The following is a 104162-nucleotide window of genomic DNA, read 5'->3' on the forward strand; positions in this document are numbered from 1 at the left end:
CTGAAGGGGATCCAGAAACATCCAAGCTAGCCGGCCCTGCTTTCAGTGACAGTATCTACAGCCACCTTCACACACTTTTTGGCCATCACTGGAAATCTGATGTTCTCAGTACTTGAATGGATCCACACTAGCTTATGAAAGAGAAGATACCGTACACAAAGGTCTAGAAACCGTCATGGTGCTCATGCTGTTTTGGCTCTTAGTATGTGCTAAATAAAACTGATGGCTACTTAAATGGTTTGAAAACCTCAAATACTTCATAATTTAGATCATAAATCCTATATTTGGGGGCTACCAGTCAGTTATTGGCACCTGTCAGTCAAGTTCACCAACAGGCACATCTGAGTATGGCTAAGTCTCCTAGAGCAAAGCCAAGGGAAACCTTGTTACCAACTAAATGAATACTTTATGGACCAAAATCAACTTTCTGTTTTTCTAACATAGCTTAAATCGCTAACCTGCTGGTTTATAACATAATTAAGACTCATTAAAGCTGTCTTGCTGTTGGCTAATCTTCTACAGAGAATGAACAGAGGCATAGGAAAAAAGTGCCACTCTATGCACAAAACACAGCAAACTTCATTAAAAAAATGAGTAACACACAACCCAGGTAGGTTGGAGACAAAAGACAATACCCAGGAAGTGCACAGAAATCCTTTGATAACTGTTGTGTGCTACAGGGCTTTCAAAATGTCCTTGGATGAGATCCCTATGCCTGTTTTTATGTTTAAAAAGTAATTACAAAAATAAACCCCCCCAAACCTTCAACTATGTCAACTGAGATTTCAATCAAGCTAAATAGCGCTCTCTTTGAGGTCTTGGAGGGTTATTAAAGCTGCCTTCCCACTGGCTAGTACCTCTGTGTGGACTGAACTGTAAAGATTTTGATAGTCACATGATGCCTTCTGACAAATCACAGCGCTTGATATTCCACCCCCTCCCCATACCCCATTTTATAAATACAAATTAAAGCATTAAACAAACATGTAGGTGAGGTAACACCCGTGTGATCTTCAGGGATGCATCAGCTCATTGAAGAAAAAAAGTGCATTTTTGTATTATTAGATTTTTTTTTTTGGGGGGGGGGGGAGGGGGAGGAACAAGACAGGAGAGACCCAGTCCTTATGAAATGCCAGAAAAGGAAAAGTAGTCTGGTATTGCTTTAAAAGTTCATGTTTTCCATTTTAAATACCATACAGTAAAAACAGAGTCTGAGAACGATGCTTATGTCCTCTCTGAAATCATTGCCAGAATGAACAGTGTCAATAAATAACAAGAATAACAACAACAAAATCTGGAAATATTTACGTCTCGATAAAAACTGCAAGTAAAACTGTTTGCCTTTCTGTGCTGTTATATATTATATATATATAATATAGATTTATATATGGATAGGGAGACAATATGGCAGCATATGGGGTTAGCCATGGAAACCTGCTGAGCATGCTCAGTGTGCTGGTTGGAAAAAAACCCAAAAAGGAACCTTGGGAAGAGGAGCTTATACAGCATTCATTCTGTCTGCATCTAACATTCAGAGCATAATCATCTCCTTCATCTCCCTGTATAGGGGGTGATATGCTCCTCCCATGTCTATCCTTCTTCACCTTCCTGTACTTCAGAACTCCTCCCACTTTAAGTAGGGTAGGCGTGTCACTGTATGCTGTCCCTCATTCACTGTCCATACTGCTCTGAATTCTAAGACCCCTGAACACTGACCTCCCTGAACTTGTACCCATTGCAAGCTGTAAATGTCACCTCCTATACAGGAAGTATAAAGGTAATGCCAGGGCCGGGGAGAAAGTTCACAATTATCAAGATACAGACTCCAATTCTGATGCCTGTAGACTTGTGCTCCCTTTATAGAAAACCTGTTCAACGCATAACATCAAAAATAACTGATAAAATGTGAAAGGGATCTCTCTAGCTTGCAGTGCTAGGAGTGGAGGGGGGGGGGAGTGGAAAAGAGAGCTCCAGAGCATGTTCAGTCAAGCTTCAGGCCTTTAGTTAATAATCTTCTGCAACTGTTGTATATTATCTCTATAAATAATCCCCCTCCCTCGTTAAATACCCCTATGGTTTCTGCACTGTGATGCAGTTGTCAGGAAACCTCGATGACCTCCATGCTTCCTGAAAAGCTCGACTGTTTACCAATTTTGCCAAGGTCTTCCCGGGACCTGCTTTCCGACATGCCCTCCTCAAACTCCATCTGACAGCTCCGCCTCTTGAACTGTTTCTCGCCGGCGCCATCCTCGTGCCAGCTCCGCCGAGCATCTCGTTGCTCTGGCCTCTGCTTGTTCCTCAGCCTGATCTCACAGCTGGTCTGCAGTGCTCCACAGCTGAAAGAGGAGTAGGAGGCAGCACTAGCAAACAATGTCCCTGCGCCGTGGGATCCTGCCGAAGAGTCTGCACTGAAGTACACGGATGGGGTACTGGGGGTCTCTAAGTGGGTGCTCCACGCACCAATGCCAGCTGAATCTAAGGTATTCTGATGGGTTAGGGCAGGCAGGCTCAGTCGCAAAGTCTGTTTGAGACTGTCCTCCATGCCGTTACTCTTGTGCACAGTGCACATGCCAGTAAAGTTCAGGCTCAGTCCATGGGCTGGGGATCCTGCCTGGTGCCTGTGCTTTCGTCTTTGTCGCATCTTTGCCTCTAATAGCAGGTCCGGCCCACTTGCCCAATCTGGGCTATCTAGCACCGGTGAGAACTGGCACAGACCGTCAGATCCTGAGGAGCTGTCCAGCTTGCAGAGTTTGGGAGTTTCGCCCACATTGGCCAGGCCAAGGGAATCCTGACAGGCACTGGGAGCATAGGCTGATTTTATGTCCAGTGAGAAGGAGCGTTTCAGTCGGTTGGTGTCCTGGATGTGCTCTGAGGATAAGTGAAGGCTACTAAGGCCTTGCTGTAGCATAGCTGGAGACACAATCTTTGGGACTGCTGTTGTTGACCGTTCAGGTTCTGCCCAGGAAAAGGCAGAGCTTGTGCTTTTCAAGGCCTCCTCGGCCATTTCTGAGGTAGCGGGTGTGAGGCTCTCAGGCACCTCTGCTTTTTCAGGCTGGAGGTCTTTGTTGCCTCTCTCTGACTGGGCGCGCAGAGTCCCAGCAGACAGGGCTTTTAGAAGCTTCAGGCTTCGCTCGTACTCTAGCAGCTGACCCAGGAAGTTGAAGTTGGGAGATATGGACGGCCTCCGGTCTTTCACAAACCTAGACATGGTACACAGACAAGAGGTAATTAGACTCTTACATGGACTTGATTTAAATAAATCCCTTTTTCTGTTTGTTCCCACCTAACTGTTCCATGCCTCCATTTCCCTTCAAATCACTGCCTCATTCACTAATATTCTCACTGACATCCAATTTTACAGTGTACAAATATTGTTGACTGCCCATTGCAGTATCACAAGATACAGCCTAATGGTTAAAGGCAAAGAGTTTTGACAGCGAAGATTAAAGCTCCAATCTCACCTCTAGCTCTCACTCTTAGACAATGAACCTGTCACTTAACTTCCCACCTTTCTGCACTCCACTTTGGGGACAAGGTACGTCTAGCCTTATTTTGTTCATTGCTGTGTGCTCTAATGCAGTCGGGTTTTCAGGATAGCTCTAATGAATATGCATGGAGCAGATTTGCTTGCCTGGCACCTCCATACTATGCAGATCTCTCTCATGCATATTTATTAGGGTTATCCTTTTTATGCAAAAAGTAATGGCTACTCATTATAATTATGAAATATAATCCCCTTGTGTAAATTAAAACAGATCTACTACTAGTACATTTATAAGATGGGTTGGGATGGGCATCAATGGGGACTCCACCAATATGAAACATGAGGATAATGATGGAGGGAGAAAGAAAGGGGCGATATAGGGAGCCAACACTGTACAGATCATAAAAAAGAGGGAATTTGAAGACTAGATAGTAAGACCGAGTCACCTTTACTACCAGAGTAGAGCATTCCAGTGTACAGAAAGGATATACTTCTAGAGTTTAACTTCTTTTTCCTACCACTGAGAAGGCAATGCTGCTTCTCTTTTGCTAACATGTGATTTACCTGTAGGCGTCATCTGAAGACATGCCCATGGTCTTCATAATGTAAGCGATGGCAATGGTAGCTGACCTGGAGATCCCTGCCAAGCAGTGGACCATCACACGGCTGCTAGACACCTTAGCCTTGTCTGCAAGACAGTAAAAGATACAAACAAGAGCTACCACTAGGATCCTGAGACAGTGAGCAGGAGAGAGGCTCTTTGAGCAAAGGATAGAGCAGTGGTCTCAAACTCAAACCCTTTGCAGGGCCACATTTTGGATTTGTAGTTACTTGGAGGGCCGAAGAAAAAATAGTTAATGCCTTATTAACTGTTAAAGGAAAGATTTATAAAATATAAAATTTTACCTCATGCAAAATTTTAATAAGATAAACAACGTCAGAGAGGCTTCCGACACAGGCGCTGATCACACGAGGAGCCGCCACCCGTGGCTTTGAATGGAAAAAAGACCGCAGCAAGGGAGCTGACTCTCGAATATCGCATCCAGACCACGGGCCACAGAATAGTACCTGGGGGGCTGCGTGTGACCCATGGGCCACAAGTTTGAGACCACTGGGCTATACAGAAGGGAGAACTAGCAGTGATCAAAGATATATTTGGTAGGACCTTAGCTATAGTAACAACATAGGGTAATACGGGTAATTGTAACACTCTACAATAATAAATTTGAGAAAATTCTGCATAGAATCTACAAACACTTTTACAAACGGAGTCTCTCATTGAGAATGCAGGGGCCTCATAGACTTTGCACCTATTTTGCAGCAGGAATGTCAAAGTGAAATCCCCACACCCTGACGGCTGACTCAGTCCCTTTTCAGGGGAACTCCACATTTTACCATGTACCTGCTTAATTACCCAGATAAAATTATAGATAATTAGAACAATTTTCAAATATGATCTGTCCATGCACATTGCATATACTTCATAGAGTCTATCACAAGATTTATTCCCCCTAGAGCTTATATTAGCAGTTGGAAGACTAGTGTTCAGCATTGCATGGCATTCTCTGTGCTCTTTCCAATAAGTGTATGATTATTACACTTCAGGCTATATCTTGCTGTGCCATCTGATAACATCATGGGCCACTCTGATAACTCTAACTCTGACCATGAAGCTCACACTCTTCTCTTTCATAGTAACATAGTAAATGACGGCAGATAAAGACCTGAACGGTCCATCCAGTCTGCCCAATAGTCACATGCATTTTAAATTCTTGGTTAAATTGTCTTTCTTTCTTTAATATTTCTAGGCCATAAACCGTAGAAGTCAGTACCCCTCCCTCCCCCCCCCCCCCCAGTGCATACTTTAGGTTCCCACTACAGGAGTTGTCATCAAAGCTCATTCTAGCCTATCCTAACCATCCACCCGTTTGCGGGATACAGACCATAAAGACTTCCATCAAAGCCCTCCCCAGCCCATCCTAAACACCATATATGGGACACAGACTGTACAAGACTGCCCAGTTCTGGCCTTAGTTTGTTTTACACCCTTCATTTTCTAATTAGAGATCATCTGTGTTCATCTCCTCCACCTCTCTCGGGAGGACGTTCCAGGCATCAACCATCCTCTTAGTGAAAAAGAATTTCATAATGTTACTCTGAAGTTTACCACCCACAGCCTCAATTCATGCCCTCTAGTTTTACCATTTTCCCTTCTCTGGAAATGATGTGTTTCTATATTAATATCTTTCAAGTATTTAAACGTCTGTATCATGTCTCCCCTGTCCGTCCTCTCCTCTAGAGTAAACATATAGAGTACAATCTCAGCTATTCGGCATCTATGGGATAACTTTTTTTCTAGTTAATTGAGAGTGTGTTAGAAACTTTGACTAACAGAGTCTCAATTCCCACGCCCTGAACCACCATTGCAGCAGCGATCCTGAGCTGCAAAGCCCTCCACCTTCCCTCAAGCCCCTTAGTGGCAGAAGCAGGTGGTGTCCTGAGCCACGAATCCCCTCGCTCCCTTCCTCACCCGAAGCGCAGCCGGTCAGCAGGAGGCAGCCTCAAAACAGGCTGCTTGCGACCAGCCCCGGCAGGGCTTTTCCTCTGATGCATCAGAGGAAAGGCCCTGCCGGGACTGGCCACAAGCAGCCTGTTCTGAGGCTGCAACCTGCTGTTTTGAGGCTGCGCTCAGGTAAGGGAGGGCGGGGGTTTGCAGCTCAGGACGGCTTCTGTCATTAAGAGGCTTGAGGGAGGGAGGAGGGCTTTGTGGCTTAGGATTGCTGCCACGCTGGTGCGTCAGGGCAGGAGGGAGGGGAGTTCTTCTCTCAGCTGCTTGGGGGCTAGAGTGATGGAAGTGGGGTTTGTGGCTCAGGACTGCCGCCGCTTGTAGTTCTTCGGGGCTAGAGGGAGGGAGGGGGTTTACAGCTCAGGACCACTGCCGCTGGTGCATCAGGGGCCTTTTTTTTTCTTCACCAGCAATTTTTTTTTTTTTTTTTACGGTTGGTTGAAAGTGCCGGTTAACTGTAGTGGATGATCTGGACAGGAGGGACAGGGGAGGGGAGATATGATACAGGAGGGACAGGGGAGATACGATACAGATGTTTAAATAATTGAAAGGTGGTTATATAGAAACAAATCTTTACCAGAAAAGAGAAAACAATAAAACTAGAGGGCATGAATTGAGGTTGCAGAGTGGTAGACTTACGAGTAATGTCAGGAAATTATTTTTTTCACAGAGAGGGTAGTTGATGCCTGGAATGTCATCCCAATGAAGGTGGTGGAGACAAACACAGTGATGGAATCTAAAAAGGTTTGGGATGAACACAAAGGATCTCTAGTTAGAAAATGAATGGTATCAAAAGTAAAATTTAAATGGTTGCACGTGTGTTTGATATGTCGAGTGATGCTTAGATGGAAACTCTGGCTGGAAGACCTGAATATGTAGCGAAGAGGAAGGACAGGAGAGAAGAGGAAATGATAAAACTAGAGAGCATGAATTGAGGTTGTAGGGGTGGTAGACTTAGGAGTAATTGGTTTTCACCGAGAGGGTAATTGATGCCTGGAATGCCCTCCTGAGAGAAGTGGTAGAAATGAAAATGGTGACGGGATTCGAAAAAGTGTGGGATGAACACGGAGGATATCTAATTACTTAATGTCGCCAGCTTCTCACCTATAAACTCAATACATGCATCCAGCCAGGGCAGCAGCTTCTCACAGTAGTTATCGTTGACAGGAATGCGCATGAAGTGGCTGTCACAGACGAAGTCTGGTTTGGGGCATGTATTGCTGGCATTGAGGACATAGGTGATTCCATTTTGGGTCATCAAATCCTGTGGATAAACAGATAAGAAAGGCTTAAGTCAGCAGGAATCCCCTCCTTTCTTATTCAAAGATGGGGGGGGAAGGATTTCAAATCACAGGGTTTAGTCCCAGTTGGAAAACAGATGAGGTTTCCGGAATACGCCAGGCAGCTCTCCACAGCATCTCTCTCAAAATCCCTCCTTTGGTGCTGCTTCCAAAGCTTTGATGGGTTAATTAGTGGGCTTAGCGGAATTTATTCTCCATTCAAGCAGCCACTGACCACATGCCATTTGGAAGGGGAACCAAGGAGGACCAGAGAAAAGAAATAGGCCAGATAAATGAAGGGATGTTCTGCTAGGCAGTCCTTTTGGAAATTCCCCCCCCCTCCCCACGGATCTTTTTAACTAGACTCAGCAGCTGCTTGCTGCTGGTGGATCCATTTTTCTCCCTCTGAGCGGGACAATACTGAAGGAATGGCCTGTCCTGATTAAAAGAATTCTCTGCATTTTTCTCTCTCGTTTCCGTTTACTCCCGTTGCGTAACTTCTGCTCCCTTAGAGTCGTCCCCCTCCCCCCAAATCACTGCAGAGCAGATCAGATTGCTTCTGCTGGAGGAATGTCCTCGCTGGAATTTAAAACATCTAAATCTTTATTTTTCTCAGTAATGATTTCACACTGAAAGCCAATGCCTCCATCACGGGCGCTTTGCACGCACAGTGACATCACTGCAAAAACATTTCAGCTCTTAAAGAAACAGCACAAGACCCCCCCCCCCCACCCCACTTGCTAGAACAAGATTTGGACAACTTCCCTCTTTCTTTTGCAACTGCAAGTAGAAAATTATTTTTTTCCAAACAAAGAAAGATTCCTTTCGTGCCATGTATTTAAACAGGTTTCTCGTTTCTTCTATAGGTCTAACTCTTCCCCTTCTACTCCCACTTGCCTTCTGACTCTTTGTAATGCTTCCCTCCTAGAGCTAAGGCCATTGTGGGAATACACGTTTTAGAACAGGGGATAAACTCGTCACTTGACCATCTTGCCTTTGACACTCCTCCAAAAGAAGGTCACACTGGGGCTGAGCCACAAGCTAGGGTCTCAAGGGGGCTTCTTGCCTCTTTTCGGTAAGGCATGAACACTTCATCTCACTCACCTGGCATACAAAGCCACATTAGGCTTTTTTATCGTTGGCCACGGCAGCATCAGCTCTGATGCTCACAGAATTCCTATGAGCGCTGGAGCTAAAACCACTGCGGCCGGCGACAATAAAGCCTAACACGACTTTGTAAAAGGGCCGGGGGGGGGGGGGATAGTGATCAAGACTAATTTAATGACATGAGAGATATACATAGCCATTTCAGGGTTTTGTTGGTTTTTTTTTGGTATAATCTAGTCTAGCCTAGTCTAATCTTCGATTTATATACCGGGTCATCTCATGATAGAGCTCGACTCGGTTCACAAATAATTAAACTCAGGTAACACAAAATGTGAACATAAGAAGAAAGTGTTAAAACACTATTAGTTTGTCGATTCATTACGACATTGTGAAAACAATAATGTTTTTAAAACTTTACGGAATTGTTGTAGTTGACCTATTAATCTAGCAGAGTCAGGGAGTTTATTCCAAGTTTCTACCAGTTTAAACACAAGAGACTGGCTAAGCTTCCCAACAGATTTAATTCCTTTAAAAGAAGGGAACAATCCGCTATAATAAAACCCTTAGCTTGCATGCGCACTTCAAACTCTGTGTTCCGTGCCTCCGTGCTCCCACATGCGCAGTAGGACCCTGCGACGGTTTCTTTATCGGCCTCTGTTCTCATGCGCTTATGTGGCAATAGCTTCCCCCCCTCCCACGCCCCAGCCAGCCTGTGCCTCGACGAACGGAAAATGTCCAGGCCTCTAGGGGTCGAGGCACCGCTGCCAGGTGCACAGACAGGGACTAGCGGGGTTTCCACAGCCCGAGACTGGACCAGCCACAGTTTCATCAAGCAGCTGTGGGGCATTTGCTAAGCCGGCCCACTTTGATAATGTGAGGCAGGCCGGCCTAGCAAAAGCCTTGAGGTTGCCCGGCCTAGCGGATGCTGCACAAGGGGAGCAGGTAAGGGAGAAGGGGTACTACTGGACAGTAAGGGAGAAGGGCTACTGCTGGACAGGGGGAGCAGGGAAGGGGTGCTGCTGGACAAGGGGGTGGTAAAAGTAAGGGAGAAGGGCTGCTAGCACCCATTAATGTAACGGGGCTAAAAAACTAGTAGTTTTATATTTCTGTATAATTCTTGAGTGGCAAGATCTAGAAGTATTCCAATGTAAGGAGACAAAAGGGTCAAAAATTCCATAAAGAAACTTGAAGACAATACATGCACATTTAAACTGAATCCTAAAACGAACCGGAAGCCAGTGAAGCTTTCTCAACAAGGGAGAGACATGGTCGTACTTTCTCTTCCCAAAAATGAGTTAGCACATTACACCCTCCAAAATCCTAGCCTCAGAGATAGACCCGAAACTACTCCTGGGCCAGTGGGACAAGTGCTGGTGCACAGGGCCACGGCTAGGTAACAGGAGAAAAATGTAAGCCTGAGCTAGCAGCAGATGTAAAGCTGGGAAGAAAGCAGCTCTCCTTTGGCCTTAAAGGGCAAGAAGAGGGAGGATGAGGAGACAGCACGGGGTTCAAATGCGCATTAATGGACTTACTGATGGGTCTGCTTTTGCAACTGCAGTGCAACTAATTTTTGTCCAAAGGGACAACCCTGTCTCCCCAAAATCATTACCCCGAACAGGCTGCTGACCCATGATGTACAATCGAATGTGGACGCTTAGAGGGCTGGGGTTAACAGGGCCCTCGTTATTGCATCAACACAATTTAATAAATCTAGCCTGGATTACAATTCTGATTTGTCAATCATTTTTCATCAGTAGATGAGAGTTTAAAGTTTAATAAAAATTTGATAAATTGTCTAGCTTAAATTCTAGGCGATATACAATAATAAGAAAACCAGGGCATTACAAATTTAAAATACTGAACAAAAAACTAATAACAAAGACGGATGAACGAGGAGACAAAAGGGAGAAGGGTGAACTACAATAAAGTCAAGAAAAGAGAACAAGAAAAAGGGAGGGATTTCATTCAAAGCTGCCTTTACGGATTCCAGGAAGGGGAACTAGAGTCAGTGCTCAAAAGCATCTCTATATAGGAAACATTTTAAAGCTCCTTTAAATTTATCTAAGTTTGTTTCCTCCCTGAGATAGGGGGGCAGAGAGGCTGCACGGCTCGTGCTGAACATTTTGAGCGAGGGGAGAAAGAGTATATTTTGGGAGCTGTAAGCCACTAGGTTTCACAGGTATTATAGTAGAGAGGCAATGGTGACCACAAAACTGCCTGGCCACAATTCTTCTCAGTAGAAGAGGAATAATAACCAGAAAACCTGTGGGTGTGTGGTGGGGGGGGTGGGGATGGGGGTCCTCTGCTCTGCACTTGAAGAATCACGTCAGAGACAGCACAAATGATTCTAACCAAGCAACGTTAAATTACTTCCTAATACAGAGACACCGAAGTAAAAGTAAACCTGTGCACCAGTTCTTACCTTATTCAAGACATCTTTCTGTGAGCCCAGGTACAAATGCGGCAGGATTCGTGTGGGTCCCACATTGGCTACTGGGAGACAGGGTTGTGAGATGCTCATGGGCAGAATGGGGGCAGGCTTCCCCTCACAGAGTCCTGGGAAACAGGTTGAGAATGTGGCAAAACCTCCTGTAAGTCACAAACACAGAGGTCACTTTTTAGCTGAGAGAAGAGGGCCAAGTTGAAGTTTCTTCTCTATGTGGAAGCCCAAAAACATGCATCACACTGAGATCCAGAACAGACTACACTAAGAAGCCAACAGACACCCAACCTATTGGCCCTCATCAGAGTCTGGCATCAGTGAGGGTGCCCTACTGGAACATGCCCCAAACTGCAATGATGTTGCTCAATCCACAGACACTTGTGAGGGATCCCAGAAACACCTATCAAAGAAAGACCATCCCCAGTTCCCTCTAAGCTGAGCAGGTGTCCTCCAGCTGCATTGCTACCACTAGGGGGTGGAATATTTTCAGTCGCTAAGGACAGGTATGTTCCCTGGAGTCCTGCAGAACTTGCCTGTCCCTCACAATTGAAAAATGTGACAGTAAAACAGCACCCTCTATTGGTGAGACTGTGGGTGGAGGACTCCTGCTCAGCTTAGAGGGAACTGGGCTTCCTCAGAGACCTCACATCAAACATAGGGTTACCAGATGTCTGGGGAAATCCAGACATGTCCTCTTTTTAGAGGACTGTCCGGGTGTCCAGATGGATTTCCCCAATGAATATGCGTTGAAAGCAGTGCATGCAAATAGATCTCATGCATATTCATTGGGGAAATCCTGAAAACCCGACTGGAATACGGCTCTCCAGGACCGGAGTTCCCTACCCCTGCTTTAGTGTTTTGATGCTCAGGTTAGAACAGGGGTAGGGAACTCCGGTCCTCGAGAGCCGTATTCCAGTCGGGTTTTCAGGATTTCCCCAATGAATCTGCGTTGAAAGCAGTGCATGGAAATAGATCTCATGCATATTCATTGGGGAAATCCTGAAAACCCAACTCAAATACGGCTCTCGAGGACCGGAGTTCCCTACCCCTGCACTAAAGGCTTTGTTATCGTTTGAATCTTCTTATCTTTGTAAACTGGGATTTTCAGATTTGACAAATTAAAAAGAGAGAACAACTGCAGATGATGGATAGTGAAAGGCGTGCTTGCTTTTTGACTACTGAGCTGCGTTTTGAGTTCATTTGTACTCAAAATCAAGCCCATCCATTGCATTGATTAGCAATTGTATTCTATCAAAAATCTAACACCCCCTACTCATCTGACATCCTAGCCCTCTAACATTCTTTTTTCCTCCGATCTTCATCTAGCCCCTTCCCTGGAGTTCCTTTCTCTTTACAATTCCTGTAAACCGTGCCGAGCTCCACGACCATGGAGATGGTGCGGTATACAAATCTAAGGTTTAGTTTAGTTTAGTTTCACCATTGTTACAATTACTCAAACATCGCTTAAAGAACTTTAGATCATTTTCAAATTAAATTTTTTGGTTGGTTTTGCAGTTTTATCATTTCAGTTATAATGTGCTGTGAAAAACATTTGCTCCCCCCCTCCCCCTTTTTACAAAAGCATAGCACGTTTTTTAGCAAATTCCTATGAGCGTAGGAGCTGTTACCGCTGTGGCTGGCACTAAAAAGTGCACTCCGCTTTTGGGAAAAGGGTGGGGGTTGGTTAGTGTGTCAGAGCTCAAAAGAAGTTTGAGAGACGCTGCACTAATGGCATTCAGGCATTTTGGTGCTTTGCACATTCAGTTCAATACATACATCTTTAGATTGTAATTTTTTCATAATCACGCACATATTTTTCAGTTACTTCTGTACGTCTAATATGCAATTCTAACCACACCACAGCAGATGAATTGGTATCTTTGTCATCAATGCCATGCTAACCACCCTCAGTCTCCTTCTTGTGGAGCTAGTGCAGAACAGAAATGGTTACAATAATAAATGATACAGAAAAGCAAAGCTGAGCTGGGCAGGCTGGTGATGCAGTGACAGTGTTATTGGTTGTCAAGCGAAAGGACCTAGAGCGACAGATCTAAATCAGAGTCTTCCTTGGCTGCAGTAGCAGAACCCTTCCAAACAGTGAGATTTTTCAGACCATTTTTCCAGGGTATAAATCTAGAAGGTTTTAAGTATGGTGCAGTGGTTAGCGCTACAGTCTCAGCACCCTGAGGTTGTGGGTTCAAATCCCACACTGCTCCTTGTGACCCTGGGCCCTTTTACTAAGGAACGTTAACTGCTAAGGAACCCCAGGTACATTAGATAAGAGTGTGAGCCCTCAGGAACAGATAGGGAAAAATGTTTGAGTACTTAGGCTATATGTGGTATATAAATAAATAATTAGGGCAGCATTAAATGATATTGGCTTTTCTTTGGAGCCTCTAAGGAAGTCCCTGATTGGCAAGAGGCGGTGTTCGGCTGGAGGGAGCCGATGGTAGGAGGGACCGGGCATCCCTCCTGTCATATTTTCAGCATGGTGGGGGGAGTGTCGGGTGGTAGGAGGGAGTGAGCATCCCTCTTGCTATTTGTGGGTCATGGGGGGGGGAGGGAAGCATTTTTTGACAGGTCTCCCTTTTATTCATATTTTTATGGGGCAGATATTTTGCTATGGACAAAAAATGAATTTTTTTTTTAAAAAAAACAGGCAGACCAGTCAAAAAACTACAGCAGTCGGGTTTTAGGATAGTAAAACCCGATTCAAAATAGCCAAGCAAATGTTGGTGAATCAATCACTTGGCTATTTTGCACGGGGTTTTACTAATTTGCATGGGTTGGATTGGTGGGCCGTTTAGTGAATCGGGTGGGCAGCAGCGATCGTCGCTAAACCTGTGAAAGGTTTACTGAATCTAGTCCAAAAAGCGTAAGAATAAGAAAGCTTCCAAATGAATGTGACACACTCCTAATGAGCGAGATTTGGCGTCTCTGCAGTACTGTTAGTAATACAGTACTTGATTGCGTTCCTTGAGTTTCCAGTGTTTCCCAATACGCGGTGGGAAGAGTTAACACTTTCCAAACAATTGTCTTTTTCTTTCCTGCTCACAGGCAGACAGGCCCACAACATACCCTCCCAAGCTGTCATTTCCTATCTGTTTTCCTGCATGACATAAACTCTCAGATTGGGCGATGAGGTCAGAGGCACAGCACAGGTGCAAGGACTGTCTCCTATTACTTCTCCTCCAGGCAACTATGAAACGGGCCTAAGGCTGCGCTGTCTGGCGTGTACTCTCGGGGAGGGGCAAACCGAGTGAGAACTTGGGCTTCAGGAGTTATTCTGCATGAGGGAGACACACAGCATGCTGGACCACCTCAACCTAACATGTGTGTCACATGGCGTTAAGGAACATGGGAGGAAGAGTCACAAGCAAGCGGCACATTCATTGGTCATCTATACAAGTGAGAACAGGCAACATGATCTACCAAGAGTGTGCACTCACTGGAACAGTAGCTAGGGGACAGAACTGAACATATTCAACACTTTTCAAGAAATTCCTGAAGCAGCAATAATATCACGACCTCTTAGTAACACCAAAACCGACGATCGATCTACCCATTACTCACTAATAATAACAAAAGAACCTCCACTTTGACCACCTATCAACTCTACTACAAACCACCTCTCCCTCAACAACCCGCTAAATGTCTATAAGATCTACAACCTACCTCTCTAGCTAATCATTGTAACTCTGTTTTAAATTAACCTTTTGTAATCCACCTTGAACCGCAAGGTAATGGCGGAATAGAAATCCCTAATGTAATGTAATGTAATAATCCTCTGCTCTGAATTTAAACAGAAGGTTTCCTGTCCTTGGTTCAAAGAGAAAATTATTCCACAATATCCTTGAAAACTGATAAACTGAGGCAGTCCTGGATCTAGTGCATGCCAAAAGCAAGAGATCCTCAGGCCCTCCCTGCAAGTTAGCCTAGGTTTTTGTTTTTTTTTTTGGGGGGGGGGAATCTTTATAACTAATATGTAGATACGTGCAGATACTGGAGACTCTGCATATGTAAATATACAGCATGCATATTTATTAGGCATTTCCAGAAAACTAGGCTGGCTTAGTGGGACCTGAGGATGGGTTTGAGCATCAAATACTAGTTATGCTCTTATCTAAAGTTACACGCAAACTGAAAAACTAAAATTAGTCAGTTATTAACAGTACTGTATTCCTCATACACTGTTCAGCAATGTTTACGTTTAGTAAAAACTTTCTATGCCACATGACAGCCTAAAAAGGATCCACGCGGTTCACATTCATTAAGCAAAAAAACTTTCTATATCGACTAAATGTTAATGTCCCAGCATGACACGTTCCGATTATTCTACTGTGTTTGCTGCAGTGAGAAAGGTGAGGCAGAAGGTAACGAACACAGGTTTACTAAAAAGTCCCAGGCCTGCACATGTGACAAAGACGGAGCTAACCAGTGCGTTCATCAAGTTTCAAGTTGAATTAATTTTTACATATCGACCATCGACGTGCACCTGGTCGGTTTACAATGCTAAAAATGAAAGGTTAAAATACATTTTTGTGTAGGGGAGGAAATGTGAACATTAAATAGACAAATTACTTTAAAGGTTAATAACTATACATAAAAAAAAATAATGGAAAATAACATGACACCTTTTTGTAGGACTCACTGAACACAAAGAAGTTCATGGGATGTCAAAGGAGCCCTAAATAAGTTTTTTGACTAGTTTCAGAGGCCAAAACCTCCTCCTTTAGATCTGACAGTATCGTCTTGTTATAATGTGTGTTTCCTGATTTAAGGCCTCCAGAAACTAGTTAAAAATGTAATAAGTTAGTCCAATTAAAAGGTATCACCTTACTATGAGTACATGTGCATGCTTGTTTTGGCCCTTTGAATGTTACAAAATATAAAATGTGGCACCTGATAGAAGAAGGTTGGACAAGCCTGCTTTAAATAATTGACCTCACCCAGTGGCATAGTGAGAGTAGGAGGCGCTCAGTGCAGTGGCGTCCACTCACTCCTTCCCTGTCCCCAACCGTGTGCGCCTTCCCCCATACCTCTTTAACTCATCGCTGGTGTGAGCAGTATCTCCAACCTGCTACCCCGTGCCAGCCTCGGCTCTCCCTTTGACGTCACTTCCTGGTCCTGCGACCAGGAAGTGACATCAGAGAGAGAGCCGAGGCCGGCATGAACAGCAGATTGGCGATGCTGCTCGCACTGGCGAAGAGTCAAAGAGGTACAGGGTGGAGAGGAAAGGTGCTAGCACGCCTACAGAGATGTTGACCCACCTTCCCCCCCCACACACACACTTATTACATCACTGACTTCACCCTCTTCTTCCATCATGATGGACTCACAATGTAGCTGCTGCCGAACCAACACCACTGACAGCTGCTCTACGTACCAGGAACAGCTCCCAGTACTAACAACTGTCTATGATACAGCTGTAAGGCGGTGAATGCTATAGCATATAGTTTCCTTTTTGTGCCCCCTCCCTGACCAGAACTCTATTAAAAGCCAAGCACAGAGGAGATGACATCATCCCTGAAGCTGGCCGGGACTTGCTCTCTAATCTCTCACTGCATTATCTCTATCCGGCACTCTGCTGTCAGCAGCTCCACAACACTGCCACAGAAAAAAACAGCTGTGACCAGGGGCGTGAAGTGTGAGACAGCAACCATGGAAGAAGCAGTATGGAGAAATGCCCCCGGGGGAATGCAAGAGAGCGCAGCTCTGGAAGAGACGGTAGAGGAGAGAGGCCGAGGTGTGAGCTCTACATTTAGAACAGTGGTCTCAAATGCGCGGCCCGGGGGCCACATGCGGCCCACCAAGTACTACTTTGAGGCCCTCGGTATGTTTATTTTAATCACAAAAACAAAACAATTTCTTGATCATATGTCTCTTTAGCTATAGATGACAATATTATTGTTAAGACTTAGCCAAAAGGAAAGATTTATAAACCATAAAGAGTTTTACCTCCATGCAAAATTGTTATTTCTTTAATAAGACATTAACTATTTTTTTCTGAGGCCTTCCAAGTACCTACAAATCCAAAATGTGGCCCTGCCAAGGGTTTGAGTTGGAGACCGCTGATTTAGAGGGAGAAGGGCAAGAATTCATCCTTTGCAAGAATCAAAGCCGAAGTCACACATTTCAAGGCTGATAAGGTCCCTAAGAAAGGAAAATACAAAATGTTAAGAAAAAGAAATAACTCCAAAAGAAAACCAGTCACCCAGGCAAGGGACTGCTGGGAAGAGAGAGCCAAGTAAGCCAGAGTCCTGTACCTACAAGAGGCTAGTAGAAGCGAGAACAAACTCCGCTCAGTGGCTTAACTTCTGCAATGGTTGTTTTTCTGCCACGTGCTACACACCATCATCAGACCACCCTTATGTGTGTTACATCTAATAATTATCATTTGAAACTATAATAAACAGTGAAAAGTATAAGTTAACAGTGTGTCCCTTGAAGCACACGATATTAAGCTTTTCAACGGAAGGTCAAATATACAATAAATTTATCTTGCTGAGCTATTGGCTATTGGCTGCTTTTTTGGAGACAAATCGACTCGTGCTCATTTCAAAGCCACAAGACTGGCTCTACTGAGCTCGGTTTTGGAAACCACTTTGTCGTCAGGGACCTTACAATTCTTGAGATCCGGCCGGGAGAAAATTTGAAGTAATGTCGAAAACATTTGCACTCCCGGAGAAACCAGTGCCTGAAAACAGGCACTCGCTCTGTGGCGTCAGCTGCCTTAAGGGAGGCACCCACTTACAGAATTACCGTATAAGTGTTGCACTTCAACAAACACTGGCTGAATGTGACCTGACAAATTAAGGGCTCACTATCATTCAGCAGGGCTGGGATTAATGTGATGGATGGATTAAAGGAACTAGAAAACCTCCAGGATGCAGAGATCGGAGTATCTGGAAATTCCCAGATGCACTCATCTCTTTCTGCCTAATGGGAAAGTCCTACTGTATTTCCCTATACACTCCTGCAAGTACTCTGAAAAGTATGAGGAGAAAGGAAATTCCAGTACAACCAGTTACCACTTTCAATCTCAGAGTAACCCTCTGAAGAATGACAAAAATGATGATCTTCTTGCCTCCTCTGCAGTGCTAAAGAGATGGCAGTAAACAGGGAGTAGATGGTGATGCCTGGCCCTGAAACTAGGGTTACCACATGGCTCTAGAACATGGGTGTCAAAGTCCCTCCTCGAGGGCCGCAATCCAGTCGGATTTTCAGGATTTCCCCAATGAATATGCATGAGATCTATTAGCATACATTGAAAGCAATGCATGCAAATAAGACTCGAAAGGGTCCAGCGAAGAGCGACCAAAATGGTTAAAGGGTTGGAGGAGTGCTGTACAGTGAGAGGTTAGAGAAACTGGGCCTGTTCTCCCTTGAAAAGAGGAGACTGAGAGTGGACATGATCGAAACATTCAAGATAATGAAGTAGATAAAGACAGGTTGTTCACCCTCTCTAAGGTGGAGAGAACGAGAGGGCACTCTCTAAAGTTAAAAGGGGATAGATTCCGTACAAACGTAAGGAAGTTCTTCTTCACCCAGAGAGTGGTAGAGGACTGGAACGCTCTTCCAGAGTCTATTATAGGGGGAAACACCCTCCAAGGATTCAAGACAAAGTTGGACAAGTTCCTACTGAACCAGAACGTACGCAGGTAAGGCTAGTCTCAGTTAGGGCTTTGGTCTTTGACCTAAGTGCCACTGCGTGAGTGGACTGCTGGGCACGATGGACCAGTGGTCTGACTCAGCAGCGGCAATTCTTATGTTCTTAAAGCTCCAACGCCCCAAATACTTCATGAGGGGAAGGTGGTGGAATACATGTGAGGCACACATGAATCATAGCTATCAAGCACACGTGTAAGGCAACAGATATTAAGTTCCTCACATGAAAACCAGGATCTTCTGAGTCTAGGGGACAGCTGCAGCTTTGGAAGCACATCCAAACATAGGGCCTCCTTTACAAACACGCATTAACCCAGTTAGCACATTAATTTGAGTAAAAGGTCCCACTGAGAATAATGGGGCTTGTACGACCATGTATTAAATCATACAAATGCATGTTAGATAATAGGTCAGTTGCAAATAGAAGAATCGTGTTAACAGAATCTGGGCACTCTGAAATACCCATTCACTTGTGTCTTCCAAGTGCTAGAAGAGCAGGCAATATGATTTTGCACCTTATCCGCTGGCACCCAAGCCATGCATGTCTCCTGTGGAAATGACAGTCTATTCTCATACTGTAGTATGCTGAGTAAAGTCCTTTAGGTTTCAAAACTATAGGAATCAGTTTGCTTTAAATGGAAGCCCCATAAACCTGGAAGTCCCTTACAACATTCAGCATTGCCATGGAAGCTGTGCTTCAACTGTGTCCACGGAAATGGTACCTTGTGATAAATCTAGTGCAAAATCCTCCCCTCTCCCTCCCACCCTGGATGTGTATGTTTAGAGATCTATAAAATAAAAACAGTTATCATTCCTTGCAGAATTTAGTCAGTGGTTCCCAAACGTCCAGAAATTTCCTATATGTCCCTGTTGAATGGCCATCAGACGTTCCATTTTAAAAATATGACACAAGACCTAATCCAAATGGTAACACTAGAGAGTGAGACAGAAGAAACTACGAGGTGTGAGGAATCCACAGGAGGAACCCCATAGTGAGGAAAAGGAGAAACCAGAAATGATCAAATCCTGCCCTCCCCTCCATTTTCAAGCAAGAAAATTAAGAAATGATGCAGAAACCCTGGTCAAATGGAGGAGAATGGAATGAAGACACACTTTGCAAAGCTTTACCAATTGACAATAATACACAATGGCACTGAAAGAGAGGCAGGATCTCGTAGAAACTGAGGGCTCCAGGGATTACAGAGCAAACAGAGAAAAACAAGCAAGCACACAGGCTACAGAGAAGGAACGGTCAAAAACCTACTCGGCTTCTGAGACCAAAAAAGGAGTGACAAGTCCTTTAATCTGTATGTGATATATGAAATGATGAATACGAGAGAGAATATACCACAGGAAATGATGAGTATTGGAAGGAAAGTTTGCAAAACCCCAAGCAATTATATTTAAAAAAAAACAAAAACAAAACCCTATGGAAGCCATTCCTCTCAAATTCTAACAAAGGGCAGCCATGATAATGGGCTCTGAATGGCCTGAAACTCAGAGGGTTGACTTGTTTAGGATGAAATGGTTTCATGCACTTTGAGCCATTACTACTCAGGGATCAGCAAAGATTAAATTGGCAAGTTTTCTTGGCCCATCAAGGCAATTGCAGATATTTTGCCTGAATTTCTCTGTTTTCCAGGGTCAAGTTGACCCTAGGTTACACGAGGGTGGATTGCAAAGCGTATGAGTGTAGGAAGCCTGAACAAGAGTGTTCGGAAACATGGCAGGTTCAATCTCAAATTCTGAGGAAACTAGTTGGCAGAGAGTTCTGCTTAAATGCCCAATGTACCAAGGACTGTGGATTAGACTGTACAAACAGAGCTCCAAGGACAAGCCCCAGTCCCACCAGCAGACATGAGCCAAAGGTGAACATTCAATGAAGGAAATGTATCCAGGGCTGGGTGGCTAAGAGCTGAAAAAGCCACATGTTGTAAAGCATCAATTAGAACCCAATATGTACAACACCTACAAATATGGCTCTTATTTTGCATACACAGTTACCAACTGTAAACTCCTCTGCAAATCTGTCGCTCCTAAAGTACAGATATTATGCAATGAAATGGAAAGGAAACAAAGTTTCTAGGCTCTTGCTCCCCATATCCTTCTAAACTCCCTTCCTATCCCATCCTTCTGTCCATGAGACCAAGTCCACCCTCCTCCTACCTTCTGAATCAAACTGCCTTCCTTTTCATATGATACTTATATCAACAAGATCCATATATTCTATGTACAGTCCATCAATAATAATTTCCCGACACATAGGAGACACCAATTAATTTTGAATCAGAATTCAAAATTACATGGAACGCGCTTCCGGAGGATGTGATAGGCCAGAACTCTGTACAGGGGGGTCAAGGAGGGTTTGGATAGGTTCCTGGGAGGATAAGGGGATAGAGGGGTACAGATAGAACTTGAGGTAGGTTATAGAAGTGGTCAGAAACCACTTCACAGGTCGCGGACCTGATGGGCCGCCGCGGGAGCGGACCGCTGGGCGAGATGGACCTCTGGTCTGACCCAGTGGAGGCAACTTCTTATGTTCTTATGTTAATTCTATAATCAAGCAGATACCCCTAGGCAGAAGGATAACTGGTTGCCTCTCTCCAGCTAGAGTAGGGGGATATCTCTTCAAAATTATTGTGCGGCAGGCCTGGATGGGTCTTTCCTTAATGTTGCGCTGGCCAGCCAACTGCAGCTATTGACTAGACTTGCAGGATAACATAACATAGTAACATAGTAACATAGTAGATGACGGCAGATAAAGACCCGAATGGTCCATCCAGTCTGCCCAACCTGATTCAATTTAAAAAAAAATTTTTTTTTTTTTCTTCTTAGCTATTTCTCGCTTCTATACCGCAGTACCGTTAATACAGAAGATGGAATGCTTCAGCTACCCAAAGGATCTAGTAAACACATATGTTTTTAAAAGTCATCTGAATTGTTGACAAGTGTTGGAAGACATAATTAGATGATTTGAATCCTTGTCCCAAGATGCCGCTTGATGAGACAGAAGGCGTTGGTAATATCTCTTAAATTTACAACCTTTAACAGATGGAAAAGTGAATAGAGCCTGTGAATGTCTGAATTAGCAAATGTAAATGAATCCAAAGATAGTTGGATATAAGGCCTGCTAACACCTTGAAGCAAATGCAACCAAACTTAAACTTTACACAGGCCACCACTGGCAACCAATGCAGTTGCCGAAAAAAAGGTATGACATGGTCAAAATTATTCAAGTTGAAAATTAAACAAAACAGCTGCGTTCTGAATAATGTGCAGTCTGTACAGATTTTTTTTGAACACCAGCAAGATGGACAATATTACAATAGTCAAGATAACTCAGGACCAGGGATTGCACCAGAAATCTGAAGGATGAAACATCAAAATATGCTCTGATGGTACGCAATTTCCATAACGTTTGGAAGCCCCTTCATACCAGAGCATCAACCTGATTCTTCATGGTTACAATTTGATCCAAGATTACTCCCAATATCACCATTTCCAGTAACAGGGGAGAACTATACCTACTGGCAAATCTACCCCTGAGCAACTGGGATGTTAATCTCCTTGATTAACAAGATGACCATTTAGGGCCTGTTTTACAAAGCCATGGGGCAAATACTCTGATGCCCATTCAGTCCTTATGGGCATCGGAACATTTACCTCATTGGCCCACGCTATCGGGCTTTAAAAAAGAGTGGGTTAATGTCATCATAATTTGTCCAGGCTGTTGGAGATATAATTCCTTCTGTTTTAGATCTTTTTAGGGGGTTACAAGATGTATAACAAAAGACATGCGACGGCTCATTGTATGGGAATGGGTGGACAACTAAGTATCGAAATAGCAAGGGGTTCTGCAGCCCAGAAGCAGAGCTGTGTTTGTACAAGCACCAACTGTTCTCAAATATATGAGAAAATGTACATTTCTCAAAAATAAAACCAAAAAGAATCAGACTAAGGAATTTAACCACATTTGAAAAATTTGAATTAGAATGTTTAAAATATTTACGACCTCTTAATTATAATCCATAACCAAGCGGAATATAAACATATGGAATAGACTAGAACAATGCAACCCCAGCAAGGATCATGTGATGGAATCATCCTGCTGTCCTGCCATTAACTTCAGTCTAGGGAGCTTTTCCAGAATATAAATTTCTTTTGTAAGAATTCAGAAGAGAGGTCAGAGATGCAGTCCCCTTCAACCTGGAAGAGAAAGCACTGTCTCCATCTCCCAGACCCAGGGATTACTGCAATTAATACTCCTAGAATAGCCCCTTGTCACTGGAGCTGGTGTGAGGGTATTAGATGCTCTAGGCAAACTTTACTTTGTGCCCCCTCAATAAATGTTCAGGCCCCTACGCCACTGCCACTGGGATTTAGCTAATGAAACGTAACAATAATGATCAGTCCAATTTTTACTACAGGCAGCCACACCCCCCCTCTCCCCCCCGGGTTAAGAACGAATTACATTTTTAAAGTTGTTCTTAAGTCAGAACTTGTAGATTTTAAGATTCTCGCTGCTTCCCTCTGCTCCCAGCTGACAAAAGGGTCAACTGTCCCTACCAGTGTTCCCTCTGAGGTACAACCACACAATGTGGCCATGCATCATTCCTGAATCTGCTGCAGGAGAAATGTAGACGTCTACTCCGCTGGAAATACTGCTCAGTGAAATCAAATGAAGTCACGACCTCGTTCTTTAAGTAGGAGTCATACTTAAGTTGGGTGTCTGTAACTCGAGGACTGCCTGTACTTATCATTCTTATCACGCAGCACTGTACATTACGCATGTAAGAGACAATTCCTGCTCGACAGAGCTTACAATCTAATCAAAACAGACAAACAGGACAAATAGGTCAGAAATGAGTCGAACAAGAAGAGATGTGAAGCTTTTTAGCCATCTTTCATGTAACTCAAACATCCATAATTCTTCTCCTCCTCCCCATCACACAATTCTGTAAAAAAAACTACGAATTGTACATTATTTTTTTTTTTCAGAATTCTTGGAGAAAAATAGAATTCAGATCTACACTGCAAATTTGGCTCTCCTTGTAGACATTTATGTAATTCGGCTGCTGTCCTTATGTCTACAGCTAAACCCCACTTCTCTGCTTTTTGCTGTCTCCTGGTTGTATAGATTTCATTTGGTGCTATGGTCACTTCATTTGTTCCCATATCACCATTATGCCTGGTTTAACAAATAAATAAATAGATTTTTAATCTTAAACTTTGGGCTCCTTTTACTAAGCTGCGATAGCGTTTTTAGTGCGCGCCAAACCCGTGCCACGCGGCTAGAACTAACGCCAGCTCAATGCTGGCGTTAAGGTCTAGCTATCGCAGCTTAGTAAGTATGCCCCTTGGTTGTGTGGCAGTTATAACCCTAAAACAAACACCGGGTTTAACCTGAAAGAATGGCAGTACCACCTTAACCACTTCACTGGACTGACTAGACAGACCACCCCTCAACTTTGTTTGCCATCACTTACTATTCTATGCTATGTATGGGCAAGTCACTTAATCCCCCCACTGCCCCAGGTACATTAGACAGAATGTGAACCCACTGGGACAGACAGGGAAAAATGCTTGAGTACCTGAATAAATTCATGTAAACCGTTCTGAACTCCCCTGAGAGAATGGTATAGAAAATTAAATAAATAGGGTGAAAAGTTTCAGCCTCTGATAACCAGAGCTGGTATTGTGACATCATAATGTCTCATTCCACCAATAACAGCCAACCTCATCAGTGATGTCACAATGGCTTTATTGTCCTTTACTTGGCTTACAATTACTGCATTTTGATTACTAGAGTGGCGCAGTGGTTAAAGCTACAGCCTCAGCACCCTGAGGTTGTAGGTTCAAACCCATACTGCTCCTTGTGACCCTGAACAAGTCTTGTAATTGCCCCAGATATATTGTGGGGACAAAATTTCCCCCATCCCAGTAAGTTTTTTCACTGTCCCTCCCCATTCCTGTAAGCTCTGTCTTAACCACACAAGCCTTGAACACTTATGATTTTAAAGTGTTTGAGGCTTGTGCAGATGAGGACAGAGCTTGTAGGAATGGGGCAGGGACAGGAAAAGAACTCGCTGAGATGGGAAAATGAATTTCCACGGAGACAGGGAAAAATTTGTCCCCGTGTCATTCTCTAATTGTGAGCCCACTGGGACAGACATGGAAAAAGGCTTGAGCGCCTGAATAAATTCATGTAAGCCGTTCCAAGCTATCCTGGGAGAACGATATAGAAAATTGAACAAATAAGTAAACTCTTATATAAATTATTCACTTATAAGGGCAAATTTCAGAAGCCATTTATCCAGATATGTAGTTTATTTAAAACTTGCCCACCCTTCATGCCGCTAGCTCTTTGGATTTGTGTGGGTGTCAGTATCTATTCTTTAACTTTGACCTCGACTCTGGAGTAGAGAATGACACGGTGACAAAATTCATCACCATTCCCGTCCCCGCGGATAACCGCGGGAAATAATCTCATGTCTTTCTAGTGTCTATTTCAACCTCAGTCCTTCTACACCAGCATTCTTCAAAGCAAAGCTTGCGGGTCAGTGTTTGTGGCCATTCATACTCTGATTCTTATGGGAGTCAAGGATAATGAAGCCATTGTGACATCACTGATGTGATTGGCTAGGCACTGGTGGAATGAGGCATTATGACATCACAATATCTGCTCTGGAATGTTGCTGCTCAATCTCAGCATTCTTCAAAGCAAAGCTTGTGGGTCAGTGGTTGTGGCCATTCCTACTCTGATTCTTCCCTCTCTCCTTAAAGAATGACACGAAGATGGTTTCCCGCGGTTATCCGCAGGGACGGGAACGGTGATGAATTTTGTCACCGTGTCATTCTCTACTCTGGAGTTAGCCAGACCACCTCTCTCTTCACTGTTCTGCTTTCTTCTGCAACAGGTGAGACGGCTGCCTTGTACGCAGTTCGCAAACGTGAGACCACAGTCGTTCCCTATCGCACAGCTCTTATGCGCACGCACCAGGCACGATCCACCCTCTTACCGAAAAATAACTTCCCAACGCTCAACGCAACCAGCGAACATATAATTTGCATCTATTTGAGCTGAGCGTTAACTTATTCTTCTGCGCTGTTCCTGCGGTATTCTCCTGCGCCGTAGGGAACAGCACGGGAGTTCTAAAGCCTCAGCCTGTCTGAGTATGCCCCTGGTGGCAGAACACCACGCTCTCCTTGATTCAGAGTATCGGAGGGCAGGAGGGGGTGATGAGTAAGTGAATGCTTAAGCCCTAACAGGGATACATTGTTTTTAAAAGCTTGTTGTAAGCTGCCGAGAATGTGTCCCTCTCTTGGGTAACTCTGTACCAACTCTGCAGGGCAGAAAGACAAGAGGCTCAAGTTGTCTGGACAGATGATGCAAGGGAGTGATGAATGCCTCTGAAAATTGTATCCTTTTTAACACATCCTTGTTCTTGGAAAACTCAAACACTGGTGTCTCTCTTTACATCAGACTGACTGGGAGGCGGCAGATGTGTTCTAAGAGAAGCTTTGTTACCACAGTATTTAACAACAGAACCTCAACTGTTTCTTTTAGTAACCAACATTTTCTCTAGAGTGGGAGTAGCATGTCTAATGCAAAAAGATCAAGAAGACCCCTCTGTGCAAAGGGTGGTTTGAATGAAGAGTTCTCAGACCACCCCTCTTCTCAGCATAAGAGGGCCACGTCTAAAAGTGTGCCTATGTACACTTCAGGGGTGGAGGTTTTTAAAAACACATTCTACAAAAGGGATGGAAATTAGATAATGACACGGGGGACAAATTTTCCCCCCCCCCCCCCGTCCCTGCAGGAACTCAATTTCCATATGTCCCCGCTGTCCCTGCAAGCTCTGCCTTAACCGCACAAGCCTTGAACACTTATGATTTTCAAGTGTGCAGATGAGAACAGAGCTTGCAGGAATGGGGCAGGAAAAGAACTCGGCGGGACGGGGGAAATGAGTTCCTGTGGGGACGGGGCTAAATCTGTCCCCCGTGTCATTCCCTAATGAAAACTGTCTTCTAGTCACAGAAGATACTGCCTGCCTTGGGAAGAGCAAAAGTGACCAACCTTCCATATGACGGGCTGACGGGGGTACCTTGCCAGGATAAGAGGAATCCTGTGTGTGTTTCTCTGAATAGCTCCGCTTCTTTGGTGACACAGTCAACCAGGCAGGAGAAGGCCACGAGAACCCCTAGCCTGCTCCTCAGTTTTCACAAAACAGCCTCAGCTCGCTCACAAAAAAGGTCATTTCCTTGGAATTGAAGTTTTCAGCTTTAACCGTGGAAAAAGAATGGCAGTGCTCCCGAAAGGCTGACTCTGTCTACAGGAATGATCATTATAAATAGAAACGTCCTAATTAGAAAGGCATGCCTATTGCAATTTTGTCAAACTGATCCAAAATAAAGTGTAATGTTCTATTGTCAGAGGCTCTTCCCTCTCATATGCCACAATGGCCTGATCCTTCGCTGCCACAGGGGTGGGCAATTGGGACGTTTACATGTTTACGGTGCATGTCATGGGAAAGTCTCTTTTCTGATTCAAGCAGGTGTAATGTTATTAGTAACATGGCATAAAGTGAATCAGGACGGAGAAAAAAAAATTTAATAGCTCAGAGGAGGTGTCAGGTGGCATCACGGCACAGGTAGCACTGCTGTACCATTTGCTCCTGCACCTCATACGAACATGGCCACAAACTGTGCAGCTTCCATGCCCTATTGCAACAATAAATGTGGTTACATAAGCAAAGGAGCAGTGTGGGGAGAGCAAAGCTGGAGTCGCAGAGGGAGGAAAGCAGCAGGGGCCGGGCTGAGGGCATGGCAATGCCCAGAAAGGCAGCAGAAGGAAGAGAAGAAAGACGTCGCCCCCCCTCCCCAATATATTATGTGCAAGAGAAGCACCAACCTCGGAGCTCCCGGCTCTCCTTCATCCTCCGCACCCGCATTTTCAGCGTCAGCTGCCCCTCGTGCATCTCCGTCCAGAACTGCTCCTCGGAAGGAGAAATGGCCACCTTCAAAGGCATGCTGGGGGGCTCTTGCACCAGAAAGCAGGGAGCCTGCCCGCAGCCAGCTCCACAGAGACTATGAATGAGCTCAGCCCTCCCCGCTGCTCGGCGCTAGCTCATGGAGCAGGCACGCAGCCCACATTCCTGCTTCATCGCACAGACACGCAGCTCCCTCCTCCCCCCTGCTGTTGTTGCTGCTAAGGCCTGACACATGTTTTCCTTAGCTGCTTAAAGACACAGCTTCCCAGGCCTGAAAAGAAGATCTTCCCTCTGCGGGGATTCACATGTCTGCACATTTATTGCACAGAACCGGGAGAGGGGTACTTTCATAATAGGGCACCCTTGCGAAACATCCCAAAAAGGGGGGGGGGAAAGGGATCCGAGTGTAAGAATAATTGAAATGCTCTTTCTAAATTGGAATTTTATTGTTCGAGGACACAGATCTTTTCTAAATATAACAAAGGGGACTGTTGCAGTAAGGACAGAATCCAATGAAAATATAAATTTCAGAGGTAAAGAAAATATCCTACTTGCCAATAACAAACAATAAATTCAAGGCTCTAAGAATCCCTATGACACTCTGGATTCATGGAAAGTAAAAAAAAAAAAAGAAGTCTTTGGTTGATCACAGAGGAATAGCATAGCTCATATTTATAAAGGACTAGTGTTTAAGCCCATTACATTAACGGCTGCTAGAATAGATGTCTGTCTGTCTTTCTTTCTGTCTCTCTCCCTGCCCTGTCTATCTTTTTTTCTTTCTTTTTCTCTCTCTCCCTGCCCCGTCTACCTTTTTTTCTGTCTCTCTCCCTCCCGCTTTCTTTCTTTCTGTCTCTCTCCCTGCCCAGACCCTCACTGAAGCCGCCTTCCAGCTGTGTCAATAAAGGAATCCCTTGCCCTTTCCCGCGCACACCTGCCTAGCTACATGTCCCGTCTCCCCTCCGGACCTGTTCGCTCACCCTTGGTGCTGGATCGCCATCTGCTGCTGCTCCGCAGGAAGCTCGCAAACTGCTGGGCTTTGGCAAGCCAAACCGAGCCCCAGCGCGCACTTCCGCACTCCTCCGCACTTTCATTTTCTCTGGGGTGGGTGGGTTCCTTTAGCCCTCGCTCACCAAGGTGGTGGTGGCCCACCCCATCCGTGTACTCTCTCTCTCTCCTACCTGCCCTCCAAATGCCTGTTTCTCTCACCCACCCAAAGCCTCTCTTCCCTTCTCCTATCCCTTTCTTTTTTTTTTTTATAAACTCTTTCTTGGCCCATTGCTTAGATCCTTTGACATTTGGGAGTGATCTCCCCCTCCTCCCTTTTTCAGGCACTCAATCTTGCTCCAGGGGAGTTTACTTTGGGGGGGGTGTCACAGTCGTGGGCATCGGGAGTTTCTGTTGTTGCTTGGGAGCGAGAGGGAGAAGCCCCGCCTTTCCCTGCCACAACCGGAAGTGCCCCTTTCCCCCTACGTGCCAGCGATTGTTTTTTTGGCAGACAGAGAGAGAGCGAGAGGGGGGGGGAAGTTACCGCCATGGTGATCGCCAGTGGCTCTGGGCTTGAACCGCATTGGAAGAGCGCAGGGTAAACCGCCGCAGGATCCTTCTTTTCGGCAGACAGAGAGAGGGCGGGAGGGAGGAGTTACCACTGTGGTAATCGCCAGTGGCTCCAGGCTCGAACCGCACTGGGAGAGCGAAGGGTAAACCGCCATAGGCTCCTTCTCTCCTACTGCGCATGCGGAGGGACGGGATTTAAGTGCACTTGCGCGGCTAGGGTTTTATTATTATAGAAAATATAGCACCTAATGCCAGAACCCGAGCCCCCCCTGCAAGAAAATCCTGCCTGTGAGATTGTGTTTCAAAGGGAACAGCCTAATAACACAACCCAAAACTTTTGTTTTCCATAAGAAGGAATAAAAAACATTTTACATATCCAGTCAAGATTTGAGTCTAACTGCAAGGTAGCTTTCTTAAGTCACCCCAGTCAAGCCAGCTGATAATGGATGAACTGTAGACTTCGTAATCCCATTCTTGACCCTTTCCCTTCCAGATTTCTACATTTGCTTTGTAGGCATATACCTAATATACCTCCCTCACTTTTACAAAACCGTAGCGTGGTCTTTGTAACGGCCGCGGAGGTAACAGCTAAAAACTGTGCTACAGTTTTGTAAAAATGGGGGGGAGGGGGAGGGATAGGAAGTGCAGGAGTTCTGGGACTTCTAATATCATGTAAAATAGCTCTTAAATTTAAACCCGATCCATTGTCCAAATTAGGAAAATTAATAACTCATATTTTGATGCTGTAGTTTACTTTTACATATGTCGGAAGACCGAAGTTATAATGCCATTGTATAGAAACTTGGTGAGACCTCATCTGGAATATTGTGTACAATTCTGGAGACTGCATTATCAAAAAGAAGAGAATGGAGTCGGTTCAGCGAATGGCCACCAGGATGGTCTCAGGACTCAAGGATCTCCCGTATGAGGAAAGGCTGGTTAAGTTACAGCTATACTCACTCGAGGAGCGTAGAGAGAGGGGGGATATGATTGAGACGTTCAAATATGTCACGGGTCGTATTGAGGTGGAAGAGGATATCTTTTTTCTTAAGGGACCTAGGGTGACAAGAGGACATCCGTTGAAACTCAGGGGTGAGAGATTTCATGGTGACACCAGGAAGTACTTCTTCACCGAGAGGGTGGTTGATAATTGGAAGAGTCTTCCACTGCAGGTAATCCAGGCCAGCAGCATGCTGGACTGCACAAGAAAATGGGATAAGCATATGGGATCACTTCAGGGAAGAATTTAGGGGGTGGGTCATTAGAGTGGGCAGACTTGTTGGGCCGTGGCCCTTTTCTACCGTCACCGTTTCTATGCTCAATTTTCCACATCATGGTAACTTTGTGACTAATCAGATTTCCAGAAGTATCCTTAACAGATTTTGCATCATCTACGATTATAACCGTAGTCTGAGCAGAATTATCTCATGTGGGGGAACTGGGCCCTTTGGCTGCCAATAACAAATAAATTCCCGCCACCCACCCAAACAGAAACATCAACGAATGAACACAACCAAGCAAATGTGAATAAAAGACCAGAGCTTCATGTATTGCAGATTAACCCCCTCCCTCTTACAAAACCATAGCGTATTTTTTTAGTGCCGGCTCTGATGCTCATAGACCCCCCTGGAGCACAGTTTTTAGTGCTAGCCACGGCGTCAGAGCTGTTACTGCCACAGCTGGCGCTAAAAACCAGGCTACGCTTTTGTAAAAAGGGGTGGGGGAGAATGCCTAGGAGTGTCAGAGCTGTTACCGCTGTGGCCGGCTAAACACTGCGCTAAGGTTTTGTAAAGAGGGGGGAGGGGGGTAAAAGAAGTACTAAAGATTCCACACCCAGCCCAAGCTAAAAGAAAATTGTACTTAACATTTTACCAAGCCAATGAAAATTGACTTGCCCCAGGCAGCTACCTAGCTAGTAGCGGCATTTTGGTTCTGCCATAAGGGCTTAGGGAGCATGCATGGACCTCCAAGTCAAAATAATAATACCTTAATTTTAATCACCTAGTAAAATGGAGTTTCAACCACACGAATTAGCTTGGGTATACTGCTAGCTGCGACAAACACAAAGGAAAAGAATAAAAGCAGAGATAGTGGACGAAGGGGAAAGCTGGGTGGGAAGACTGCCTCTGGGGAGCAGGAACCAGGCTGATCCTCTCTCCACTCCTGACACCCAGCCCACTAGCCCTGAAGAGGGGTTTTCACACCAAGGTCAAATTTAAACCTCCTCCTGGACCAGGATGGTTCCTCCAATTCTAGCATCTCCCTGAAATCAATAGCCAGCCTCGGATAATGTCTTTGATCAACTTTTTGCCCACAAGATTAAAAGCAGAATATAACATTAATGATCTCATGATTGCCGTAGCATATTAAAATGAGCTCTCCTTGTGACGCATACAAGAGAACGCCCACCTCTTACTGAGTCAAATTTTCTGGGAAGTTCGGGTCCGGAGCTGTTCCTTCCCAATCTCCACCCACCACACCCACTACCCCTCTCAAATCTAAAATGTTTCTAATTACCCAACATGTATCGCCTCAAGTCCCCGGCAATTCTTCTATAACTCCTATGTAATTCCTATGACAATTCTTATGTAAAGTTACAATTCTTGTAACTCCTGATAAATCTTATGTAATCCGCCTTGAACCGCAAGGTATTGGCGAAATAGAAATCACTAATGTAATTATGTATGTCTCGCGCCTATGGTTAGAACATAGCTCTTACACTCACACTCGCAACAGCTGCGTCCATATCGGATGTTCAAACAGACAGACAAAAAAAAGTAATAGACTGCTCGCGAGCTCCGGTAATCAGGAGTTGTACTGGGACTGCGCAGAAGAGCTATGCCAACCAATCTGCTGTTCTGCGCAGGCGCCAGGCATAATTCCTCCCCTTTTTACCGGGCATTTAATTTGTCCTGAGCATAACAAAATCACTTCCAAACTGGTATTTTTTTTTTTTTTCCCCCCCCGAGTTGCTTGAGCTTTGTGCATTGGGGCCTGAGATCTTTCTTATTGGCTAAAGGTCTAATATGTAGAAGTTTACTCATGCTATAAAGAATCTTATCCAAGCCATCTGTGATAACACTGTGCAGCCCCAAACAGTGTACCAGGCTCTGTTCTATTTCTGACACTATGCACACATCTGGAGCTCAGACAACCAACTGTAAAATGCATGCCTTGCTCAATCTCAAGAAAGCATAACATACTGTTGCATATATGCCTCATGAACTCTCAAACTAGGGGCCGTGAAATATACAGTCTAAGGTTTACATTAAAAACACCCAAATCCCCTCTAGCCTCGCCTTTCACCTAAGCTAAACTTGCTTCTGGTGACTTCACTGTTTTTCTTACAGTGACATCATTCCAGGTGATGTCACCGCCAAGAACAGCAGCCTGCCTGGAGCCGAGGCGCTGCCATCATTCAGCAAACACAGGATTAATTATTCTCAGCTGTGGGTCAGAAGAGAAGCAGATTCAAACATGCTGCGGAGACAGGCAGGGGGAACAGGCAACAGTGCTCAGACAGCCCAGACCTGGGGTAGGCTATGCGGAGTGGGAAGAAAAGCAATATGCAAAGAGCCTCAGTCCAGGCATGAGAGAGCCAGGGAAGAAGGAGGGGGAGGCAGCAGTATGAGCCAAGAGGGGCAGTTGAGCATGGGAGAAACAAGCAGCCGTACACATGTTTACCACATGTCTGAGAAAGGCAGAAGAACATAAACGTTGTCAAACTGGGACAGACCAAAGGTCCATCAAACCCAGTATCCTATTTCAAACAGTGGCCAATCCACGTCACAAGTACCTGGCAAGATTCTGAAAGAGTAAAACAGATTTATGCTGCTTATTCTAGAAATAAGCACTGGATTTTCCCAAGACCATCTTCATAATATTTCTTTTAGGAAATTATACAAACCTTTTTAAAACCCTGCTAAGCTAACTGCTTTTACCACATTCTCGGGCAATGACTGAAGAAATATTTTCTCCATTTTGTTTTAAAGTTGTTACTTAGTAGCTTCATTGTGGGCCTCCTGGTCCTATTATTTTTGGAAAGAGTAAACATGTGATTCATGTCTACCCATTTCACTCCATTCAGTATTTTATAAACCTCTAGTACAGGGGTAGGGAACTCCGGTCCTCGAGAGCCGTATTCCAGTCGGGTTTTCAGGATTTCCCCAATGAATATGCATGCACTGCTTTCAATGCATATTCATTGGGGGAAATCCTGAAAAACCGACTGGAATGCGGCTCTCGAGGACCGGAGTTCCCTACCTCTACTCTAGTACATCTCCCCTCAGTCATCTCTTCTCCAAGCCGAACAAACCTAGCTGCTTTTAGCCTTTCCTCATAGAAAGGTTGTCCCATTCCCTTGATCATTTTCAGCACCTTTTTTGTAACCTTTCCAATTCTGCTATATCTTTTTTGAGATGTGGCGACCGGAACTGCAAACAGTATTCGAGGTGCGGTCACACCATGGAGACATAGAAAGGCATTACAATATTCTCATTTTTGTTTTTCTATTTCTTTCCTAATAATTCCTAACATTCTATTTGCTTTCTTAGCTGCCACTGAGCAGAGGGTTCCAACGCATCATCGACGATGACACCTAGATCCTTTTCTGGGGTAGTGACTGCTACCATGGAACCCTGTGTCACCTAGCTATAGTTCGGGTTCCTCTTTCCCACATGCATGACTTTGCACTTGCTCACATTACTGCAGTCCGGCCATGGGACCAACGGTTGGCTCGGGGGCCCGTTCAAGCTGGACTTCAGTTTTGACTGTTTTGATTTTATTTTCACTTCTTTTTAGTTTAGGATATATTTTTTAATCTCACTCATTGTTTTACCACTTATTTTGTTTTATTTTATCATTCAAATTTCATTTAAATTTCCCCAGAATTCTATTGCTTCAACGGTTCTCCCTCTGCATCTATTTTTATCTCCCCTCTTTTTAACCTTTCAAATTCCTTTAGATCATTGTAATCTTATTAGTATGTTTATTTTCTTATTTTTCTCCTCTATCTCTATTTTCTTTCTTTCTTTATTACTCTTCTAATTGTCATTTTTCCTGGTACTTTAGTTAGATTGTGAGCCTTCGGGACAGTAAGGGAATTTCTAAGTACCTATCTTACTTATAATCGTAATGCACCAATATATTTATTGTAACCCGTTCTGGGCTCTTTTGGGAGGCGGGCTAAAAAATCGAATAAATAAATAAAAAAATAAAAAATCATCCGCTAGTTGGTTGGCCAATCTCATGCAATTTTTCAAAATCCTCTTATGATTTAACAACTTTGAATAACTTTGTGTCATCAGCAAAAAAATTTTTTTTTAAAAACTTTAGTTTTTATTGAATTAAAGATTATCTTACAAGTGGTCATCTGACCCAGAAATAAGAACTGCCATCAAGCCCAGTATTCTGTTTCCAACAGTGGTCAACCCAATGTGAATGGGGAGTTTTTGGGGTTTAGTAATATATTTAATAGGGTGTGTTGCCCATTGACTGCATTTGTTGAATTACACTAACTGGCATGTTTTCTCTCCTTGTATTAGATTTCTTTACACATCCAGGGAGGGAAATGTAGTCTGATTACTAAAATTACTTAATTATAATATTGTAATTTGATAACATGTCTCCATCTATTAATTATGAGGAGGGGGGGAATGATTGTTTTATGTCTTAATTGTGTATTTAAAGTGCCTTCTTTGTAGTGTTTATGTTAAATTAATTGTATGCCACTGTCAAAAAAGTTTGTAATATCCTACTAGGGAGATTTATATGGTAATCTGTGAGGATTAATAATAAGAAACTTCAATGCTCACAGCTCTAATAAAATTATATAAATATGTCAAATTTTTCAGGGGATATTTCCAAGTTTTTATTGATTAAAGAACACAAATTCATTTTTAATTGGCAGACTTTATCTCCATCTGGGCTCAACTTGGAGATAGATTGGTTTCAATTATAAGCTGGGATCAGTATTCCCTTGGGCAGTTCTTTCTTCTCTCCTCCCCCTTGAAGTCATGTGCGATGGGTGGAGCCTCTGTGCCACTATATATAGAAGAGGTGTAACCAACGCTTCTGTTTCAGTCTTCATCTTTTTGCAGTCCAGGATGACCGTAGCCATTACATGGTAGGAGAATCAGTACTGAAGTGTAGCAGGAAGGGTATATATAGAATAATTAAGAGTTTGAAGCAGGTAAATGTGATAACTGTGTAGCACTTTATTAGTGATTTAGATATATTTTAATTCACAGTGTCCCCTCCTGAGGAAGAGTTACCGAAACTCGAGTCGGGGGGGGGGGGGGGTCAACAGTTTGGATATGGCTAAAGGTTTTTATTAGCACTGGCACTTTATTGAATCTATGGTCGTTTGTTAGAACTTCTATACCAGATAAGTGACTATAACATCTTATTTTATAACATCTTTTTAAAAAAATAGCGAGTGGCTTGGGACAGTAAAGAGCAATGATGGTCCCACAACAACCATAGTCTGTAGTTATCGCAGATGTATTTGGTTATGGGTCTGAGCACTTTACAATTACAATTTGATATACTTATGTAATTTAGTAGAGCTGTGAGCATTGAAGTTTAATGTCAAAGTTTGAAAATTAATAATTAAAAAAAAAAAGCCAACATTGGCCAACCCAAGTCCTTAGCTAGATCCCAAGTAGTAAAACAGATTTTGGGCTCCTTTTACTAAGCTGTTTTAGCGTGCGCAGAATTGCCGTGCACGCTAGATGCTAACGCCAGCATTGAGCTGGCATTAGTTTTTCCGTGTAGCGCGGGGGGTTGCGCATGCTAATATTCTGTGCGTGCTAAAAATGCTAGCGCACCTTAATAAAAAGGAGCCCTCTATCCTGCTTATCCTAGGAATAAGCAGTGGATTTCCTCAAGCCATCTCAATAATGGCTTATGGATGTCTCTTTTAGGAAACTATCCAAACTTTTTAAAAACCCTGCTAAGCTAGCTGATTTCATCACACATTGTGTGTAGAAATATTTTCTTCAGTTTGTTTTAAGCCTATTACTTTGTATCTTCATCGCATGCCCCCTAGCCCTACTATTTTTGAAAAGAGTAAACAAGTTATTCACATCTACCCTGTCCATTCCACGCAGTATTTTATAGACCTCTGTCAAATCACCCCTGAGCCCCGACTCATGCCCATAAGCCCCTGTAATCATTGCATTGATATTGAAACATGTGCACTCCCCTAGATCCACCCCCAAAATCCCTTTTTACTGGCATATAAGTGGCTCCTGCAGCCAAAAGGGCTATTGGGGTGGATCTAGGGGATTCTGGAGGTGGTTTGGGGGTCTCACCATGACCTATAAGGGAGCTGTAGTGAGATGAAGACATGGCACCCTTTTTGTGAAGTTCACAGCAGTGCCCTGTAAGGTACCCCACTATTTAGGTGCCATGTCTGGGTGTTCAGTCCATCACTTTGCAGACCTCTCCCACATCCCACAGGGCTTGTTCTAGGCATTTTTGACTTGGATGAAAATATGGTATAAAGATGGACGATTTAGCGACTTGGACAATCAGATTAGTAGGACATATACCTAGACGATTTTCGAAACAAAAAAAAATTTGGATTTTTTTTTTTTAAATATGTCCAAGCTGTTTTTTCACTTTGGACGACTTGCGACTTAGACGAAAATGAACTTAGATGTTCCTTTCGATTATGCCCCTCCACGTGAATTTACCTTGGGTGCCCAAATTTGGGCAACCTATATAGAATCCAGATCAGTATTTGCCAACGTAAAGTGTTTTGACAGCTTTTTTTTTCCCCTAGTCATGGAACACTGCAGGACCAATGAGAGAACAACCAAGCTATGTTCTATGTCCTCCCCACATCCCCAAGAAAAATCTCTATTAACTTAAGAACATAAGCCATGCCTCTGCTGGGTCAGACCACAGGTCCATCATGCCCAGCAGTCCGTTCACGCATCGGCCCATCAGATCCACGACCTGTATAGTAACCCTCTATCTATACCCTTCTATCCCCTTTTCCTTCAGAAAATTGTCCAATTCCTTCTTGAACTCCAATACCGTACTCTGCCCTATCACGACCTCTGGAAGCGCGTTCCAAGTGTCCACCACCCGTTGGGTGAAGAAGAACTTCCTAGCATTGGTTCTGGATCTGTCCCCTTTTAATTTTTCTAAATGCCCTTTTCTAAATTCCCTAAACTGCCCTACAAAATTCAGCATGTGTGCAGAGGGGAACACTCTGGCAACATAATTTTCTGTTGCAAACTCATCTCTAGTAACCAGGAGCCAAGAAGAAAAAAAAAACCCCAAAACCAAAATGTAGCTATGGCTATTGGACTGAGAAAGCACAAAATAAAACTGGCAGGGAAACTTCTTTATGCCACATTGTAATCTGACTTATACAAAGTGACAAGACTACAGAAAGGAAGACTGCAATGGCTAGGTCAGGGGTAAGGAACTCCGGTCTTCGAGAGCTGTATTCCAGTTGGGTTTTCAGGATTCCCCAATGAATATGCTTTGAAAGCAGTGCATGCAAATAGATATCATTCATATTCATTGGGGAAATCCTGAAAACCCAACTGGAATATGGCTCTCGAGGACCGGAGTTCCCTACCCCTGGGCTAGGTCTTAAACAGAAGAAAGTGAATGAGATCCTTATAGGGCAAAAGGGAAGTGATGACAAATATGGTCTGTGGTCATCTGCTTTCACCTGTGGTTCCTGAAGAGAGGAAAAATGGCACACCAGTGCATGCAAACTAAACCTGTGATTTTTATCTTTTTGGCAACATTCCTGCTGCCTTAGTCCTTCGCATGCTCTCTCTTGGCTCCTCCTCCTCCTCCCTGTTCCGGTTCCAGTTGACACAATCCCAGGAGTAATTATAGAATCCAGTAAACAAATCCACTGACGACACGCTTACTAAACGCAAAGGCATAGAGTGGGGGAGATTGGACAAGAATCTGAATAGCCTACACGCAGCGAAAAGCACAGACAGAAATACTGTGTTTCTGTCTGAGCTTTTCCTGAAAATTACAGTATTAAATGCCCCAAGTTCATATGTTATCTGTCATGTTATGTGTAAGGGTTACCAGATTTTGCATCTGGAGAAAAGAGGATGCGTATCCTGCCTTTCCCTAGCCCCATGCAAACCTCTTCGCTTTGGGCCGAGTCTGGGAGAGTGCATCTGCACATGGGAGGGTTTCAGGTTGTCACTGGGGGATGACTCGAATATAGGACGAGCCCCCCATTTTGGGGCCATTTTTTTGGCCCCCAAATCTCACCCTATATTCGAATATATACGGTACCTCTTGGGGAAGAAATGCATTATGAATCACTGGCTTTCTGACCAACCTCCTTCAATTTGGTATTGGCAGAGTAAGCTGCACACGATGGTGTGGTGGGAAGCACAAGCGGTGGTTGGCTCCCGGAAGTGCCCGCAAAGCGTTTCTCCAAGTGTGGACTCCTTATCTAAATGTGCTATATCCAAGAGGCCGTAGTCTCATTTTGAACACTCTCTGAACCATGTTCTTGTCTTATGGACATGCTTTGTATTTTTTTGTAGGTAGGGATGGGAGAGGTAGGGGGGTTGGACATGGTGAATATTCTTCTGGCGCTTGTCCTTATATGCTTGTTTTCCTTTGTTTTTGAAAATTAATAGAAAGTTTGAAACATAAAACTCAGAAATTTCAATCCATCTTCCTTTTTCTGGAGCCTACTTGTAATGTAATCCAACCTTGAACTGAATAGGTAAAGGCAGAATAGAAAACCTGATTAACATAACATCTGGCTCCCAGTTCACTGGAACATTTAACTGTTGCTCCAGTAAAGCCCTACGAGATGCCGTTGAACTCTGTAAGCAGCCCAAGTCATGTCTGCAGTTTCTCTCTTGCTTCTATTCTTGTAGGAAGTAGTGGTGGTGGGGTAATATTATATAGCACTTGTGCAATATTCCAGGAATGCTAAGGAATGACAGGTCTGGGACCCTTGCCAATTCTGTCACAGCCTATTGGAGCGAATGTTTCGGGAGAGGGAGGAGGAGAATGGGAAGAAGGGTCTTTGGAGGATCTCTCATTGACGACAATCTCACATTCTTTCCAAGTCCTGGGAGTAAACGAACAGTCCAAATTTAGAAAGAACGAAGACTGGAAAATTTAAACATTCCTTGAAGAATTGGTATAAACAACGAGGCGAGAGGGAGAGAGGAGGTGATGTCAAAACACATCAGAACCAGATTGAAAACATTATAAAAAGAAAGGGAAAAAACAACTGAAATTTGAGTTCTAAGCACCAGCAGGCAACAAACTCCAGCTAGAAATTTGAAGTTCACACAGTGCCTGCACTTATCCCTGCATCCTGGGGGAAGATACTGGATTATTTCTGACCCCCCTGAACCCCAGGTTTCAGAACTTTGCTTATGACTGAAAGAGTGGCTTGCTGTGCTTGTTTGATCTTATTTTTTAACTGACAAGCTGATTCAGTTCTGGGTTTACCCCCACTGCTTTCATGAACATGTAGTTTCTGCTTTTCAAGATCAGAGCTCCAAATCCAGGCAGGAAAGGGGTTTAAGCCAGGACTGGATCAGCTTGCTTTTAACAAATGGATCACCTGGTGAAGGTCTCTAGTTTTGCAGACTTCATTAAAGTTTAGCACAAAAATTCATGACGGTCTTTTTTTTTTTTTTTTTCTATCAACTAGTGGCACTGGAATATTCCAGGCAGGTTTATAATTCAGTTCAACTTACATTTAAGCAGCGATACTAGCTATACAGTTCTTGAAATAATTTTGGTGATCAATAATTAAATGTTTTAATTTACATAAAGTAGAATACTAAGCATAATCTTCTAAAGCAGTGGTTCCCAACCCTGTCCTGGAGGACTGCCAGGCCAATCGGGTTTTCAGGCTAGCCCTAATGAATATACATGGAGCAGATTTGCATGCCTGTCACGTCCATTATATGCAAATCTCTCTCATGCATATTCATTAGGGCTAGCCTGAAAACCCGATTGGCCTGGTGGTCCTCCAGGACAGGGTTGGGAACCACTGCTCTAAAGAGAGAGAAAAAATACTCTAAAGAAAAGAAAATTGTGGCCAAAACATTTAGCAACAAAGATTATTACAGAAATAATGAAATAGGGAGGAGAGGCTCTACCAATAAGACAATCATAATTTGCAACTTTAAACAAGAGCACCAACAAGAAAACAAAGGATAAGAATAATGTTAAATCTCAAATCTTTCCTTACTAAATCCCTACATAACAAATTAGACCTAAGAAAATAAGCTCACCCCATGCTACATAATCATCCTTCCCTCTCTCCAATCTGTCCAGCATCACTTATTAAAATATTTTGGGAAGGGGCATATGGGCATGGAATGAGCATGAAAGTGTTGTTCGTTCTGATTAGCATGTGTTACAGTATAATCTCGTTATAACGGAACTTCGAGGTCCGCTGGTCCCGGCCGTGCACCTTTATAAACATACAGAAAATCATTGCATATAACGGACTTTCAGATATAAGACAACCAATTTGGTCCCCAGAGCCGCTTTTAGCTGTAGTTTTCTTCGGCTGTAACGGACATGCAAGCTCTGCCTACAAGGGGCGTGGCGTGCCGGTGATATAGTATCAAAATGCAGCCCAGAAGAAAATGAGTATTTTTCTTTCAAGGACAGTGCAACATAATGCTTTAGAATATCTTTTAGTGTTCTGTTTTTCAATCATTTCGTGCCATACCAATGTTTTGCTGAGTTTTGTTCTTGTGCAGAGACTGTTCATTGATTGTATGTTTCAAATTGACCTAAAAGTTTTTAAAAAATGCAACTCTGGATATAACGGACTGTTTTTCCAGGTCCCTCAAAGTCTGTTATAACGAGATTATACTGTAACAGGAATACAAAGACTTAGGGCTCCTTTTAAACACGCGTGACTTCATCACGCGCTAACCCCCACGTTAGCCGAAAAACTACCGCCTGCTCAAGAGGATGCGGTAGCCGCTAGCACAGCCAGCGGTTTAGTGCGCGCTATTCCACGTGTCAAACCGCTAACGCGCCTTCGTAAAAGGAGCCCTTAGCACTCACCAACGGGATAATGCAGACTTAGGGCCTGATCCTATAAGTGGCATCTAAATTTCAGACGCTCAGCTGAATTGTACACAGATTCCAAAATGGTTTATTTGGCATGATTGATGTCAGTTTAAGCCAATCAAAAAAGATGTTTAAATTAGCACCTTTATCTAGGCACCAACAGTCGCCTACCAATGCCTACCTGAAAAGTACGTGTGGTCAGGGGTGGAGAATAGGCATGGTACGACGGGTGCCTGGCCTACGTTACTGGCGCATGACAATATGATGCCTACTGGCACCAAAGTCATTAGGTGCCATTTCGGCACTAAGAGCCTCTTAAATAGCAGATAACTAGGAGATGGTAAATGCAGTTAACTTTTTCTGGTACTGTGCACTGAAAGCAATGTTAGCACAAAGCTTGCAAGAAAGGAAAAAAAAGGAAACCTTTTTTTTAAAGTGCCATGTTGAATCTGGGGTCACTGAACAGGGAACATAAGAACTTAAGAGTTGCCATACTGGGACAGACCGAAGGTCCAAGCCCAGTATCCTGTTTCCAGCAGTGGCCAAGGGTCTTTAGGTGGGCAGACTAGATGGGCCGTGGCCCTTATCTGCTGTCTATTTCTATGTTTCTATGTCCCGAGTACTAGGCAGAAACCCAAAATAGGGTGTTAAGACACACTCAAAGACCGGGGTTTTGTGAAGTATCAATTTAAAGGTTAATAGGCAGATTTTATAATTTATTTGGTGTACTACTGGAAGCCAATGAGATTTTTCAAGAAGTGGGGTAATATGGTCAAATTTCTTCGCCTTCCAAATAAGTTTGATGGAAGCATTTTGAATAAGCTGTAACCCTCTCTAATCTCTTTTTGAGGGATTCCTTTGAACAGAGCATTGCAGTAGTCAATTCTGAATGACCAGTGAATGGATCAAGATATTGAGCGACTTGGGTTCTAACCATTTGAGAATCGAATGGATTTGTCTTAGTCTAAAGAATGTAGATTTGACTACACTGCTAATATGTTCATGAAAGGATAATTTCTGATCAAAAATGACCCCAAGTATCTTAATTGAAGTGACCATTTGCAGAGAAGTACCAGCTAATGTAATGGGATCTTTAAGATTGATTCCCTCTTTCCAAGGAAAGAGCATTACATTGGGGGGTTTTTTGACATTAAGTGCCAACCTATTTATATCAAGCCAGTGAATTTGATGAAGCTTTTCATTAATGGAAAGAATTTCTGCGGGATTTTCCGGATCGAGGAGATGAAAAAGTTGAATGTCATCTGCGTAGGCAAATGCACTCAATCCTATCGACTGGCATAGAGTAATCAAAGGGGCAAGAAAAAAATTAAATAAGAGGGGAGAAAGAATTGAACCTTGGGATTCCAAAAATTAGTTCTACAAGTTTCTGAGACAGTGTTAAATGAGATTATAGAAGAGCAGTCAGTAAAGTATTAACGAAACCATGCCAGGATTTGATAAATAATCCCAATCGATTCTAGTCGTCCTAGGAGGAGATCATGATCGACGTCAAATGCTGACGAAAGATCGAGAGACACTAAAAGAATGGAATTATGATGATCCAAATAGTTGACATGCCAACTGAGTGCTCTCTGAAGTCATAAAGCCTCATTCCACCAATGCCTAAGAGCTAACCTCAGAAGTGATGTCACAATGGCTTGATTGTCCTATACTTGGCTCACATAAGAACATATTCTGTAAACCACTGAGTTTTTTGACAGTATAAAGTTCTTAAATTAGTTCTTCCTTTTCTTATGTTTTCTGCTATGCACTCTAATCTAAATCACATGTGAACTGAGTCAAGCTCCACTGGGAGATGACCCAGTATTTAAACCAAAGATTAGATTAGAAATAAGAATAGCCGTACTGGGACAGACTGAAGGTCCATCAAGCCCAGCATCCACTTTCCAACAGTGGCCAACCCAGATCCAAAGTACCTAGCTAGATTCCAAACAGTAAAACAGTAATAGGAATAAGCAGAGGATTTCCCTAAGCCATCTCAATAATGGCCTATGGACTTCTCTTTTAGGAATTATCCAAACCTTTTTTTAAACCCTGTTAAGCTGATTTCACCACATTCTCTGGAAACAAATTCCAGAGCTTAATTACATGTTGTGTGGCACAGTGGTTAGAACTACAGCCTTTGCACCCTGAGGTTGTCGATTCAAATCCCTGCTGTTCCTGGGCAAGTCACTTAATCCCCTTATTGCCCCAGGTACACTAGAGTTTGAGCCCTCTGCGGCAGATAGGGAAATATGATAAAGTACCTGAATGTAAACCACTTAGGATATAAGTGGTAGAAAAATAATTAATTAAATATTTTCTCCAGTTTGTTTTAAATCTCTTACTTAGTAGCTTCATTGTATGTCCCCTAGTCCTAGTATTTTTGGGAAAATATCACGTTAAGACATACTATGCCCAGATTCTAATGGTGTTTAATAAAATGTACTTGTTAGTCCATGCTTAATAATCTCCTTCAGTTCAGGATAAAACACAATGGTCTGATTCAGTAAGGCTGTTCTTAATGGAGAATATAAGAACTATTTTTCCACAATTGGCATGCGTTTTAACAGCTTTGAACAGTTTAGTGTCATCTGCAAATTTAATCACCTCACTCGTTCGAATTTCAAGATTATTTATAAATAAGTTAAATAGCACCGGTCCCAGTACAGATCACTGGGGCACTCCACTATTTACCCTCCTCCATTGAGAAAAATGGCCATTTAACCCTATCTTAAAATATTGTAAAATGTTAGAGCCATAATGGTGATTTTTAAATGAATTTTGTTTGATGCGATATTTGATTTCGATCAATTAATGTGCACCGCACTGATAATCGAAGAGCTGTATATAAATAGAAATAAACAAATTTTAAAAAAGGATCATGTGACAGATGAATATTGGTGAAGATGAGAAGGGGAAGGCACAAAAGGAGATGAATATTGAGGAATTAGTTTAGTTGCTCTGTGACAAGTGGAGAGGCATGAGTTGCTCTGGGGAACAGAGTATGTATGCTTTTGAGTTGCTGGGGGAAGGGTTTGCGGAAGAGTCAGTCACTCAAGGAGAATGTGCATTTTTCTGGAGTGACCAGGTGATGTGTTAGCATGCCTGTACACACCCTAAAAATGTCACTTTTAAACCTTGAAAACTGGGGAAGAATAACAGAAGGGCTGAAAGTTGCATACTGAGAAAACAGTGAAGTGGAGCCGGTTCTTCTGCAGGATGAGGAAGTAACAATGGGATGCAGGGCCGCAGAGTGATGAAGTGGTAAATGGGATCTCTTATAATAGAGGGTTAGTCACAAGTTCAATTTAGGAGAGAACTCTGGAATCTTGAACACCTTTTTCTTCGATGGACCTCAGAAAAAGGAGGGTCAGGGGAAGGAAAAGAAAGAGGTTCAACACAGTTGAAGGTGGGGGTGCTCTCAGTTTTGCAGAGAAACAAAGGTTAAAGAACAGTCAGGCTCCTGCAGGAGTTTGCAGGGCTTGTGGCAGGAGGGCGGAGGCGTTACGTAATGCAGGAAAAATGTTGGCTCTGCTGAGTTTTCCACAGCTTTGTATGTCGGGAAAACCATATAAATCAACATACTTTCTCCTTTCAGGCCCAGCTCCGGAGGCAGAGTTATTAACACCATTTATAACAAAAACATGGAACACAAGATTTCCAAGGCTGGAACTAATTCTCTGAGGAATGTTCTCTTCTGCTGTTCTGTCCTTCTTAGGACTGTTTCATCTCCTAGTGTGTTACTTGTAAAACTTTGTCCTTTAAAACTTGCTTTTTTAGGCTTGGGTTAGTGACCAGGGCTGATCTCTTGGGACAGAGAATCAAAATACAACTTATTTATTCATTCAATATTTGATATACCGCCATGTGAACCAAATAGAAGATGAAAATGGTTTACTATACCCTGAATAAAGAAACAGAAATAAAAAGTAAAAAGAATTGATTGTCATGGAGGTAATGTTTAGAACTACTGTATATCAATAATCAAATTACAAATGCAACGAATGTAGAAACAGCATGCAAGGGAAGGGAGAAAACGGAAACAGCTTGCCCAGTACATCAGTATTAATTATTGGGGAAAAAAATGATGCATTAACCACAATTTTCCCAACAGATTTACATTTTGCAGAAGAACTTTCCGTTCCTATGAAGTGGTTTTAAAAAGATGGGGGCCAAATAACACAGAACTGAGGGTGGTGTCAATGTCCCTCCTCAAGGGCCGCAATCCAGTCGGGTTTTCAGGATCTCCCCAATAGCATATAATGAAAGCAGTGCATGCACATAGATCTCATGCATATTCATTGGGGAAATCCTGAAAACCTGACTGGATTGCAGCCCTCGAGGAGGGACGTTGACACCCCTGGCTTAAAGGGAGAGGAAATAAGAAGATGGAGTGGATTTTAAGGAGCAGATGGAATCAGAGGCCAAACCCCCAGAAGTGCATGTGTAGAAGGACCAGTAAGCCAATGTCGGAATGTTGCATTTTATTCTGTTACGAGTCAGAAGCCAGTACTGGATGTGATTGAAACGCCTAATGCTATAAAGAGGTTGAACAGCTGCCGTTGTTTTGAATTCATACGAGTTATATCAGCCAGTAGAGAATTACAGTAATCTGACTGATTACTAAAACATGAATTAAAGTTTTCAAAATTTAAGGCTCAATATTGAACAAGATTTAACCAGCCAGAAACAGCTGCTGGTTGCTGAAATTACCTGCTCAGGGTTAACCATTAATTTTCAGATGTACTTAATCAGCTAAAGAAAATGCCAGTGCCCAGTCATGGCCTGGCACTGAATTTCAGAGTTTAACTCTGGCGCCAGTCAGCATAACACCGATCACCACTGGGTGAATATTGGGCTCTTAGGGTCAGATTCTATGAATGGTGCCTAGGTGCATTGTAGGCATCACCACATGGCTGTCAATCAACCACTAGGCACCGCTTATAGAATCGTGCCTAGCAATGCCTAAGCGGGCTTAGGCATCGCCAGGCACTGTATAGGTAGGCACCGGTACATTAGGCCGTGCGGAACTCTTACCAGATATACGGATTTACCTGGGTCTTTGTAGAAGACAGGTCAGGCATCCAGACTGGGACAAGGGCGGAGCTCCGTCCGTGGCCCAGTCAGCTGGCTGGACGTTATGTGTGATTACTGTTTCACTCTCTTCCCCCAGGGTTCCTGATGAAGGGACGCTAAGTCACCGAAACCAGGCTTGGTTGAACCCGGCCACAGGAGGTCTTTAATTGTGATGACTGTTGGACTTCCAGCCCTTTGTGGAAATCTACTCTGATCAAAGGAAGCAGTTTCATCTTATTGCTCTTTTGGGGAGTTGACTGGGGGTTTTCAAGGAGTACTCTTAGTGATTTCACTGTTGCAATTTATTAATTATCACTGAAGGATTATTTAAACAGTACTTATTTTGCTTTGCTCACTGTTCACTTTAATATTATTTAGGCGCACGTGAGGCATTCAATGATGTGCGGGTAGGGGCCTTTTGCTCCCGCCTGGTTGTTTTCTGTGCTGGAGGTTTATCCTCCTTTCGCGGACTCCCCACACTGAGGATGCCCCGTTTCACTGAGTATATTTTTCTATTCTTTTGTGTTGCTTTCAGTGATCTCCTTTGAGTGCTCCTTTTGACTATTTCTGCCTTTTTGTAGCGTCTTTCTTAGACTATGTTAAGGCAACACAAACTTGGAATGTAGAATTAAATATTCAACTTCAAGGGTTTCATATCCAAAGATTTTTAAATATTTTATATAATCTTTCTGATATTCCATATTTTGAAATGAGTTATAAATTTATTTGTAGAGCATACTGTATATTGCTCCTTGGCAACTTTTACTTCATCAGGATCTTGTTTGAAATGTTGGACATTCTAAGGCTACATTATCTCGTACGTTTTGGGAATATCCATTAGTAAAACAATTTTGGGATGAAGTTTTTTCTAAGGTTAGTTATGTGGCATACAAAGTGGCATTGTAATAGCTATAGTCTTTTTTGGGGTTTTGACATTAGACATCCTATTCCTAAAGGACTGAAAGGAATTTCTTAGAAGAGCAATTTTATCAGGATTGAAAATTATACCATGGGCTCCTTTTACAAAGCTGCGTTAGGGCATTAACGGCATGGAATAGCGCACGCTACACTGCCCCATGTGCTAGACGCTAACGCCAGCATTGAGCTGCGTAGCACGCGGTATATCCTGCATGTGCTAAAAACGCTAGTGCACCTTAGTAAAAGGAGCCCTATATCTTTGGATTAAATCATTGAGGCCTACATATAGTAATTGGTGTTCCAGAATGTTGCATCTTTTAATGATGGAAAGTATGCAATTAACAGATTGGGATAATAGGCAAGGTCGTTAACTAATATTTATTTAGATACTTTAACACCACATACCTGTAGTCGTATTTTAATTAATATGTCATGAAATAAAAATTATTTTTGGGATAATAACTGGGATGAGAAAGGGGGTAATTTGGGGATTGGGAAGATTTGTATTCATATTTAAGATTGTTATATAATTAAAAAATTTTGTAATATTTTTTGTATATTTTAAAAATTTAATAAATGATTAAACTAAAAGTGAAGTGTTTCACTTCAGCCCATGCCTCAAAGAGGGGGGGGGGGGGGGGGGTGTTAGAGTTACTGTTAAAATGATTCAGTACAAGCTGGAGGGAATTTTTTTTAATTTTATTATTTTCCTCTCAAATCTGCCCTGTTGTGCTTATCTTTATTTGTTCTTTCTTTAATAAAACATTTGTAGTTCCTCCCCTCCTCCTTTTGTATCAGTCCTGTTATTTATGTTCAAATTTTGTCCATGTATATTACTGTTCCCTCAATTTTAGATTTGTAATACGCTTTGAAATGATGACATTGCGTGTATATCAAATGTTAAAACCTTGGGTTAGAGTTCTATACCCTTCTGCCCTGACCTGGGACTGTGGTAACAGCCTGCAACATTCTGGCTGGAGAGAAGGCTGAAGGAAGGAAAAGTGAGACTCTTCCAGCCAGCTGGAAATGGTGCAAAGTACAGAAACAAAAAGCTACTGAGTGCCCTTTGATGTGAAACCTGATTTACAAGTTTTCAAGTTTATTAAAATTTTTGATTGATCGCCTATCATAGTTTCTAGGCGATGTACATAAAAAAGGGAATCTAATTATAATCTTTAGAAACATGAGACATGGACAATGACGTACTCAAGGATACACAAAAGGGACTGGGTGGAACCATTTATTTATTTTAAAATTTTCTATACTGTTTAAAACTAAGTGCTTTACTATAAATTCAGAAAAGTAAACATAAAGAAGTGCTAAACTCCTTCCCAAGGAGGGGGAGAAAACCTAGATAAGAACATAATACTAGCCTTACTGGGTCAGATCAATGGTCCATCAAGTCCAGTAGTCCATTCTCATGGTGGCCAATCCAGGTCCCTAGTACCTGGCCAAAACCCAAAGAGTAGCAACATTCCAGAATCTCAAAGATTAGCAAGATTCTGGAACCCCAAATAGGAGCAACATTCCATGCTACCGATCCAGGGCAAGCAGAGGCTTCCCCCGTGTCTTAACAGACTATGGACTATGATTGGACAGTGAGGCGCAGGGAAAGGCTGTTCCAGAGACTGCTAATTTTTCCTGTTTGTAAACTGAAGAAGGTTTGTTTTTCTTTTTGCCATGGTCTTGTGGATTTAAAAGTGGTTTTGGACTCTTAATTCACCCTGGAAACCCACTATGCTGCTCTTGTCATATGTCTGAAGGTTGCTTTTGGGTTTTGTTTTTTTTTTTTTTGTGGGGGGGGGGGTGTTGCACAAGAAATAAAGGAACTTTGAACCTTTCCCAAGGATCATTCTAACAAGATTATTTGGTGTTTCCTGATTGAATTAAACTGGGGAGGTTCATTGGGAGAATTACCCAAAAAGGGTATCACTACCAGAACGAAGGAGGTTATTTTACCATTGTATCGAATGATGGTTTGCCCACATCTGGAGTACTGTGTCCAGTACTGGTCGCCGTACCTTAAAAAGGATATGGCGATACTCGAAAGGGTCCAGAGAAGAGTGACAAGGATGATAAAGGGCCTGGAGAACCTTTCGTATGCTGAAAGGTTGAAGAAGCTGGGGCTCTTTACCCTGGAGAAGCGGAGACATGATAGACTTATAAGATCATGAAAGGCATAGAGAAGGTGGAGAAGAACAGATTCTTCAGGCTAGCCGGGCCCACAAAAACAAGAGGGCATTCAGAAAAATTGAAAGGAGACAGATTCAAAACGAACGCTAGGAAATTCTTCTTCACTCAGAGGGTAGTGGACACCTGGAATATGCTCCCAGAGGAGGTGATAGGGCAGAGTACAATATTGGGCTTCAAAAAGGGATTGGATGACTTCCTGAAGGATAAGGGAATTGAAGGGTATAGGTACAGGTATTAAATGAATAGGGGATGAAAGACTTAGGTAAGGTCCAATGACAGGTCACAGACCTGGGGGGCCACCGCGGGTGTGGGCTGCTGGACAGGACCCCTGGTCTGACCCGGCAGAGGCAATGCTTATGTGCTTATATGTACCTTGTGCCAGTCCAGCTGTCTCTAAGTTTGTGACTGCTAGCGGCACAATACACAACATTGGATTCGATTCCTCACTTATTGGAAACTATTCAACAATATTCTCAGCACTCTGGATATAAACTTAACCAAGCCAAAGCGGAAATTATGCTTTTGAATTGTTTTGAGGCTGAATCTGAAATTGCTCAATTAGGGTATATTTTGCCCCCACAAATGAAGAAACTATACAAATAAACGAACCTAATCTAATAAAAATGACAAAGTAACTTATAACAAAATGGTCTCCATTGTGACTGTCTTGTTGGGGCAGGCTGGAAACCATCAAAATGATTACATCAAAAATAAATTATACTTATATCATTCCTATTAAACAAGATAGAAAAAACTTCTGACTTCATTTTTTATGGAAGAACAAACCTCTGAATAGTTCTCACAAAATTAAAAGCAAAAAAGAAAATGGTGGAGTCAGTTTTCCTAATTTAATTTTTAAGATTATCACATCTCCTCAAGCAAAACTCAAATGGATTACATATGAAGTCAAGTCCACATAACCCAAGTACCTACAAATCCAAAATGTGGCCCTGCAAATGGTTTGAGTTTGAGACCGCTGAGCTAGTCTGTTCTGGGATATAGCGCCCCCCCCCCCCCCAGCTCCATTTCTTACCTGCCAGCACCGAGACACTGTAGAAGCAGCTTTCCAGCTTGCTCAAGAGGATAAAAAGGAAACTGTCTGCGGCCAAACAGCTCACATCCCGCGTGCTCTGATCGTAGACTACCACATCCCGCAGATCTTCCTCTTCCTCCTCTTCTTCCAGCTGTGTCAAGAGAACAAAAGATAGAATCAGAAGGGTCTAGCACTGACTGTCAGCAGGATGCTCATCATCCATTCCCTTCCCGCCTCAGCAGGCTTTTTATAGAAGAAACGACAAATCCAGGCGTTCTTGAAAGGAAAGACCTTCAGGTTTATTCCTACTATCCCCTAAAGCTCCAAGTCCAATGCTTTGTCAGGCAGCACTTGAGATGTTCTATCTTGAAAAAGGAAAGAGAAAAAGCTACAAAAGCTGAAAATAAATGAAAATTGGTAATTGTCATATGCTCCTTAGACTTCTTATGGACAAAGGATGGATCTAAGCTAAGTAACAGTAGCTCAGTGGCAGTATTGCAGACTAACATCCGAAAGGACCTTGATTAAGCTCCTAACTGAGGTCTTCTCATTGGGGTGGCTAGGATTCATAGGTTTTGTGGGACAGGAAGCTGTGATCAAGCACCATAGCGACATCTAGTGGCTGGATTTAGGACCCATGATTGCAGAGTTAGAGCCCTGGTGCCTGGTCCCTAACTACAAGCTGTGGCTGTGTTGTTATGAAGAGGATTTGGGTCTAATTTCAGGACCAAATGTTTCATTAGCAGGGAGTCAAGGGAGCTGGCCAGAAGTAACTAAGGTCCAGGCAGGCATAGCAGACAACAGGGCCAGCAGTGGGAGGTGATGGAGACCTTTTCTTCAAAAGAAAATAAGCAGTACTCCTATTCATGGACAAGTATAGCAAACAGGACCACTATAAATCTGTTTGTTGCAATATTAGTTTCGGAAGATTTATTAGTTATTAAAGTTTTGAAGGCTCTTCCTAATTAGCTGATCCCACTAGTATGAAGTTAGGAGTATGAGGGGCTGCTGAAAAATTATCAGGCCAACCAACAAAGTTGAGGCAGGTTCCATTCAGGGCTATACACTTAGATGTTTCTTTTGATTATGCCCCTCTAAGTCCGATTTGGATGTATGGCGCTAGACGACCAAAGTCAGAAGTGGTAAAATGTCCATTTTCAAAAAATGTCTAAAATGGTTTTTTCCCCCTGAAAATTGTCTATCTGGACATCCACGCTAATGATTGTCCATCTATACCACATTCTCAACCAAAATTTTGTCCAAGTCCCAAATGCCCAGATGTGGGAGGGGCCACTCTTGTAATGGACTAGCCACCCAGACATGGCAACAGAGCCATGAGGCACCTTATAGGGTACTGCTGTGAACTTCACAAAAAGGGTGCCACATAAACATCTCACCAGAACTCCCTTATAGGTTATGGTGAGCCCCCCCCAAAAAAAAACTCAGGATACCCACCTATCTACAATCCCAATAGCCCTTACAGCTGCAAGTGGCACCTATATGGCAGTAGAGTAGGGTTTTGGGGGGTACACATTTCCCACCATAAATGTAGTGGTTAGAGTGGTTTATGGGGCTGGGTCCTCCTCTCTATGATTCATTAGCCGCCCCCCACCCCCCCAGGGCTATTTAAGAGCCTTGTGTGCAGCTCTACTAGGCTTTCCTATACTCGCTGCTGATGTTCTGGAAACAGGTATTTACATTTTTATTCCGATCTTTGAGGGGGTGCGAGGGGGTCAGTAAACACTGGATGAGTGTGTGTGGGTCTTTACTTTGTCTTTGCAGTGGTTATCTGGTCACTTTTGGATACCTTTTGGGCACTTGGACCTCTTTTTACATCATCTAAGTCACAACGTATATGTTCTATCCAGGAAGTCTCGTGACACATTCAATTATCTCTGCAGGACGCCTAAGGCTCTAGGTCAGCCCACATTCTGCTCACATATCGCCCTAACCACTCCTCCAGATATGTCCCTTTTAGCTCTGGGCACACAGCGGCATTCAGAGGCCTTAAAGGTCCCTGGATATGAAAAAAAAAAAAAAAAGGTTTGCCGGCACTTGGACAACTTGACTTTTAGGTCGTCCATGCTACAAATTAAGTAAAACCAAAAGTAAAAGTTAGTGATTAACAGCTCTAGAGTTCAGTTATTGTGGAATAAGATTGTACAAATCAACTACAAGATAGAGTTTCTGCTCTAATCTCTTGTATATTTCATTAACCAAGTCGAGCCCTCTTGTTGGGATGAATCGGTATATAAAATCAAAGATTAGATTAGATTAGAGAGAAGGTAATAGTGGATGCTAGGGGAGGACCGACTATGTGAGCCCTTTGGCCTTTATCTGCTGTCATGTTACTAATCAACCTATCCTTATGTGCTCTGTGCAAGCAGGGAGCTGAGAACAGAATGCACTAGCCGGAATCTTCCAAAACTAGGGCAGAACCAAAATCTTATGACCTAACCTGCAAGGAACCTGAGGGAAATACAGAATACTGAAAGTATGAAAAGAACAAAACCCAATGCCAGCACAGGGGAAGATTTTGGAAGTAGACTAATCTGCAAAACAAGAGAGACTTCATCCAGATCAGGATTTCCACATCTAATGAAAGATTAATGCAGAAGAACCCATAACACGCTCGCAAGGCTACGGTTCACAGCACTCGCTGAATAGGCTGATGAGCGGCGTACGCTTCCCATCTGAGCCTGCACGACCCCTCGCTGAGTTCGGGGGCACAGGGCATCCATCCAAGAAGCCAAAACAACATGATGGTGAAAAGGAGAATTAAACAACTGTCTAGCAAGAGCCTACGCTTCTGACGCCAGAGCTCTCTGTAAACATCAGTTGGGGTCCCACCGGAGCATAAAGGAGTTCCACACAACTCTGTATAGGAAGATCAATGCTGTAGAAAAAACAGCTGGAAGAATTAAGCCTAACAGAGCTTGCTATTAGTAGATTTCCTCTATCTGAATATTCTAAAGAAAGGTCACTCATAATTCTAGAGAGCAATGAAAGGCTCTATCATAGAAATTCCTACAGCAAGACAATCCAGACTTCAATAGAGCCTACTCAAGTTTTAATTGTGTCCCACAGAAAGCTTTATTGAAGAGTTAACTGTGGTTTTATGCAACTTTTTTGGAGTAATATATTACCAGATCAATAAAATGTGTCTAGCAAGCTTCAGTCTTTTGGCCATCTTTAAATGGTTTTCTTTTATAAAAAAATACACCGAGAGGAGGAAAGGAAACAAAAGAATTCAGAGAACAAAACCCAGGACTAGTGAGCCAAAAAGGGATCCCAAAAGGTTCTGGTAGAGCATTTCTGGTTGGGACAGAAAACAGAACCGGAATCTGCAAGAAGCAGGATCACCAGGCATGAGAATACCATGGAAAGTACAGAAACAGGAACTGTATTTCTTGGAAGCCTAAGGAGCTAGCTTGGTTGCTCAGTAGCAATGCTTTGCACTGCCATACAGAAAACCTAGGTTTGATTGTTATGTTTAGCTTCTGCTTCCCAGGGCAGCCAGAAGCACAATGTCATCTACAGCAGTGGTTCCCAACCGTGTCCTGGAGGACCACCAGCCAATCAGGTTTTCAGGATAACCCTAATGACTATGCATGAGAGAGATTTGCATATAATGGAGATGGCAGGCATGCAAATTTGCTCCATGCATATTCATTAGGGCTATCCTGAAAACCCGACTGGCTGATGGTCGTCCAGGACAGGGTTGGGAAACACTGATCTACAGAACATCAATCCTAGGAAAGCAAGTCTCAGATGTTCCTCAACGATGACATCTACTGGCCAGAGTGCCATTGATGGAATAAATTTGGATTCCCCGCATTTGCAGAAGGCCACTCTTGCTTCTTCAGCTACATATGCCTCTGCAAAGCATATATATGATTTGAAGGTTAAAATATTTGATTCCCTGGCAAGATTGTTATCTGTGTTCTGCAGTCCAGTGCAGAATGCAACAGCCAGGTTGTTAACGGGCTGTGGTATGCAAGAGCATATTTCACCATATTTGGAGAAGTTACACTGGTTACTAGAGGAATATAGTCAGATTTAAGGTTGTAACCTTTACGTTTTCAGGCAGGGCTTGATTCCTAATTATGAAAAGAAGGCTCTTCACAGATACCAAGCTGAGTAGATCACTGCATTTAGAACAGCAAAATCCACTTCTTATGTTTCTGTGAGAGAAGTTAACACTGGTAGAAACTCATGTAGGCCCAATAATTGAAATGCTCTTCAGGGATCTGAGACAGATTAACTGGAACTTAATAAAGAACTAAAAGCATGATTTGTTCCAACAAACTTGCTTTAGCAATGCAGGCTATAAGGTATTATGACTGGATGAAGGAAAAAGACTGAGAATTAGAGCTAATTTGATTTCAAAGTGATAAAGAAAGGGATTTGGAAATGACAGTTCCAGGTGTTTCTTTTGTATTTTGAATGTACTTAAATTGGTATTTAGACAACTGTATTGCATATCTGTTTTAGAAAATCAGGATATACATGTACGAGGGGCCGTTGACAAGTTCTCAGCCCAACCAACAAAGTTGGGGCAGTCTCCAAGGAGGGCTGTATACTTAGAGCTAGATTCTGTCAGGGCCTGAGCTAATCACCGCTCGGGCACTGACAGAAAAGTTGACAAATTTTGATTTGCTGAGATTTTAATGTGGCATGAATTTGTATGCTCATTTCTTTGAGCGTGCTGCACCAATTTTTCTACACTAGTTTCATGGTAGTTTCACAGGTGAACTTTTGAGCATCAGCCCCACAATTAGCTCTAGTCTAAATAAAACAGGCACATTCCTGGGCAGAATTGGGCAAACTCGACTGTACAGGTTAACCTCATCGAGGTGGAAACCTATTCAGAGGTCATTATTACAAAGACACCTCTTCGACAGGAAACAGTTCCAACTTTTGGTACAATCTCTTATCCTTGGACTAATAGACTACTGCAACATACTAAACCTCCCCTGCCCAGCGACCATGATAAAGCAACTACAAACAATACAAGATACAGCCTTAAGACTCACCTATTCACTGAAAAAATACAACCACATCAGAGGCATACCATGACTCACACTGGTTCCCAATACAAGCAAGAGTTTACTTCAAATTCTACTGCCTACTATTCAAAGCTATTAATGGAGACAGCCCAACCTACTGGAACATTCGACTAACTCAATCTACCTCAACCAGACACAGGAGAACCCACACACTATTCGCAAACACGCCAACCAAAAATGTCAAACAAAGAAAACTATATGACAACCTAATGGCCACCAGAGCAGCAAAACTAGACAGACAACTCACCAATCTGCTATCTTCGATAAAAATGTAATTCATTGTAAAATTGAGCAAAACTTCAATAGGCGTCTGAACTTGCGTGTTCTAAATTGCCCATAAATTCAAGCTCTCTCTCCAATTGAAGCTTTTAAAACATATATTGTAGAAAATTTAAACTTTTCCCCGGCCAATTTTCCGGCAATAAATATTTACCATCTTTACAAAATAAAAGGGCAACAGTTGGAGAGACGACAGCAATTGAACCGGAGGAAAATAATCTCCAAAATCTTACCGCAGTATTGGAAGATTCACTGCCGTCTTTTACTAAGGTGCGCTAACCGATCAGTGCGCATTAATCAAATTTGCGCATGTACACCTTGGTAAAAGAGGGCCTCAATCACTGAAGTTAAAGGGAGAGCTACCATGATTGTAAATTTTGTCTTTATCGTTAGTTATGAAATGATACTTCAAAAAAGGTGGGACTTCTTTTTGCAGTCAGAAATTGTGGATTCATCCCGACGTTACCGTTGGGAACTACGGGCCAGTAAGTCTGACTTATGTATTAAGTAAATTAATGGAAACACTTTTAAAGCAGAGAATAGTAAAGTTCCTGGTCTGTTGCACTCCAACAGCTGGGGATCCTCCTCCTTCTAGCTCCGGGGTCTCCTCGTCCTCCTCCACGGAGCTAGATTCTCTACTCCGCCCTTCCGCTGGACAGACAGGGGCGGAGATTGTCTTGACAGACAAATCTGATCAATTTCTTTGACTGGATGAAAAGACAGTAGGATAGAAGGAGAGCAGTAGATGTGGTATATTTAGATTTTAGAAAAGCCTTTGACAGTGTACCACCACAGGCATCTAATAAATAAGCTTGACTGTCCTCGGTATGGGCCCCAAAGTGACAGACTGGCTCAGGAACTGGTTGAGAGATAGGCAACAGAGGGTCAATGGAGATCACTCCGAAGAAAGGGATGTTACGGGACACGGGAACATCGTAGAGAGTTTCTTGCTATGCAAGATGAAACCAAGAAATTGGGAGCCACCTATCTATCTTGCAAATGTGTTATTAAATATCTGGCCGTAAGGTATGGTTTTTTTTCCTCCCTGAACATTTAAGATCTTTTTTGGCTTTCAAGGGACTGATCAGTGGCACGACTAGAGAGGCTCAAACTAATAACCAAGGGAATTAATAGCCATTTAAGCTATTTTTTTTTTTTGTAATTTGGTAATTGTAAATTCTCCCTTAATTTCTAATGTCTTTCCTCCAGCAAGTTATGGAGAGCTAAGAAAGATTTTGAACTCATTAAGGGTAATATTGAAGTATGGTGTGTTTTTTTTGTTTGTTTGTTTTCTTGTATTTGAATTTTGTTGAAATGAGTTTAATTTCTGTATTTCTGCAACAAGTAGTTTTACTTGGAAATTATGACAAATAAATAAAAATAAAATTTTTTTTTAAAAAAGAGATTTATATCCTGTCCAACCTACAGAGCTCCGAACGGGTTACAATTAACGTTGGATTGAACTCTTACTTTCCAGGCAGGTAATAAATGAATGGTGGGGTAATATTATGCATTCCTCATCCTACTACAGTTTTAGAAAATTAGAGAAAACAAAATTATTCAATCGATTTGTAAGTTAAGGTTTTACTGTTTTTACTTTTATACTGTATGTACGTATTGATGATTTTATATTGTGTTTTATTCCACGATTGTCCAGCACTTCTTGTTGTTGTAAACTGCCTCGAACTATTATGGCTTTGGCGATATATAAGAATAAAATTATTATTAGTCACAGTGTTACAATATACTTGTAACTGTCTCAAATAGGCCCACAATTGAAACTAAGGGCTCCTTTCATGAAGCCTTGTTAGCGGTTTAACGTGTGTAATAGCCCACGCCAGACGCCAACACCAGCACTGAGCTGGCGTTAGTTCTAGCCGCGTGCGCTAAAAAGCTCCGTGTGCTAAAACCGCTAGCGTGGCTTCATAAAAGAAGCCTTAAGGTGCGCTAGCGGTTTTAGCACGCGCTGCAGTGCCCTAAACGCTAACACTTCCATAGAGCTTGCATTAGTATTTTTCGCTTAGCGCGTGCTAAAAACGCTAGCGCCCCTTAGTAAAAGGAGCCCTAAAGTTCCTAAGAGAAAAACCGCTTACATAAAAAGATAAATAGAAAGGAGGAGAAGACACCCCAGAGAAACGTCAAAATATTCCCCCTCCTTTACTAATGCGTAGTGCGGGTTTCTGCCGGCGCTGAAACCCACACTATGATTGTTAACAAGGAACCCAGAAAATCCTAAAAGAATGAAGTAATGCGAGCAGAGTTGTAAATCTAACAAAATAAATCTAAATACAATATCCAGCAGAAATTAAAGAACATGAAATTAGTTCTAAATGTAGAGTTGTACTTGCAGTTCCATGCAGGTCACACTCCTTTTATGGCTAATATAACATGTAAACCGCTTTAATTGTAACCACAGAAAGGCGGTATATCAAACCCCATCCTCTTTCCGTATTTAGGGTTTGTGCTGCCATTCCAAGAAGTTACCCCCTCCCCCCCCCCCCACAATTTTTTATTTAACGTTATCATTAAATTTTCCTGCAGGTTACCCCTTCTAAATCCCTGCCAGAGGGATGGAAATGTGAAATTGCTGTCATTGTCATATCTGGGTAGAAGTCTCCAGCACGTCCTACCATCTGCCACCGAACTGAGGTGATGGACCCTACCCACTATAAAAAGGCACAGTCATCCAGCAGCAATGCAGCCCAGCATCTCTCGCCCCCGCCCAGGATCAAAATTACTTTTCTGCTTTGTGGCACGCTCAATGGAAAGGTATTTTTAGAGGCTGCATCTGTTTGCAAATCTATCCCCTGCCACCCCCGTCCCCTGGGGCAGAGTCAAGAGAATGGGGCAGGGTGATGTCACCGCCATCCAACCAGAACATGGGTGCTGTACACTGGTGGGGGGCGGGAGAGGTTGAAAGGCCTCTACAGATGGTTCCCACAGAACTGAACATTTGATTAATTACACGAATTACCTTCCTTTTGCATTAAAAGGAAAAGAGGTGGAGAGCAGCGTTCAAGAATAGAGAAGGAGGAAGCATGCAAGACATAAGCTTACAGTGAAATCTAAAAGCAGATTGTAACAGGCAGGCGGAGACTGGGAGAAACCAGCCATGATAGAATGACACCAATACAGGGACCTGAAGAGAGGCTGTGAGTGTGAGAGAAAAGAAGCAAGAAAACCACTGAGGGACCAATGCAGAAAAGCTTGCTGATGGTTTACTTTACTACAAAGCTTGTAATGCAAACGTATTTATGCTTCTTTGTAGGTCTTCGCAATCCTTCTGTGTACATTCAATATGCAACAGATGGTCCCTGCTCAGAAGAGTTTACAGTCTAAATTTGGTTCTGATGTAAGCTTCCTGCATTGTGCTTACCTTTCAGTCTTCTGTATATCTCTCTGGGCCCGATTTTCAAAACGATATAACCAGGAAAAAGAGGCTCCTGCCTGGTTAAATTGCTTCTAGTCTCCTAAGTGCCATATTCAATGGCACCTAACAGGACACTGCTGCTGAATTTCACCATAGACCATCCCTGCGCTGTTCAGTTAATGCCAGGGCAGTCCATGGGCAGAGCATAGCAGCCATCTTCAGACTGCTAACTCATTAGGTAAGTGAATAAAGTTAGGACAGAAAAAAAGGCGTTCGGATTTATAGATCACCTTTTTGTGGGTTTTACAACCACACATTCAAAGTGGTTTTACATACAGGTACGTCAAGCATTTTCCCTGTCGCTCCCAGTGGGCTCACAACCTGTCTAATGTATCCGGGGCAGTGGAGGAATAAGTGATATGCCCAGGGTCCCAAGGAGCAGCATGGGATTTGAACTCACAACCTCAGGGCGCTGAGGCAGTTGCTCTATCTGCTAGGCCACTCCATCCCTGTTAGCTTCTTTAAATTTATTTAACCCCTGATATTCAGTGACGGTGCCTGGACATGGCCCATCATTACTATCTGGGGGCTAAATCTGCCTTTGGCTGTCAGCATTTAAAAAACTGCTGATCACTGTGGCCTTGATTGGCTGGATTGATTTTAATCTGTTATGTGCTGGTGTCTAAAGCAAGGTTTTGTGCAGGGTTAGCTTCTCAATAGAACTTAAGAACCTAAGAATAGCCTTACTGGGTCAGTAGCCCGTTCTCACGGTAGCCAATCCAGGTCACTACTGCCTGGCCCAAACCCAAGGAGTAGCAATATTCCATGCTACCGATCCAGGAGAAGAAGTGGCTTCCCCCCGTGTCTTTCTCAATAACAGACTATGGACTTTTCCTCCAGGAACTTGTCCAAACCTTTCTTAAAACCAGCTACGCTATCCGCTCTTTATTCCGCATTGCGCACCCAGAAAATAGGGTACAGATGTCATGCTACCCCTATGCTGCCACCTGCAGTCGCTTTTTTGCATTGGTCCCTGAGACAGATCATGAAGGAGGGGCGGCAGCAGCACCAGAACATGGGGTGTGACTAAGGGCTCCTTTTACAAAGGTGTGTTAGGGCCTTAACGCGCACACGCTAGCCGCTACTGCCTCCTCTTGAGCTAAAAACACTAGTGCTCCTTTGTAAAAGGAGCCCTAAGACTATTGCAAAGACATGGGACAGAGGTGCTCTATCATAAAAAGTAGATGAAATGGATTCTGGGGAGAGATGACAAAGCAAGAAGGACTAGAGAGAGACAAGAGCATGAGAAAGAAGACAAGAGGGGCAGAAAATCGAGAGCGTCACCAGAAAAGTTGATTCCCTTGAAACCAAATGTGTTATATTTCGAAGGCTTTGCACAATAAATGCTGTCAGTTTAAAATGTCTCCAATGTTCAGAGCAGAAAGATTAGACTGGGGACTCTCAGGAAAAGAGTAGAGAATGACACAGGGACAGATTTTTCCCTGTACCTGCAGGAACTCATTTTCCTGTCCCATCCCCGTGAGTTCTTTTCCTGTCCCTGCCCCATTCCTGCAAGCTCCATCCTCATCTGCGCAAGCCTCAAACCCTTTAAAATCCTAAGTAGCAACATTCTAGAGCTCAGATTGTGATGTCATAATGCCTCATTCCACCAATGCCTAAGCTCCGTCCTCACTTGCACAAGACTCAAACACTTTAAAATCCTAAGTAGCAACATTCTAGAGCTCAGATTGTGATGTCATAATGCCTCATTCCACCAATGCCTAAGTTCCGTCCCCATCTGCACAAGCCTCAAACCCTTTAAAATCCTAAGTAGCAACATTCTAGTGCTCAGATTGTGATGTCATAATGCCTCATTCCACCAATACCTAAGCTCTGTCCTCATCTGCACAAGCCTCAAACGCTTTAAAATCCTAAGTAGCAACATTCTAGAGCTCAGATTGTGATGTCATAATGCCTCATTCCACCAATGCCTAAGCTCCGTCCTCATCTGCACAAGCCTCAAACGCTTTAAAATCATAAGTGTTCGATGCTTGTGCAGTTAGGGCAGAGCTTACAGGAATGGGGCAGGGAAAGAGACAGCAACAAAAGTCAGGATGGGGAAATTGAGTTCCTGCGGAGACGGGGATAAATTTGTCCCTGTGTCATTAATACAGAGCACTGTTAGGAATGTAGTGTATGCCAGGACCACCCTTAGCCTCTCCTCAGCACTGCTGGCTGAAGCATGGAAGAAAACAGCAAAGGAGCCTGTTGTACCTTATTCCTGGGCCCCAGCTGGATGAGCTCAGGGATGGTGACTTTGTCCTGCTGTAACCTCCTTTTCACCAGCTTGGAGCAGCAGATGTTGACAGAGCTGAGTACGTGCCAGGAATTGTATTCCACGAAGGAGCGACTGTCGATCACAAGTGTGCCTTCAGCCCCACTCCGAAGGATGCCAGCCAGCTTCTGCGGTTCCATAGCTCTCCGTGGCACAGGGTCTCCCGCCATGACCGGGTCTTCCCCAAAGCAGCACAGTTCTGGCCTTGTCCGATTGGATGTCGCTCAGCCGATATGTGCAAGTGTCTAAGACATTGTGTTAATCTGGCCAGGGAAAGGAGAGAGAATACTCATGTAATAACAGGATGCAGTATAAAAACAGTTATGTCTCACCTTTTGGGATTCATACACCAGGGTACTAATGCCAGGTTTCACACTCCCAGCTTCTGAGCACAACAGAATGCATACACCAGAGCTCTGGTGCCAGCATCCCCAGCTAATCATCTCAGCAGGCTTTCAGACTTCATAATTTGCTGTATTAGCATTCTTTATGTTGCTTGCTTAATGGAGAGAATAATAGCATTTTACTGCATACAAAACCTTTCAGAACATAATTGCTTTTCAGTCCCCCGCATGCTATCGGTAATGCATTTGGTTTACATCTGGAATTCAGATCAAGGAATCCCCCTCCTGCTGTCAACTGTTCCTGGACCTGTCAGAGACCCCAGTCAGCTGGAATTCAGCTAATACAATTTCCTCTCCTCCGCCTCTTTTGTTTTCTTGCCCTTGGTTAATTGAAAATGTTTTAATGAAGGTGTGTAAGGGTGAATTGGTCCGACGCCTCCCTATCTATGTTCTGTCAAAGCCTCTGTGGTATTACAGAGGCAGACTAAGAAAAAAGCACTTGACCCTCTCTGGTTTATCTGGCCAATTTTCCCCTCCTCTCTTCTCGGACTCATTTATACTGTTCCAGTTCAGCGTTGTTTCACTCTATCTCCATATATATATCTTCCATCTGAAAACAAAACACTGCTCTTTCTAATCTACACTTAGGGTTACCATGTGGCTCCAGAAAAAGGAGGACAAATTACAACATCCGGGTTTTACTTCCATTGAAAACAATGGATTTAAGGAGGACAGACAGAGCTATCTGGGTTTTATTTCCATTGAAAGCAAAGGAAGTAAAACCCGGATGTTTCTGGAGCCTTATGGTAACCCCATCTAAATGTGTCCCTTGGCCGAGGATTTATTTATTTAAATAGAATCATTCAATCACCCACTCTAAATTCAAATCAACCAATGGAGAACTTATTTAAGAATATGAAAAAGTCATTAAATCATGCTAGCACTGTAGCTAGGTTCACAGTATACACAGGGAAAGATTATGCAAAAAGTCAGCCAAAGTGTGTATAATAGCCAAAAATAAGAACTGACTGTACTGAAAACTAGTGCACAGAGAGTGGAAAGGATTTATAAAGAATATGCTCAGAAAAGTGAAACTCTGAAGAGAGAGTGACAACCCTCTCTTGGGGTAAGAGTTTACCGTCCAGTCATTGCATAATTGATTCTAAAAATCACTCTCTGAGAACTAGTAAAGGTAATAAAAGCTCATTTTAAATCTTGTAATTTCTAAACACAGTCCAGGTTCAAAAAAATTTTGAGATATAAAATATAATAAATCTATTTGGATTTTTGATGATGCACTTATCTTATAAAGATAAACTGGTTATAGGGGTCTCAGGTCTCAACGTGGCCCCCGTTTCGTGGTCTGCTTCAGGAGACCCAAAATCAATCTTTAAACATTATACGTTGTGATGCATGAGATGATCATTTGCAGAAGGAATTCAAAATTTATATCCATGAGAAGATCATTTGCAGAAGTGTTTCTGATGCTCCAAACAACCTTCAGCTCTTCAGCACTGTAGCTAGGGCATACATGTGGAATGATCTGCATGTTTTGTTTCTCAACCTTTTTACACGTCGGGACACACTTCGCAGACCATGTGTCACACTGCATACATGACCTTCACGGACCTTTAGTTTGACACAATATAGCAGCTCTTACGAGTTAAATGTCAACATACTCTGCATCCACACTCTACATTTTAATCATTTATATCCTATCATTCTAGGCGGATTACAAATTATTCAGGTGCTCAAGCATTATTTCCTAACTGTCCCAGTGGACTCCCACTCTCTCTAATGTGCCTGGGGCAATGAGAATTAAGTGACTTGCCCAGGGTCACAGGGAGCAGTATGGGATTTGAACCCACAACCTCAGGGTTGCCAAAGCTGTAGCTCTAACCACTGCACCACACACTCCTTAATAGAACTAGGAAGAACAGAAAAGAACTGGGAAGGGAACCCCCCATGAAGTCAAACTCGTGCAACACTGGAGAAATAAACACCAAAAATGCAGATTTTCTCTTGTGCAGAGCACAATGCAAAGCCGTTTGTAATGCACATTTCCCCAAACCAACATATTCCAGTTCATAAATCCAAAATATAACACCGAGAGGAAAAGTTTGTAAGGACTGCCTAAAGATAGGTGCCAAAAAGTCCTTGGAACTGGGTATTAATGAACTTAGAATGTGGGAGACCTGTAACAGCATACAAATGTGTGTGCTAAATCAATGTTCTTCAACCTTTTGATACCTGCGGACCGACAGCTGAAGAACACTGGGCTAAGTCATGCCCTTCTCTGCCCCAAACCCCGCCCCCATAATAGTACTAATTATAACACCATTTTTTCCATCCATTTTTCATATACACACACACACACATACAATATAATCGTATTAACAACACATAATGGTTAACCACACAATTAAAATACACAAAGCACACTGTATGCTTTTCAACACTCATTCCTACCAGAAAACAGATAACCCCATGCAAATGCAGGACCAAAAACTCAAAGTACTAATATTCACAATCAAACCCTAAGATGCAAGACTCTGCAAGCAGTATAACTCCAGAGAAAAAGAAACAAATGCATTTCTTCCTGACCAGACAAATCAATCACTAAATAAAACAATAAAAGCATTTCCCCTACTGTACTTGTCTCTCTCTCTCTCCATGCTGTACCTTGCCTTCTGGCCTGCTCCCAGGTGTTATCTTCAGGCCGGTCCATGGTGCAATCAATGCAGCATCTTCGGGCCGGCTCCCTGAGTGCTGCATTGCACAAAGCTGTGGGCAGCGTCCCACGCCTCATCTGAAAGCCTTCCCTCTGACGTTGCAACGTCAAAGAGAAGGCTTCTGGTTCAGGCGCAGGACATGAATAGGAGCCTTTTCCCATGACTCAGGGAGCCAACCCAAAGACGCCGCGTTGATCGCACTATGGATTGGCTGGTGGCTGAAGAATGCTGTCTTAGGCCCGATTGACGTGCTGGCCCTGTGGACTGGCAAAAAATTTCTGCGGACCGGCACCAGTCCACGGACCAGCGGTTGAAGAACACTGTGCTAAATGATTAAATTTACTTCACAACATATCTCTGAAAACCAGCCATTAATTGATATGTTTTCCTTATGCTCAGAGATGTGCAGCCCTAATGGGGAGTGTTTGCCCCCCTCACAGAGCTTGTCCTTCCAGTCATTGCATAATTAGTACTAGATGTCAATCAATCTCTGCTTTTCAATATTTCATACTATGTTCTTTCTTGTATCTTTCTATTTCTTTTTCCCTTTTTTTTAATTCTCTTCAATGTGCCAATACAGAAACAAGTGAGGTAACATCAAGTTACTTATCTTGGGTACAGGAAAACAGATAAATTAATGGCTGGTTTTCAGTGTTTTCAGAAATTTAGTAGAGATATGTTGTGAAGTAAATTTAAAGATAGGCGTACCTGCCAATGCCTACCTTAATTGTTTTAAGCATTTTTCCCTATCTGTCCCGGTGGGCTCACAGTCTATCTAGCGTACCTGGAGCAGTGGAGGATTAAGTGTCACAGGGATCAGTGTGGGATTTAAACCCACAACCTCAGGGTGCTGAGGCTGTAGCTAACCACTATGCCACATTCTCCTCTCCTGCTTAGAGCTTCTTCAGGGGCGATATGCTTCCAGTTGACCTCTGGACCTATCAGAGAACAGACTTGGCTAGTAGGTGATTCCTTAGGAAAGCTCAAAAATCCTGATGCATCCCAGCCCATAGCCCCACAGATAGCACACCGACAAATCCGCGCAAGACAATTGTGCCCCAACAAATGTGCGCATGGACAAGAGCGAACATGACAATTACGCCCCGTGAAATGCGAACACCAATCTGAATCTGCCATACGTGGATATGTGGAAGACCCCGATTTGCTCAGACTCCTTAGGTCCTGTCCCTTGGGATCTCTCAGAGAGAGAAAGAGATAATGGTTACTGTGGATGGGCAGACTAGATGGGCCATTTGGCCTTTATGTGCCATCATGTTTCTATGTTCCCATGTCCCATAGTCTTTGTAATTTTTGATGGAGTGAAAAATTGATACCGTTCTACTCCACTCAGGATTTTGTCGACTTCAATCATACCTTCATACAATCATACCTTCAATCATACATTCACCACCCTGTATTGGTTTTGTACACTGCTTTGTTCTTTATAAGCCTCTCGCACTGCCTCTCTACTATATATATATATATCTCTGCTGTATATGTACAGTCTCCTGCATGGTAAATCTACATTGTTCTTCGCTGTATAAACACCTTTACTGATTATGTACAGTTCTCATTGTATTTTCACTGTAAATGTACAGTCTCTTACACTGTAAACCGCTCTGAACTGTTTGTGGTACTGCGGTATATAAAATAAAGTTATTATTATTATTATTACCTCTCCTTAGCCGTCTCTTTTCCAAGCTGAAGAGCCCTAACCATTTTAGTCTTTCCTCATATAATATAAATGCTGCATTTGGGAATCCCTCCCTAGGTTCAAGTCCAAAAGATCTTGAGTACCCTAGAAAACAAAAACCTTTCTAAGAGAATGCTAAACCAAAAAGATAGGTTTTCAATAAACTTCTGAATTTAATATAAGAATTATGTCGTTCAATAGCAAGAGAATTCCACAGATATGGAGCTGATGGAAAAAAGGCAGAATTACGTGTGGAAGGCAGCCTAACCAAGTCAAGTGAGGGCAGGGACAACTGCTGAGTATTTGAAGAATGCAGATTTCCGATTGGCTTATTTGGCACCAGAAGCTTCGATAGATAATCAGGTTGACCCGAATGCAATGCTGTAAAGGTTAAAGTCAGAGCTTTGTGCATTAATCGAAATTTTACAGGAAGACAGTGGTGCTCTACTGAAGGAGATGAAACCAGCACTAGAGGGAAGCAAAGACAAGTGGGCGCATGCAAGGATGAGAGAGCCTAACCTCATCCATGATGCTCAAATCTCCGGTGCTGAAGCGGACAGCACCAGCCCTAAATTGGAGGAAAAGCACAGAAACGTGCCTTCCAGTGCTCAGAGCTCCAACGCTCAATTACGTCAACCTCCTTCCCTGGCAGTATCCAAATCTAGGCTGAAAGCCACTTCTTCAAGATTGCTTTTAATTCCTGGCTCCACTCTCTGGTAACCAAAAAAGTAGGAAGAATAATAGTTAATAATCACTACACAAAATTCAATAACTGAAAAATACAAAAATATAAGGTAGGAGAAATTATATACAAACAATTTTCAAAACTAACCGTGCAGTTGGATGCCGGTATTTGAATATGAACGTGAAGGCCATTGTTTTTGCTGTGTGTGGCAGATAAATCCCCCCGAGGCAGGTCTGGGTACCGAAACGCTGTGGTTGGCCATTTGTGAGTTTGGCCTTATGGCTTCGGGAATGATAAGTTTCTTCAAAACTAGAGTCTTTGTGGACAAGCTAAGTGGTTTTGCCTCACACTTTTTCTTGATTATATTAAACATATTTTGTGAAGTGATCTAAAGAGCACATAGTTTGTGAGTATCAGTATTTGAAAGGAATAGAACCAAATGATTAAAAGCTTGGCTTGATGGAGTGGGCACTGAAATAGCATTGTGCTATAGGAGGCCCTTTGATCCTATACGAAAGTACAAGTCTGATGGTTCTCTCCTTCTAGTCTTAGAATTTGCATATTGCTTTATTTATTATTGAGGATTTCTGCTTTAAAATTCATTTTAAAAATGTGGTATACACTGTATAAGTCATCATTATTTTTGAAAATTGTTTGTACACTTCTCCCTCCGTGTTCGCGGTTCCAGCACTCGCAGTTTCGCTTATTTCTGATTTTTGGCATGCTGGCTCTTCCCCCAAATTACATCATCCAATCACCGATACAAATTTTGCAAACCCCAAACCCATGTACAGGCAGTGCCGGCTCCACCGAGCTTGAGAAACAGAAGCGCCAAAGCCGGTTTGGCAGTCGGGGCCCTCGCCCAATTGGAGAGGCAGAGGGTTTCCAAAAATTCAATTCGGCCAATGGGAGTGCTGGGATGCGTCGCGTGGGTGGGCACTGCGGGTCTGGGGTTTAGGTTGAGGGTCACGCCTTGGTGTAGTAGTTTAGTGGCAGCACAGCCGGAGTGCGGACTGCGATGAGACGGAAAGTTGGGCTCCTCTGTTGGTTTCTTTTGTGTTTTATCAAGATAAAGAAATTGTGTTGAAACTATATTATATTACTACCAATAGGCATAGATATGAATCTATAATTGAAAGGGGACAGGTTTAGAACAAACGCTAGGAAGTTCTTTTTCACCCAGAGGGTGGTGGATACATGGAACGCTCTCCCGGAGGCTGTGATAGGCATGAGCACTTTACAGGGCTTCAAAGAAGGTTTGGATAGGTTCCTAGAGGACAAAGGGATTGAGGGGTACAGATAGGAGTAGAGGTAGGTTATAGGAATAGTCAGGGACCATTGCTCAGGCAATGGGCCGCTGCGGGAGCGGACCGCTGGGCGAGATGGACTGCCTCAGCGGAGGTAACTTCTTATGTTCTTAATTGTGATGATATACTAAATAACTACTTTATATCACAATAGAAAAAGTTTCTATATAAATATATCCATATAAATGATTAAATAGTGCTTTGTTTGTCAGTTGCCTGCATAGCTGGAGCAGTTTGCGTCAGTCCCTCCTTGGTGGCTAGGCTAAGATATCCCTTCCTGAGGAAGCACTCACCGCGAAACTCGAGTAGAAGGGAGGATTTGTAATTTATGGCTTCCAGGAGTCTTTCATAATTGGCACGAGCACTTTATAACACGGAGCTGCCTGTCACGTGACCTTCGAATGCAAGTTGATCACCATAAAAGATATGTCCATTTTGTTTTTATTAAACCAGTGAATTTATAAAAATATCAGGTGGTACAGACAATGATGGCGCTATGAGGGTCTGACGGCAGCCTGTGTTGTGTTCTATACACTTAAACACTTAAGGTTGTGAGTCTGAGCACTATTTAATAATTGATATGGATATATTTATATAAAAAACTTTTTGTACTGTGATATAAAGAAACTATATTATAACCTATTTGGGAGAAAGGACATATATATTTCCTGATGTCTCAAGATGGACACAGATTCGGAGGAAGGAATTTCTTAATTATCGTCAAGCAGTTATTTCATTGGGATCAGAGTATCAGTTAAGATTTCCTTATAAATGTTTTATAACTTACTAGGGTAATAGATATATTTTTTTTTTTTACCCTGCTCAACAGCAGTTTTTTCTAGAGGGTAAAGGAGTCTCTACGACAACCCCTGGTGAGCCATAGTAATTGGGGTCTAATACTGATCTTTTTCAGACTCCTAGGGCAACTTTTACTAAGGTGCGCTAGCATTTTTAGCGCACGCAGGAAATTACCGCGTGCTACGCTTCTAGAACTAAGGCCAGCTCAATGCTATTCCGTGCATTAAAGCCCTAGCGCACCTTAGTAAAAGGAGCACCTACACATCCAATTCCCATGGATTTTTTCTTTCTTATCCCCCCCTAATGCAGTGGACTATAATTACTAGTTTTTCTTTTTTTGTTATTGCTTGCTAATGATGAAATTGGCTTTAAAAGCTTTGTAATTTCTTTCCAGAATTTGTACTTTTAATTATTAACTACCCCCCCCCTTTTTTTTACAAAACTACAATAACGGTTTTCGGCACAGTCCAGTGCACTGAATGCTCTGAGCTGCTCCCACCCAACACTCATAGGAACTCTATGAGTGTCGGGAGCAGTGCAGAGCATTCAGCGTGCTGGCCTGCACTAAAAACCGCTATTGTGGTTTTGTAAAAGGGGGGGTGGGGAGAAAAAAGTTCTCTCTTCCAACCTTGAATTCCAGCTCCAAGCTGGTCTTTCCAGCAGTAAGAAGCAGGGTTTGCTTGCGCTGTTCTTTGAGCATTGAGAGGAAATACCACAGCACCTCATTTACATCTGTTTGACTACATTTAAATACAGTTTGCGATCATTCCCCTTTGGCATGCGTGCAGTTTCCTACGCCAGAGCCCTCCGAGCATTCTGTACAGATTAGCGGTGGCGCTAGTCCACTGCTATTCAGCTCCAATGCTGACATTAGGTTTTAGCAATCAGGCTCCTCATTTCTTAGAGCTCCCAAGAGGTGAAAGTTAGCCAGATCTCCCAGACCATGTTAGGAGCCAAACTATTTGTTTTTCTTCAAGTGGCTTTTAATCCTATTTAAGGTTCTGAAGGACGTTGTAATAATCCTTCACTGCTGCTTTTTCTCCTTGGAGTGCCTGCGGCATGGAGACAGCAGTGGTGTATTGCATTTGCAACAGGAGCAGTAAGGCTATCAGAAGAAAGAGAGAGAGAGAGAGGAAAGACAATGACAGCAGAAGCAGGAAATAAAATGACATATTGGAGAGACATTAAACAACGAGGGCAGGATTAAGACACAGGCAAACTAGGCAAGGTGCAAATGTTCTGGAGTCTCTCTCCCAGATGTGCAAATTCGATGGCTGTCAAGGTAGGCTTTTGGAAGAACTGGAGGGGAGGGGAGGGGAGACAGGAGCCAACACTGCTCTCAGAGATCTGTTTATTTTCCCTAAGCCCTGTGCACTGTCCTCCTGTTGGCAAGAGGAGTTGTATCCTCGGGTCTGTTAATCCCCTATCACAGCGAATACGGAAGGAGAAGTGTATTCCAAATGGGACCTCACCCATGACCTGTACAGGGATATCAACACTTCTTTTCTTCTGCTGTTACATTTCTCTCTGTACATCCTAGCATCCTTCTGGCTACAGCCACCTCCAAGGCCCCTCTCCCCATCCGCGCATATCAGCTTCTCGCCTCCCAGCACATACTCTCACAAATGCCCACCTCCTGATGTCTGGGCGAAACATGACGTTTAATGTGAGGGAGTGCAAAGTCATGCATGTGGGAAAGAGGAACCCGAACAATAGCTATGTGATGCTGGGTTCTGTGTTGGGAGTCACTGCCCAGGAAAAGGATCTAGGTTTTGTCGTTGAGGATACATGGAAACCCTCAGCTCAGTAACTAAGAATGCCAATAGAATACACTTCTCTCTCCGTTATTCGCGGTTTCGATTATTCACGGTTTTTAGCTTGCTGGCTCCTACCCCCAAATTACATCAGCTTGCATAGAGAAATAATAATAATAATAAATGTATTCTTCTATACCGCCATTACCCAAGAGTTCTAGGCGGTTTACACCATAAGAAACTGAACAATCAGCGAAGGACATACATGTTATAAGATTTAAAAATAAAAACAGGATTAAAGTTAGTAAAAGAATTACAATGTTAAAAAGACCTAATTCTATGATAAATTTGTCAAAGAAAGCAGACTTTACTAATTTTCGAAAAGAACCGTAAGACGTGGCTTGATGAAGACATTCACCACGCCAACACTGTAGTTTGCCTGCCTGAAATGCTAAGGTCCTTTCAAAAAAGGTCTTATATCTGACACCATTTGGCTTAGGATAGGTAAATAAGCTAGAGTTTCTTGTAATCTTGGATGATCTATAAAATTCAAAGTGAGGGGACAAATAAATTGATTCCAAGCATTCACAGAGAAAATGGCTGATTCCCAGCACTTTCTTCACCGCGTTTTGCCTCTCCTTCAGAACAGGCCAGGTCTCCCACCATATTATTCATGGTTTCACCATATTTACGCTGGTTTTAATAGAAAACAATGAACAACATATGAAAAAGTTATTCACAGTTTTTCTGTATTTGCGGGTCTGTTAATCCCCTATCACAGCGAACACGGAGGGAGAAGTGTATTAGGAATAATCAGGAAAGGAATGGAAAACAAAGATGAAAATGTTATAATGCCCTTGTATTGCTCTATCAACTTGAAACTCGACAGTGAACTTAACCATCGGTTTTTATAACACCTTTTGCTATACAATTTTTCAGGAACCTCAGCGCCACCACTCAGAGCTCAAACTCGTTCATTGCTCTAAGCTTTATGTGTAAGCTCCTCATCGGATCCTTTTTTATTATTTATTTAAACTCTTTTTACTTTTGTAATATGTTTGTTTGTTTGTTTTTTAAAAACATATTACAAAAGTAAAAAGAGTTTAAATAAATAATAAAAAAGGATCCGATGAGGAGCTTACACATAAAGCTTAGAGCAATGAACGAGTTTGAGCTCTGAGTGGTGGCGCTGAGGTTCCTGAAAAATTGTATAGCAAAAGGTGTTATAAAAACCGATGGTTAAGTTCACTGTCGAGTTTCAAGTTGATATCTATTGAAAAATCACCTTTAAAAATTATATAACAAGAATTGTGCATGGTAAGCTTGTATTGCTCTATGGCACAGGTGTCAAACTCAAGGCCCATGGGGCAAATCCAGCCCGCCTGGTCGTTTTATGCAGCCCGTGGTCCAATGCCCCCAGTTTTACTGCGGCTTCCGGTTCAGGTGCAGGACGCACTAGGAGCCGCTTCACACGGCTCCATGCATACTACGGATGTGAGGAGGAGGGAGCCGGCCACAAGATGACACCGGGGGGGGCATCGGACCGTGGGCCGCATAAAACGGCCAGGTTGGAGCCGGCCAGAAGGTTAGACACCCGCCGGAGGGAGGGAGACAACAAAGGTAGGGGGAATGGTTTTATTTTCGTTTGAATTGTGCCAGAATCTACTGTCTATCTTTTGCACTGCTCAGGAAGAAATACATTTGTTTCTTTTTCTCTGGGGGTTGTACTCCATGCAGAATCTTAGGGTGTTTTAAAAAATATATTAGTACTTTTAGTTTTTGGTCCCGTATTTGCATAGAGGTTATTTGTGTTCTGGTATGAATGAATGTTGAGAAGAATACAGTGTGTTTTGTGTAGTTTAATTTTGTGGTTAACCATTACGTGTTAATAAGATGTATATATGAAAAATGAATGGAAAAAATGGTGTTATAATTAGTATTATTATGGGGGCGGGGTCTGGGCCGCGACTTAGCCTGTGTTTTGGATTTCAGCCCCTTAATGTGATTGAGTTTGACACCCTTGCTGTATGGTATGTTCGCACCTTGAATACTGTGAGCAATTCTGGTCGCCGTATCTCAAAAAGATGTAGTGGAATTACCGTAGAAAAGGTACAGAGAAGAGCGACAAAAAATGATAAAAGGGATGGGACGACTTCCCTGTGAGGAAAGGCTAAAGCAGCTAGGGATCTTCAGCTTGGAGAAGAGACGGCTCAAGGGTGTTATTTGAGGTCAATAAAATACTGAGTGAAGTAGAAAGGATACATATGAATTGGTAGGATTAGGGGGCATGCGATGAAGCTATTAAGTAGTAGATTGAAAACAGACCAGAGAAAATATTTCTTCACACAATGTGTAATTGAATTCTGGAATTCATTGACGGAGAATGTGGTGAAATCAGTTAGCTTAGTAGGGTTTAAAAAAAGTTTGGATCATTTCCTAAAAGAGAAGCCCATAGGCCATGATTGAGATGGCTTTGGGGAAATCCACTGCTTACTCCTAGGATAAGCAGCATAAAATTCTGTTTTACTACTTGGGTTGGTCACTGTTGGAATCAGGATGGTGGTTTGATGGACCTTCAGTCTGTCCCAGTATGGCAATTCTTATGTTCTTAATTAGAACTGTAATTAGAATTGGTATACTTAATTAGAATTGGTAGAACTTAATTAGAACTGGTATACTGTAAACTGAAGAACTAAGGCCGGTACCGGGCAAACTTGCACGATCTGTGTGGTTATTCGGTTTAGGATGGGCTTGGGAGGGCTTCGATGGGAGCCCCAGCAATTTGGAACCTAAGGACAGTGCTGGACAGACTTTCACAGTCCGAATCCTGCAGATGATGAGATGGTTTGGCTAGGCTGGAGTGAGCTTTGGCAGCATCTCCAGGAACCTAAGGACAGTACCAGGCCGACTTCTAAGGTCTACGGTCCAGAAATAACAAAGAAAAAGACATTTTTATCATGAAATTGTAATGCATGCAGACTGGATGGCCCATTCAGGTCTTTATCTGCTGCCATTTACTATGTTATATTAGGGGTTAACAACAAACAATGATAGTTAAGGAATTGTGCAAGGTTTGAACAGCATGTGTCACTCGATATGTCAAAGGTGCTATTTGTGTTTCTGTGATACAATTCTTTATGTTTACCCCTGACCAGTGGTGTAGCAAGTGCAGGAGGCTTCTGGGGCAGTAACATGCCCCCTGCGCCCCCCTCTCCCTTCCCCCCACGTACCTCTGTAAATCTCCAGCATGCCGCCTGCACCATCACTAATTGGCCTCGCGACCTGGAAGCGATTCAGAGAGGAACCCGGCCGGCACAAGCAACAGACAGAAGTTGCTAATGCTGGCAAAGATCTACAGAGGTTCGGGGTGGGGGGGGAAGGGATGTGCGAGCGTGGCACCCCTATCGAGATGGCACCCAGCGTGGTCCACATCCTCTCCCCCTTACATAACCCATATCTGGGTGAAATACAGCTGAGTCGTGGTTGTAGTGATTTGTGCTGTAGTCTATAAATAAAACTGCTGAGTTCATCAGTTCTTTGGCTCTCTTTGATCTGCTGTTTTTGCTGCTGTTGTCCGAAGGTCCCTACTTCTCCAGTTGTGTGTGTGCTGATGCATCTGCTGACAGTTCTAATAATTAGCGTTGGCCTTCTCATTCCACCACTGGCTTAATAAAGGGGGTGCGGTCTGCCCTGGGCATGGTCTTTGTAAAAGGCGTCATCCTCTCTGCCCCCCTCCTTCCTGACCCACCCCCCCAGTCGAGCACGTGCATCCTGTCCCTTCCCTTGTATCTCTTTAATTTTTCCTGCGTGAGCAGCGTTACGAACCTGCCACTCGTGTCGGTATTACCTCGCTCTGATATCAGCTAGGCCTGGGATAGGCACTTGGGATCTCTTGGAGAGAGAAAGAGATAATGGTTACTGTGGATGGGCAGACTAGACGGGCCATTTGGCCTTTATCTACCATCGTGTTTCTATGTTTCTATCTCTTCTGGGTCCCGCGCCTAGGAAGTGGTGGTGTCAGAGGGATAACTGACACGACGCGGGCAAGTTCCTGTTGTTGCTCTCGCCTGGAAAATTAAAAAGCAAAGGGGGAAGAGGCACGCGCGCAGCAGGGGGGTCAGGAAGGAGCAGGGAGGGGGGAGGGCAAAGAGGGCAGGGAAGGGGTGCCACCGCACCGGCCCCACTTACCCTCGCTACGCAACTGTATTTAAGAACATAAAAATTGCCGCTGCTGGGTCAGACCAATGGTTCATCATGCCCAGCAGTCCGCTCCCGTGGCGGCCTTTAGGTCAAAGACCAGTGCTCTAACTGAGTCCAGCCTTATCTGCCTACGTCTGGTTCAGCAGGAACTTGTCTAACTTTGTCTTGAATCCCTGGAGGGTGTTTTCCCCTATAACAGCCTCCGGAAGAGCGTTCCAGTTTATGTGCCATCCTTTTTGTGAAGTTCGCAGCAGTGCCCTGTAAGGTGCCTCACTACTCTGTTGCCATGTCTGGGTTTCCAGTCCATCACTACGCTAACCCCTCCCATGTCCAAATGGTCTTGTTCTAGGTGTTTTTGACTTGGACAAATTTTTGGATGAGAATGGGGTATAAAGATTAGTGACTTAGCGGTCTGGACGATGAAACGGCTGGACCTACAAGTTGACAATTCTTGAAAAAAATATATTTTGGACGTATTTTTCGAGAATGGACTTTGGACAAGTCTGACTTTGGGCAACTGGCAGCCATCTTGGGACATAAAACATAGAAACATAGAAACATAGAAATAGACGGCAGATAAGGGCCATGGCCCATCTAGTCTGCCCACCCCAATGACCCTCCCCTACCTTTCTCTGTGAATAGATCCCACGTGTCTATCCCATTTGGCCTTAAAATCAGGCACGCTGCTGGCCTCAATAACCTGAAGTGGAAGACTATTCCAGCGATCAACCACCCTTTCAGTGAAAGGTCACAAAATTATGTTATAAATACAATCCGGACTCTATATTGATTGCTTAGTGGGTTATGAACCAGGTTATTAGTGACTAGTGGCTGCTTGGTGGCTAAAGTGAAAATTAGTAGATCAGCCATTGGCACCAAGGGGTGCCAAACACCATGCAAATTACCCTTCTCTGGACATAATGAATAAGCGTGCTCACTGGGGGTGCTCAGCATTCGCTGGCACGACAAAGCTGGCTCCTACCGAAGCCTCAGTTACTTTGATTGTTTCAGCCACAAGTCCAAGTGCTGAATGAGAGCAGCATTACACCCCCAAAACATAGCTGCACTGGAAGCTTGTCCTGTTGGAGCTATGTTCTCTCTCGTTCTCCGCCATATGACCAATATGGTACTTTAAAAAAAATCTTGACAAATCAAGAAAGCTTCCCAATTAAGATGAATGAGAAAGAGAGATGAAGCTTAGCGAATGTATGCCTGAGGGAACAATCTAAGCTACCGAGAGGTGGCTGAGGTTCCTTGGATTGCCTTTTCCAGACACAGAATCTCTGGCACTGTCTCCAGCTCTGTTCTGCACCAGTGAAGGGCAACACAGGGCTTAGCTTAGCACATTCATCCGTTTCCTAGGCAACAGCGCAGCTGTCAGAGCTGGGACTGTGCCCATCCAGCCTGCATGTATCGCTTGGTATTCATGTACCTCCAGAGGAGGATGGCATTAGGGTCGGTGCTGCTTCCTATTGCTTTCACTAAAGCCACAACCCCTCCTCCCCCAATCTAATTTATCTCCATCTGCCGCATTTTAGCCTCACAGAAAGCAGAAGCTCCTTTTTGGATCTTTCTCCGTAGCGCAGATATTAAGAAGCAAAAGCAGAAATCTGGGTGGGGGGAGGGGTTGCGGATGCAGAAAACAAGGAAAGGAGTGCCAGAAGAGGATAAATGGAGAGAAGACAGAAGAAAACACTAGAAGAGCAGGAGGAAAAGCAGAAAGGGATGAGAGGATTGGAAAGGAGGGACGTTGCAGAAAGGGAGCGGGAAAGGAGAGACTGCAGAAGAAAAACAGGAGGTGGGATGAAGATAAATTATAGAAGAGGGGTAAGACAGGAGCTAGCTGAAAAAGACAGGAGAAACAAAAGCTAGAAGGGGAGCAGAGACGAGGGAAGGTAGTAGGAAATGCAAGGGTAAAGAGAAACACCATGAAATCCTTCCCCAAATTCTGAAGCCCAGAAATCCACCGTCTCCAGCATACATTAGTCAAGAATACCTCACCTCTACCAAAATCCTGACACAAATGTCCTAGGAAGCATTTGGGAAAACTAGATCTGCAGCCAGGATATCAAATCTCCTGTTGTATGCTAGTACTTTAGGAAGGATCCCTTGATTCAAACACAAGGGCTGCACTGCAGGCAGAGCAGGCTGACCACGGACCTTCAGGACCCAAGAGACAAGGGAGGCAGAAAACTCCAGAACAGTCTGGCCAATCGCAGACCTGTCAAACATCAGAATATCCACCAAACTTCTCTTTTTTGAACTTACATCTAAATATACCATAACATTTGAATCCTGCATATTTCCAGTTGAAAACCAGCTCTACGAGTTTCAGAATGTGGGCAACTGATAACAAACTTAATGCAAGAAAACATTGCTAATAGAAGCGTCAGTGGAAAAAGAGACGATTCTTAAGTCTCAAAAGATGCTGTTTTTTTGTCCTCATATCGCCTTTCTCTTGTGCAATATCAGAGAACTAAACAATCCTATTCACGGAAGAGACTCAGAATCTACAGAGTACTTTTACTACCGCCACTGCAAAACTGGCTTTAGCACACTGCTTAAGCATAGAAACACGATGGCAGATAAAGGCCAAATGGCCCATCCAGTCTGCCCATCTGCAACATCCACTACTCCTCTCCCTATTGACTAAGGCTCTTTACACCTGCATTGTGATGTCATAGAGCTGTATGGTTATAGAAACATAGAAACACGATGGCAGATAAAGGCCAAATGGCCCATCCAGTCTGCCCATCTGCAACATCCACTACTCCTCTCCCTATTGACTAAGGCTCTTTACACCTGCATTGTGATGTCACAGAGCTGTATGCTTATAGAAACATAGAAACACGATGGCAGATAAAGGCCAAATGGCCCATCCAGTCTGCCCATCTGCAACATCCACTACTCCTCTCCCTATTGACTAAGGCTCTTTACACCTGCATTGTGATGTCACAGAGCTGTATGCTTATAGAAACATAGAAACACGATGGCAGATAAAGGCCAAATGGCCCATCCAGTCTGCCCATCTGCAACATCCACTACTCCTCTCCCTATTGACTAAGGCTCTTTACACCTGCATTGTGATGTCACAGAGCTGTATGCTTATAGAAACATAGAAACACGATGGCAGATAAAGGCCAAATGGCCCATCCAGTCTGCCCATCTGCAACATCCACTACTCCTCTCCCTATTGACTAAGGCTCTTTACACCTGCATTGTGATGTCACAGAGCTGTATGCTTATAGAAACATAGAAACACGATGGCAGATAAAGGCCAAATGGCCCATCCAGTCTGCCCATCTGCAACATCCACTACTCCTCTCCCTATTGACTAAGGCTCTTTACACCTGCATTGTGATGTCACAGAGCTGTATGCTTATAGAAACATAGAAACACGATGGCAGATAAAGGCCAAATGGCCCATCCAGTCTGCCCATCTGCAACATCCACTACTCCTCTCCCTATTGACTAAGGCTCTTTACACCTGCATTGTGATGTCACAGAGCTGTATGCTTATAGAAACATAGAAACACGATGGCAGATAAAGGCCAAATGGCCCATCCAGTCTGCCCATCTGCAACATCCACTACTCCTCTCCCTATTGACTAAGGCTCTTTACACCTGCATTGTGATGTCATAGAGCTGTATGGTTATAGAAACATGATGGCAGATAAAGGCCAAATGGCCCATCCAGTCTGCCTATCTGCAACATCCACTATCTCCTCCTCTCCCTATTGGCTAAGGCTCTTTGCACCTGCATTGTGATGTCATAGAGCTTTATGGTTATAGAAACATGATGGCAGATAAAGGCCAATGGCCCATCCAGTCAGCCCATCTGCAACATCCACTATCTCCTCCTCTCCCTATTGGCTAAGGCTCTTTGCACCTGCATTGTGATGTCATAGAGCTTTATGGTTATAGAAACATGATGGCAGATAAAGGTCAAATGGCCCATCCAGTCTGCCCATCTGCAACATCCACTATCTCCTCCTCTCCCTATTGGCTAAGGCTCTTTGCACCTGCATTGTGATGTCATAGAGCTTTATGGTTATAGAAACATGATGGCAGATAAAGGTCAAATGGCCCATCCAGTCTGCCCATCTGCAACATCCACTATCTCCTCCTCTCCCTATTGGCTAAGGCTCTTTGCACCTGCATTGTGATGTCATAGAGCTTTATGGTTATAGAAACATGATGGCAGATAAAGGTCAAATGGCCCATCCAGTCTGCCCATCTGCAACATCCACTATCTCCTCCTCTCCCTATTGGCTAAGGCTCTTTGCACCTGCATTGTGATGTCATAGAGCTTTATGGTTATAGAAACATGATGGCAGATAAAGGTCAAATGGCCCATCCAGTCAGCCCATCTGCAACATCCACTATCTCCTCCTCTCCCTATTGGCTAAGGCTCTTTGCACCTGCATTGTGATGTCATAGAGCTTTATGGTTATAGAAACATGATGGCAGATAAAGGTCAAATGGCCCATCCAGTCAGCCCATCTGCAACATCCACTATCTCCTCCTCTCCCTATTGGCTAAGGCTCTTTGCACCTGCATTGTGATGTCATAGAGCTTTATGGTTATAGAAACATGATGGCAGATAAAGGTCAAATGGCCCATCCAGTCAGCCCATCTGCAACATCCACTATCTCCTCCTCTCCCTATTGGCTAAGGCTCTTTGCACCTGCATTGTGATGTCATAGAGCTGTATGGTTATAGAAACATAGAAACACGATGGCAGATAAAGGCCAAATGGCCCATCCGGTCTGCCCATCCGCAGTTACTGTTATCCCTTTCTCTAAGAGATCCCTCGTGACTATCTCAGGCTTTCTTAAATTCAGACACAGTCTCTACCACCTCTTTTGGGAGACTGCTCCACGCATCTACCACCCTTCCTGTAAAAAAGTATTTCCTTAGATTGCTCCTCTTAGCTTCCTTTCAAATGAAAGAGACTCGACTCATGCGCATTTATATCACGTAGGTATTTGAACGTCTCTATCTCAGCTGTTCACTAAGGCCTCTTGTGCAGCAGCAGAAAATGGCTGTCTTTCCCATTTTCTGAATTAATGGCCGCTCACCATTGGCGCACAGCCACTAACAAACGTTACCGCATGAGCCCCTACCAATATCTATTTTACAGGCAGAAGGGGCCCATGTGCTAACCTCGGGCTAATCAATTAGCATACGACAATGCCTCATGCGCTGATTATGTCTGTCTTGTTCACTCTCTACCCCAAACATGCCCCTTAGAGAAAATTCTGAAAAATAATTTTAGCACAGACAGGCAAATTTACCACAGGATGGCTGCACTAGCACTTACCACAATTCAGTAAAAAGACCCCTAAGGGGAAGAGTGTGATGCAGTGGTTAAAGCTACAGACTCGGCACCCTGAGGTTGTGGGTTCAAACTCATGCTGCTCCTTTGAACCCTGGGCAAGTCACCCAATCCCCACATTGCCCCAGGTACATTAGATAGATTGTGAGATACCAGGACAGACAGGGAAAAATACTGAAGTACTTGAATAAATTCATGTAAACCCTTCTGAGCTCCTCTGGGAGAACGGTATAGAAAATTGAATAAATAAAGAAGTTTCCAACAATTTAGTACAGAAGTAAAAACTCGAGATTTACCTCCCAAATTCTAGAAAGTTCTGTGCCCAAATTTCCAATTCGCACACAACTTATAGAATAAGGTTAGTTGTGCATGTAACTTACTGGATTGAGCCTTGCCGTGCAAGAAGTTTGAGCTGGTCTTATAGTTTCAAACTTTCTGCACCACAACTTGGCCAAGGTCGTAACAAGGAAAAATGCTATGAAGCTGCTAGAAATATGAAGAACAAAAACTGTAGCACCACTGGTGAAATATTTTTGACCCGCATGCTAGAACACATCCCCAGAAAGGTCTTGCCTAATGAGAGACTGTTTTTACTTCAGGAAGTAGTTGAAAGCCTCACTCTTCTCCCAAGCCTGTAATGGAAGGGAGCAACTAACTAGCTAGTTCGGTGTTCTTCAGTACAAAGCTGGGGCCAATGGCAGCCTCTGGAGACCTCTGGGGTGGCCCTCATCTAGAGAATTACACAGGGACGGGCACCTGTGGTTAACCACAGGGCAGGGGTGGGGACAGGGTCCTTGGAGTGGGGATGGGGTGGGGACAGAGCCTGCGGGGAGAGAGACAAACTTTGTCCCCGTGTCATTCTCTAAAAGCTTGAGACTAGTATCAATATGTAAAAACTTAACACATCTTAGACAACTGGCAACTTAATTCTTTGCAGATGATACCATAATCTGCAATAGGGTAGACACCCTGGATGGAGTGAATAACATGAAGAAAGACATAGTAAAGCTTGAAGAATGGTCTGAAATTTGGCAGCTAAAATTGAATGCTAAGAAATGCAAGGTCATGCATTTGGGCTGCAAAAACCCGAGGGAACGGTACAGTTTAGGAGGTGAAGAACTTATGTGCATGACATAAGAGCGAGACTTGGGTGTAATTGTATTTGATGATCTTAAAGTGGCCAAACAGGTTGAAAAGGTGATGGCGAAAGCTAGTAGGATGCTAGGGTGCATAGGGAGAGGTTTGGCCAGTAGGAAAAAGGAGGCATTAATGCCCCTGTATAAGAGACTCTGATGAGACCTCATTTAGAATATTGTATGCAATTCTGGAGACCACACCTTCAAAAAGATATACAAAGGATGGAGTTGGTCCAGAGGAAGGCTACTAAAATGGTGCATGGTCTTTATCATAAGGCGTATGCGGACAGACTTAAAAGATTACAAAATATATATATATATCACTAATAACCCAATCTGATACCAAAAATTCAAACATTAATAGACATTTATTATTATATGAGGAAAAGACCTCAGAGCACAGTTTGGGACTCAAATGTCTTCATAAGGCTTCAAGTGCCACCTCATTGACATTAAATATATTTGAAAGAACGTAAGAACATAAGAATTGCCACTGCTGGGTTAGACCAGTGGTCCATCGTGCCCAGAATTCCGCTCACGCGGCGGCCCTTAGGTCAAAGGCCAATGTCCTAATGTAAACCAAGATTTTGGGGCCAAAAGAATGGCCCAAAAATTAGGGGCTCAATTTATATTTTAGTCTCGACCTTTCCTGCTTCCTTGTTCCATCCGTCCCTCCCTTTCTCCGAAGATTACATCCCCCATCCCCGATAACCAGCACTTCTGTTCCCAACCCCATCTGACCAACTCTTCGGTCCTACCACCTCTCTACCCGCTAATCTACACTTCCGTTTCCTCCCCCGCCCAACTGGCACTTCAGTGCTACCAGCTCTCCAACTGATGATGGCACATCTGTCCCTCGCCTGGCTGACTGGCACTATTCTTTTCCTGCTGAGGCCAATGTTGTGTGTTGGGCTGGAGCAGGGCTTTGGGCATTTGCACATGCTCAAGGCCTACCAGCCCCTGCCCTCTCCAAGAATATCAAAAACGAAAGAAGCTGGCGGAGGCCTTGAGCATGTGCAGATGTCAAGGCCCCGCACTGGCCTAACACACTCCATTGGCTTCAGCTTCAGGTAGGAAAAGACAATGCCGATAAGAACAGTGCCAGTCGGCTGGGAGGAGGGACAGATGTGCCGGTCATCTGCTGAGGAAGTGGTAGCACTGAAATGCTGGTCGGGTGAGGTCGAGAACAGAAGTGCTGGTTAGGGGACCAGGAAGTGATAGGTTTACCAGATTTTGCCAGACCCCTAGACCTGCCCCCAGGCCCGCTCAATTCCACCCATCCCTGCCCTAAGCTCCACCCCAGCCCTGCTCCCCACTGCCTGTTCGTGGGGCAGAAAGGCATCCGCACATGCGTGCATGTGAGTGATATCAACGTGTTGGATCCACGCATGCGCAGATGCCTCCTCCCGATGCAATTTCTTTTCAAAACCCAAAGTGCCAGGTTTTGAAAAGCCATTCGGACCCCCGAAATGTCCTCAAAAGGAGGACAGGTCCGGGAAAATCCGGATGTCTGATAACCCTAGGAAGTGATGTCAGAGGGTGAACCAAGGCCGACACGGGTAAGAAATAGGAGATGCTGCTCGCACCAGGGTAGTTAAAGAGGTAGGTGTGTGGGGGGGGGGGCATCCTTGCTACGCTACTGCATCTATATGGAATTCCCTCCCCCTCTCTTTAAGATAAGAATCTAGTTTGAAAATTGTTAAAGCCATAGGGCTCCTTTTATGAAACTGTGGTATAGGGTTTTACCTTGCCAGCCCACAGTGAACTCCTCTACCGCAGTTTTATAAAAACCAGCTATATTTATAAGAACATAAGAAACGCCTTCACCGGATCAGACCTTAGGTCCATCTAGTCCGGCAACCCGCACAAGAGGAGGCTAAGCTAAGTGTTCCCTGATGAAGACCCTGTTTTCCCGTAACGCTCAATTTGATTTGCAAGAAGGTGTGCATCCAACTTGCCCTTGAATCCCAGAATGGTGGTTTCCGTCACAACCTCCTCCGGGAGAGCATTCCAAGTGTCCACCACTCGCTGTGCGAAACAGAACTTCCTGACATTTGACCTGGACCTGCCGCCCCTCAGTTTCAGTCCATGACCTCTTGTCCGTGTCACATTTGACAATGTGAATAACGATGTTTCTTGCTCTATTTTGTCCAATCCTTTTAGTATTTTAAAAGTCTCTATCATATCCCCTCGCAGTCTCCTCTTTTCGAGGGTGAACAGTCCCAGTTTTCCGAGGCGTTCTTTGTAGCTCAAATTCTCCATACCCTTTACTAGCTTCGTGGCTCGCCTCTGCACCCTCTTCAGCAGGGTTATATCCTTCTTTAGGTAGGGAGACCAGTGTTGGATACAGTACTCCAAGTGTGGTCTGACCATTGCTCTGTTAAGCAGCATCAGGTTGTGATTTTCCAGGAATTTCTACTGTGAGTAGTGTGATATGGATTCGATGTAATTCCTGAAGGTTGTTCAATCTTTCTTTTGTTAACCATTTTGAACTCTAGCTGGTATTATGCAGTCTACAAATTTCCTTTAATGTTAACGCTGATGTTATAAAATATTCTATAACTAACACAAATCCATTCAAAACAGCTTACAATAAAGCAAAGGCCAAATAAATAACTATACAAATGCCCTCCCACCCATAGACAAAACAAAAATAGAAATAATAACCTGTCTTCTATTGGGATTTAATGCTCTACCAACATATTGTACTTACCTCCTCTTATATCAAGCTGCGCTAGAGGTCATCCCATTGTCCTCCGGCCCCCCATTACAGCTCGAGTTCTCAAGCAAAGTTCTGGGTGTCACCTTAGACTCTTCTCTATCCTTCAACGAACATCTCCAATCCCTGGTGAAGAAATGCTTCTTCAGCCTTCACATGCTAAGGAAAGTCAGACCCTATTTTCACCAAAAACACTTCGCAGTCCTAGTACAATCCATCATCCTCTCCAGATTGGATTATTGCAATTCTATCTACCTCAGCCTAACCAAGAAAAGCCTCCACAGACTTCAGCGGATTCAGAACGCCGCAGCTAAGCTTGTTTTCGCGAAAAGCAAATTTGATCACGTCTCACCACTCCTGTCTAAGCTCCATTGGCTCCCAATAATCCCCAGGATCCACTTCAAATGTGCGTGTCTGGCCTACAGGATCCTACATGGCATCCTTCCTGCCGTTATCCCTCTATCCTGGAACTCCCCAACCCCTACTTCCTCCAGATCCTCCCAAATTTTTAAACTATCCTTCCCTTCCATAAAAGGTATTTCCCATGCAGGCAAACTTGGGTCATCCCTCCCCTTTAGAATCACTGAGATCTGGAATAACCTCACCTCCCCTCTCCGAACCTCAAGCTCCCTCCAACTCTTCCGCAAACACCTAAAAACCTGGCTATTCTCAAAACTGTAACATTTCACCCCTCTTAGGCCTCTCACCTTCCCCCTTTACACCTAACTCTTTAATCTCTCCACTGTAGTTCCTCTCTCATCTTTCTTCCTGTAAACCGTGCCGAGCTCCGCATTCGTGGAGATGGTGCGGTATATAAACCCAAGGTTTAGTTTAGTTTAGTTTAGTTTAGCTAGCGAGGAAATTGCTCCGACGCTCATATGAATTCTATAGCACTAGTCCAACACTATAAACCTCTATCAGAGCTTGATAAAAGCTGGCCTTGACTTCATGATACCACTATCCTGACTGCTAGATTGTTTTTTTTCTGTTCCTATCTATAAGAATTTCAACAACAATTTAATATTCCTTTAGTGCTACCAGATGCACGCAAGACACAGTCCCTGCCCCAAAGGGCTGACCATCTATGACCAAAAATGAAAGGTATTAACATCCAAACAAAAATAAAATTTAATAACCAAACAAAAAGAAAACCACACATTTATGGATGTGCATTACAGGGTAATTTTATAAAGTAATTTTCGTGAGTAGTGTTCATGTGAAGGCAAGATTGCGCAGTCTTGGGCCAGAGTTTGAATGGAGTCTTGATTTATGCACAACATATGTATTTATTTGCTCTTGAACTGGTGTAAATGTACAAGGGTACAGCTACCTGTGTAGGGTTACCAGATTTTCCATTGTCTTGGCAACATATGTAAAAAAAAAAAAAAACCACCCTGAAACCCTGTCATCAATAAAATTATGACGCTGAATTTGCTTGAGACTGTTAGGAGGATGAGCAATAGAAAAATCCCCAGTCACAAGGTGTATCAGTTGGTCTGTAAGTCTATTTGTCTAACCCATTATTTTAAATTTCATGTCTAAATATATGTTTATACTTTTATCAATTTTGTGCCTCGCTTAATAAAACTAAATAAGCGATTCAAACTAAAATAAAACTTGAAACTTGATAGCTCCTAGTATCTCTTTTCCTCCATCTCATATCATGTATGAAATGGTTCAATTACTGAATAACACAGTCAAGGGAGAATTGCAAATCTACGAAATACTTTCCAATAAAAATGCATTTTCAGATATACTCAAAGAAAGGCCATACTCAATTAAAGGCTGACTGAAAACTGGTGGTTTTGCTTCTGGCCAAAACCGAATCTCCGGCCTACATTTTCCGCCAGAATCAGAACGGTGACTCCCGCCCTGTTTGCCTTCAATAGATTTAAGTTCTCTGGAGCAGGGACACATGAGCTAATACAGATACTTATGACATATGGAGCCCCACCCCCATTTTGAAAACCCAGGTTGGGGATTAGAAACTAACGCAAGTGCACAAGCCCCCGCCACTCTTACATCCCTAGCTAGAGTCTCTTCCTGGAGATAAGGTGGGGGGGGGGCGAGGGTGACACCCCAAAGTGGCGCATACGTACAGGCCATCATGCTGGCTTTTCTGTGCGGGCCCTGGAAACCGCAATATGATGCACATTTCCTGATGCGGAGTTTTCCGTTTGAACTGAAAGCGGGTTCTAGTCATAGTTCTCGCACTCTAGCACTAATGGCGACGTGGTCATGCCGCGTCACTGTTTTTACAGAGAAAGAAGAAGCGTGAGGGAGCGGGGTTTTTTTTCCCTGCTTTATAGTGAAGGTAGAGCCGCGTTTTTAGTCTGGCCAAGATGCGGAAAATATCTGGCGTTGTTGCCGTGTGATCATCATTCATCAATAATCGGGCACTAGAGAGTGCCAAATGCACGTGGAAGCTGAGCCCCTTTCCCTCGATTCCAGGGGGGGAGGGGGGTGAAGACAGGTCCAGTTATTTGTACCGAGCGCCCTGGGTATCCATCATTCCCCATCAGGCCTTTTTCAGCAACATTAAGGGCTCCTTTTACTGAGGTGCGCTAGCATTTTTAGCACACGCAGGAAATTACCACGCGCTATTCCGTGCGTTAAAGCCCCAAAGCAGCTTAGGAAAAGGAGCCCTAAGTGAACCACATAAGCCATGAATTAAAACCCCATAATGCGTCTCTAGAGCATAATAGAGCTCCGTTACCTTAACGTAGGCAGATAGCAATTTGAAACAGAAAAATGCAGGCAGATAACGACCAGAATATGGCCTATCTAGTCGGCCTATCCATGCCATCGCCACAGGGCCATTAACAGAGTTAGAAATGGGCCGAGCCTCTTAAGCTGTGACATGGCAAGGGGTTCAGCACTTTTCACCCCCCCCCCCAACCACTATACCTGTGTCCTTAATACAGAAAATGCCTGAAACTGGTAGGTCTCCAGGAGAATTTTCTGGAGCTTAAAAGCACATGGGATTCTGCAAAAAAAAAAAAAAACCTCAGAAGAAAATAAATAGCCAGAATTTATTTCCCGATAAGAGAGGTGCCCGGAAATTATTGCTGTACCCTCTGTGCCCTAAAGCCTTTACTCCTATGGTCACCCTCTCCGAAACCAGTTGTTAATTACAGTATAAGGATCTTTTTTATAGTCGTAGATCTGGGAACAGAACATGAAGTGAATACAATTTTTCATCACCCTAAAGACTATTCTCCACAATACTGTGTCAGTGCAGCCGTTCTGTATCATATGTGCCCTCCCTAAGCTAAACAGACATAATTACAGTACAAGCATGTACGTATCACTCAAAAATACAGCCTCCCAAATTACATTGTGCATGCCGCTGAGACAAGTATACACACATATACCAATATCAATTAAAAGATGTAAAGCACTGTTTGGAGAAACGCCACCAATGATGATATTCACACAGATGAATATTTCTCATATTTTTTATAGTTGATGGAAACCTCATCCATATAAAGATGAATCTATGTAATGTAAACATCTCCATATGCAATATTGATATTCTAGACACTGATATGCATATGTGGTCTATATCCTCCTCCCATTCTATCAATAATACATGCAGCACCTATACATACACTGCAATGCATACGTGCATGGAGCAGCAACTCTGTGAATCGTAAAAACCTTAGGCCATAAAAATATTAATAAATCAGACATGCCAGACACCTTACCTTCTCGTCCCCCTAGTTGCTCTGCTAAGGTTGGTAGCAAAGGGTGGTTTGTTGACAAATTTCTGGACATCAGCATGTGGTTTGGATTGGAGGCTCTTTTGTGCTTGTAAATTGCAAGGTACGTAGAAAATCCAAGACAATCCCAGCGTTTACCTCATGATGCAAAAGAAAACAACGCATTAGCAGGTAACAAAAAAAAAAAAAAAATCAGTTAAAACAAAAGGGGGTGTATCTGGATCTGTAATGCGTTAACAAGCCAGAAGTGATCCAGGAAGCCAAGCCGTGCACTTTAGAACAACAAAAAAAAATGAACTGAACATGAGGTCATGCTTTGGAAAAAAAAATCCAGTTGACGTCATCCCCAGCCAATCAGAATGCGAGGCTCAGGGGCGGGGTGACGTCAGTATCTGATCCTAGGGCTTTGAACACAGATTAAAGGGGGGGGGGGGGGAAGAGAGCAAAATTGCTTTTGGAAGGTTTAAAGTGGCGATGTTTGCCCTGATTATTAACTCTTAAAAGGGAAATGCACAGCGTGACACCAGCAGCTGTATGTTGAATTGCAAGAAAGGTGCAAATGCAGACAAGAGGAAGCAGCTGGCGTCTGTGTGGTTTCCCCAATGAAAGAAATCTCAGCATAAAAAGGACCTGTAAAACGTTTTTCTAATGCCTTACAGTAGGATGTCATTGTTGCTTTATTTATTTATAAAGAATACTGTACTCTATTGCCTTTTACAGTCTTTATCTTCTTATTGCTTTTTGCTGGACTTTGGAATGTTTAAAAACTTGCAGTGGGTCCCAACCCTGTCCCGAAGGACCACCAGGCCAGTCGGGTTTTGGTGATAGCTCTAATGAATATGCATGGAGCAGATTTGCATGCCCGTCACCTCCATTATATGCAAATGTCTCTCATGCATATTCATCAGGGCTATCCCAAAAGCCCGACTGGCCTGGTGGTCCTCCGGGACAGGGTTGGGACCCACCGGTTTAGAGGATGCTGTGTGACTATAAGCCCATCAGAAACAATTATTCTGTCTATGCTGCAATTCAGAGCATCTTTGTTTCATTTGGAATTGCCACGAGGCACTATTTAACCAGAGCCTGAATTTATTTTTAGTCTCACTTCAGCTTTAACTGGACACGGGAGAAGTGTAAATTTAACAAAGGGCTCCTTTTATGAAGCTGCATTAGCGGATTTATCGCATGCACATTTTTAGCACGAGCTAAGCCCCGCGCTAGCCGAAAAACTACCGCCTGCTCAAGAGGTAGCGGCTTGCGCGGCCGGCAAACTAGAGCACATTAAACCGCTAACGCGGCTTCGTAAAAGAAGCCCAAAGTCTTTTCTGTAGGCACAGGTGCATAAAAACTAGTTGTCTGTCCCAAACAGCACCCTACGTTAGATTTAAATGTGGATCCTTATGAGGGTCATTTTATAACAGATTGCATAGATGGGGGAGCTGTCACCTATTTTATAAATAAAGTGCCTGTGGGACTTATTTTGAAAGCATTTAGACACGCAACCCGGCCCGAAATAAGCAACAGGTCACAAGTCTCAAGTGTGTTACCGACAATTCTGCCAGGAAATCAAAATATAAAATTTATCATCATACATGGCCATATACTCCTGTGTTATAGGCATGTTTTAAGTGTGTGTGTTGAAGGCGTGTCTTATACGCGCTTGTTAAAAGGGGGAAGCAAATAAGGGGGCTTTGAAAGGGAATAGATTCCGTACAAACGTAAGGAAGTTCTTCTTCACCCAGAGAGTGGTAGAAAACTGGAACGCTCTTCCGGAGGCTGTTATAGGGGAAAACACCCTCCAGGGATTCAAGACAAAGTTAGACAAGTTCCTGCTGAACAAGAACGTGCGCTGGTAGGGCTAGTCTCAGTTAGGGCACTGGTCTTTGACTGCTGGACGATGGACCACTGGTCTGACCCAGCAGCAGCAAATCTTATGTTCTTATGATTCACCCCCAACCAAAGAATTTTTGTTGGTTCAATCATGAATAAACCGTGGGCCAATAACTTTTCAGCAGTCCCTTGTTTATGTCCTGCAGAAGCAATAGTATTTGCATTGGCATGGGCTGCTGCTACTTCCCCCCCCCCTTCCCCACCAACTATGGCATCAATGTTGTGTGCCTATGTCGCTCCGCAATAAGACACACCTATGACTATCATGTGTGCTTACGTAACTTTCTTTGCTGCATGTGTACATTTGTGCCTATATAAAGTGGACTATTCTGTGTCATTTTCCAAACAATCGATCAGATGGGATTGTGGCAAACCTTTGTGAAACTCATTTGCATTTGAAGTTGTTTGAGCGCTGATCGTCCTTTTAAAATTGAACAATTGATTGAACCCACAACAATCCACCCGATTTTAACAATGATTTTAGTTCATCCAGGCCTATGAGGCAGGACCTACTTTTACCGGAAAAATGGTCAAATACTTGGCAACTGAGTTTTAACGCCAAAAAATGTAAGGTTATGCACCTTGGTAACGGTAACCCCTGCAAAACATACACCCTGAATGTTGAAACCTTAACAAGAACTGTCGCAGAACGGGACCTGGGTGTAATCATTAGTGAAGATATGAAGACTACCAATCAAATGGAGAAAGCTTCAACCAAGGCTAGACAAATGCTGGGTTGCATCCGGAGAAGTTTCGTCAGCCGAAAGCCTGAAGTTATAATGCCTTTGTACAGGTCCATGGTGAGACCTCATCTGGAGTACTGTTTTCAGTTTTGGAGGCCGCATTATCAGAAGGATGTGAAGAGAATGGAGTCGGTTCAGCGAATGGCCACTAAGATGGTCTCAGGACTTAAGGATCTCCCATATGAAGAACATCTAAGCTGGCTGCAGTTATATTCTCTCAAGTAACGCAGAGAGAGAGAGGAGACATGATAGAGACGTTCAAATATCTTACAGGCCGTGCTGAGGTGGAGGAAGATATCTTTTCCTTACAGGTCCCACGGCAACAAGAGGGCATCTGCTCAAACTCAAGGGTGAGAGACTTCATGGCGACATCCAGGAAGTACTTCTTCACCGGAAGGGTGGTTGATCATTGGAATGGTCTTCCACGTCAGGTAGTCAAAGCTAGCAACGTGCTCGACTTCAAGAGAGGATGGGATAAACATGTGGGTTCACTCCGGGGAAATGCTTAGGGGAGGGTTCTTTGAGTGGGCAGACTTGTTGGGTCGTCGGCCCTTTTCTGCTGTCATACTCTATGTATCTATGTGCTTTGAAAAAAAGAGCCCCTATAGGTCCTTATAAAATTACCCCACTAAACCCACACAAATGGTCTGCCAGGTCAGAAGCAGCTGTAATTGTTTGTGAATAAAGTACATGTATATGATCCTATTTTATAAATAATGCATGTAAATCACGATTCCTTTGCTCAGAACACCCTACAGGCGAATCACATATGTCTTTCCTTGCATGAAAAAAAATTGCCCCTATGTGTATAAGGTAAATGGGTATAGTTTATCACAGAGTTAATGTATATAAAACTTTTTCAAGTATCCAAACCACCTCTGAAAAGCCCAGTTCTCTTAGTGCAATGTTCCTTTTATGTATGTGTACATTACACACCCCATTGCAAGGTAAGGTCTGGATGATCTCATGAACTGTGTTGTGCACCGGCGTGCCAAGACTCTGCCCGACAGCAGACCCAGATCCTCCTCGAGGGCCACAATCCAGTCGGGTTTCCAGGATTTCCTCAATGAATATGCATGAGATCTATTTGCATACAATGAAAGCAGTGCATGCGAAAGATTAGAGAAACTGGACCTCTTCTCCCTTGAAAAGAGGAGATTGAGAGGGGACATGATCAAAACATTCACGGTACTGAAGGGAATAGACTTAGTAGAGAAAGACAGGTTGTTCACCCTCTCCAAGGTAGGGAGAACAAGAGGGCACTCTCTAAAGTTAAAAGGGGATAGATTCCGTACAAACGTAAGGAAGTTCTTCTTCACCCAGAGTGGTAGAAAACTGGAATGCTCTTCCAGAGGCTGTTATAGGGGAAAACACCCTCCAGGGATTCAAGACAAAGTTGGACTAGTTCCTGCTAAACTGCAATGTACGCAGGTGAGGCTGGACTCATTTAGAGCACTGGTCTTTGACCTGGGGGCCGCCGCGTGAGCGGACTGCTGGGCACGATGGACCACTGGTCTGACCCAGAAGTGGCAATTCAACCTAAATTGTCTGGCTTGAGGGAAAGAGCTAGATGTGGTATACATTACTTAGATTTCACAGAGAAAAAAAGAGGCAATTACCAACTGCAAAACATAAAGAGAAGCTAAGAAGGCTGTTCACATTGCCACTTCTGCAGATATCAGTGGCTGCCTATAGAGCAACACATGTTGCCACTGGATACATAGGAGCCAACTTTAGAAAATTAGTGGAGGTGCTAAACCCAATGGGAATTACCTCCTCCCCGGACACATTCAAGGAGTTTGCCCAATATTGGGGGTGTTCAAGCACCCAAAGCACTGCTGCTCCTGCAGGCAGTGGTGCTGAATATATGTGGATGATTTAAATGATAGATCCAGTGTTTAAAAAGTTGCTGGACTGAACGTAGCTCTCCTTGAACTATTTCTGAAAAGGTGTGCCCTAAATCCAAATATGAATGAAGTACATTTTAGTGAGAAGAACTTACTCTATACAGACTGAAATACCACCTGTCATAAACCCGAGATGCCCCGCCTGCCTTATCTCAGACTAACAGATGGGTCCTTTGTGTCTATTATAAAGCTATAAATCAGTCCAGAAACTTCCTGGTCTTGCTTGGGCAGTCCTGAGGGATGATCTCTCCTAGCAAAGGCCATCTGTTCACTTGTCACCGAACACAGCTTCTGGTTTAATGCAGAACCGAAGCAGTTACGTACATCATACAGCCGAGCAAGATCTCTGCCCTCTTCCATTCACACACCTGCCAACCCTGACACCAGCTCTCACGTGGCCATCTGTCTTCTCTCTACAGATCAGAGCCATATTTTAGCTTACAAAAGATATTTTTTTCCAGCTCCACAAAATATGGTGAGGATGTTTCCTGTGCCACCAGTGGGAGCTACCAGTATATGATACACTATAATGGAAGATAATGAGCAAAAGATCCATTCAATCTGTTCATTTTCCCTTCCTTCTACATTACCATGAGCTCCATCATCAATATCACCTCCCTAAGGCTTCTCTAGGCTTATCCCAGGTTCAAAAGAAAAATGTACAAGGAAGCTGCAAATAATGCAAACTTTATTTAAATATGATAGTTCCAGTCAGGTTTCAAGGGTAAAAAAACAAGCAAACAAACAGTGGAGGTATCCAAAGGAAACAGGTGAGCTGATATGTTTCACGACTATGCTTTAGTCACTCAATAATTCTTATAATGACTCTACATGTACATGTTTCGGCCAGACCAGCCTGCATCAGAAGTCTTCTCTTAAGTAGCAACACCGTTAAAGTCTCTGGCATGCTTTGTATGCTAATTGGGAAAAAGCTTATGTAGCACTCCGGTCGTGAAACCCAAACTTGGATCCACTGCGGTCGTGAAAACTTACTTTGAAAAAAGGTTGTAAAGGTAGCCATGGGAATGTGCATAAGTTAAATTTATTTAGACTATGGGGCCCATAATAAAAAACACAGACGTCCAAAAAGCATCCTAAATCAGCACATGGACGTCCAAGTGCCAATAATCAAAACCGTCTTTCTGTATGTCTAGCAAGGTGTTCCAGCCTTTGTACGCTCAGAGCACGAGATTGTCATGGTGGAAAAGTGTTATGGGTGGGCTTTGGACAATCTCAAGGCTGGGTTAGACATGGGTGTCTTGCTGCAATAATCAAACATTTTGCAAGACATCCTGGACAGAATTTATACATTTGGAACTAGACCTTTTTTTGAAGGGTCCAAGTGCCACAAAGGTTGAAAATTGTCATATAAAATACCACAAGATTCAAATACTTATGTAGCAAAAAAATCAATGCATCAAAATAAGTGATAAATGTGCTCAGAAAAGAAATTTCCATAGTACAGATAAAAACACAAGGCAACCACCTTCTCAATCATTGCACATTGGACCAAAGTACAACAGACAAATTATTGGGAAAGTCAAACTTCTCTTGCGATTCAGCAGAATCTCTTCAAAGCAATCCAGTCTCAGGAGACGCTGCCGCAGAAATCCTGACGTTCTTCATAGGTGATTGCTGGTGAACGCCAACACCTTCAACAAAAAATATTCTAGCACCAGACATGGATACCATGTTTCACAAGTTGCTTCTTCAGGGGAACTGCAATATCAATCTTTCTTTAAACTATGGAAACACAAAGCACATATCTTCCTTGTGTACATGTGTGTGTATGTCTAGTACATACAGTATTTTCAATGCTCACCACTGGGGCTCTTCACCCTGGAGAAGCGAAGACTCAGAGGAGACATGATAGAGACTTTCAAGATCCTGAAAGGCATAGAGAAGGTAGAAAAGGACAGATTCTTCAGCCTATTGGGAACCACAAGAACAAGGGGGCACTCGGAGAAATTGAAAGGGGACAGGTTTAGAACCAATGCTAGGAAATTCTTTTTCACTCAGAGGGTGGTGGACATCTGGAATGCGCTTCCGAAGGTTGTGATAGGACAGAGTATACTAAGGGGTTTCAAAGAAGGATTGGATAAATTCCTGAAGGATACGGGGATTGAGGGATACAGATAGAGGTAGGGATAGGTTATGAAAGGATACAAATAGAAGGATAAAGGGGATTAAAGGGTTTGGACAAGGATCACCTTACAGGTCATTGACCTGATGGGCCGCCGCGGGAGCGGACTGCTGGGCACGATGGACCTTTTTGGTCTGACCCAGCGGAGGCAACTTCTTATGTTCTTATGCATTGGATTGGATTTATTAATTTGATATACTGCTATTGACAACCAGGTATTAAGCGGTTTACAATATAAACAAGATACAAGAAAAAATATATATCTTCAGTAAAACACAAATATAAAACCAAAAGATCTTAGTCTAACAAACAAATAAAAATCAGTCTACAGCTTAGATCAGTGGTTCTCAACCCTGTCCTGGAGGACCACCAGCCAATCGGGTTTTTGGGATAGCCCTAATAAATATGCATGAGACAGATTTGCATATAATGGAGGTGACAGGCATGCAAATTTGCCTCATGCATATTCATTTTCAAAAACCCGACTGGCTGGTGGTCCTCCAAGACAGGGTTGCGAACCACTGGCTTAGATCATAATCAAGCAGTCCTCAAAAGTATTACTCTTACTCCTCTTCAGAAATATCATGCCTCTCTAGCCTCTTGGCATGTCAGATAGATAAACTGAACCATCAGCTTGTAATCAATCCCGAGAAAACTTTGATGTTCTTATTGCAACAGTTACAGATTTTCGATACCTTGGAGTCATACTTGATTCTAAGTTCTCCTTCCTCCTGGTCAATATGGCGCAGATACGAAAATTGGCCTTTACTATCGTCCACCAGGACAGGCGGAGGAAACTGATGCAGAAATGATGGAGGAAATCAAACAAGAATGCAAGACAGGCAATGTAATTATATTGGGAGACTTCAATTTCCCAGGGATAGACTGGAAACTAGCAACCTCCAACTGCGGCAAGGAAGCCAAGTTCCTGGAGGTGCTAGGGGATTGCTTCCTGGAACAAATGGTAAAAGAGCCGACAAGAGGCAACGCCACCTTGGACTTGGTCCTAAATGGCCTCACGGGACCGATAACAGAAGTGGAAGTCATAGTTCCACTGGGAACGAGTGATCATAATGTAATCAACTTTAAACTACACATCAGGAAAGGGAAACATGCCAAAACCTTAACCACCACCTTGAACTTTAAAAAGGGTAAATACGATAGCATGAGAGCCATGGTAGAAAAACGACTCGAGAAGATGATGGACAAACTTGAAACGGTTGATCAGGCATGGACACTACTGAAAAATACTATCACAGAAGCACAAGATCTCTACATTCCGAAGATTTCCAAAGATCGGAGAACAAAGAGCAAAAGAGAACCGGCATGGCTTACCATACAGGTGAAGGAAGCCATAAAAGAAAAGAAGGACTCTTTCAAAAAATGGAAATGCATAAAGACAACCGAAGCCTGGAACAAACATAAAGATGATCAGAAGAAATGTCACAAGGCGGTGAGGAATGCAAAACAGGAATATGAGGAAAAAATAGCCCAGGAGGCCAAAAACTTCAAGCCCTTCTTTAGATACGTGAAAGGGAAAAAACCTGCAAAAGAGGCAGTGGGACCCCTGGACGACCAGGGAAGAAAAGGGTACGTCAAGGAAGATAAACAAATCGCAGACAAACTAAATTCCTTCTTTGCGTCCGTCTTTACGAAGGAGGACACCTCAACAATACCTGAAGCGGAGAAAGTGTTTGCAGGAGAAATAGAAGACAGCCTCACCACAGTTGAAGTGGACTTAGACCAGATATACTATCAGATCGACAAACTTAAAAGCGACAAATCCCCTGGACCGGATGGGATTCATCCGAGAGTCTTAAAGGAATTGAAGGTTGAAATCGGAGAGTTATTGCAAAAACTTGCAAACCTGACAATCAGAACTGGACAGATACCGGACGACTGGAGGATAGCGAACGTCACCCCAATTTTCAAAAAAGGATCGAGAGGGGAACCGGGCAACTATAGACCTGTGAGTCTTACGTCTGTCCCTGGCAAGATGGTTGAAGCACTGATCAAGGATAGCATAGTCCGGCACTTGGACGCATATGACTTAATGAAACCCAGTCAACATGGATTCAGGAAAGGGAAATCATGTTTGACTAATTTACTCCAATTTTTTGAGACCGTGAACGAGCAAATCGATAGTGGGAAGCCGGTGGACATAATATATTTGGACTTCCAGAAAGCGTTTGACAAAGTTCCACACGAAAGACTTCTCAGGAAACTACATAGCCATGGCATAGAGGGGGATATACAAAGATGGATAGGCAAATGGCTGGAAAACCGAAAGCAGAGAGTGGGCATAAATGGGAAGTTCTCCGACTGGGAGAAAGTGACTAGTGGTGTGCCCCAGGGCTCGGTACTTGGGCCGATCCTTTTTAATATTTATATCAATGACCTAGAGGAAGGAACATCCAGTGAGATCATCAAGTTTGCAGACGATACAAAACTATGCCGGGCAATCAGATCGCAGGATGATAGCGAGAAACTCCAGAGCGACTTGTGTCAGTTAGAAACATGGGCGGAGAAATGGCAGATGAAATTCAATGTGGAGAAATGCAAGGTAATGCATTTAGGCAATAAAAATAAGGAATACGAGTATACAATGTCAGGTGCAACTCTGGGGAAGAGTGAACAAGAAAAGGACCTGGGTGTGCTGATAGACAGAACCCTGAAGCCGTCGGCACAATGCGCGGCAGCGGCAAAGAAGGCAAATAGAATGTTGGGCATGATAAAGAAAGGAATCTCGAGTAGATCGGAGAAAGTTATAATGCCGCTTTATAGGGCAATGGTCAGACCACACTTGGAATACTGCGTCCAACATTGGTCTCCCTACCTAAAGAAGGATATAAAACTGCTGGAGAGGGTGCAGAGACGAGCAACAAAACTGGTGAAGGGTATGGAGAAACTGGAATACGAGGACAGACTTATAACACTAGGATTGTTCTCCCTTGAGAAAAGGAGACTGCGTGGGGATATGATCGAGACCTTCAAAATACTGAAAGGAATCGACAAAATAGAGCAGAGAAGATTATTTACATTGTCCAATTTGACACGGACTAGAGGACATGTAATGAAGCTAAGGGGGGACAGGTTCAGGACTAATGTCAGGAAGTTCTGCTTCACTCAGAGAGTGGTTGACACCTGGAATGCTCTCCCAGAGGAGATTATTGCGGAATCTACCGTCCTAGGCTTCAAGAGCAAACTAGATGCATATCTCCTTAAGAGAGGCATATAAGGATATGGTGGAATATAAATTACGCCAGGTGTACACCTGGCAGGGCCTCCGCGTGTGCGGATCGCCGGACTTGATGGACCGAAGGTCTGATCCGGAGAAGGCAGTTCTTATGTTCTTATGTTCTTATGTTCTAACATATTTCACATATTCTTCAAAATGGATTCTATTCTGTGTGCAGATTTTGGTATTTATGCTCGTAATGGATTTTGATTCATTCCACATTCTCTTGTAATTTCCTGGATTGTTTACTGCAATGCAATATTGGTAAGCATCTCCTCTCAACAGCTTAGACGTCTTCAAAACTCTCCAAAACGCTGCCACCCTCCTCTGTCATGCTCGCTTTGATCATATTACACCACTTTTTACCCACCTCCATTTTCGTATTCCATTTAAAATCTTATGCCTCATCCATAAAACATATCACTCGGGACAGACATCCTACTTGGCTGCTTCTAGCATTCCATACACACTTTCACATACCCTTAGGTCTGTAGACTCAAATAAATTAATTCTTCCTAATCCTAAACAGACCCATTATGAGTCTACTCATTCTTCTGTCTTCTACTTTCTTTCCCCCAAACTTTGAAATGATCTTCCACCTAATATTCATTCAAAACATTATTTTTCTAAATTTAAGGCTCTATAAAGCACACTTTTTAGATTGGCCTTTGGTAACATAACATAGCAGATACAGACCTGAAAAGTCATTCTAGTCTGCCCAGTCACACTCATTATTTTAATTCATGATTAAATTGTCTCTATGGCATCTCTGGGACACCTGGCACTGTCCTTAGGTTCCAACTACTGGAATTACCGTTAAAACCCTCTCCAGCCTTTCTGAACCATCTTGTCATTTGCAGGACATAAAAGTCTGCTCAGCACTGTCCTCATGTTCCAAATTACTGGGATTTCCTTCAAAGCCCCCTCAAGCCCATCCTAACCGAATTGCCATACATGGGACAACAGAACGTGCACGTCTGCCTAGTACTGGCCTTAGTCCTTCACAGCCAGCTTCACCATCTAAGCATCACTCGAATATGTAGCTATTTAAGCTTTAGTTTTTATATCATTCATTTTCTATATAGAAATCCTGTGTTCATCCTATGCCTTTTTTAACATTTTTATAAATGATATTGCTGAAGGGTTGTCGGGTAAGATTTGCTTATTTACGGATGATACCAAAATCTGCAATAGAGTAGACATGTTGGATGGTGTGAATAACATGAAGAAAGACTTGGCGAAGCTTGTAGGATGGTCTGAAATTTGGCAGCTAAAATTTAATGCTAAGAAATGCAAGATCATGCATTTGGGCTGCAAAAACCCAAGGGAACGGTACAATTTAGTGGGTGAAGAACTTATGTGCACGACGGAAGAGCGACTTGGGTGTGATTGAATGTGATGATCTTAAGGTGGACAACAGGTTGAAAAGGTGACGGCGAAAGCTGGAAGGATGCTAGGTTGCATGGGGAAAGGTACGGCCAGTAGGAAAAAGAAGTACTGATACCTCTATATAAGACTCTGGTGAGACCTCAATTAGAATATTGTGTACAATTCTGGAGGTCGAACCTTCAAAAAGATATAAAAGGATGGAGTCGGTCCAGAGGAAGGCTACTAAAACGGTATGTGGTCTTCGTCATAAGGCGTATGGGGACAGACTTAAAGATCTCAATCTGTATACTTTACAGGAGAGGTGGGAGAGGGGAGATATGATAGAGACATTTAAATACATACATAATATAAATGTAAGCCGCAATGATTCCTAGCCGACATTTGCGGGATACAAGAATCAGTATGGTATAAGAATACCCTTACTGGGTCAGACCAATGGTCTATTTAGCTCAGTAGCCTTTGGTCACAGTGGCCACTCCAGGTCAGTTGCAAGGTTAACATACATAATACATAGACAAACAGCTTGTGAATTTACATGTTGTGGGATAGGATTCTGGCTAGGCCTAGTTGCCCCTCTGAATCCCTGTCCCAGAGTTTAAGTAAAGGTAGTGAAACACAGCTTTCAGTGCCTCCCAAAGATTGCACACTGAGAGTCCCTGGTTGAATAAGGCAAAACACTTTAATGGTAAAACAAACTCCAAACACAATTGCAGAAATGGCACAAGCAAACAAGAAAAAAGGCTTCTATGAATTCAGTTTATTCTTATTAGGAAACAAACAAGTCCCACTTTAGCACAAGCCATGCTTTAAACTCAGTCCATAAACAAAAGTCCAAAACTTTTCCTTCTGGCCTCACTCTTGGGCCTATCAAAACAGTGCATTAGCCAAACACTTCTCCTTTGAAAAAACACTCTCACTGGCTCTGGCTGTGGCCCTGTTAGGTAGAGCCGAATCCCCAACAGGCTAGGAGGAGATAGGCCTGTACACCACAGGAGTTGCCGCCCTCCCAAAAGACAGGCTCAGGTTTTACTTCTTCACCTCCATGCACAGCTCAGGGCTGTGCACAAGCTGCTCCAAAAATAAAATCCCCAAACTTTCAGCTACTGGTTTCTATAGTTCCTGGGGTGTCTAGAACCCCACAATATCCTCAGCATAATACTCTGGCAGGCTTTAAAACAAAAGGTCAGAATGCAAACTCCAGTGAGGAAAAACTGCTTGGCTTAACAGCCTACTCACAGTCCATTAGCTGTTTTTTCCAGTCAGGCAAAAACATAGTCCTCTAGGCACTCCATAACATAGTCCTCAGGCTGGGCTTCTGAGACTGGTTTCCAGTTCCTCCATCTCCCAGTCCTCAGAGAAACTGCCTTGACCTGGCCCTGGTTCAGCTGGAAGGACTGGCTTCCTTCCCAGCTTACATTCAGCTGCTTCTCCCCTTTCTCTGACAAGGAAAGCTTAGTAAATGGGAGCCTCGGCAACCAGCCACGTCCCCTCCTAGCAGCGATAGACAAGCTCTAAAAGGGCCCTGCATTCCCAATATCAGCCTGAGCTCTGGACACTCTTAAAGGGACGGGCTCCTTTCTAAAGTTGAGCACAGGATTTCTAAATTGTTCAGGATGTTTCCTATACCTGGTAACAGGGTTTTTAATGGGGCTTACAGGGACTTTCTCCCTGTTTCTGGTAGGGCTAGCCAGATTCCTGTCACAATGTGTACAGTAGTCTTAGGTCATCTTGGTTTGACATATACAGAGAGTCAAAGTAAGCATACAATCTGATCATTTTAAGTTAATATACAGTTGTTCTCATCCGTTAACTTACACAAATGGTATTTATGGAAAGAGGTAGGATTTGAGAAAAACTACTTAAATAGTGCTGCCAGGTTGTTGTCTTTTTCCTTCAAGAAAGGGGGGTTTTCGTTTGGGTCTTTTTTTCTGTCAGCACTAGCCAGTGATAGCTTTCTGTGCTCCAGAAATGCATTGTTCATTTGGGCCGTTGACTTACTCTCGATGCTTGTTGAGTTGTTGAGGCTGTTTTTCGATATTGTTTTGTAAATATATGTCACACCCTCAGCAGGAAAGGAAAATAATAAAATACACACTAGTTGCTTTATATAATTTCTAAATAAATGCTGACATATATTGACTTGACACTGCCAGAGTCGAGAATTGGCTCTGCCCAGTACTGTGCAAAGCTGACAGCCGGGTGCCCCAATACCCTTAGGACATCATTCCTCAGTTCTGCTTTGGAGAAGGTGCAGAGAACCCAACCCTCGCTGTGCATTGACTGGCAAGAGTCCGACCGACTCGCTACATGAGTCCATGAATTACCTGAGTCTGTGTGAATATATCCAGCTCTCATTTTTGTTGTTGATCAAAGCCTGGGTTCCTGCATGGAGATCATCTTTCACTCCCTACTTTCTGGTCTTTTGTAGTTTGCATTGTGGGGATTTTTCTTGTTTTTTGCTTGGATACATACAGACAGCCATTATCAATCTCTTTTCTATAATTCTTTCCAGCTTTCATTGTGTTGGAAAGATTTAAAAAAAAAAAAAAATTATTTCCTGAGTTCACTCTTCATTTTAAAGTTCTGCTGTCCCTGAACAGATGGCTGAGTCCTGCATAAATGGGAAGTTCTCGGACTGGGAAAAGGTGACAAGCGGTGTGCCCCAGGGCTCGGTCCTTGGGCCAATCTTATTCAATATATTCATAAATGACCTGGAAGAGGAAACAATGAGTAATATAATCAAGTTTGCAGATGACACGAAACTATGTCGGTCAGTTGGATCACAAATGGATAGTGAAGAACTCCAGAGAGATTTGAACCAGCTAGAGAAATGGGCGGAAAAGTGGCAGATGAAGTTCAATATAGAAAAATGCAAAGTGATGCACCTAGGCACGAAGAACAAGGAATATGAATATAAAATGTTAGGTGTGACATTGAGCAAGAGCGAACAGGAAAGAGACCTGGGGGTACTGATAGACCGGACACTGAAACCGTCGGCATAATGTGCGGCGGCTGCAAAGAAAGTGAACAGGATGTTGGGCATGATTAAGAAGGGAATCATAAGTAGATCGGCTAACGTCATAATGCCGCTTTACAGAGCAATGGTCAGGCCACACCTGGAGTATTGTATCCAACACTGGTCTCCCTACCTAAAAAAAGGATATAACCCTGCTAGAAAGGGTGCAGAGGCGAGCTACAAAGCTAGTAAAAGGTATGGGAAATTTGAGCTACGAAGAACGCCTCAGAAAACTGAGCTTGTTCACCCTTGAGAAGAGAAGAATGCATGGAGATATGATAGAGACTTAAAATACGAAAAGGATTTGATAAAATCCAGCAAGATGCATCGTTATTCACGTTGTCAATGTGACTTGGACGAGAGGTCATGTACTGAAATTGAGAGGTGACAGGCCCAGGACAAATGTCAGGAAGTTCTGTTTCACACAGCGAGTGGTGGACGCTTGGAACGCTCTCCCGGAGGAGGTTGTGACGGAGACCACCATTCTGGGATTCAAGGGCAAGTTGGATGCACACCTTCTTGCAAATCACATTGAGGGATACAGTAAACAAGATCTCATCTGGGAACACCTAGGTCTTCATTAGGAAGCATCTAGTTGGGCCTCCGCGTGTGCGGGTCACCAGACTGGATGGACCAAGGGTCTGATTCAGTGAAGGCATTTCTTATGTTCAAGACTGAGTAGAACGTAGGAGCCTTCCAAATTGTATGTGCAATAAATTTTTATGAGGCTAATATTTATATGCACATATAATTTCCATGAGGTTTATATTTAGAGTAGAACAGCATGTGTGAATGTTTACTGGTAGTTTGGTTTTCACTGGACATGCGCACAGCTGTTACTGCTGAACTGTCTTTTCAATCAAGAAAAAAACGTCACAGAAAAATAAGACAAAAAAAAAAAAATCTGTCAGAAACCCCCCAAAACTGGCATAAAATCTTCCCACCTAATCTTTTTGTGTTGCCTGGTGATTAATTTCTCACCTTGTGTGTATGCTAAAAATCCCCTTTTTCTTCTGTACATTGTGACGGATTTTCAATTGGTCTCATTGCCAGCTGAACGGTTTTCTGCATTCTGTGCCATTAACATGCACATCCGCCTTGCGGTAACAGTGCACCTCTGCTCGTCACTGCTTTCCGCTTTGGTTCCTGGCTGGGAGGGTGTAGATGGGCTGGAGTAAGTCTTAACAGAGATTTCGGCAGTTGGAACCCAAGCACAGTACCGGGTAAAGCTTTGGATTCTCGCCCAGAAATAGCTAAGAAGAAAAAAAAAAAAAAATTTAAATTGAATCAGGTTGGGCAGACTGGATGGACCATTCGGGTCTTTATCTGCCGTCATCTACTATGTTACTATCATTGCCAACCTACAGGGCTGGCTTAATCATGAGGCAGCCTAGGGAGGCATCGTTTGAGGGGTAGCAGGTGGCAAGGAACAGCTGCAGTCAAAGCAAAAAGTAGAGATCCTGACAGCCATGAAGAAAGGTTTTCATCTGCAGGAGTAATTTATCTGGATAAACAATAATTTACCTGGTAGATGGCTTTTGGACATTGTCCTTGTTAGGCAAGTGAAGGTGGAACAAAGTTTAACTTTTTAAAAGTACGAAGTCCGATTACACATTTTTACAAGATCATTACGGGAGAGGTGACTGGTGTAATCATGAATGTTGAGTTTAATTGTCAAAGCCTTGGTCTGAAAGATAATTAAGGGGTGACTAATACCCTTAAATGGGCCCTGCCAATGTATCACAGCCTCACTTTGCTCTGCATAAACTTCACTCGATTGCCTCAGTCTTTGCTACTGGGGATGGCCTGTGTGTACATTGCAGTAGCATATGGTGCAGGAATCTTTCCCATGCAGAGGGGGGGAGATAAAGGACCTAGTTGGTTCCTTTCAGTTGTTCCTCTAGCAACAGAGTGTCTCTCTTGTGAAATACAGGAATAGCAGCCATCAGGGAAACCGTTTTATCTGTCCTGAGAATCAAT

At 43.3% G+C, this 104162-nt stretch overlaps 1 protein-coding gene across 2 annotated transcripts; it reads right to left on the reverse strand.

The window, feature by feature from the left end:
* Positions 1 to 1082: 1082 nt before the first annotated feature.
* DUSP8 (dual specificity phosphatase 8) lies at positions 1083 to 101897 on the reverse strand. 2 transcript variants are annotated; one of them, XM_033928008.1, is made up of 8 exons: positions 100403 to 101897; positions 87842 to 87994; positions 61368 to 61691; positions 50376 to 50526; positions 10860 to 11026; positions 7155 to 7314; positions 4049 to 4172; positions 1083 to 3200 (listed from the first exon to the last, which is right to left on the reverse strand). In XM_033928008.1, the coding sequence occupies exons 3-8, from the start codon at positions 61596 to 61598 to the stop codon at positions 2099 to 2101; spliced, it is 1935 nt and encodes a 644-aa protein (XP_033783899.1). In that variant the 5' UTR covers positions 61599 to 61691; positions 87842 to 87994; positions 100403 to 101897; the 3' UTR covers positions 1083 to 2098. The 2 variants fall into 2 exon arrangements, with proteins under 2 accessions (XP_033783899.1, XP_033783900.1); XM_033928009.1 differs by lacking the exons at positions 50376 to 50526; positions 61368 to 61691; positions 87842 to 87994; positions 100403 to 101897 and adding an exon at positions 27460 to 27695.
* Positions 101898 to 104162: the final 2265 nt, after the last annotated feature.

The sequence above is a fragment of the Geotrypetes seraphini genome, chromosome 19, assembly GCF_902459505.1.
Source record: "Geotrypetes seraphini chromosome 19, aGeoSer1.1, whole genome shotgun sequence".
In the NCBI taxonomy this organism is placed as follows: domain Eukaryota; kingdom Metazoa; phylum Chordata; class Amphibia; order Gymnophiona; family Dermophiidae; genus Geotrypetes; species Geotrypetes seraphini.

Bases quoted from the DNA above. Each gene is read 5' to 3' on its own strand.
- DUSP8 (XM_033928008.1), bottom strand. From the start codon at position 61,598: ATGGCGGGAGACCCTGTGCCACGGAGAGCTATGGAACCGCAGAAGCTG. The intron at 7,315-10,859 runs GTAAGAACTGGT...GTTTATCCACAG, and splicing joins AGAAAGATGTCTTGAATAAG to GATTTGATGACCCAAAATGG. The intron at 3,201-4,048 runs GTAAATCACATG...TACCATGTCTAG, and splicing joins TCTTCAGATGACGCCTACAG to GTTTGTGAAAGACCGGAGGC.